The sequence below is a fragment of the Lithobates pipiens genome, unplaced genomic scaffold (assembly GCF_037356315.1).
Source record: "Lithobates pipiens isolate NorthernLeopardFrog02 unplaced genomic scaffold, aLitPip1_a1.2 Scaffold_8, whole genome shotgun sequence".
NCBI lineage: Eukaryota > Metazoa > Chordata > Amphibia > Anura > Ranidae > Lithobates > Lithobates pipiens.
The window spans coordinates 243,473,088-243,585,397 of NW_027507903.1; the positions used below are offsets into that span (position 1 = coordinate 243,473,088).

At 45.8% G+C, this 112,310-nt stretch overlaps 1 protein-coding gene across 1 annotated transcript; it reads right to left on the reverse strand.

Annotated features, from left to right (window-relative positions):
- Positions 1–337: 337 nt before the first annotated feature.
- Positions 338–52,273, reverse strand: CCT2 (chaperonin containing TCP1 subunit 2). Its single transcript, XM_077469005.1, is given in 18 exon segments — positions 338–1,835; positions 7,804–7,871; positions 7,873–7,917; positions 7,919–7,947; positions 12,589–12,688; positions 12,805–12,908; positions 12,993–13,121; positions 13,324–13,443; positions 14,083–14,186; positions 15,008–15,135; positions 15,219–15,319; positions 19,838–20,040; positions 21,484–21,596; positions 39,167–39,243; positions 39,333–39,444; positions 42,978–43,043; positions 44,748–44,822; positions 52,120–52,273. Coding segments are annotated over 18 exon segments (1,608 nt in total). The 5' UTR covers positions 52,123–52,273; the 3' UTR covers positions 338–1,804.
- Positions 52,274–112,310: the final 60,037 nt, after the last annotated feature.

Consider the following 112,310-nt stretch of genomic DNA (forward strand, 5'->3'; position numbering starts at 1 on the left):
CTTACTGGTCACACAGCATCCTCTCCTGCTTAGTATCGCATGCCCCAGCCAGTCTCGATTCTTCAAGTTCTACACTATACTCACATACTCTTAGTTACTCCAAATTACTGACAGTGCTACTCTCAATACTCCAAGATAATCCAAAATTACTCACAGTATTCCAAAGTTGCCCCCATATGCTTACAATACTCCAAATTACATGCAGCACTTAAGGCTACTCCAGGTCATTCAATTGTTTTCTATGCCCCTTTCCACACCATAGAGGTGTGTTGCACTGCATCATGTTGGAATTTTGCCCTCGATATGGCCTGCATATAAAAATAAATTCATCAAGGCACATGTTTCTGCGTGTTTTATTGTGCACTGTGGTTTGAACAAGCCAAGACTTGAAACAAGTTGTACGTATCCTTCGGAATGTAAAGCTACTTGGTTTACATCCTCATACTTCTGTTATTTAAACCCATTATGCATGCTAAGGCGCTGTTACACAACATAAGATGTCAGGCAGCTGGCTAGCCAGCAACAAATTTCAGGTAACCTCTGACCCTTTAGCAAAATTGTCAAGTTCAAATGTATATCTTTCATAATTAATGAGCATGTTCAGATTCCTGCACACCCCCAACCGTGTCAGGTTTTCTTTAAAGCTGAGCTAAAGTCCTGCAGTAGACAAAATGCTTGGCAGTGTTTTTCAGTAGAAGAGGCATGTAATATTTTTTTTTGCCAAAAAGCTTTCCCCCGGCTTCTAGAAGTTTTTTTTTTTTTTTTTTATGTTTCCAAGTAGATTTAACAGCACATGCATCATAAGAGTGCCAGCTCATTCTTTCTACCAGTAGGGTGTCAAAAATGGAAACAGGAAATTAAGTAACTTGTACCCATGAGCAAGAGTTACATCGCCGGTGGTTGAAGAGAAGCAAGACCCAAAGCAACAGTGGTAGGGGACAGAAGCAACTGGAGCCTGGACTGGGTACTGGTGGAGGGTAGTACTATAATGCAAGTGAGCCATAATGTGCAAGCATGCTGTAAATACTTGCCCATTATGATAAACAACCACCCACCACCAAGTGGCTTTTAGTTCCACTGTAACTGCCCCATGTTTCTTTTGCCGCAATTTAGTTGCATGTTGTCAATCAAAAGGTGCATAGATGGATGACTCTTCCAGGTAAATATGTGTATATGACAAAAATTACAATTGTCACTCACAAGCAGTCAAAATGCTTGAAACTTTGAGACAGTCAATGCATACACTTATCATATGAGAATTTTAATATAAGGAATGAGTCTCAAAGTATGCTTCTTCCTGCAATATTTTAACCGTTTTGATCTCACAAACTTCCATAATTTGTTTCACACAAAACATGTAATAAACATTTAGTCTTCATTCATGCTTTTTGGTGCAGGTAAATTCTTGGGATATCTGTGTGTGGTAATGTTCTCTTCAATGCATTTTGTTCCCGCTGTTCCAATGGCATTGGATTATATGTCATGAATCTCATCACACATTTGACCTACCAAAAATGCATGAAGGATTCTTCTCAAAGGTAAAATAACTGCCTCTAAATTTTACACGTTTTGCTCATTCATTAAACACATCTCATGACACTTTAGTGCTTTGTATGGAAGGAGTACAGCTATTATCAAAATTTATTTCAGTGCAGGAAAAATGAACAAGCATTAACTAATAAATAAACCACAATGTGGGCGCAACCCTCAAGTGCCAAGATGTCAATGGTGTTTAGCTTTCACTGTGCCTCTGGCCCTGCATCTATGCAGACTGGTTTACAAGATCAGCCATCCATTGGGAAGTTTAGCAAGGGTGATGGTCAGGCACACGTTTCCTAAAAGAGAACAGAACTATTAGAAACAGGCACAATCAAGGTAAAAAAAAGTTACAGACAAGGAGAAATACAAAGTATTAAGACGTCAAAGCCTTCATTTCTTTATTCAAAGCTCATCTTTTGAAAAAGTATGACAGGATTACAAACTGGACAAATTCCAGATAAGTATCTAAGCCCATAAGCAACAGATTTTCTTCTAAAGCCACCTTTCAAAAAAGGTCTTTCAAAACGCAAATCTGAAGAGAAGTTAGCCAAAGAAACCATCATTATATAAATGAGCATAGCTGATACACTATTCTCATTAAATAAACACCTGTAAGAATGGTTTGCAATTTGAGGTTTGGCAGATTCTAGGTGCTTTAAATGCAGCGGTCTCCAAACTATGGCCCACCAGTTTTTCAGGTACTAAAATTCCTATTATGCCTAGTTAGGTCTGTGAATGACAGTTTTACAATGCCTCATGGGAGGTGTAGCTTGGCAAAAGCTGGAGGGCCATAGTTTGTAGATCCTTGCACCTTAAAGCAATGGTCATCAACCCGGTCCTCAGGCCAGGTTTTATGGCCTGTTAGTGGGCCCTGACAGGGTTGATGACCACTGCCTTAAAGGAGAAGTTCCTTTTTTGGAACATGTTACGTGTCCCATCCATATTTAGGAAGGAACATGTTCCAGCAGCTGCAGACATTCACCCTCTCCCCTCCCCAGTGACAACGGCTACGTCATTCATTCACAGTCCCCTGTGAATGGGAAACTACAAGTCCCAACAGGCTTTGCAGCTGTCTCAATGAAGCTGGTAGTTCATGCATTCTTTAGGTCTGCAGGAGTCCTGCATGGTACCAGCAACCTGCTGATTGCTGATGCAATGCTTTACAGGGTCCCAAGACAAAAAATAGTAAATGCACATTTTTACCTGCAAAAAAATAAATAAATAAAAATAAATGCGTATTTATTTAGTTTGTTAAAAAGGTGAACTTGGCCTTGAATTCTGAACTGTCATCTACCAAGTTCTTTTTGGACTTCCTAGAATCAGGTTACCAAAATGCACATCCATTGGATTGTCTTATCCACAGCCTGAGCTCTGCAGCCCCATGTGCACCAGAGGCATATCCACTTAATGTGATAAATGAGTTTGTTCCTGGAACAAATGCAAGAATGATGTTTAGATGTATTCTCCTCTAATCCTGCAATGACAATCAGCATAGAAAGAGAAGCGATCACCTAGGCCTAAATTGGTTATGGTTACATTTTTCAAATATAAACTAGTCTTTGCAGGAAGGTCATATACCACTAAATTCAAAAAGATTAAGCCACAGTGGTAAGGCACTATAAAGTAATGATCACATTACTGCTTTAGGGAAGGGTTTTGAGGTATATGTTTTCATGTATGCTTTATATTGGTTGCTTAACAATATTGTAACTTACTCAGATAAAAGGCTACATACACAATGTGTGAACTGACAATGAAGTGTCTGCTTAACCACTTAACGACCAGCGCACGCCGATGTACGTCCTATTTTTGAAAAGGGATATCTCGGTAACGGCAGCAGCTGCTGCCACAACCGAGATATCCATCTCTTCAGGCGCCAGTCGGCTGTACGATAACGGTGGTCTCTGCGGCGGATTCACCGTGAGATCACCGCTATCGGCGGTGGGATAGGTGCCACCCCCCTCCCGCCGCTTACCGGAGCCGTCGGTAGCGGCAGAGGCGATCGGGTCCTTTTCCTAGCTGGGTATGGAGACGAGTGAGGCTAAGATGGCCCCCACTCGTCTCTATACCATAGGAGGGCGGAAGCAACGTCAAAACATCACTTCCGCCCATACCTCTTAAAGGTATATTTTTTTTAAATGTCATTTTTTTTCCTTTTTCTTTTTTGCATTTTAGTCCAAATATGAGATCTGAGGACTTTGACCCCAGATCTCATATTTAAGAGGTCCTGTCATGCTTTTTTCTATTACAAGGGATGTTTACATTCCTTGTAATAGGAATAAAAGTGATTAATTTTTATTTTTTTTAAAAACAGTGTAAAAATAAATAAAATCAATTAAAATAAATAAGAAAAAAAAAAAGGTTTTTAAAAACACCCCGTCACGACGAGCTGGCGCACAGAAGCAAGCGCATACGTGAGTAGCGCCCGCATAAGAAAACAGTGGTCAAACCACATGTGAGGTATCACCGCGATCGGTAGAGCAATAATTCTAGCCCTAGACCTCCTCTGTAATGAAAAAAATTCTACAGGTTGCATTTTTGCATATGTCGCTTATGGAGATTTTTGAGGCTAAAAGTTTGACGCCATTCCACGAGCAGGCACAATTTTGAAGCGTGACATGTTGGGTATCAATTTACTCGGCGTACCATTATCTTTCACAAAATAAAAAAAATTGGGCTAATTTTACTGTCGTCTTATGTTTTTATTCAAAAAAGTGAATTATTTCCAAAAAAAAGTGCGTTTGTAAGACCGCTACGCAAATACGGTGTCAAAAAAAGTATTTCAATGACCGCCATTTTATTCTCTATAGTGTTAGAAAAAATAATATATAAAATGTTTGGGGGTTCCAAGTAATTTTCTAGCAAAAAAAAACTTTTTAAAGATGTAAACACCAAATCTGAAAAAGAGGCCTGGTCCTTAAGTGGTTAAAAGAGTAACTCCACCTTTGTGGGGGGGGGGGGGGGGGGGGGGGGAACACTTTGCCTTTAGGGTCATCTGTGTGCATTTTAGGGATTTAACAAACTTTGCAGGTACCTTTGGTAATTCTTCAGAAGTAACGGTTTGTCTGTGTCCATGTACAAAGTGATTATGTATGGGAGCGATTTTAGAATTATCAATCAGTTGCTGCATCTGCAGGATTCTAATGAGGAAAGTTGTAGGTTTGCATCCCTTTAGACATGATTCCCCTTTTAGGTTAAATTTTTTTCTGCAGGTTATGTGCACAACCCGATTTGTACCTAGTGTAAACTTCAGGGGAATTCAGTGAGCCAATCAAGGAAGCATGAAATTGCATTTCGGGAGGTGTTCTGTATATCATGTGTGTACAGAACGCTTCCAGGTTGCCATATTGCATTTTCCAGAAAGTTACAGTGCAGCAGATTATAAAGGAAAGGTCGTTTAATAAAACAAAATTGACATTTTGAAAGCTTTTACCTGGGGTTTAGTTATTCTCAGAGTATGGAATTCACCTACTCCTGCCAGCCTAGTAGATGCTGTTAAACCGCTGAATTATCAATGTGCAATGGAAAAAACACCTCTCCTTCACAAATTTATCTTGTGATAAAGTATGCTCTAAGTGGAATATTTGTTTTCAAAATCCTAACTGTACTACTAATGTATAAAATGTGATGACTATTTTATTATGGAGCTCTCCTACAGCACCCACTGACATAGCTACGTGCCTTCCACTGACCGGACTCTTACTCCTTCTCCCCCCTTCAACCCTCTCACACTGCTCTCCCTATGAAATCCCTTTCTCCCCATTCTGGTGGTATTCCTAAACCTATAACCCTTTTATCTTACGCCCCCCCCCCCCCCCCCCCCCCCTTTCAAACTAGTATATTCCTTACTGATCCATGCACAATATATTGTTTTCATTCTTAAAAGCAAACTTCTGACACACCTATGTCAAAATGTTTTTCGCATCCCCCTTTTTATCCATAGAAATAACTGTACATTCATTATGAGCAGTCCCATGTGATGTTGGTACCATTTATTTGTAAATCACCATTTTAATCTGTACTGCTTATTCATTTTTAAAGTGGTTGTATACTCTTTTTTTTTTTACTTTTACCTACAGGAAAGCCTATAAAAAGGGTTACCTGTAGGTAAAAAAAAAAAAATCTCCTAAACCTGTACGGTTTTAGGAGATATTCCCCTCGGTTATGCGCCGCTGACTGCAGCGGCGCATGCGCACGAGGGGATTCTCGGCCTAAAAATCCGGCAGTGTCCGGCCGGAATGAAATCTCCCGCGCGCATGCGCGGGAGTGACGATATCGCGGCTCCGGCCACTCACAGCGCCGGAGCCGCGATACCCGGAAGAAACGCAGAGGGAGCATGTCAGCTCCCTCGGCGTGGATCGTGCCAGATGTCGGGCCTCGTTCTAAGGTAAGTATTTCATAATGAGCTAGTATGCAGTGCATACTAGCTCATTATGCCTTTTGCTTTGCAGGTGTTAAAAATAAAAATAAAAAAATAGCGGGTTTACTACCGCTTTAATACAGAAACACTGAACATAAAAACAAAACAGTTTAAACACTTAGGCTACTTTCACACTGAGGCGCTGGGCGCGCTGGCGGTAAAGCGGCGCTATATTTAGTGGCCGAAAAAGGGTTTGGAGCGCTTCCCCATTGTTTTCAATGGGAAGGGGCGCTTTAGGAGTGGTAAATACACAGCTTCTACAGTGCTCCAAAGATGCGGCTTGCAGGACATTTTTCAGCATCCTGCAAGTGCGCCACTCCAGGAGAGACAGCAGTGGCCGTTTGAGGGCCCTTTGCAGGCGCTATTTTTAGCACTCTAGCGCCTGCAAAGCACCTCAGTTTGAAAGGGGCCTTAGGCTGCATTCACAACTGAGCGCTTTCAGCTCGTAAAATGCCAGAAAAAACGTTCAAAAAACACCCGACATGCAAATTCCCATTCATTTAAATGGCCCCTGTACACATCTGAGTGTTTTGTAGCCTGAAGCTCAAAAAAGTACATGAGCTTCTTTCTGGGCAGATTACAGGCATTTGTTTTTCTGTGCAAAAGCGAGGTAAAAATGCACGACTTTCTGCCTGAAAACGAAACGCACAGGTGTGAATGTAGCCTTATATGCTTCATAAACACTGGGAGTTTGCCCAGCTCTGCTGAATGCCTTCCTGCTGACAAGAGATAAGTTGTGTAAAAAAGGCACCTTGAAAATGCGTTTAAGCAATCTCAGACGTGCCAGGTGTTTTAAAGTTCATTAATTTCATTGTCCACAATATTAAAATTTATTCTGGTCTTAAAAATGAATTGCTCAAATGATAAACGTGCCTAGCTTTTAGGCATGTTTACATGCGTTTAGGTGTTTTTGCCTAAACACTCCTCTTGAGCACGCAAGTGATTTTTTTTCCATCTCCAAATGCATGGACACATGGTCTAACAAAAAAGACAGGTAGAGGTAGAAAAAAAAAAAAAAAAAAAAAAAAAGCCCAATGCTAGTAAAAAGGGGTGTTTTTTGGCATCTGGTGTGCATGAGGCATGCTTTATTCTTCAGATCTTCCAGCCCGTTTTGGCTATTACCAAGGCAGCACTAAGAAGCTATGTTGTGGAAGATAAACATTCTCATGTAGTTTGAATACAGGGAGTCTCCCTCCACATTTTTTCCCTTTGCAAAATTGTAAAAGCATTTGGAAATTGCAACTCAGGGGAGTCTGGTAGTTCAATATTGGTGGCCACAATCTGGTCTGTCTAGCACCAGGGAAGGCGAAGAGGGGATAAATCACTGCCTTATGTCAACCTCCAAGTAATGCTTTTAATTTAGTTGAGGATGTCATTTCATTTTAAAATATGAACAAGATAAAATCAAGGTTACATATGCAGCAATACACATTTATTCACTTCCACAGCCATACATATTTTTGTAAATCTTTTGTTAACATCTTAGCATCACAGTAACTAGAGAAATGCTGATTTGGCATCCATTCTTGCATCAATTTTTTTTTTTTTTTTTAAGAGTACGACTTACAGATACCAAAATAAAAGGTTTTGATCAAAATAGGAAATAGCAACAACTACATTTCCTGAATGAGTAAGGGGGATGCAAAAGGTGAAAACAAAATCACACTAAAGGAGCCATATAGCAAATAGCATAGTCATACACCACGTTCTATAGTACATCCACCAAGAAAAAAATGATAGGTGGTGGTGTAGCATTTTTGGAAAAAAACATCAGCAAGGATATCTGTTGACAATGTTCAAAAGAAAAGGTAAATCGGACTATAAAAGTTGATTTTTTTTGTTACCTTGGTGCAGCTTTAATAATATTGTCTACACGTAGGATAACTTCAGCGGCTTCAGCAGCACTCAGCAAAAACTTGTCTCTTCACCTGGAAGCTCTCTGTTATTCCCAGCTCTCCCCATATCTCCAATTATACCATTTTTCATGTCTACAAAGTAATATAAAAATACATATTAATATCTCTACAGCAATGTTTTAGTTCCCCACCTAAACTTGCAGCCCTCACATACTGGTCACAGTAGTACATTGTTTTCAGTAAATTTTGTTTTGGATCTTTGAGTGCATCCACTGGCAGCACAAAAACAAAATGTAAAAAAGTTATTAAAATGCAGAAATTAGGTTACTATGACACCTAAACCTAAAATGATTTACCTTAAAGAGATTCAGTCACAACTGGACTCCTGCAAGAATTTTCAGTCTTAAAAAGTGGTAGTATTTAAGAGTAGAAGTACTTAGTTTCTTTTCAGGTGCCCCCTGCAGGTACAGTGCATCCGGAAAGTATTCACATCACTTCACTTTTTATCATTTACAGTCGTATTCCAAAATGGAATTCATTACTTTCCTCCAAATTCAAAAAAAAACAATACCCCATAAAGACAACATGAAAGAAGTTTGAAATCTTAGCAAATTTATAAAAAAAAAATCCCAATGTACACAAGTACTCACAATCTTTGCTCAATACTTTGTTGAAGCACCTTTGGCACCAATTACAGCCTCAAGTCTTTTCGAGTATGCTTAGCTAGCCATGCCTAGCTTAGCACACATTTTTGGGCAGTTTCTTCTATTCTTCTTTGCAGGACCTCTCAAGCGTCAGATTGGATAGGGAGAATCGGTGCACAGCCATTTTTAGACCTCTCCAGAGATCTTCAATTGGGTTCAAGTCTGGGCTCTGGAGCAGGTTTTCACCAAGGAGGTCTCTGTACATTGCTGCATTCATCTTTCCCTCGATCCCGACTAGTCTCCCAGTTCCTGCCGCTGAAAAACCATCTCCACGGAATGATGCTGCCACCATCATGCTTCACTGTAGGGATGGTATTAGCCAGGTGATGAGCGGAGCCTGGTTTCCTCCAGACACGGAGGCTTGCCATTCAGGCCAAAGAGTTCAATCTTTGTTTCATCAGACCAGAGAATTTTGTTTGTCTGAGTGCCATTCAGGTGCCTTTTGGCAAACTCCAGGCGAGCGGTTATGTGCCTTTTACTTAGAAATGGCTGCCGCCTGGCCACTCTACAATATAGGCCTGATTGGTGGAGTGCTGCAAAGTTAGTTCTTCTGGAAGGTTCTCTCTCCACAGAGAAACGCTGGAGCTGTCAAGAATGACCATTGGGTTCTTGGTCACCACCCTAAGGCCCAATCACTCTGCTTGGCCAGGCGGCCCGCTCTAGGAAGAGTCCTGGTGGTTCCAAACTTCTTCCATTTATGGATGATGGAGGCCACCATGCTCATTGGGTCCTACAATGCTGCAGAAAATTTTATGTACCTCAATACAATCCTGTCTCAAAAGGTCTACAGACAAATCCTTGGCATTCATGGTTTGTGCTCTGACATGCACTGTTAACTGTGGGACCTTATACAGACAGGTGTGTGCCTTTCCAAATCATGTCCAATCAACTTAATTTACCAAAGGTGAACTCCAATCAAGTTGTAGAAACGTCTCAAGGATGATCAGTGGAAACAGGATGCACCTTGGCTCAATTTTGAAAGTCATGGCAAAGGCTGTGAATACTTCTGTACATGCAATTTTTTTTCTCTTTAATAAATTTGCAGAGATTTCAAACAAACTTCTTTCACGTTATTATGGGGTTTGGTTTGTAGAATTTCAAGGAAAACAATGAATTTAATCCATTTTGTAATAAGGCTGTAACATAACAAAATGTGGAAAAAAAAAAACATAAAAAAATGTAACGGGTGCATTATTGATGTGTTCTTGCTGTGTTTTCAATGCATTTCAAATGGGGAGGTGCATTTTCTAACATAGAAAAAATGCAGCAAGCAGGAATTTTACCACCACAAGGGAAGTGCAACAGACCAGTGTGAAGACATACATTTTTCTTGTGCTTTTCTTGTGCTAAAAAGGTGCCGATCATGGCCGACAAGATCTAACTAACATGATAATAATTAGTTAGATCTTAAAATAGTCTCCCAATTTAGGGCATAGTTAGGGTCAGATTAATTTAGAGGAAGAATGCGAACAGATGTTTTTGCATGTTTGTCCTGTCTATATGTGCTATTTTAGAATGAAAATATCAGCTTAAATATCTCTTCCCCATCCGCAATGGCCTGTAAGATATGTACATAGAACGCCCCCTGTCTCATGTTACATGAAGAAAGGGTTAACCTAAATGAAGATTTTGTCTGCCAATCTTTAAATACATGCTAATTAACACACCATGGGAGGAATAATGACGTCTAATGATACTATAAAAAGGAAACGTCATTTGAGTTCCTACACGTCCAGTTGAAGCTATGTGACGCCACGTTGCGAAATGCGTTGACGTTTATGAGGATAGCAGGCCCTCATTGGGCACTAATCAAAGTGCTGGCAGCCTGAGTATTGAGTACGGAATGTCCGAATGAAGATCTACTTTAATGATCTCGCAATAAGCTAAAAGGAAAAAAGATCCCGGGGTGAATCCCACCTAACAGGAGTGGTATGATTCAGCTGCTAAGACACAAATGGTAAAGGATCCCATACATGCTTAAAGGACTTTGTGCCGATTTGGGTTGTTGATGGTGAAGGACTTGATGCACATACCTGGCTTGCTTGTCGGACCAGCGGCTGCCAGGGACAGGCATATACATCTATATGAAATCCGCCTGAAAACCCCAGGGAATGGCAAGCAAGCTTATCTCAAACTATTTGGCTGAAAATCGTCTGCGGAATTGTTGAATATATGGGATCTTCTGATAACCATCGTATCATGAGAAATGTCTGGCATGTGCTGTGTTAACTAGCCTGATTTGGTGTAGCGTACCTTAAAAGACTGAAAGATTGAGCTCGGCCTTAATCAATTAAATCACTACTAATTGGAGTATTTCCAGCACAGTTTGCCAGACAGGTCTCTGTGGGTGTAGAAGATCAAAGGAGGAATTTTTCACTTTCGTGGCAGAAATTTTCCTATATCATAATACAAGTGACTAAGTGGAATGGGATTCTGACCTAAAAATACCTGATTAAATTCACCAAAGAGACTTGCATGAAATTTGCTTTGCTGTTTAATTGGGGCATTTGAACGATTTCCGTATTAACTATAAAGGCTAACCATGCACAGCATATGGGGAGGGGGGGGGGGGGGGGGGGGGGAGTAAAATTAGTAATTAACACTTTACATCTTCAAACAATTATCCCCATTCCCTGATTGTTGCTATTTAGGTGACCATACACATGCCGATTTTTCGGGCTTTGTTATATTTTTTTACTTGGAAGCATTATCTGTTATCATTAGTGCATACTCGGCACATCGCCACATGTATGGCCAAAGAGGCACCTCATCCATTTATTGTTGCATGTATGTATGCGTTTGTCATGTTTGTTGATGTCAGGGTGTATTTATTGTGTAAATAGGGATGATCCTTGTGTCGTTTTGGGATTTTTGTTCGTGCAAACACCAAAGATCGATTTGTGTAATATATTACAAATCTGGGTCAATTATTTTAAAGATGTTTTGAAATAAATAAATATTTTTGATACAAATTAATGTCTTATGTGTCCGCCGGAAACAAAGGTAGCTACTATTTCCCTTTTTCCTGGTGTTGTGGCGCTGTTAACGGGATACAGCAGTAGGAGAAAGGTTCTCTCTCTTCTTTTGATATATCCTTTTTAAAAGAACCTGAATATAAACTAAACTATCAATATATCTTTAAACTAGAATACTTTCTTAAACCCTACCCTTAAAGTTACCAACTCCTAAAACAAAAAACTATTTGTTCAAGAAAAAAAGAAAAAAAATACACAATCCAAATAAGTTCCAAAATGAAAATGAGCGGGAACATACTCTTCCAAAAAGAATAAAGCAATAATGAACCTAGCAATACTAAAAAGGAAAAAAAAAAGCAATTTTTTCCCCCCTTTTTAAAGCCCAACACTGGGTAAAAATAAAGCTGTGCCCACACTGCACGGGTCAACTTCTCATTTTGTCCAGGGGAGAGGAGAAAGCTGTATGTTCACTTGATCTTCTGCTCCACCGGCAAACAGCGCTCCTCCCAATCCAGCGGTGGACTGTTCCTACCATCTCTTTCACATCCAGAGCAGGTCTATGGGCGTGATGACATCAGGAACAGTCCACCACAGAACATCTTGGGTGTACAGGAGCCAACGGGACCGGTCTTGTGCAGTGAGGATCGGAGGATTAGGCAAGTACATCCCCAAGACAAAAATTAGCAGTTAACCCATGCAGTACGGGTACAGTCCCTATGTATGGGAAAACTTTTTTTTTTTGCCCAGAGTTGGGCTTTAAGCACACAGGTCACACCGCTGGTTATACTGCCCCTTCATAAGTAAACCTAAATGACACCTGTGCCTCAAGAAAAGCAAAGGATGCCATTAGTGTCCTAAAATTGCTAGTACCTGACCAGTCTTGTCTGATCATCTGACTTCAGTCCTTTCTAGATCATGCATGCATGACCTGGAACGTACATGCAATCAAGGAAAACTTAACTAATTTTCAGATTAATTGTTCTGCATCAGTGATTAACAAGATAGTAAGTAGAGGTCTTGCAGTGAAAACCCTGTATTTCTCTTGGCACTGATTTTCTTTAAAATAAATCTTTATTTAGGAGGTCTGTGCATACCGAGTCCATATGTCGACTTTCCTTCACTGTGAGCCGCTCTGAGCTGAGACACCAGGTCAGCACTGTCATAGCCAGCATTGTCTGCTATGATAGTTGGAAGCTTTAAAAAAAAAAAAAAAAAATAGATATATATTGTGAGATAATACACTCGATTTTTATCTTGTACATAAATATTCACAAGCAACATGCTCACTCTTCTTAGATTCAAGAGCTTACCATTCTTAGAGCTATGGCAAAAGACTCCATAGCCACAGATTCTTTGCCAGGGGTTCTTTTGGCCAGCTCTGTTACTACATGGGCCATCAGCATTTCAGAGCATCCTAAAAGATCACAAACAGAATGATTACATACAAAAGAGCAGGACTGTACAAGCAGTTTGGGAATGAATAACTCAAATGAAATACCTCCTCCATAAACCGTTCTTGAATCCTTAACAGTCTGGGACAATACACAGAGAGCATCATGCAAGGATCTCTCCGCTTCATCCAAAATCTGCTGTGTTGCTCCACGAAGAACAATTGTACAAGCTTCTCCTGAAATGTCAGAGTACATTTGTATTACATTTTTTTTTTTTAGGTTTATCCAGTAATTTATGGTACGTGAACCCTCTACTTCACTTTTGCTGATTGAGCCCATATGCAGATATCATGCGAAATGGAGCATGAGAACAGCTACTGCAAAAGTTTTAAAGAAAAAAAAAAAAAAAGTGTGTCACATTTAGAAACACATACATACCTAATGCAACCCCTGAGAAATGGATGAGATTATCTTCGCCAATCATTACTTCTTCAATAAGTTTACAGCTTCCAAGTTTTACAAGCTCAGGATGATCAAAAGTGGAAGTGATGTCTCCACCTGAAAACAAGAGGAGGTGTCAGATGGGAAAAAAGGAAAAGCAGACTGTTTTAGCACAGTTTAGCATAGACAGCACAGTATGCTACTACAAAAAATGTTAAACACATTTGTTTTAAAATTTCCTGGAATGTTTGACCTGTATAAAAAAAAAAAAAAAAAATCAATGATTGTTCATAAATAGGAAAACTACAGCTGAAATATCATATGCAGTAAATGTTTGTATTTTCCAATTAAATGGTCAATTCTACAAAACAAATATTACCACGTAACAGTGGGCATCTTTGTTTTTTTTTAAATCGGGGAAAAGCATCTTTATTGTATGAAATAATTTTCCATGTTCTAATGAAGCTCCCAGACTTTGTGCATGCTGCAACCATGGCCTTCTCTTCAGCTCTGACTCACTAGTGCTATTTTCTGGTGTAAGTCTAGGTAGAGATGATGTAGAGGCCAGAGTGTGTACCCAGGAAGCAACTTCTTGAGTGCAGAGGAGACCATTTGAATACCAACAAAAAGTTATCTGCAAGATGTATTGCGGTGGTAACAAAGTGTTTGATATTGGATTGACAAGAACGCAATTCTTAAATAAGCTTCTGAAATGGCAAATACAAAAGGGGGTCCTTGCCTTAAAATTAAGTTTACCTGTCACAAGTGCCAGGCGCTCCACACCAACAAAATCTGCATGTTCTATGGCCATAACACCAGCTGTTGCAAACAACTGTTCAGGATAATTGTAAATCAGCTGCCTGTGTTTAGAAAAAACAAACAAGTTTTACATTAAAATGCAAGGTATATTGCACACATTTTGAGTTGTTATTGCAGTGTTTAACTTAGCTCGCTGTCTTATATTTTCTCTATTGTAATAAATGTAAAGATTTGCTGTTTAGTCACAGCATTGACTGTCTCTCTCCTCCTCCAAACAAATGTTTAAAATAAGGTAGTAAACACAGAGGGAGTGCTTAATTTTCAACAAAAATTGCCAGCTTATTGACTTACTTTGGGAAAAGTAGCAATAAAAACAGATAGTGTAGCACTGCAAAACATAAGGCTAAGCCTGCATATGAAACGTGACAATATTGGTTGCCTTTAGAGCTTATAGGACAGTTTTTAGACGCAATATTGGTTAAACTTGCTGTTCAGAGTCATTAATATTGGGTCAATGCCCACCCTCTGTGTCTTTGTGCTGTGCATGAATACAACAGCTACATGCTACATTTTTTTTGTAATTTCCAGAAAAACACACATAGGGGTAAATAGAAAACACACTCTATACCTAAAACCTAGAAATATGAAATGGCCCTTTAACACCGATACCTGCTCAGAAGATGGCAAGTGCATTCTGAAAAGGTCAATTACAATACAGTCAGTATATTATAGCATTAATGTTATGGTACAAAACAGACAGGTCCTCATTTTATTATCTAGAAAAAAAGTCAAATAAAAATACAGGAAGGACCTGAAAAGGCAATGAATTCTCCAGAGTAAAATCAGTTTCCAAACTTATGCCACAATACCTAGCAATACATCAGCATGAAGCTTTCAACCCAACAATCGGAGTGATCATTACCTGTTGATAAAGCAGTTGATTCCATGTTTCAGAATTCGTTCCACCTTCTCTTTCATCTTCTCCTTCTCTGCTTGCTCAATCTCTGCCACTTTTGCGGTTGAGTCTACTCGCACTCTTGAGCCAAACACCTAAAGGATTAATTTTATTAACAGTTCATAGGAATCAACAAAAGAAAATAATACATTAGTTAAAGCATACAAAAATCACTAACCTTAATCTTATCAGTATCCATTCCTGTATTAGCAATAAGTATTTTAGCATTCTCAATGCGTTTTGGTTGATTCACACCAATTTTTTTGTCCAACAAGAAACCTAAACGAGAAATCAACAATTTGAACTATGCAAAAGGATTAAAAAAGAAAATTTCACAAAAATACAAACGCAACACATACGTGGTCTATATAAATCTACTAAACTCGATTAAGATTAACCACTTCAGCTCCAGAAAGATTTGCCCCCTTCCTGACCAGGCCATTTTTTTTTTTAGATATGGCACTGCGTAGCTTTAACTGACAATTGCGTGGTCGTGCGACATTGTACCCGAATTTATGTCCTTTTTTCCCCCCCCCCACAAATGGAGCTTTCTTTTGGTGGTATTTGATCACCTCTGCGGTTTTTTTTATTGCGCGAAAAATAAGAGCGACAATTTGCAAAAAACACAAGTTATACTTTTTGCTATAATAAATATCCAAAAAAATATAAAGACTAAAAATTTCTTCATCATTTTTAGGCCGATATATATTCTACATATTTTTGTTTTAAAAAAAAAAAAAACGAAAAAACCCCAAAAAACGCAATAAGTGTATATTGATTGGCTTGCACAAAAGTTATAACGTTTACAAAATAGGCGATAGATTTATGTCATTTTTATTATTATAATTTTTTTTCTTTTACTAGTAATTGTGGCGATCTGCGATTCTTATCAGGACTGAGACATTGCAGACGGATCGGAAACTTGGCACTATTTTGGGACCATTGACATCTATACAGCGATCAGAGCTAAAAAAAAAAAAAAAGCCACCGATTTCTGTATAAAAGTCACTGGCAAGGAAGGGGTTAACACTAGGGGGTGATCAAGGGGTTCACTGTGTTCCCTAGGTGTGTTCTAACTGTAGGGGGGATGGGACTGACTAGGGGAGGAGAACGATCGGTGTTCATACTCAGTATGAGCACACGATCGGTCTCCTCTCCAGAGAGAACCGGGATGTGTGTTTACACGCACACATCCTGGTTCTTGCTGTCACGAACGATGACGGGTGCCGGATGGTCAGCAGGCCCACGCATCGGCTTCGGGGACATGCGGCGCGTATGGCTGCTGTAAGTCTTAAAGGAGCGACATACAGCTACAGCTATACTTGCCAACCTGCCACAGTTAAAAAAAATATTTAAAATTAACCCTGTTGCAAATTTTACATATTACAGCAGATGGGGGTCTTAATTTTGCTGTATTGATATCTCAGGCAACTTGGTATCCAATGCTTGTGGGTGTGTTGAATATCTAGTCCCCTGCTGCATGCTTTGGTTCTTTCCCCTTTGGTTTGCAGAAAGAACCATAGCATGCTGCGGTGTAACATGAATTAAACAAACCTCAACGTATTGGATACAAATGGCAGCTGGAGATCTTCAATATAGTTTAGTTATAGGCTTTAGGGTTGTTATGGTTACTTTGTTAATAACAGGATATATTAGTATCTACCCTGTCGCATGCCACATCCGTATACACAAATCAACCTTAAAATAAAAATACTGTTCCATTGTTATACATGTGCTCTTACTATAGAGGCTCTTAAAAGTTAGGACTGCAGATAATACTGGGGTGACTTGTCAAGGCCTCTGCAGCTTACGCATATATTTTTAAATGTGTGCAAACTAAACCTGTTTTAAACGTGAAATGTTAGACAGGAGAATTCACTTTGTTGCAGGCCAATTGGTAAGTTGAGCTTCCATGTACTCCTTGCTGTTAAGGCCAGTTATAGGCTGGGGCAGTTGCCACTTTTTTTTTTTGCCAATACTGTTCAGATTTTACAGGCACAAAACAGAACAAAGTTCAAAATATTTACAAATAATTACAAAATTGTTCATAAAAACAGACATATACCAGAACATAAAAGCAAGTGTTGACAAACCACTGCAAGGGGCCGGAAATGGGAGCAAATACGTGGATTATACAGGTATCTGCTCCCCCCTGAAAGGTACCAAATGTGACCCCGTAGAGGGGGAGTAATCCGAAAAGGCGGAGTAATTGGAAAAGGCGGAAGTTCCATTTTTGGGTGGAACTCTGCTTTAACGTATGTTAACACTTTATGACCTATTATAGGTCTTATTGTTTTTATGAACAATTTTGTAATAAAAATTTGTGACTATTTTAAAAGTTTTTTCATGTCTGTAATGTTCAATTAGTAATGATAATTTTTTGTGGTTACTTTGTTAATCACGGATGAGAAACAAGCACCCGACTCGTGCATGCGCAGTAGGAAACTGGCAGTGAAGCCGCAAGGCTCCACTGACTGTTTTCCTTAGTTCGGATCAGGTGCAGGCGCCGCCATTCTGTGGATGGATCGGCCTCGGGGGGGGTGGGGGAGCGACGTCGCGGGCTCACTGGACAGGCAAGTCTCCTTACTAAAGCCCAACTCAGTATGATCAAATCAAACTTGAAATTGAAAAGGGAAGTTATGGTTATTCTTGCAGATTAAATTGTTCTGATCAAAACAAAAACATTATACAGGATTTAAATAAAACAGAAAAAGAAAAAAAGGGGGATTTTTTACGGTGCTTATATACCAAGGAGTACCAAAAAAAATAGATAAAAAGTTATATAAATTTATTAATACAATTAAAACAGCATACATAATATGCAATAACACAGAGAACTCTGCACAAACGTTTACTAATTAAGAGGGATCCCAGAGGTGGAAGTTGAAAGGCAGACGGCACTTTATCCCAACATGTTTTGCGTTAGCTTCATCAGGGGAAGTGCAAACTAGCAACAGATTAATAATAGTTAATGTACAGAAAAACAGAAATTACATGCGTTATTGTATATAAAAATTTTTGGTTATTAATGGCTAATTAGCAAATGGAAAAGAAAACCAATAATAGAAATGGCCCTGCAAGTGTGAGAACTATCAGAATGGCGCTTACCGTCTACTGTCTGAGCACCCACATGCCGGAAACCGATCAATAGGTGTAAAAAAAGGTGCATCGCCTTGGCCTCACCAATGGCTGCCCAGCAACAAGGAAGACAGACGGGGCTAAATCAAGGCTACAGGAATGGATAAGTACAATGTGTAAGAAAAATTCAAGCCAGGTATAAAAAACATTGTGAGATAAAGCGCTGATGTGGAAAAAACGCTATGATGGACGGGGGATTTATAAGCCAGGCTGCTCTTATACAGTTAGTGCACGGAGAGCACTCGAGCTTATACTTGGCGGCGGTCCGTCTATCTGGTCAGTTATTTAGTGGACATTCTCTGCTAACTTATGGTACTTAGTTTTACAAGTGGTTCATCTTTACTGATTTATTTTATCCTGGTTGTTTTTAGGGAATTAATTGACTGGCGGGTATTCAAGTGTGTTGCCAGCCTCCTTGATCAGCTAACTTTGAAACTCAGCTGATTTGTGACCATTTGTAACAATTATCTTGTGAAATGGTTACATCCAGCTTTGCGGGCTATAAACTACTTTTTTTGTAGTAAGTACAGCTTTATTATTGTTTTAGCCTTTCTGAATATCTCCTTGCTTGATAGCCTATTGTCAATTAGTTTCTTTTTTAGGTTTAATTTGTTCATACCATTTATATACTCTTTACATTCTCATAGACCTTTCCCGTTTTTTATTGGTGATTCTTATCCGATGTGTGTATATGATTGCTCCCTTTCCTGGGCTATTTAAAACATTAACGTTCTGTATTGAATGAGGCTACTGGCCCTTCCCTCAATGATTGAGGTAGTCATATTCAATTGGTATATTTTACTATTCAATTATATAATTCTCTGATCTCTATATAGCATTTTTTCCACATCAGCGCTTTATCTCACAATGTTTTTTTATACCTGGCTTGAATTTTTCTCATACATTGTACTTATCCATTCCTGTAGCCTTGATTTACCCCCGTCTATGTCTTCCTTGTTGCTGGGCAGCCATTGGTGAGGCCAAGGCGATGCACCTTTTTTTTTTACACCTATTGATCGGTTTCCGGCATGTGGGTGCTCAGACAGACGGTAAGCGCCATTCTGATAGTTCTCACACTTGCAGGGCCATTTCTATTATTGGTTTTCTTTTCCATTTGCTAATTAGCCATTAAGAACCAAAAATTTTTATATACAATAACGCATGTAATCTGTTTTTCTTTACATTAACTATTATTAATCTGTTGCTAGTTTGCACTTCCCCAAATGAAGCTAACGCGAAACATGTTGGGATAAAGTGCCGTCTGCCTTTCAACTTCCACCTCTGGGATCCCTCTTAATTAGTAAACGTTTGTGCAGAGTTCTCTGTGTTATTGCATATTATGTATGCTGTTTTAATTGTATTAATACATTTATATAACTTTTTATCCATTTTTTTGGTACTTCTTGGTATATAAGCACCGTAAAAATCCCCCCTTTTTCTTTTTCGGTTTATTTGTAACCTTTAGGGTTGAGGTGCCTATTTTCTGGGTGTCAATGGGTAGACTGGACCAGACCCTTATTTATTATACAGGATTTATATAGTGCCGGTTTTCACATTTAAGTGTGCATTTAACGTTTTGGCTAGGCAGACAGTTTTTTGGAACTAAACTCACTAATTTTTCTGCTAACCAGCAATAATTATACACAAACTAAAATGTACCTTCATCCAGATAAGAATCTGTTAAACTTCCTCCCAGCTTCTTAATGACATGAATTGCTTCCAAATTTCCAGAGCCTTTAAGTCTCAAAACAGCTTCCACAGCCAGTTTAGCAAAGTGGTCCTTGTGGTGGGTGAGCAGCTTAGAAGACAGGGTTGTCCTGGAAATGTTTAATAGATCGGCCCGAAACTTCTCTTCATCATTTCTATGAAAGACAGGCAAACAAGAATTACTTAACAAATTAGATGCGTTTGGAGAAGTATACGGCAAAAATTAAAGGCAAAAGTTCACCTTTAGGATCAGGTTACACCCATTGAGGGTGTAACATGCCTTCTAGTGACCCACCTCCCCACTTTATGACAGTGGGCGGGGGATCTTCCCCCTGCACCCACTGTCCTAATTTGAAAACCATACGGCCATGTGGGGCTATGCCCACACGGCCCCATACATTTCCTGTAAAATAAACTTTCAGCGCTCAATGAACTGTGAGGGCGCTAGCGAGTGCTCCCATGTTTCATGGATTCCTCCTGCCATTCAGTAACTGCCTACCAGTATTGGAGGTATGGGCAGACAGCTTACCAAGTGTCTGCAGCACCCACACATTACACCCATCTGATTGTGACTTTAAAGGTTGCAAAAAAAAATAAAAAAATTTATATATATACATATACATACATACACATATACATACATACATATACATATACATATACACATACATACATACATACATACACTATTGCTGCTTGTTTTGGACAAAGGCGGTGAGCACCACTGATGCCTAGGCAAGGAATTTGGGCGAAGGATGCCATCTTTATTTTGGATTACCAAATGCATTTGTAGTTTTCATAACACGTCACTTCATAAAAGACAGTCACTTCGGTTTTTGCCCAAACAGAGAGCTTTTCTTTAAAGTGGAACTTCACCCCAAAAAGGGGAAATTCTGTTTGAAGGCCTCCTCACCCACGCATAGGGTGTGGGGGGCTGGTTTTAGCAGTTCTCCCCACAGTCTTCTGGGACACGCCACTGGTTGCAGAAGACTATGGGACCATTAACAAGGAGCAGCGTGAATCACACAGTGGCCACAAGGCTGTGAAGCCGCAAGATGTCATAGCCCAGTGTCCACAGTTAATATGCTGGTGAACAAAGGCGGTCCCTGGCACCCCCTTGGGTGAGCACAGCACTGGATCCTGGGACAGGCAAGTGTCCCGTTTATTAAAAATCAGCAGCTAGGTTTAAAAAATAATAAAAAATTGCTCTATAAAATGACTCCAAAATATTTTAAATCATTTTACAACGAAGGGGTTTTCTACTCCTAAAAAATGTGGAAACCATCTTGATTTGCACCACAAAAGGATGGTCAGGAATCTCCATCAGCCACTTTCTCTTCCTTACAATAGGGGCTACTGGAATGCAAAGAATTCATAATTTCAGCTTTTATTAACTGTCACTTCATCATCATTCTTGGTTATAAGAAGAGAGGCACTAATGGCATTAAAAAGTGCAAGAACGGTACCTTTTGTAAGACCACAGTGATATTTCTTTGCTGTTAGGAACTATAAGCACCTTATCTCATTGCTACACGAATACAAATCTTAAACGTTATACAGTACTGTATGGTATAAAAATTGAGCAAATGCAAACTAACCCATGATCGATTGCTGCTTTCAGAAGGGCTTCTCTGGCAACTTGTGTAGCTTGTCTCCATCCGGATATAATGGTCTGAGGGTGAAGCTTCCTGGCAATCAACAATTCAGCTTCCTGAAAATAAAATAATTTGTAGTTGAAAGCCTTATTTTTACCACCTACAAAATATGAGAAAGCTTACATAACCAAGTGTGTTCTTTGTATTTTTACCAATGGAGGAAGACAAGTACAGTCCATAGGTTTCCTAAATATCTTTGGACAAAATGTTTGCAGTGAAACATCACTAGAACTGGTGGAGGGTGTAAAAAACGTATTACGCATAGTATATCAGAAACTCCATCTTTAGCAAAGCTGTCCTTTTTAACAACACAGCAGTAACTAAAATAAATATCAATGTATTTTTATCTTATCACGTGAAATTAAAACCTACTGATGGATCGCCATGACTAAAGAAAACCATAAGGATCAAAGCACAGCAAGTAAGTGAAGCAGCCAGTGCAGTATTTAAGTCTTTTGCTGCCAGGCCCTGCGCTCCACTTATAGAGATGACCTTGCGGTTCGGTTCGCCTGGTGGTCGGTTCGTGGCAAATTTTGCTTGTTCGCCAAACCGGTGGACTTCTGGCACAGTTCGCGGCTGTCATATTTGTTTACATTGTGAAGAACTTTGACCCATGACACATCCATCATGGGGTTGAGACATTTCAGCACATGGACAATTGGACATTCCCGCTACCTTATAAATAGACCTGATCTGGCGGCCATTTTACATTCTGTCTTTTGTCAGTGTAGGGACAGGACGCTGTGCGGAGCAGGGACAGTTCGTTTAATCACTAGCTATTACTATTAGGTCCATAAAGGTCCTTTTAAGGACTGGTATAGGTGTACAGTTAGAATATACTTTCTTTCAAAGATAAAAGGTATATTCTCGTGCACTGCTGCTGACTGCTAAGTGCACTGCTGACCGGTGTACAGTATATAGGGTTGTACACGTATAATATACTTTCTTTTAAATATAGAAAGCATATTATACTCGACTGCTGCCCGATTCTGCAGCTGTCTTATCAGTGTAGGGACTGAGGGACAGTCTGCAAATCACTAGCTACTAGGTCCACAAAAGTCCTTTTAAGGACTGGTATAGGTGTACAGTATATAGGGTTGTACACGTATAACATACTTTCTTTCAAATATAGAAAGCATATTATGGTGCACTGCACTGCTGACCGATTCTGCAGCTGTCGTTTCTCAGTGTAGGGAGGGACAGTTTGGTTTTTGGAGCAGGGACAGTCTGCAAATCACTAGCTACTATTCGGTCCACAAAGGTCCTTTTAAGGACTGGTATAGGTGTACTATTTGGTGTGCAGTATATAGGGGTGTAATACACGTATAAAATACTTGCACATATAGAAAGCATAGTATAGTGCATTTCCACTGTGTCACTTTGTAGTATCACTGCAGAACCGCTCAGCAGTCACAATGCTGCAAACGCAATAAAAAAAAAGATGTATTATAACTGGTGTGATAGACCAGTGGCACCCAAAAACGACAGACTGAAGCGGGGTGTTAAATACCTTCTTCCACATACATACTGCACTTCTCTAGAGACTTTTGTCACAGGGTCATTTAATAAATGACAGGCAGAGGAAGAGGCAGGCCCTTCCACAGGGGTGGTAGGGGTAGGGCAGGAGCAACAGACTTGAGCCAAAGTGGAAAATTGCAGAAGGTGCGTGCGATTACGTCAAAGGACGCACCAGACTTGGTTGAGTGGCTCACTCAGCCTTACTCTTCTGCACCCTCCTCATCCTCTCGATCTGCACCCTCTTCTTCACTCTCTGCTGTGTGCACCCCCAAAGACACTACCAACACCACCACCACATTCCCTCCGCTTGAGCCACAGGAATTATTTTCCGATCCATCACAAGACATTGCCGATGCGCAGCCATTGGATCAGGAAGAGGAGGTAGCAACAACCGCCACTCAGCAGTCTGACAACAGTACCCAGATCAGCCCAAGGAGGAGGTTGGTCCCCTGTGTTGCTGCCTACTCCAAGATCTCTAATTATAGCGGTGGGGAAGGTGACGTCGATGACGTGTCTAGTGATGCCACGTGGGTGCCCACAAGAGAAGAAGAGGAGGGGAGTTCAGAGGGAGATATGGACCAGCAGATAGGGAGGAGAAGCAGGCGGAACTTAGATTGCACAGGAGGGGCAAAGCAGCCTGCTAATGCATCAGGAGCGAGGCATCAACCATGTACAGTCACACCTGGCGCTCCGCAGCGTGGTTTTTTTTTTTAAACGTGTCCGCTGCTGACAATAGTGTTGCCATCTGACGCCTTTGCAGTCAACGCATAAGTCGCGGTAAGCCCAACACTCACCTAGGGACGACCGCCTTAAGGCACATGAGCTGCCATCACAGAGCCCAGTGGGAGCAATGGAACCCACAAAGCCACACTCCAGGCTCTCACTGTCCAGCCTAGTCTTCTACTTCTCCTCACAATTATCCTCCACTCCACATCCCATCATGCCATCCTCGCGTTTTTCTGGAAAAAGGCGCTTCCGCGGGCCAAATGTTCGAGCGTAAAAAAAAAAAAAAAAAAAAAAAAAAAAAAGAGATGATTACACCGGATAACCCTCTTGCCCAACGGTTGATGGCTGGCTTGTCAGAACTGATAGCCCGCCAACTACTGCAATATAAACTGGTGGACTCGGAGGCCTTTCGAAAATGTGTTGCCATTGGAACACCACAATGGAAGGTCCCAGGAAGGAAGTATTTCTCACAGAAGGGCATCCCAGAGCTATATGGCCATGTTAAGCTGCAAGTGAATGTATCTCTGGCACACAGTGTCGGTGCCAAGATACACCCGACCAGACACGTGGTCTAGCAAACACGGGCAGGGAAGGTATATAACTTTTACTGCCCACTGGGTGAACCTTCTGACGGCCGTCAAGCATATAACCCATGGCACCCATGCAGATTTGGTTTTACCGCCACGGATTGCAGCAGGCCTGCCTCCTCTTCTCGGCTGACTCCTCCTTTTCCGCTGCTAGCCTCTCTTCCGCTGCGCCGCCCAAGATCCCCAGAACCTATTCGACATGCCAGGTGAGACATTTCTATGCTGTGCTACGTCTGTTGTGCCTGGAAGCCAAGAGCCACACTGGCCCTGCACTCCTTTCAGCTTTGCGTTCACAGGCAGATCAGTGGCTAACACTGCTCAATTTGACAGTTGGTAAAGTGGTGTGTGACAACGGTGCCAATCTGCTTAGCGCATTGAAACAGGGCAAAATTACACACGTGCCATGCATGGCACACGTCTTAAACAGGGTCGTGTAGCCATTCGTTGTCAAATATCCTGGGGTCCAGGACATCTTGCGGCAGGCAAGGAAAATCTCAGCCCATTTCAGAAGATCTTACACGGCCATGGCTCGCCTTGCTGACATTCAGCGGCGACACAATCTGCCGGTCAGACGTCTTATTTGCGATTGCCCGAAGCAATGGAACTCAACCTACTATATGCTTGATAGGCTGCTCCAGCAGAAATGTGCAGTTAACTACGAACTCTGCGGCAGAACAGGTTCTGGGGAGCTTTTTTTTCACCGCGCCAATGGCTGATCATGCGCGACGCATGCAGACTTCTGCGGCCATTTGACGAGATCACCAAACTGGTCAGTCGCAGCCATGGCGCCATCAGTGACATCGTACCTTATGCCTTTATGGATTGTGCATTGCGCCGTGTCATTGATCAAGCCATGGAGGAGCAGGAGCAGGAAGATGAGGAAGTCGCAATGCTGGATGAATTCCCAGGGGGGGCTACTCTATCTGAGACAAGTCAACAGGTGTCTGAAGAGGACTCAGAGCTGGGGCGGATGAGGAGGAGCAAGAAGAGCATGCTTTAAACCTTTCTGGGATCCCTGTTGTGCGTGGACGGGGATGGAGAGAGGAGAAAGAGGATGACGACATTATCCTGGATGATGAGCAGGAGCCAGGCCACCACACCGCTTCCAGTTTAGTGCAAATGGGGGCATTCATGCTCCAGTGTTTTAACAGGGACCCCCGTATAAAAAGCATAAAGGTCAAGGACCAGTACTGGGTGGCAACGTACTTGAAACCCCAGTACAAACACAAAATGGCGGAAATGTTACCACCGTCACAGAGGGCTGTCAGAATGGAGCACTGGCCTTGCTTCGAGAAATGCTGCTTTCTGCTTTTGCGTGCGCTGGCAGAGGAGGAATTCCCACTTCCAGAGAAAAAGAGTTGCGGGTACCAATTCAACAGCGCCTGCAAGAAGAGGGCAGTTTGAAGATGTGTTGGTGATTTCTGATATAAGGTCATTCTTTCAGCCGACCCATCGACAGGTCTCATCCGGATCCAGCATCAGGGAACGCCTAGACCGACAGGTGTCCGACTACATCGGGTTAACGCTTGAGTGATGAACCCCTGGACTACTGGGTGGGCAGGCATGACCTCTGGCCAGAGAATGCCCAATTTGCAATGGAACTGTTGGATTGCCCCTCATCCAGTGTCCTGTCTGAAAGGACGTTCAGCGCAGCAGGGGGGGGGGGGGATCGTGACCGATAAGCGCACTCGCCTAGCTCACGACAGTGTTGACTACCTCACATTTATAAAAATGAATGAGGCATGGATCGCGGAGGAATTCGACACATTGACCAGTAGACCACATATATGCATAACTCTATAAACGATTTATTTAATCTAGCACACGGACCTTTTTTCTACCTTTGGCCCACTTCCTTGTACAAAAAAAATAAAAAATAAAAACATCGTACTATATGCCCGTACCCTCCTGTTTGAAGAGGTTGAGCGGTGTCATATTTTTGGGTCCCGCGGCGAGTTGCTGGTATCGGTGCTGGTGTCCATGCTCGCTATCACGGTGCTGGTGTCCGTGCTCAGTCTCTATCGCGGTGCTGGTTTCAAACAGCGAGGGCGATAGCAGTGGAGAAGCCAATCAGCAGGCAGTGCCAGCACCATGGCTGAGGATCAGCACTGGCACCTCCGGACCACCGCAGTGGAGCCCTGCATAGGTGGGGGTAAGGGCCGGGCAGAAGGAGGGGCTCAAGCACAGGTTGGCACAGGACTGCGCTGCCCTGACTGTGGCACTGATCATATCCTGCCCTGACCTTGCCTCTCCTCCATGGCCTTCATGCGCTCCTGAATTGTCAAAATTTCACAGATAAAAAAAAAAAAAAAAAAAGAAGAATGCTTGTTGTTGTCGATCTCAGATTCATTTAGTACTTTTGTTACGTCAGTGTCCATGTTGTGGGACTGTGTGCGCACAGCTAGTAAGTATTTTGTGGCTGAAAATATGACCTGGAGGTTTTTAAGGTTTCGCCTGCCATTAAAGTCAATGGGGTCCGCGGCAAACTTTGTGGTTCGTGAACTTTTGGCCACGTTCGTGGTTCGCAAAACGTCCCGTCGGAAGGTCGTCCATCACTACTTATAAACGTGGGTGGCCAGACCATTTTTGCAATTTTTATTTATTTAATTTTTTTTTAGATACACATACTGGAAATTTTACAAAAGTCTTGCTCAATTCCTATAAAATTTAAAAAGAACCTGTATTGACTGTAAACCGCAAGTTCAACTTCAGCAAAAATAAATAAAATAAAAAGTTACTCACCCGAGTTCTGGATATCCCATTTTTGTGTGTCATTTAACCACTTAAGGACCGCCGCATGGCAATGTACGTCGGTGCAATGGCACCGACAGGCACAAGCACGTACATGTACGTGCTCGCCTTCCAGCGGGTGGGGGGTTCGATCGGACCCCGTCCCGCTGGATGCGGCTGTCCATTTTGCTGCAGGAGCGATCCGGGATGAGTGGATGGCCGTTGGTTTCTGGCCATCCCCTCTCGATCGCTCCTGGCGAATGAGAAGCTTCCCCGCTGTGTATAGTAAACACAGGCAGGGAGGAAGTGATGTCATTCTCCTCGGGGTGGTCTTTTTGACCGGACTACGAGGAGAACAGTGAAAGTAAGTGTGCACCAACACTACACTGACATGTAGGCACACAAATCTCCCCCCCCCCCCGATCGCCCCCCACCCCCCCTCCCAGTCACAGTGTCACTGATTGCAGTGATCATTTATTTACTGATCACTGCATTTAGTGTCAGTTGTGACAGTAAAAGCTGTCAGGGCAGTTAGTGTTAGGTCCAGGGTAGCCCCCTACCCCCCCCCAATAAAGGTTTAACCCCCTGATTGCCCCTAGAGTTAACCCTTTCACCCCCTTTTGCCAGTGTCACTAAGCGATCGTTTTTATGATCGCTGCATTAGTGTCACTGGTGCCGCTAAGTAGCTATTTTTTTTAGGTTCACCGCCAGGTTTTTATAGTGCTAGGTACCCCCATATACTACCCAATAATGATTTTAACCCCGATTGCCCCTAGTTAACCCTTTCACCAGTGATCACCGTATAAGTGTCACTGGTGACGCTGGTTAGTTTGCTTTTTATAGCATCAGGGCACCCACTATTTATTACCCAATAAAGGTTTAACCCCCTGATCACCCGGCGGGTGATATCAATTAGGTTTTAGGGTCAGGGTTTGCGTCGCCCCAGACAGCTCTAGGTTAGTGCCAGTACCGCTAACATCCACGCGCAAAGCATAAACCTCCCGTAGTGGTATGCCCTTAGCATGTGTGAGCAATATATCATTTAGTGACAACTTTGTGCAAAAAAAAAAAAAAATTGTAATATTCCTGCAACTTGTGGCAAAATATAAAATATTTCATGGACTCAACATGCCTCTCAGTAAATAGCTTGGGGCGTCTACTTTGCAAAATTGGGTCATTTGGGGGGGGGTTGTGCTATTTTGGCATTTTATGGCCTTCGAAACTGATAGGTAGTGAGGAGTGAAATCAAAAATTTGCACCCTTAGAAATCCTGAAGGCAGTGATTGGTTTTCGGGGTCCTGTACGCGGCTAGACTCCCAAAAAGTCCCACATATGTGGTATCCCCGTACTCAGGAGAAGCAGCAGAATATATTTTGGGGTATAATTCCACATATAACTATGGCATGTGTGAGCAATATATCATTTAGTGACAACTTTTTGTAAACTTTTTTTTTTTTGTGTCATTCAATCACTTGGGACAAAAATAAATAAATAAAAAAAATATTTAATGGGCTCAACATGCCCCTCAGCAATTTCCTTGGGGTGTCTACTTTCCAAAATGGGGTGCCCTGCCATTTTAGCACCTCAGGAAATAAGATAGGCAGTCAAATTAAAAGCTGTGTAAATTCCAGAAAATGTACTCTAGTTTGTAGACGCTATAACTTTTGCGCAAACCAATAAATATACGCTTATTGAATTTTTTTTCTTATAACAAAAAGTAGAAAATATATTTTTTTCCCCCCCTCGAAATTTTCGGTCTTTTTCCATTTATAGCGCAAAAAATAAAAGTCGCAGAGGCAATCAAATACCATCAAAAGAAAGCTCTATTTGTGGGAAGAAAAGGACGCAAATTTCTTTTGGGTACAACATTGCATGACCGCGCAATTACCAGTTAAAGCAGTGCAGTGCGAAATTGTAAAAAGACCTCTGGTCCTTAGGCTGACAATTGGTCCAGGGCTAAATGTGGTTAAAGAAAAAAAAATGTACTAAAAGCTTCTCTTCAAGCCTCCTACTTCCTTCTGGCAATGCCATCTGGGATTGTAGTTCACTGAACTAATATGAAACTACAATTCCCATGAATCACTGCCTTTGTGGCTGTATAGAAGGGGCTGGCGCCTGCACTAGCATTTCATTCGGCTCAGCTTTCTCCTCCCCACCTGTGAGCACCACACTGCTATGATTGGGGGAGAGGAAACCTGAGGAGATGCAGATATTCTGTCTCCCCAGTCTCTGATTCTAAAAAAATAACAGGTAATTGAAAGAAATAAGAAAAACTGCAAAGCCACAGTATACACGTGTCTATATATACTGAATATCAAAACTTTCTGCTTTCTCTCAAAATCTCTCTCTCCATATTGCTGTCTGTACCTCTTTATCCTCCTCTCTATTTATAGCAACATGCATTCTAATAAACATACAAATTCCATGCGTTTTAGTGGCGGTACACACTGGTGCGATGCCAGACCTTGCATGCGATTTGCACCTCAGATCACATGCCATGTCTGAGATGCGATTTCAGCCATACAAATTGTATGGCTGAAATTGCATCACATTTGCACTAAAATAGTGCAGGACCCTTTTTTAGGTGTGCGCTGGAATCAGATCACATGAGCGTCCACACCTATGGGATCCGAGTCCTGCACCATTTCACAGTACATATTGCGATCTACAAACGATCTACATTAACTTTGTATGACATCTGTGAACCACAACAGGTGTCAAGTGTGAACCGACGATTCCGGCGGGATGCAGAAACCCACACAAGAATCGCAGGGTTTCCCGCATCACAGAAGTGTGAAACCAGCCTAAGTGTATACATATGTAAAACATCATCTAAACCAGTGATTCTCAACTAGGGTTCCTCCAGAGGTTGCTATGGGTTCCTTCAGCATTGGGCAATTTCTGCCTCACAGATAAGTTCCCACTCACACCATTGATCTTTTTAGCTATCTGCAAAGGAGGTAATTCTTCCCAATGACCAGAAGTGTAAGGACCATTCTTCCCACTGACCATCACACTAAATGTATCATGAGTTGTAGATTTCTAATTTTTAGCAGGGGTTCCCTGAGAAGAGAGAACTCTTTCAAGGGTTGAGAAAGGGTGATCTAAACAAAAAATATGCCGCCTTATGGGGGGGGGGGGGGGGGGGGGAATACACACACAGAGGCCCCTTTCACACTGCCAAGCCTTCAAAGTCGTGAGATTTATCACAGCGATTTCAGGGAATGCCTGTGTAAACATGCAACCTGCATCAAAGTGGGACCAAAGTAGTACAGGGACTGCTTTTAAAGTCGGTGCGACTTGAAGTCACACAGATATGAATGGTTATCATGGGGTACTTGTCATGCGACTGATGTCCAAAATCGCACAAGTGTGAAAGACAACCCCCCCCATATATTTTCTGAAAGCACGTGACCAGCAGAATTAAAAGAAAGTGCTACTGCTTTTTAAAGCCCCACAATATTTGCACAAACGTTTATGAAAGTGATATCGTCGCTAACAATACACTAAAATCATTACTAGCTGATATCAACACAGCAAATCTTACAAAAGTCTTGCTAAATTCCTACTAAATATAAATGTCTAACCAGTATACAGTTAATAAATATTTTGTAAATTTTAAATTGTGCCTTTTTACAAAATGGTGAAAATCAAACACATGCAAAAATTTCACAAAAAATCTTGGTTTTCACAGACAGCTTTCAGAGTGTGCAAGAGGCCTTCAAACCCATACATTTTCTGAAAGCGCATGACAAGTAGAATGAAAAGAAGGTGCTCATGATTTATTTATTAAGGCCCCCACAATAGTTGCGCAAATGTTTATCAAATCGCTACTGTCAAAAAAACAAAAAACACACACACACTAAAATCCTTATTTGCACACAAAACCACAACATAACTTAGAAGATTCCTGCCAAGGCTGTTCAATGGGGTATGCTAAAGTGTACGCCCATGGAGGGCCTCGTTTAACCACACAGGGAAGCACAGCAGTGCATCCCCGTGCAGGTAGTCCTATTCATGTCAACCAGGACACAGCAGCTGCAAGGACAGATCTGACATCCGTGCCCCATCTGACATTGGCCCCAAATACAGACAGTGTGAGCTCAGGGACATACACCCACATGGATGTCAAGTTGGGAGCAACTTCTATGTCGATGCAGCTGCTGCGTTGTGATTGTTATGGAATGGACTGCCTGCTCAGGAATGCAGGGAACACCTGTGCATTCCCATGCAGCTGCTGTGTCTCAACTGACATCAATGGGACTGCCTGCATGGGGATACACGAATACCTGTGCATCCCTTCGCAGCTAAACATGGCCTCACTGTATCATGCACCTTGTGAACGAGGCCTTAGGCATTTGTAAGACTTGCGGCTGGGGGCAGCAAAAATTTGCAGTTCGGCTGTTTTTTTTCTGCCTGCCTAAGCTTCAATAGGCAGTGGACAGGGTGCTGATGCCGTGATGCTTCAAGCTCCTGCCAAACTTGACCCATATGACGTCTTCTCTGCAAAGTAAGCCTGCAGTAGCCATCATTCAGCTATAGCTCAGGCAGAAAGTGGCTTTACTTATGTGCAATATAAGTGCCCAGTGCAATGTGTGCAAAAATTCATTTAATTGCTATGTGCAAATAATGTAAAAAAATTACATCTGACAAGAGGAAAGATAGATAAAAAAAAAATCATGTAAAAAGTCCATAATTAACAAAATTGAATGCAGAAAAGATCATAACCAGATCCTTGAAAACCCCAAGTGAAATAAATCGTGCAACCATGATTGTGCAAAAACAAAGGAGAAAAAAAAAAAAAAAGGGATGCGTTTTAAGTGACTTCTTCCCAAAATTCTTCCAATAACTATCAAACACTCTGTGCTGTCCAGAACCAGAAGTCCTAAATCAGGGGTGCCCAACCAGTGGCCCGTGGCCTCCTGGTCTGCGATGGTGGATTGCAAAGCCTAGATTGTGGGTTGACGACCCACCATCCTAGAGCATCAGTGTTATGAACGAAGCCAGCAGTAGAGGAAGCAAGCGCCTGCGGAGAAGAGCCACATAAGCCGATGATTCCTGCATAGTGCCAGCTTCTGTCACAGGTGGAGTGATACCAAATGCACTCTACCTGGGACAGCAGCTGGCAATACCTGAATGGAAGACTTAACGGCAAGTTTATTACTAAAATCAGTGTATATATGGGTCGAGGGCAGTGGTGTCCTTGGATGCGGCCAAGGCCTTCGACTCCAAGTGGGATTACCTTTGGGAATGTCTGGGACGATTTGGCTTTGGCCCCAACTTTGTAAAATGGGTTACATTACTCTATTATCGGCCGATGGCTAGGGTCGCGGTTAACGGCTGGGTGTCGGACCCTTTCCCCCTTGGGCGGGGTACCCGCCAGGGATGCCCGCTTTCTCCTCTTTTGTATGCCCTTGCGGCGGAACCCCTGGTGGTCAGGCTCCGGCAACACCCGGGAGTGGTCGGCCTTCACAGTGGCACTCTAGTGGAATCAGTAAGTATGTATGCGGACGACACTCTTTTGTACTTGGAGGATGAAGGGTCGTCGCTACGGACTGCCTTGGAGGTGAGAGGAGTTTGGCAACCACTCGGGATTACATCATACATAATATCGAACCCCTATTTTTATTTTTAAAAGCACACACCCAGGCCTGGTCCCGTCTCCCTCTTGGGGTTATGGGCAGGGTTAAATTTGACTAAAATGTATTTGTTGCCCAAGATCCTTTATGCGCTCTGGCACTCCCCGGTTATGATCCCAATCCGAATTTTTAAATCGCTAAACAACATTCTTAACACGTTTATTTGGGGCTCATCTAGACATAAGCTGGCTTGGAATACCCTTAAGAATCCATCCTGTTCAGGGGGGGGCAGCCCTCCCAGACTTCCGTGCTTACTATATGGCGGCACAACTTTCACATTTTTACCACCTGCACAGATCGGATGGGGAGAGATATCAGATGCTGACAGGTAGAGGGGAGGGTCTCAACACTCATACTCCCATACAGATGCTTTTTCGGGGAGGGAGGGCGAGAGACGCCCAAGCTCAATTTTTATCATACCACAGAAAGATTTGGAAGTTAGCAATGGGAGTTGTCGGCGCAGACTTTCACCACTCACATACCCCCCTGTGGTGCAATCCCCTGTTGCAGGAGCTACTGGATATCCCTGAGGTTGAACTATGGGCCTCTAGGGGTATTATTTTTCTACACCAAATCATATCCCCACTCGGAATACGTGCTTTTTTTTCGTTTGGCTATTGGGTGACAACTCGGCTCAATTGATCTCCAATATGTATAATATATTAAGGTCAAGGGCGGTGATGCAGCCAGGGTCAGATGGGAGGAGGATTTGGGTCCGTTGGAGGGGTCGGATTGGGACGAGATGCTTGAGAATATTAAGCAAGTATCATTGAAATTGCCTGATCGTCTTACGCAAGTGTATATAATCCACAAATCATATCTTACCCCTGCCAGGTTGGCGAAATTCCGGTCCGGTTACAGTCCGGGGTGCCCCAGCCCCACTGGAACATTCTACCACTTAATGTGGGCATGCCCTGAGATTCAATCATATTGGGCACAAATAATCAATTTCCTACATGACCATATGGGATCACCCCTCCAACTGGACCCAAAAGTGTGTGTGCTGGGGATGTTTCCGGACATTACTCTGGATGCATACCTGACAACATTTCTACATTCAACGTTGTTTATTGAAAGGAAACTGATAGCGAAAAATTGGATGCGCCCGGCTCCTCCTATAGTCAGAGATTGGATCAGAGAAATCAATAGTAAATTGCCATACATAAAATTAGTACAGTGGTGTGAAAAAGTGTTTGCCCCCTTCCTCATTTCCTGTTCCTTTGCATGTTTGTCACACTTAAGTGTTTCGGAAAATCAAACCAATTTAAACAATAGTCAAGGACAACACAAGTAAACACAAAATGCAATTTGTAAATGAAGGTGTTTATTATTAAGGCCAGGTTCACACTATAGCGATGCGGGAATGCCGCGAATCCGCGGCGTTTTACCGCATCACACACCTCCCGCCGGCAGTTCACACTGCCCTATGCGGACGGCTGGGAGTGTCAATGATATGTTAATGACACCCCCAGTTCCGTCCGCAAATCGCAGTGCGATCTGCAGACTCGCACAGGAATCGGATCGCATGGTGTGAACACCCATGCGATCCGATTCTGTTGCGGACCAAAAAAAGGGTCCCGTGCGAGTTTGCTGCGGGAGCGATGCGAATTCAGCCATACTATCTGTATGGCTGAACTCGCATCGCTACGGAGATCGGATGTGATTTGCACTGCAGTGCGGTGCGAATCACATCCGGATCTCCCCCCGCAGCAGTGTGAACCCGGCCTAAAGGTGAAAAAAAATCCAAACCATCATGGCCCTGTGTGAAAAAGTGATTGCCCCCCCTTGTTAAAACATACTATAACTGTGGTTGTCCACACCTGAGTTCAATTTCTATAGCCACACCTGTTCACAATCAAGGCATCACTTAAATAGGAGCTGCTTGACACAGTAAGGTCCACCAGAAGATCCTTAAAAGCTACACATCATGCCGAGACCCAAAGAAATTCAGGAACAATTAAGAAAGTAATTGAGATCTATCAGTCTGGAAAGGGTTATAAAGCCATTTCCAAAGCTTTGGGAATCCAGCGAACCACAGTGAGAGCCATTATCCACAAATGGCGAAGACATGGAACAGTGGTGAACCTTCCCAGGAGTGGCCGGCCGCCCAAAATTACCCCAAGAGCGCAGCGACGACTCATCCAAGAGGTCACAAAAGACCCCACAACAACGTCCAAGGAACTGCAGGCCTCACTTGCCTCAGTTAAGGTCAGCGTTCATGCCTCCACCATCAGGAAAAGACTGGGCAAAAATGGCCTGCATGGCAGAGTTCCAAGGAGAAAACCACTGCTGAGCAAAAAGAACATCAAAGCTCGTCTCAATTTCTCCACAACACATCTTGATGATCCCCAAGACTTTTGGGACAACATTCTGTGGACCGATGAGACAAAAGTGAAACTCTTTGGAAGGTGTGTGTCCAAGTATATCTGGCGTAGAAGGAACACTGCATTTCATAAAAAGAACATTATACCAACAGTAAAATATGGTGGTGGTAGTGTGATGGTCTGGGGCTGTTTTGCTGTTTCAGGACCTGGAAGACTTGCCGTGATAAAAGGAACTATGAATTCTGCTGTCTACCAAGAGATCCTGAAGGAGAATGTCCGACCATCTGTTCGTGTACTCAAGCTGAAACGAACTTGGGTTCTGCAGCAGGACAATGATCCTAAACACACTAGCAAGTCCACCACCGAATGGCTGAAGAAAAACAAAATGAAGACTTTGGAGTGGCCTAGCCAAAGTCCTGACCTGAATCCTATTGAGATGTTGTGGTATGACCTTAAAAAGGCCGTTCATGCTCGAAAACCCTCTAATGTAACTTAATTAGGACAATTCTGCAAAGATGAGTGGGCCAAAATTCCTCCAGGACGCTGTAAAAGCCTCATTGCACGTTATCGCAAACGCTTGGTTGCAGTTGTTGCTGCTAAGGGTGGCCCAACCAGTTATTAGGTTTAGGGGGCAATCACTTTTTCACACAGGGCCATGATGGTTTGGATTTTTTTTCACCTTTAATAATAAACACCTTCATTTACAAATTGCATTTTGTGTTTACTTGTGTTATCCTTGACTATTGTTTAAATTGGTTTGATGTTCCGAAACACTTAAGTGTGACAAACATGCAAAGGAACAGGAAATGAGGAAGGGGGCAAACACTTTTTCACACCACTGTATATAGGCACCACGGATGCCCTGCCAAATACAACAAGGTGTGGGATAGGTGGCTGGATGCCTTGGAAACCTGTATAATTTAGAATGGTTACAGCTTGAGGCTCTAGGTGTGTGCTTTGGGGGGGTGGTGGCGGGCTTTTGCCAGGGGAGGTGGGATGATGATATTGTAATGCTATTCTGCTCCTCAGTGTATATCCTTTAAGTATTAGGGGTGAACCCCCGATGGTGTTTATACTCTAAGCCATGTGTATGTATCTACTGTTTTCTGTATTTTTTCATTGATCAATAAACCTGTGTTTGTTTAAAAAAAAAATAATAATAATCAGTGTATATATAAGCATATCTGTTCTGCAGTGGTTACTGGGCTGCTTTCAAATTGATTTGCAGGTGCACCGCACTGAGCCAAAGACTTCTGTTATTACCCGAGGGCTTGGTGCGCTTTCAGAAAGTAAACCACACGTGCAAAATATAATAGAAGTCTATGGCAAAGAGCAGCTAACCCGCAGGTAAGCCACAGGTGCACAGCGCTGCATCCGCGGTGTGGGTAAACCGCAACGCATCCACGTGAAAGCAGCCTTAGGCCCCTTACACACGATTGGTCTGACACAACTGGACCCTCCATTCAGCTCTATGGAGCTGCAGATGTAAAATGGACTTCTGTCCGTTTACACCCACCTACCTCCAATCCGATCTGCTAAAAAAAAATAAAAAAAAAAATAAGAAAACAGAAGGGGGATCTGTCCCCTTCCATCTGGGCAGATCGGAGAGCCTATAGAGTAGTGTAGGTTAGGGCTGGGGAAAAAAAAAAAAAATCGATTTAAATCTTGAATCGAGTTAAGAGGTCAAATAGATTAAAAATTTCAGCAAAACAATCGTTTTTTTCACCAGGAACGGCACCGACACCACGCCGGTCCCGAGGTGCTGCGGGCAGGAGTTTTTAGGCGAGGCCAGACGCCGCGGACTAGGCTGAAGCCAGGGCCTTGCCTAAAATCTCCTGCTCGCATCTCCTCAGGACTGGTGCAGTGCCCATCAAAAAAAAAAAAAAAATAAAAAAATAAAAAAAAAACACAACCTTGATTCGAAATCACGAATTGAGTTTTTAAAAATAAATAATTGCAGATTTTTTGGGGGAGTAAATCGCCCAGCTCTAGTGTGAGCTGTGTCAACTCTGCATATGCAGTTACCAAGTTGCTTAATTGGCCTTGCTCTTTAAAAGGTTGGGCATCACTATCCTAAACTACCTCACCAGAGCTTGATGCTGGCAAGTGTATAAACCAGCCAATGCGCATAGGAATCACAGACGGAAACCTGCAGCTTCTTACTTTCCACTGAGAAAGACATCTCTTTTGGTACTCGTATATCACAGCTCAGGTAATAACGTAAAGAAGTAGAAAGGAATCTTCTATAGCATCTTTACTGATGCAAGTATAACAGCAAGATAGTATTACCAATTCACCTCCGGTCGAAAAAACCAAGCCGCGAGAGCAAACTCAGCATGCATGGTGGTGTCAGGTCTTAGCCCCGCCCTTTGCGTTTAGTCATCAGACATCCTCCAGGTGTGGTAGGAGGAAGCTATGAAACGTGCAGGGTGGGGCGCAACATCACCATGCACAACAAGTTCGCGGTCGTGGCCCCTTCCTGACCAGGCCATTTTTTGCGATACAGCACTGCGTTACTATAACTGAATTGCACGGTCGTATGACTTTTTCCCCATAAATATAGCTCTCTTTTGGTGGCATTTGATCACTTCTAAGTTGTTTTTTTTTTGCCATAGACAAAGATATTTTCTACTATAAAACATAACCAAAATCAACTTTCTTTATCAATTTAGGCCAATATGTATTCTGCTACATTTTTTACCAAAAATAATAAGCGTATATTGATTGGCTTGCACAAAATAGGAGATAGATTTATGTTTTTTTTTTTTTATTTTTTTTATTTTTTTTTACTAGTAATGCCAGTGATCAGATATTTTTAGCGTGACTGCGACATTGCGGCGGACAGATTGGACATCCTACTGACATTTGACACTTTTGGGAACCAGTGACATTATTACAGTGATCAGTGCTTAAAATATGCACTTACATTGAGGGAACACGGTTAACCCTTTCCCTTTCCTGCCAAGGCCATTAGTACAATGTGTTTACTAAATGTATGGGCTGCTTGGGACAACACACCGATACATCTTCCTGCATTAGCAGAAAAACAGGATCTCAGTGCGATCCCGTCAGAGCGGAGATCTGCCTTGTCAACACAAATTGTGTTAAAAACAGCGTGCAAGTCCACCCACCAATCCATTCCAGGTCCTTCAAGTCTAGTATCGCTTTTGAAGAACAAAAAAAAAAAAAAAAAAAACACACAAAAAAAAGCATGCCAGCCACCCCCATTCACAAAAAAATAAATAAAAAAAAATATATAAATAAATAAAATAGATAAAAAAAAAAAAAAAGGACTATTTTTGACATTATCTTAAAATTATGTAAATCCATCATCAATCACGAGAATGCCTGTTGCCGACCCGTGCATTATAAAAAAGTATCAAAAATGCACCAAGTCGCACCGCAGCTGCACTACAAAATCACATTAAAAAAAATTTTTGTCATATAGTGGACTTTTTTTTTTTTTAAACACATTACAGTTGAAGCATAGCCAAAGCTTGTTTGGCTGTACTGCAATGGATCAAAGGAGTGCAGTTTGTTTTGCACTCCTCTGACCCGTTTTCAGAAGAGAGCAGGCTGAAGTCCGCTCTCTGCTGACATCATCAATGTCAGTCGTCATCCCAACCATAGAGTCTGGATCCACCAGGTGCCTGGACTGACACCCGGCTCAGCCTCTCAGCGAGCCGCTCCACTCTGTCCCCACCACAGCTCAGCCCTCCAGTGAGCGAGGGAGGGAGAAGAGCAGAGAGCTGTTTGAACGACAGTCTACAGCTCTCTGCTCACGGAGCTGTGAAAACCGAGCGATAAGCATTGTTCGATCACTCAGTTCTGGCTGTAGAGGCGCATGGGGCCAGATGCAGCACCGGACCTAGGAAAGTATGATGGAGGCAAAAAAATTAAAATAAGAGAACAAAAAAACATTTACTTCTCTTTTAAGGTTCACTGTAACTATTAAAACTATCATTTAAACCCATATACACACAAGTGGGTTTGTCACCTAATGGTAAGGATTTCATTCCTAGAATTTTGGAAGCGCACACAGGTGTTAAAAAAAACATGCCATATGCAATAAAAGAAAAAAACAATCTTAGCATCCTCTTACTCTAAGAAGTTCAGCAGCCAACACTGTCACTGATGTTGTTCCATCACCTACTTCATCATCCTGGACTTTAGACATGTCTAAAATAAAAATTCAATGTAAAAGTGAATCAAAGCAGAGAGACAGTTTCAGCAAGAATTTGCATTAAAACCAATAAAATATATCTTACCAACCAACACCTGGGCTGCAGGATTGTCAATTCCAATAGACTTCAGAATGGTTGCCCCATCATTGGTTACAGTAACAATGCTGTCCCTACCACCGCCGAGAAGAATCTTGTCCTGGAATGACGATAGCAATGATAGGCACATGAAATACATACTGTATGATCTATAGAAAGGCCTAATGTTTGACACAATGTAAAAGCACCCATGAGTTGCATGATGTATATATATATATATATATATATATATATATATATATATATATATATATATATATATATATATATATATATATATATATATCTCTATCTATATATCTATATCAATTATTCCATTGCAATAGAAACTTAAGCATAATCCCTCAATGTAGTCACAAGTCGAATGTATGACTCGGCCCTGCCCCCCGGTCATTGGATTTGATTGACAGCAGCGGGAGCCAATGGCTGCGCTGCTATCAATCCATCCAACCAGGACCAGACACCAGCTTTTGCTAGTGTGCTCATCCCCCGGGAAGCGATAGAGGGGATACAGGTAAGTAAAACGGGGGGCTACAGCATTTCAGGAGGTTTTTCACCTCAATGCATAGAATGATGGCCGAACATTCTACTTAGGATTTTCTGGTAGTGCTGAGAATTCATAGTTCCATAAATTATGGCAAGTCGTCCAGGTCCTGAAGCTGCAAAGCAGCCCCAGACCATCACGCTACCACCACATCTGGCTGTTGGTATGATGTTCTTGTTGTGAAATGCTGTTTGCCTGCCAAAACACAGGGGCTCATGGCGGTGAGAAAAAAGCATCAGCATTTACTCCGCCATTACAGCGTGCCCGCCCAGTGACACCTCAATCCATTGTAGTGTCCCAGCCTGCTAGAGACCACCACCAACTAGCCTGCTGTTCTCTATATGGACAAAAAAGGTCACCCACTGGTGCCTGTGTCCCGCTGGTACCTGCGTCCATGGGAGCTGGGCAGATGAGAGTTCATCTTCCTCCTGCGTACTGGAGCTTCTGTGGCAAATCGCTGACTCCTGCAGCTGCGTCTACGCCAAAAATGGCACCAGCCAGCCATTCCTGCTCTCCACGTCTCTAAGGAGGCTGGACCAGCTTCCCCGACCAAAGCCATCCACCCCCGGAATTGTCTTCCAGGTCAAATAGCCTCCGGCCGCAGATAAATGCCCCCCCCGAGCCAGTCAAGGGGACGCTGTATCAGCACCTATCTCCAGACCTGGGCTCAGAGAGCTGAAATCCGGGACACCTCCTGCCTGCTGCTAAAGAGCGTGGGCCGCAGCCGCATACCTGTCCTCCTCCATACCAGTACAACGGCTCCAGTAAGGTCCACCGACCCCTGCAGCTCAGAGGCTTCACTCCACACTTCCTGTGCTATGGCTGCTGCACCCACTTAACCCCTGTCCTGGTCAACTCTTGGGAGATGGAGCCCCTCAGGTCCTTTGCCAACATGTCTCCTCTGGATGGACACTAAGGCTGACCAGGGACCCGAAGGACCGCCTTTTAAAGAAATTATAGGCAATGTGTTTCCTGTGTGTGAGGAATAGTTTCATCTCTCAAGGGCTGACCTGGACGAAGACTGGAGGAAAAAGATGACTTTTCTCAACTGCAATATAGTATCTTCGCAAGCACTTTCAACTTTACTAGAATACTACATGCAGTCACAGCAATATTGATTCAAACAAAAAGTGTTTTGTTCACTGCCGGGTTCCCTTAGCAGGAATGGCGGCGGCTGCACCCAACAGCCAACCTGAAGCTGTGCCAACATTGTGGGTTTCCTGGACAGGTACATATCCATACATTAAAAGTCAGCAGCTGCAGTATTTGTAGCTGCTGGCTTAGACTTGTGGTGGTGGGCTGGACCACCTCTTTAAAGTGTTAATAAACCCAGGACCTTGCATTCACTATATCTGGGCTCCCGCAGTGACTGGAACATGGAAATGCAATCCATTTAATAAATATAAACTGCTAAATACCTTTTCTCATCAGCAGTATATAGCAGTCTTGTGACTTCTATCAGAGCCTGGTTAAAGCTTGTCGGAGGAGGAGTTTTCATGCAGTTTTCATGCTGCCCTATTAGGATGCCGAACCCCTGACCCTCTGGACAGTGCTGACTTGCCCTGTGCTGATCACATGCATTCTCCCAAAGAAAAAAAAAAACTCTAGCAATACACACCAAAACTAAGCATATGCAGCCTGACAGGTAACTGTCTTATCCGGACATGTTTTGGAGAGCAAACAGCCTTTACACAATGCAGAGGATTAACCCCTTAGATTCCACAGGGAGTATAACAAGCATGCGTTACTGCATATACAGACTGATTTTACTGTTGTGGGTTTACTAACTTTACGACAAAGTTGATAATGCGATGATTATCAATACTAGGTGTTGATCAATAATCTCCAAATGCCGTTTTTCAATTTCAACTAGCACTAGAAAAAGGAAACAGGTCAGCTGTACTAATAAGTGTGACTAATGTGTGCCTACTGAACCAAACCAATTAACTGTATGAGGAGCACAGAAAGGTATAATATTTAAAAAAATAGAAACCTGAGCTGGCCATACAACCAAAGATTTCCTTCATTCAGCCTTTGCTGAACAAGAAATTTAATAGATGCCTACATCCACGTGATGCATGTACCGCTGCACATACACCAATTGTACTATGCCACCAGCTGTCAGAATACTCAAACAGTGACTGCATCCAAGCACTGTTTAGTCAACAATTTTGCACCTGGCTCGTTTTTTCAAATTGAGGGGATGCTGGCCCGAGTGGTGCCAACAGGGTCACTCATTGATTGAAATTCATTCTGCGTATGGCCAGCTTAACTCTAAATATCAATAAAGCAAAAATGTATATGAACATTGTTTTCCCACACTAAATGCAAACAATAAGGCCCCTTTCACACATGCGGACATTATGTCCGTATTTCATCCATCCGTTTGCGGATGAAATACGGACATACATGCATTCTTATGGGATAGCGGGTGTCTGCGGATGAACATCCGCAGACACCCGATATCGTCCGCCTCCGCTATTGTCCGATTCTGCAGACGGAGGAAAATCCTATTTTTCTATCCGTCTGCAGAGCGGATCGGATAAACACGAACAGACGGTCCGTGTTCATCCGATCCCCCATAGAGGGCAGTCCCTGCACAGTGTGATGGGACCGCCCCGTTATCCACCGGCTCAGCGGGGATCGCTCCGTTGCAAGCGGATCATCACAGGGCGGATCATTACTGATCCGTCCCGTGTGAAAGGGGCCTAACTAAGAATATGAGGGCAGACAGGGGGATTGTTACCAAATACAGTCAGTATAATTTCACCAAAGATACAGTTTGAACAATTTCTTATGCCAAGCTAAATACAAATATTGTTTTAGTGTCTACTTTCTGTTTAATATTCGGTTCTATTGCGTCTATAGGTACTTGTTTTATTGCCCATCACATTCTGATTCTGGTTTCAGGTGCATGTTGGCAAAAAGGAAAGACTAGTTACTGCTGCCATGCAACAAAAAATTCTTCTTTAGAATCCTTTTTAGGTGCGCGAAGATGCAAAGCCATGTTAATTAGGGTGCTAGTGAACCCACACAACAAGGCAACAACATGCAACTGGTACCCTAAAATATTTGGGCTCAACACTTACCATGCCTTTTGGTCCCAGCGTGCTCTTTACCAAATCTCCAATAGCAATCGCTCCAACAAAAGAAGACTAAAAATACAAAACATGTTGAGTTAACGTCGCAACCTAACCAAAGAGAAAAAAAAATCATGCATATGAAGGAAAATTAAGTGCTTTTGAATGCAGAAAAGGCAGCCATCCACGCAAATGTGGTGGGTTTTTTTTTTTTGTATAGTAAAGCCTAACAAATATAGGTACATTGGTACAAGTCATTCAGTATCAGAATATGAATGACTTACATTATATCAGGCAAAATAATAAAACGTTTTGTATAATAAAAAAAATGTATATAATAAAAAAAAAATTTTTTTCCTGTGCATTATACAACTAGTAATTTACATTGAAATCTTAATAATGGAACTTTACTCTATCCAGTGGTGTGGTGGATCCTGCTTTTACTCTGCATACACACATTGCAAAGGTCAACAAATAGCCAATTCCCTTAATCGTCACTACATTCCCACCAGAAGCGTTGGGAGAGAAAGCAGTTATTTCCAGCTCAGCCTCAGTGCATAGAAAAGGTGGTTAAGCCCATTCACGCCACAGCATTGCAGTACTTTTTTTTTTTTTCAGTTCAGCGAGTTGCAACATGAAACATCAAGTGAAATTTTGTAACAGTTCTAAAGCAAAAAAAGTTCTGTGAAAAGTGTAAATAGTGCCATGCACTAGAATTGGCACGCTGGTGCTGCGTTTTCCAGCACACAGTGGCCTGTGTTCGGTGCAGCTTGCTGGAGTGAATAAACTCTAAAACATTACAGTTGGGTGGGAAATGCATTTTTGACTTAGTGAAAAGTATAGGGTGTTTTCAGCGAGCACATAATTTGAGCAATTGTTTGACGTTTGCCTTCAAGTAACTGTTAGGCCAAGAACTGTACTTCAGGTGGGAGCGCTGGTGGCCTTTAAAGCTGCAATGACTGATAACACACATGGTGTTGTTCTGACAGTATGGCCACTCTGGATTGTGGAGGGACCATCACATTCTTTTACCTCTCCTGCAGCATATGGTAAATGGCCAGTTATGGCAAGTCTGCCGGGGCTCATTTCTCTGTGGCAGCTCCCTTTGTTCCTTTTTTCTGCATAGTGCTGGGGAACCAAGTGACTCACGACAGTCAACTAAAGGGGTCAACTCCACCTTTGGGAAGCCTCTAGGGACTGACACTTTAAACCAATGTTCCTTCTGCAATATGACCCTAGCTAATTCACCTTCTGACACTCGGGTAGATGGGTCCCCTACACAATGTTCGTTTTACATCCTTTTATATTTTAAAAGGCTTGTTCAAACTGCCTGCATACTAATCGCTCCAGCTTTGCCCTGCTGAGCTGTGGAGAGGGGGCATGCATCGCACCGATTCCTTTTTTGCCCCTAACTTTATTTGAAGTGTCACACTGTGAGACTTCATCCATGTGTGTCATCCAGAAAGTGTGCTGCACTGCTATGAGGTGACCCACAATGCCTTCCTGTGCACTGCAGTGTGTGCAGGGCACATAGAAAACAATTGTTTTCCATGTACCCTAGCGGTCACTGGTGTTTATCCAGTGCCAAAAAGTGCACTTTGCAAATTTGTGGAATTTTAAAATTCTTTAACTAAAGGCAAGATGCTATAAAAATGAAAATTCTGTTTAAATACAGCATAGTTTTCTAAAATGGACCAAAAGAAAAAAAAAAAAACATTATACAAGATAATTTTCAACAAATGTCAACAAGGTGTTTGTATGGTGAATTGTAATACTTACTAAACGGGCTGTTTCTGCCCTTTCTTCATCAGCTCCAGCTCTAAAAATGTTTACCGGTGCTAGCGAGAGGGAAGCCTGCATTTGCAAAGTATTAAAAGAAATACAAAAAAGTTAAGGAAACAGGTCCTGTTAGAAAGACACACAAATATTTCAATATAATTAAAGTATACCAACATCTTACATGTAACAACTCTCACACATTTTATAAATATATACACCAGGTGGGCCAACAATTTAATAAAACTCCTATTACATTCTGATTTGCTACTTCAAATAAACCTTTTCAAGGCCCGAAAAGTCTAAGCCAATAGTGCTAAACATTGTGGCTTCTGTACGTTCATATTTCAATAGTTAAAACTGATTTCTGTGTAGTTAAGGTGCCCCAGGATCCTGGGAGTCTAAACCAAATCTTGAAGGGGGGGGGGTTATTTTTGCCCAAGTTGATACCAAACCCCTCCCCCTTAAGCCAGCCCCACATGGATCAAATTCGACCTGTTCAGCAGTGACTGAATTTCAATCCATGTATGGGCAGGGAGGTTGTACAGAAGTTTAGCTGCATGAAAACAAAGTGTGAATATGCCCCAAAACTCTATTTACACCTCTTAGGCTACATTCACAGCACACCAGGATTAAAAAATTGCCAGTTCCTTTGGCAGAAAAAAACAAAAAAAAAAAAAACTTTCATATAGGAGCATTTTTTGTACATAGTTTAGACGAGTTTAGGAGAGTTTTGCGGGTTTTTTTTCTACCAGAAAGCTCCAATCAGAAACACAAGCCAGAAGGTTTTTTTTTTCCCTGCCTCTAAACTTTGAACTCAAAATATGCCTATAATCGTCCTAATGTGCATGGACACACAGGATAAAATGAAGCCACTTCTACAGGCAGAACACAATTCCTTTAATAGCAGCGATTTTTAAGCCAGTGGGCATGGAGCACAAATCTTTCAATTGTTGTAGAGCATTTTTCATCTGTTTTGCAGTACAATTTATTCCTATAGAAACTGCACACAAACACACACAGCCGGCATGGTTTTTCTTTCAAAAACATGCTGCAGGATAACAGTTATGAAGTGCGTTTAAGGGCAGGTACTTAAATGCTAGGTTCAGTTCTGTGTCCACTGCTTGCAAGTCAACTCTCTGTATTTCACTGCAATCCTACCAAATGTGATTGTATGACTTGGCCCAATGTTTCCGTCCTGGTAGCTGGAGAAGGTGGCGTTTGGCAGACAATGAAAGCACACACCAACGATCCATACGCAGAAGTCCAAAAGAAAATTCCACAAGGTCCCTGCATTTTAGCAGTACTGTTCATTTTAGGTTCTTCAAAGAAATGTTTTTAGAACCTACAGCAAGTTACTACAAAACAAATGTGTGAGAGAAATCTGGCTGTATACCTTACATACTACTAAATAGCAAGAGTATACAGTGGAACCTCGAATTGCAAGTAATGCAGTTAACGAGCGTTTCGCAATACGAGCTATTTTTTTTTTTTAAATCCTGACTCGCTTTGCGAGTGCTAGCTCTCAAAACGAGCCTCTGTGGTGTGCACATTTGGCCAGAGGTGCGGGGGCACCAGTGACGCTCGGAGCCGTTTGGAAATACTCAGTTCCCAAATGTGTTTCCGAGCATTTCCAAGTGCATCCGAGTGGTCTCCGAGTCTTTCCTGTGCCCACCCAACCTCTGGCCAAATACGGTATTGCATGCAATAGAAGTCAGTGTGGTATCTTTGTTTGCACTTCTATGGGGAAACTCGCTTAGATATGCGAGTGCTTTGGATTACAAGCATTCTCCTGGAACGGATTATGCTTGTAATCCAAGGTTCCACTGTAATTATGATTATGGCTGAAAAATTAAATATACACATTCTGTAAATGGCAAGTAAAAAGAAAAATTGATAAATAAGATGGTAAATTTGCACTTCTTAGATGCCATTTAAAAGGAAAGCTTCACTTATCCCGCCCACTGCAGCTCTCCCACCCAGATACTTCACCATATCAGTCTCTGCTGGGCTAAAATCTTCTTAGCACTAACCACAACCGTGCAGCAAGTCCACTTAGGTCTGATCCACACCTATGCATTTTTTGTGCATTTTTCAGATTTACCCTACAGTCTACTTAACATGGTTTCCTATAGAAGAAGTTTTGTAGTGCAAATCTGCAAAATGCACTAAAAATGGATAGGTGTGAATCGGGCCTTAAACCTGAATGGGTATAAGACTAAAGACACTTGGATTATGTCCATGGGGACTTACTGACCAGGCAAGGACAGCTTCAATAGAGGCCATGACTTATGTTGGAGGTAAGAAAACATCTTGGTAGGGAAATTCTAGGCCAAGAGGAACTTCAATCCTTGTGTTAAATATCTCTATTCTTAGGCTGGCCAGACACAGATCAGGTTTTAGCCAGTTCAGCAGGGACCAGCTTAATTTCGATCAGTGTATGGCTCTCTACGCTTGACAGAAAAAAATAGTTTGATCAACTCCTGTCAAAAGGACATGCTGGAAAAAGTTTGCAGATCAGTGACTGAAGCTACTGAAAAGCGTATTCGGGTCAAGCTGTTAGAATACAATGCCCCAGTAGAGGGGGAAATCCTCAATCTATCTGGCTTGCCTGGATGGAGGAATCTGTTATGCCGCATACACATGTAGCCGACTATCCGGCGGACTTAGTCTGGCAGACTTCCCGACGGACTGTCCGTCGGACTTCCCTTTTGAGGATGCCGGGACTGTGACATCATAATGGGCGGGGACATCATCCGGCGATGTCCCTATATATATATATGTCGATGCACGCCGCGTCCCTGCCATTGTGAGCGGAGGCAGCGACGAGGCAACATCTGAAAAGAAGAACAGAAGACGGCGACAGCAGACCGGGCCACCGCCTGTAAAAGAGCTGGAAGAAGGCGCGATGGCCCGGCAAGAAGAACCGAAGAGGGGGACAAGACCACCGAAGTCAGAAGAAGAGGGTGGCGGCGGCGAAGAAGAAAGCCGGGCTCCTCCGCTAGTAAAAGCTAGTGGAAGATAGCGGAGGAGTCCGGCGAGAAGACCCCCGAAGACGGACAGAAGACCCCCAGAGCTGTGAAATAAACTATTTTAACCCTTGTGTGTTGTGTTTTATTTTACTTTTTTTCACAGGTGAACGGGTAGGGGTACATTGTACCCCATACTCATTCAAATAGGGTGGGAGGCCGGGATCCGGGGGCCCCTTATTAAAGGGAGCTCCCGGATTCCGATAAGCCCCCCGCAGACCCCGACAACTAACGGCCAGGGTTGTCGGGAAGAGGCCCTTGTCCTCATCAACATGGGGACAAGGTGCTTTGGGGTGGGGGGGCCGTGCGGGCACCCCCCCTTCCCCGAGGCACCCCCCCATGTTGAGGGCACGCGGCCTGGTACGGCTCAGGAGGGGGGGGCGCTCGCTCGTCCCCACCCCCATCCTGGACGGCCGGGTAGCGTGCTCGGATAAGGGTCTGATATGGACCTGGGGGGACCCCCCACGCCGATTTTTCGGCGTTGGGGATCCCCTTTAAGTCCATACCAGGTGACGGGTCAGCGACGCCTCCTTCGCTGGCCCCGGCTACCTGGAGACGTGCTCAAAATGAGCGGACTTTTCTCCGGGCGGGAAAAGTCCGTTCATTTCAAAAGTACGGCGGACTGGCACACACACGGCCGGATTGCCTGCCGAAATGCGAGTCCGGCGGACAGATTGGAGAGCAAAAGTACTAAGTCCGCTGGACTTTTGGGTAAAAAAATACTTTTCCACCAGATTGTTTGATCGTGTGTACGAGGCATTAGTTTACATCCAGCTTTACCTGGTTTCCTAAGTAATCCTCAAAATACATGCTCACATATCCAGTGCTGTCCAGCTTTAATTCCTCGCATACCATGTCGCGTGTTGCCTTATTCTTTGCTCAGATCATCAGGAAGCCGACTGTCTGATCTGACAGCTGTCTCATTCTTGCAGCCAATAACCAGTTTAATACCTACCTGAGAATGATTATGCTCAAAGGGTGGAGTTTTTGAACAAAGCCAGCCATTTGATGTCTAGTTTGCTAAGACTAAGGCCTTTCCTGACTGAAAGACGTTAGCACTGTCCTGTCTGTGGATTTTACTCTCTGGTTTAATAAAGTAGAATGTACAGCCCAAAGACTAGTACCAGCTTTTGCATACAGTTCTTGCAGCCTCCCCTTGATACACCATGGTGCGTTGTACTGTAAATTGCTCCAAAGCCTCCAGGGATGCATGAACACAGTATCACAGGGGGCAAAAGGTTAAAGTGCAGGCTGCACATCACAAAAAAGTATTTTGGGGAAAAAAATATTGTTATATCTCATTTAGAATAAGGAGGGGGGAAGAAGCAATATTCTTGAAAAGACAGGAAGTCACAGTCCACCTAAAAGGACTGGAGATTGTGGAATAGTTTTTTTTTTTTTTTTTAAAGCAGACTTCTTCTGAAACAAACATGTCATGAAGGAGAAAACAAATACAACTAGTGGCAATTTTTATTCCATAATGCAAGTTGCCTGACTGTTATACAGACCCTCTGGCTTTAACAAGTTCAGTGACTAACCTAGGTGTAGTGATCAGAAAAAACACCTAAGGGTCAAAAACTCACATATGAAGTTTAAAGCGGAGGGCCGTTTAAAAAAAAAAAAAAAAAAAAAAAAAAAAGTCAGCAGCTGCAAACACTGCAGCTGCTGACTTAATCAGCCCACTTACCTGTCCAGGGCGCCCGCGATGTCGGCCGCCCGAGGCCGACCCGTCCCTCGGCTCCCGGCGTCGCCATTCCTTGTAAGGGAAACAGGCAGTGGAGCCTTACGGCTTCACTGCCCATTTCCTACTGTGCATGCGCGATTCACGCAGCGCTTTGTGAATGGGACGTGCTGTGTTCTGGAACACACAGTTCCCAGAACACAGCGCGACCCATTACCCAGAAGACGCCGCACGGAGGAGAGAAGACAGAAGATCTCCGGAGGAAGAGGAAGATTAGGATTATGTGCCTAGCAACAGGCACTTCTGGTAAGTAAAAAAAAAAAAATTTTCATTTTTTTTTTTGATTTTTTTGTAATTTTTTATATTTTTTTTTCCAGGGTGGCCCTCCACTTTAATTCCACTTCAAAGGCCTAGCGCTCGTTCACACCAGCAGCTGTGTAATTTATTTTAACACTTCTAAACATGGTGGCAAAGCAGACATTTTAAATGTTGGTTACTACCCGTCAAGTCAAATCATTCAGGAGAGGATGTAAAAAAACGTCCTGTGTACATAAAGCCTAAGGGGGGCTGCAAAAGAGCAGCACCCAGGTTTTTTTTTTTTTTTTTGCTTTAAAGGCAAGTTTTGCATTTTCTTTTAAAGAATCATAGTTACCTAGGTGGATGCAGCATTGTTCCAGTGCTGCACTTGTCCTCTGCTGGCTCTAAAACTGAGAACTGAGCAATCAAAGACTGCTGATTACTCAGTTCAGAGTGCTCTGCACTGTTAGTCACTGGCTCTCTGCTCCCTGGGCTCATTGGAACACCGGGCTGTGGAGAGGGTGGGGGCAGCTGGCTCAGGCTCCCAGATAAATCTTGACCATATGGTCGCAATCTTTGTCCAGCCTGGAGAGGCTCTGTGAATTTAACCCGCTGTCTGCTGAAAACAGGTCACAGTAGTGGAGAAAAAACTGCACTCCTGTGATCCACAAAAGAAGTACAGCCAAACTAGCTTGTGGTCATCACACCTTTGGCAGGTGGTAGTGCCAGCAAACATGACCCATTCAAGCTAATTTAGGACCCTTTCACACTGCTCTGTAGCAAAATCAGGGTAAATAACGCACAAGTATTTCAGATGAGTTTCCTGTGCATTTCTGGGTTGCCTGCACCTGTGAAAAATGATCAAGTGACTCAAAAACACACCAAAACCACAGTGTGCTTTTACTGTGATTTACATAGTCAATAAGGCTGAAAAAAGACAATAGTCCATCCAGTTCAACCTGTGTATCAGTGTCTATAATGATTTCCCATATCCCTATATGTTGTGTCCTTTAAGATGTATACCTAAGAGTCTTTTAAAAATATCCATACTCTGCACAGCCACCAATTGTGGGAGAGAGTTCCACATCCTTCTAGCCCTAACAGTGAAAAACCCTCTGTGTAGTTAACCGCTTCTCCCCCAGTCTCATTGTGTGCCCCCATGTCCTCCTACACTCCCCTGGACTGAATAGTTTATTTCCTATGCTGGGATCCTCATCGTGATATTTGTAGATCGTTAGGTCCCCTCTCAAGCGTCTTTTCTCCAGTGAAAATAAATGTAGGGTTTGCAGTCATTCCTCGTAATTGAGGTCCTCCTCCCTTATATTAGTTTTGTTGTCCTTCTTTGGGCTCTCTCCAGCTCAAGCACATCCCGCTTGAGGACTGGTGGCCAGAACTGCACAGAGTACCCCAGATTTGGTCTGCGGCGGTCTGCCCGGAAGTGGGTGCAGATACCTGGATTATCCAGGTAAATGCACTCCCCTCCCCCCTGAAAGGTGCCGATTGTGGCACCGGAGGGGGGGGGGGGGGGGGAGGGATCAGATTAGCGGAACTTCCCCTTTAGGGTGAAGAACCGCTTTAAAATAGGGGGAATATATAAACCGCCCAACCTTTTGAGATGGGAATGAGGGACACCTAGCAGCAAAAGTATGCAGACATAGAACACACCCCTTGCCACACCCCCTTAAAGGAGAAGTATACAAAAAAGAAGATTGGTTAAAGCCACGAGGGCCTTTTGTTTACCACTTCTATTCCTTTATATTAGCTTTTGGAATTTGCAAATGCAGCAATTTAGAAATCAAAACGAAAGGTTTTGCTCTGGAAAACACTTTTTGATAGCTAAAAAGTGCATTTTATATACACATCTATAGAGATCAGTCCAAAATGAGGGACATTGCTCGAAATTAGGAACAGTTGGGAGCTATGGGAGTGTTCTAACACCTCTGAAAAGCAATCAGAATGTGGATACCCTTTCAGAGGCACAGCAATCACACATCTAAACTGAGCCTTAAGGTAAAAGGCCAGAGGTTCAGCATTCCGGCCTCAACTTGTATCTTCAGGTGGAAAGCTCAGCAATGGCCGTCTCTATATTCCTTTATGACAAGGCTTACTTTGGGAGACTGTAGGAAAATCACTGTAGTAGCCTTATGTATTCGTTTTGTCAGAAGACACATTTGTTGCAGTCTTAGCGCTGGGCCTGGGAAGGTGCATGGCTCTGCAGCCCTGTAATAGAAGCGACATGCGTACGCCTCATGGCCGTCCATGACACACACAATACAATGTACGGGAGAGCCCCGAGCCAGCCGTCAGCCGCCCGCCCTCCGCTGAGACATACAGATAACACCTCATGATAACAACCGACCCCACTCACCATGATAGAGCTATTAGACACACAATGGAGGAGAACACGCCGCAACTCCACACATCGGCGTGACACGGGAAGTGACGCAGTAAACGGCCGAGGGGAGGGCACAGAAAACACTAGAGATTGGGCTGTGGCTCGCTTTGGCGTCCATGTTTGATGTGGGAAAACCAATATACGAAACCCGAATGTGTCCACTATAATGCAGAGAGCGAAAAACGGACAATCTACATTACGTTAACAGTATAAAGAAAAGAAAGCTAAGCATTGCTTTTCAATCGATATAAGAGTAAGGCTTGTGCTATTGCCAATTTCAAATATGGTTGACGGAGGCGCTTGTATGAACTACACTGGAGAGAGCTAAGGAAGTTGTTCCGTTAGAATAGGCGACCCATCAAAGTTTAAAGCGGAGCTCCACCCTAAAGTGGAGCTTCCGCTCATTGGAACCCTCCGGCGTCACAATTGGCACCTTTCAGGTGGTGCAGGTACCTGTACAGTACAGGTATCTGCACCCACTTCCGGCATACATATCCGCAGAATCTGCGGATATTTACGCCCATTTCCGCAGGTCCCCCTGCTGTCTGATGGGAAACACACGGATCCCAGAGACAGCGGGGACCATCCTTATTGCGCAGCATGACTCGCGCATGCGCAGTAGGGAACCGGGAAATGAAGCCGCAAGGCTCCACTTCCCGATTCCCATACCCAAGATGGCGGCGACAGCACCCGAGAGACGATCGAGAGATCGGCTTCAGGTGCCGACATCGCAGGCGCGCTGGGCGGGTAAGTGTCCTTATTTTAAAAGTCAGCAGCTGCAGTATTTGTAGCTGCTGGCTTTAAAAAAAAAAAAAAAAAACGGCGGAACTCCTGCTTTAATCGACTGTGAGAGAAGTTCAAAAGAGAGAGAAAGAAAAAAAAAAGAAAAATATCAAGCTTGTTTGTAGCCCAGTTTAACCACTTGCTTACTGGGCACTTAAACCCCCCTCCTGCCCAGACCAATTTTCAGCTTTCAGCGCTGATGCATTTTGAGTGACAATTGCGCGGTCATACAACACTGTACCCAAATTAAATTTTTATCATTTTTTTCCCACAAATAGAGCTTTCTTTTGGTGGTATTTAATTACAGCTGGGAGTTTTATTTTTTGCTAAACAAACAAAAAAAGATGCAAAAAAAAAATTAAAAAAAATCATGTTTAATAGTTTGTTATAAAATTTTGAAAACAGGTCATTTTCCTCCTTCATTGAAGTGTGCTGATGAGGCGGCACTGATAGGCTGCATTGGTGGGCACTGATAGGCTGCATTGGTGGGCACTGATAGGCTGCACTGGTGGGCACTGATAGGCATAGTTAAGGCGGCACTAATAGGCACAGATAAGGTGGCACCGATAGGCACAGATAAGGCAGTACTGATGGGCACAGATAAGGCGGCACTGATGGGCAAAGATGGACACAGATAAGATGGCACGGATGGGTGGCACTAAGGGGCACTGATAGGTACCACTGATAGATGGGACTGATGGGCACTGATAGGTGGCTCTGATAGGTGGCACTGATGGGCGGCACTGGTAGATAACACTGATGGGCACGGATATGTGGCACTGGGGTGCAGCACCGTTTTTGAGGCAGATTGTGGGCACTGATGGGTGGCACTGCTGGGTGGCACTGTGGGCACTGCTGGGTGGCACTATGGGCACTGCTGGGTGGCACTGACGGGGGCACTTATTTTTTAATGAGGTGGCACTGGCAGGGGGCAGGTGGGCACTGGCAGGGCTGGCTGTGATCGGGACTGATGTACCGATCACGGCCGCCGGTGATCGGCTCTTTTTTTTTCTCCTCGCGCTGTCAGCGCGAGGAGGAATAATAGCCGATTACTGGCTCCGTTGTATCACATGATCAGCTGTCATTGGCTGACAGCTGATCACGTGGTAAGGGGTCGGGATCAACCCCTTGCTCGGATCTGTGATCAGGCGAGTCTCATAGACTCGCCGATCACAGGGGGCGCGCAGGCCGCTCGTGCACGGGACGACGTCAATAGACGTGGTCCCGGCAAAGGAGGTCCGCGCTGTAGCCGTCATTCGGCTATAGCGCAGGTCTCTAGTGGTTAAAGCGGAGTTCCACCCATTTAAAAGTCGGCAGCTACAAAAAGTATAGCTGCTGACTTTTAATAATCAGACAGCTGTCCCACGGTCCAGTGATGCAGGCGCACAAAGCCCCGCTCCTCTGCACGGTGCCGGCATTCTAGGGCTGCTTTTACAGTGAGGCGCTATTTTTAGCGGTGCTTTGCCGTCGTTTTAGCAGTGCTATTTAGCTGCTAGCGGGGGTTAAAAGCACCCCGCTAGCAGCAGAATAGGGTTAAAACCTGCAGCAGCACTTTGACGGTACTGCCCATTGATTTCAATGGGCAAGGGCACTTTGGGAGCGGTGTATACACTGCTCCTACAGCGCTGAAAAGATGCTGCTTGCAGGACTTGTTTTTACCATCCTGCAAGTGCACCGCCCCAGTGTTAAAGCACTCTGGCTTTCACACTGGAGTGAGAGGAGAGACGCTTTACAGGCGCTATTTTTAGCACTAAAGCTCCTCAGTGTGAAAGCAGCCTAACTGTGGGCGCCCAGTTGTGTGAATCGCAGGGGCAGTCTTCTGGGACCTCTGACATGTCCCAGAAGATTGCAGGGAGGGGGGAGAGGTGATCTTCCTTCCAGCCCCGCAGCACCAGGGGAGGAAGTGGGAGCTTGGTGCCTCCAAAAAAAATGACATGCCAAGGCGGAAGTTCCATTTTTGGGTGGAACTCTGCTTTAAAGAACCAGTCTGAAGCTTCCCTCCAACCAATTACATATTATTTTATATATACTGTGATTCTGTACTTGCCAAAAATGCTGCAGAAATCTCCCTCCACTGAGTCTGGCTGCAGCCATTTAAACTGTGGGCAGCTATAGCTGCTGCCTGTTCACTTCCTGGATTTACACAGACACACAAAGGTACACCTTGCAGCTCTCATTGGCCCTCTTATGACTCATCCCTCCTCCCTTCCTGGCAAACTTTCATGAGAGTTAGAGGGAGAGAGCTGTGCCTAGGATTTTTACCAGACAAGAAACAGAAAGTGGTCTGTATAAGGTATTTACTGGCAGAAAAAAAGTGTTTTACTATCCAAAGTTAAAACAACAAGGGCAGAAGATTTAGATGAAAAGTTGAAAAAATGACTGACCCTGGGTTCACATATATGCGATTCAGGAACCAGAGCGATTACAGCACTGGTTCCCGCATCACATCCCTCCTGCAGGCAGTTTACACTGCCTTGTGCGAACCTCTGCGAGTGTCATTAACAAAGTTAATAACACCCCCAGTTTAGTTCACAGATCACAGTGCGAACTGTGAACTCGTACAGGAATCAGATCATACAGGTGAGAACACCCAAGCGATCCGATTCTAGTGCGGGGAAAACAAGTCCCTGCACTATTTTCTGTGCGAATCCAATGCGAGTTCAGCCATACAACTGTATGGCTGAACACGCATTGCTCAGAGATCGCATGTGATCAGCACCATAGGTGCGGGTGAAAATCACAAGCGATCTCTGAGATCGCGCTAGTGTGAACGAAGGCTGAAGGTCCGCGTTAAGTGGAAGTTAAAGTGGAATTCAACCCAAACAGAAGAATGTAATACAGTGCCTTGCGAAAGTATTCGGCCCCCTTGAACTTTTCAACCTTTTGCCACATTTCAGGCTTCAAACATAAAGATATAAAATTTAAATTTTTTGTGAAGAATCACCAATAAGTGGGACACAATTGTGAAGTGGAACGAAATCTATTGGATTTTTGAAACTTTTTTAACTAATAAAAAAATGAAAAGTGGGGCATGCAAAATTATTCGGCCCCCTTGCGTTAATACTTTGTAGAGCCACCTTTTGCTGCGATTACAGCTGCAAGTCGCTTGGGGTATGTCTCTATCAGTTTTGCACATCGAGAGACTGAAATTCTTGCCCATTCTTCCTTGCAAAACAGCTCGAGCTCAGTGAGGTTGGATGGAGAGCGTTTGTGAACAGCAGTTTTCAGCTCTTTCCACAGATTCTCGATTGGATTCAGGTCTGGACTTTGACTTGGCCATTCTAACACCTGGATACGTTTATTTGTGAACCATTCCTTTGTAGATTTTGCTGTATGTTTGGGATCATTGTCTTGTTGGAAGATAAATCTCCGACCCAGTTTCAGGTCTTTTGCAGACTCCAACAGGTTTTCATCCAGAATGGTCCTGTATTTGGCTGCATCCATCTTCCCCTCAATTTTAACCATCTTCCCTGTCCCTGCTGAAGAAAAGCAGGCCCAAACCATGATGCTGCCACCACCATGTTTGACAGTGGGGATGGTGTGTTGAGGGTGATAAGCTGTGTTGCTTTTACGCCAAACATATCGTTTTGCATTGTGGGCAAAAAGTTTGATTTTGGTTTCATCTGACCAGAGCACCTTCTTCCACATGTTTGGTGTGTCTCCCAGGTGGCTTGTGGCAAACTTTAGACGAGACTTTTTATAGATATCTTTGAGAAATGGCTTTCTTCTTGCCACTCTTCCATAAAGGCCAGATTTTTGCAGTGTACGATTGACTGTTGTCCTATGGACAGACTCTCCCACCTCAGCTGTAGTTCTCTGCAGTTCATCCAGAGTGATTATGGGCCTCTTGGCTGCATCTCTGATCAGTCTTCTCCTTGTCTAAGCTGAAAGTTTAGAGGGACGGCCAGGTCTTGGTAGATTTGCAGTGGTCTGATACTCCTTCCATTTCAAAATGATCGCTTGCACAGTGCTCCTTGGGATGTTTAAAGCTTGGGAAATCTTTTTGTATCCAAATCCGGCTTTAAACTTCTCCACAACAGTATTACGGACCTGCCTGGTGTGTTCCTTGGTCTTCATGATGCTCTCTGCGCTTTCAACAGAACCCTGAGACTATCACAGAGCAGGTGCATTTATACAGAGACTTGATTACACACAGGTGGATTCTATTTATCACCATCAGTCATTTATTACAACATTGGATCATTCAGAGATCCTCGCTGAACTTCTGGAGTGAGTTTGCTGCACTGAAAGTAAAGAGGCCGAATAATTTTGCACGCACCACTTTTCAGTTTTTTATTTGCTAAAAAAGTTTAAAATATCCAATAGATGTCGTTCCACTTCACAATTGTGTCCCACTTGTTGGTGATTCTTCACAAAAAAATAAAATTTTATATCTTTATGTTTAAATCCTGAAATGTGGCAAAAGGTTGAAAAGTTCAAGGGGGCCGAATACTTTCGCAAGGCACTGTATATTGCAATTTAAAGTGGAACTTTGTCTATAACAACTTGATAAAAAATAATGTTCTTTAGCAGGGAACATACATTCCACATTAATAATCATTCTAACAAAATTAGTGTGTGCTGTAAACTGCCTCCAGCATTCCTCCTGTTTTTTTTTTTTTTGCTGGAGGCTGCCATCTTGCTGAAACCCAGAGTCCCTGAACAGCAGTATATCATACAGTGGAGCTAAACCCATCAATTTAAATGTTTAAAAAAAAAAAGTTACATTCCTGGAATGTTGGGATTGCTAACTCACACACATTTGATTGTGTCCTTAATCAAACTGTCAAACCATCAAATGTCTGGTGTCATAACTGATCACATGTGCAGCACCATGACATTCGCAGATCAAGCAGAAGCTCTTTGGCTGTAAAGGTTTAATTCCACTTTAAAGTGATAACAAAGTCCTCTTTTTTTTGTTTAAAAATCATAAACATGTTATACTTACCTGCTCTGTGCAGTTGTTTTGCACAGAGCAGCCCAGATCCTCCTTGTCTCGGGTCCCCGCCAGTGCCCCTGGCCCCTCCCTCCTGTCGAATGCCCCCACAGCAAGCAGCTTGCTATGGGGGCATCCGAGCCGCTGCTCTTCGTGACCATTCAGACATGGACCCGTGGTTCAGCCCTGCCCCCTCTCTCTCCTCATTGGCTCACTAGCTTTGATTGACAGCAGCGGAAGCCAATGGCACCCGTTGTGCGCCTTAGCCAATCAGGAGAGAGAGTCCTGGACAGCCAAGGTTCTCGTGCAACATCGCTGGATTGAGATGGGGCTTGGGTAAGTATATTAGGGGGACTGCTGCACACAGAAGGTTTTTTTATCTTAAAAGAGAAGTATGAGTTTTTTTTTTTTTTTGTTTTCTGAATTCTACTTACCTAGGTGGATGCAGCGTCAGTCCGATGCTCATCTGTCCCCTGCCGGCTATAATTCAGAGAACCAAGCAATATAATACCATGAATTACTCGGTTCTCTGAGCTCTCTGCTCTGCACCCCCCCCCCCACCTCACTTGAGCGCTGGGCTGCAGAGGGGGTGGAAGCGGCAGGCTCAGGCTCCCAGAAGCTCGCTCAGAGCCATGGCCAAAAGTTTTGAGAATGGCACAAATATTAATTTTCACAAAGTCTGCTGCTTCAGTGTTTTTAGATCTTTTTTGTCAAATGTTACTATGTTACTGAAGTATAATTACAAGCATTTCATAAGTGTGAATGGCTTTTATTGACAATTACATGAAGTTTATGTAAAAAGTCAATATTTGCAGTGTTGACCCTTCTTTTTCAAGACCTCTGCAATTTGCCCTTTCATGCTGTCAATCAAATTCTGGGCTACATCCTGACTGATGGCAGCCTATTCTTGCATAATCAATGCTTGCATTTTGCAAGAATTTGTGGGGTTTTTTGTTCACTTGCCTCTTGAGGATTTGACCACAAGTTCTCAATGGGATTAAGTTCTGGGGAGTTTCCTGGCCATGGACCTAAAATGTCAATGTTTTTTTCCCCAAGCCACTTAGTTATCACATTTTCCTTATGGCAAGGTGCTTCATAATACTGGAAAAGGCATTGTTCATCACCAAACTGTTCTTGGATGGTTGGGAGAAATTGCTCTACGAGGATCTTTTTGTACCATTCTTTATTCATGGCTGTGTTCTTAGGCAAAATTGTAAGTTAGCCCACTCCCTTGGCTGAGAAGCTACCCCACACATGAATGGTCTCAGGATGCTTTATTGTTGGCATGACACAGGACTGATGGTAGCGCTCACCTTTTCTTTTCCAGACAAAGTTTTTTCTGAGTGCCCCAAACAATTGGAAAGGGGATTCATCAGAGAAAATAACTTTACCCCATGTCAGGAACCATGAAACAGACAGAGACAGAAGTACAATCAAATCACACTTGTTTATTAATAAAAATAACAAGGGAAATAGAAAAAAGCGTAGTCAAGCAAGCCAGAGTCCAGTAGCCAGATCGGGTAGTCAGCCAGTCCAAAGTTCATAAACCAGATCGGGTAATCAGCCAGTTCAGACGTCAGGGATCCAAGGAGAGCAACTGCAAGCAGGATGGAAGCCAGGAGGGATGTTAGCAAGCCAGTCTTGAAACAACAGCAGATGGTTCCTAGTGATGTGACCAAACGTGATGTGACCAAAGGCAAAGGAGAAATGAGCTGGAAGACTTTAAATAGCCAGGCCAGACGAGCATCATCGGGAACAGCTGGTAACTGTGGAGAGAGACGAGAGCTGGCAATTAGCCGACAGCTGAGCGGCCAGCCCAGAGGAGGAAGGGCTAAGCCAGCCCTGACAGTACCCCCCCCCCCAATGACCCCTCTCCCTCGGAGGGCCACCGGGCTTGAGGGGAAACCGTCTATGGAACTCGTGGAGGAGGACAGGGGCATGTACGTCAGAGGATGAAACCCAGGAGCGTTCCTCCAGACCGTACCCCTTCCAATGGACCAGGTACTGTATGCGCCCACGGAACCTACGGGAGTCAACAATGGATTGTACCTCATACTCCTCATGGTTTTCAACCTGAATAGGGTGAGGACGTGGCGCCAAGGTGGTAAATCGGTTACAGACCAACGGTTTCAATAAGGAGACATGAAACATATTTGAGATGCGCATACTAGGAGGAAGTTCCAACGCATAAGCTACTGGGTTAATCCTGCGAAGGATATGGAAAGGCCCAATAAACCGAGGTGCAAACTTCAGTGAGGGAACACGAAGTTGGAGGTTGCGAGATGACAGCCAGACCCTGTCCCCAACCTGGAAGGAAGGTGCTGGCAGGCGTCTGCGGTCAGCATGGAGTCTGTACCTATCATTAGCATGACGCAAAGCCTCCTGGACTTGTACCCAAGTGGAACGAAGACCACGGAGATGCTCCTCTAACGCACATGGAGGGTTGGAAACCATAATTCACCATAAATGGAGAACACATCTCTATCTCCCCAAGCATTCTGTCCAGATAATGTGCAGTTAATTTATGACCTTTCCGTTTAACCCTGTGTTATCCAAACACTGTTCAATGAAAAGTGTAAACTCACCACATAAACACTCTATATACAAAATAACATTCCCCAATAAAGATCAGAACATGAAGTTCACATTTGCATGGAAGCACAATTGAATGAATGCTGATTATTCAGAGAATTACCCTGTATTTATGTTTATTGAGGATTGTTTTTTTTTTATGTACTAACAGTTAAGCTTCATACACACAATACAAAAATTGGATGAAAAATACCACTTTTGAAGTGTTCGTGCATATAAGCGTATCATTTTTTTTTCTTTTTGGTGGGCGAGTGGATCTTGGGTGGGAGTTCCCACACTTTTTTCCCCAGGACTTGACCCCTGCATAAAACCATATGTTATACACAATAGAAAACAAAATGTTTAAACTGAGAAAATAACAAGGAAGAGCTGGAAGAATATTTTGCTACTAATAAGGTTAATTGTCAACAGGTCAGTAACCTGACTAATTATAAAAAGGGCATCTTAGAGAGTCAGAGTGGCCCAGAAGTAAAGATGGGCAGAGGTTCACTAATCTGTGAAAAGCTGCATCTAAAAATTGTCGAACAATTTCAGAATAAATGTTCAATAGAAAATTGAATAGATTTTAACCACTTGCTTACTGAGCCCTCTTCCTGACCAGACCAATTTTCAGCTTTCAGCGCACATTTTGAATGACAATTGCATGGTCATGCAACACTGTACTCAAATGAACTTTTTCACACAAATAGAGCTTTCTTTTGGTAATATTTAATTACCACTGGGTTATTTCTTGCTAAACTAAGACCAAATTAAAAAAAAAAGTTTTTCATATTTTGTTAAAATTTTTTGCAAACAGGTAATTTTTCTTCTTCATTGTTGAGCACTGATGAGGTGGCACTGGTGGGCACTGATTAGCAGCACTGGTTGGCACTTAGGGGACCAATGTCCATCTAACAGAAGCTGGTTACCGACTTTGTTTTTTCTTCCTGCTGATAGTTTGAAGAAAAAAAGAGGCCAGTAAATTGTTTAATTCCGTGATCAGCTGATCACGTGGTAAAGGGCCCGCTCTGTTTGGCCCTTTACCCTGCTCTGTAATCAGCTGAGTCCGAAGAACTCAGTGATCACAGAACGCAACGGGCAGCATGAGAACAGGACGTACATGGACGGCCCTCTCAGCATTTGAGGTCTGTGCTGTAGCTGTCTTTCGGCTATAGCATGGACATCAAGTGGTTAAATATATCATCATATACAGTACAATCTCAATCAAAAGATGGTGATGGACACTGGCACGCCCTAAGGCAAGAAATGTACTCCCTATATAACCCCTCCCACTACTGGGAGTCCTCAGTTTTGTAGCCAAGCAATACAAGTGTATACCCAGAAGCAGGGGTCAAGTCCTGGGGAAAAAAGTGTGGGAACTCCCACCCAAGATCCACTCCCCCACCAAAAAAAAAAATGATACGCTTGAAAAGTGGTATTTTTCATCCAATTTTCGTATTGTGTGTATGAAGCTTAACTGTTAGTACAAAAAAAAAACAATCCTCAATAGACATAAATACGGTAATTCTCTAAATAATCAGCACTCATTCAATTGTGCTTCCATGCAAATGTGAACATCATGTTCTGATCTTTATTGGGGAATGTTATTTTGCATATAGAGTATTTATGTGGTGAGTTTACACTTTTCATTGAACAGAGTTTGGATAACAAAGGGTTAAACGGAAAGGTCATAAATTAACTGCACATTATCTGGACAGAATGCTTAGGGAGATAGTGATGTGTTCCTGCCTAGGAGATGTATGTTAGCTTGGGGGGCTGCAAACTCTGCAGGGCTCCAACACCCTCTCACTGCTATTCCAACCCTTCACATATTTCCACATAAACTTCCCTCCTGGCATTAAACTTTGCCAGGTATTGTGCTCAGCTTACCACCCCAAACTGATATTCCTCCCTCAGCTCACCTCTCTCGCTGCATGTCCTGTGAGCAGAATAGCTGTGCTCCTCCTCTGGGTTCTCTCATCATATGGCAATGAAGATAGAGGAGGGGGGATTCAGCGGGACACACAGAGCAAGTATGCAGGAGACCGGGGTGGGGGGGTGAGGAAGACAGAAAATCAGGAGGGGCCAGCGGGGAGGAACGCATCACAAGAGGTCTGACTAAATACAATCTCTTATCAGCAGGGATCTGATCTACCCATCAGCTAGCTGTGATTGACAGGTAGATCAAAGAGGAAGCTGTCATGGGGCCCCCCACTGGCAATGACTGAATGGTCAGTCCACCCCTGGTGTGCGCCACTTACTATTGCAAGCTGTGTCGGCAGCTGCTGGTATAGCACCGGCCACACAGCTCGCATACTTCAAAGTCTTGCAGGATGCGGCTGCTAACGGGAACTGAGTTCCTGCTGTGGAAAAAGTACAGGAACTCCGTTCCCATGCTTTCCCGCAGGGTTTGAGCCCTGCCCAGAAGGGAGGGACCTCTGTGTCCCCTGATGTAAATAAATAAAAGGATTTTACAGGTAAGCTGTTTTAAAAATCCTGTTTTCTTTTCTTACATCAGGGGACACAGAGTAATAGTAGTTACTACGTGGGATGTCCCATAGCAATGGCAACTGAAGGGAGGGAGACACAACAAAAAAACAGTAGGCCAGAGGTCTCATACTGCAGCCTGCAGTATACTGTGCCCAAAGGCAATATCCTCGTGACCTTTATTATTGATTTGATAAAATCTGATAAACATATGAACCGAAGACCGAGTCACGGCCTTACAGATCTGAGCCATAAGGGCCTGATGATGCACCACCCAAGAGGCACTAATCGCCCAGGATGAGAGTGCTCTAACATAAGAAGGAAGGAAGAATTTTCTTCTTTAAGCTGAAGCTTGAACAATCACTAGACAAATCCATTAGGAAAGTTGTGGATTTTGATGCTGCCTGTCCACATGTTTGGACCTTCTGGCAGTACAAACACAAACATTTGTTTTGTAAACCTGAGTGGTCGCCTTAAAATAGACTCTGATCGCTCTTACTAGATCAGGGGAATGTAGTGCCTTCTCTTCCCTAGATGGAGGCTTTGGGAAAAAGAAGGAAGAATAATATCTTGGTTTAAAGCAGTGTTTCTCATTTCCAGTCCTCATGGCCCACTAACAGGTCATGTTTTCAGGCTTTCCATTATTTTGCACAGGTGATTTGATCAGTTTCACTGCCTTAGTAATTGCCCCAGCTGTTTCATCTGAGGGAAATCCTGAAAACATGACCTGTTAGTGGGCCATGAGGACTGGAATTGAGAAACACTGGTTTAAAGGAAAAAAAAAAACCTGTTACCACTTTCGGTAGGAATTCAGGATGAGGACATAAATCCACCTCATCCTTATGCATGATCAAATATGTCTCTTTACAAGACAGAGCCGCTATTTCTGATATTCTTCTAGCAGATGAAATGTCAACCAGAAAGATTATCTTTCTTGTCAAAAAGAACCAAAGGGGGGGGGCGTGGCCTGACCATGGAGGAGTGAAGACGTGTGTCTCCTCAGCTCCGTCTCACCGCCGCATGATAACAGCGCACGGAGGGTGAATCTGTCCCCATCCTCACACAGCGATGTCCCACAAGAGCCGGGCGTCATCCCAGCACTCACGGGTGGACCGCTCGCGGCAAGCACAGCTGGACAACTTCTTCCCGGGGCAGGAGGAGAAGGGCCGGGAGGCCTCCAAAATGGCGCCGGCCGGCAAGGCCCTGAAAGCTGGCAAGGCCGCGCCATCCACGGCCACGAAGTCGCACCGGAGGGATGCCTCGCTGATACCTTCCCCGCAGTCGGTGAGTGATTCGGCCCCCCCGACCTCCCCACGGTCCCCCGGGTTGCTGCCAGAAGCCCCTGACGAACCGGACCCCCTGGCTGATGCGGATATCAGGCGCCATATTCTGTCCCTCCCCACCAAAGCTGACCTGGAGCGCTTTGCAGATAGAGTGGAGAAGGCGTTTAAGGAGGATATTGCACAGCTTAAGGCAGACACAGTACACCTGGGGGGTAGGATGGAGTCCCTGGAGCAGAGATTTGAGGAGGCTCTCCCTGTTATAACTATGCTGCAGGACCAATGTGATGCACAAGGCCGTCAGATTGAGGCCCTGCTTTGCCAGTTAGACGACGCCGAGAACCGCAGTCGCAGAGCTAACATTAGGATCCGGGGCCTACCTGAGGCCACGGGAGCTAGGGACATTGTTCCTACCCTGGAGGGTGTTTTTAAGGAGATCCTAGGCTTACCTGCTACGGCTACTGTGGAAATTGACTGTGCACATAGGGCCTTGAAACCCCCCTCTCAAGATGTGAATAATCCCAGAGACATTATCTGTAAGCTACATAATTATACGCTTAAAGATCGTATAATGCAGAAAATGAGAGGGAAACCCTATTTTGATTTTGATGGTGCACACCTGGCTTTTTACCAGGACATTTCAAGGCGCACTCTTATGCAACGCAGGGCCTTGCGCCCCCTCCTGCTGGCTATTCAAGAGGCTGGACTGCCATACCGCTGGGGGTTTCCCTTTGCCCTACAAGTTACCAGGGACGGTAAGACCGTGACTCTCCGCACTAAAGATGACCTCCCACATTTTTTGGCTGCTTTGGAGCTGGAACAGGTAGACTTCCCGGACTGGAGGAACCCTTCGGACTTTGCAGCTTTTAGATTGCCGACACCGCAACCGTGGCTGCCCGCTAGAAGTCAGAACCGCAGACGACGCCACAGGAGACAATCCAGGGATCCTTCCACGGACGCTGCTGCCCTGGGTCCCTGAGGGTACCAAAACTTTTTCCCAAGGACATGCTCCTGTGATCTGAAGAACTCTGGGTTGACTTGACTTGACTTACTTGGAATTCCCCACGGCACCCTGTGCTGGTTCAGGTTTTTGGTTCGCACTGGCAGTTAATTCAATTTGTTTTTTTTTTTTTTTTCTCTCTCTTTTTAAAGGCCATAATTTTTTTTTATTTTTATTTCTATGGTTCTGCCGTGGGGACCCTGTGAACTGTTAATCATTGCTGCTTCATGTGTTTTTCCCCTCCTCTATCGCACTAAGTCAGGTGCGGTGGGCGGAGATGGGGACCCACTTCCCTCTTTGTTATGGGATTCCACGTACCCCCAGTAGGATGCCCGTTTTTTTTTTTTTTTCTTCTGTACGGGCTTAGATCCTGATGGGGATCTGGAGTTGTGGCTTGGGCCCCACCCCCCCTTTGGGGGGGGGTGGGGACCTCGCCATAGCTTTTAGTTTTTTTCTACCTCTAGCCGGCCTCGGCCGCTATGTTTTATCAGTTGTACCTTGTATATCTTTCACATGTATGTTTTTTCTCCCCCTTTTTCTTCCCCTCTCTTCTCTTGACTGCCCTCCTCTTTTTGACTCTTCTCTCTTTAGGTCTGCTCTGATGCTCTGCCGTCTGCACCGGGCGCACCACCACTTTGCGAGCATGTCCCTGCCTGGACTTTCGGGATGGCTACATTGCGGGTAAGCACTTACAATGTTAGGGGCCTATGCTCCCCTCATAAGCGTAGTAAGCTCTGGGGGGAACTGAAACGGCTGAGGTCGCAGGTGATTTTCCTTCAGGAGACTCACTTTACGCATCAGTCGTCCCCTAAATTGCCCACCCATCTTTTCAACCAGTGGTTTCTAAGCAACTCTCCCTTAGCTAAATCGCGCGGTACAGCCATCGGCATACATAAGTCTTGCCCCTTCCAACCCTCTGCTCACAGGGTTGACCCCCAGGGCAGGTATGTTTTCTTGAAGGGCACTATAGCTGGACAACTCTATACATTCGCGACACTTTATGCCCCTAACGCTGACCAACTTACTTTTATTGACCGTACCTTGGACCGTCTAGCGGAGTTTCGGGAAGGTTTTCTAATTGTAGGAGGAGACTTTAACGTAAGCCCTGACCCCCAACTAGACACATCCCATGCGAGACCCTCTCATTCCTATAAATTCCTTAAACATTACCGCAAGACTTTGCAATCCCATTTCCTGTCGGACAGTTGGCGGACACTGCACCCCTCTGATAGGGACTATAGTTATTATTCCACGGTACATGATGTGTACACACGGATTGACCACATCTACGTGGACCGTAATATCCTGGAACTCCTTCAGTCCGCGACCATAGACGTCATTTCCATCTCAGACCATGCCCCAGTGACGGTGGCTTTTGCCCTGCCCATGGTTCAGCAGAGGGCCTGGACATGGCGGCTTAATGATAATTTATTGGATGATGGCATAGCGGTAAAGGAGGTCACGGATACGCTGACTAACTACTTTAAGGAGAATACACCGGCTGAGATAGGTAAAGGGGTTATATGGGAAGCTCATAAGGCAGTAGTTAGGGGGGCATTAATCTCTCAGGGGTCTAGGCTTAAAAAAGCTCGTCAGGCGGATTTTACGCGGGTGTATACTGCCCTTCAGAAAGCTGAACTTGCTCATAAGACTAATGGGAGTCCGGAGGCTTTGTCGGCCCTGACGGAGCTACGGGAATTATTTCTGCGGTTATTAGACCGCCAAGCCCGCAAACAATTTCGCTTTTTGGCTCACAAGTATTATGAACACGGGAATAAGTGCGGTCGGATGCTGGCTCGTGCCCTCCGTAAACGCCATGCCCAGACCTATATTCACAAATTACACGATTCGGCAGGGGTTCCGGTTGTCCAATCCTCTAAAATAGCGGCCGGGTTCCGTGAATACTACACAACATTATATAACTTAGACTCTACAATCTCCCCCACGACCCGAGTGGATAGACTCAAGGCGACCCGTGCCTACTTGGCGGCGGCTGATCTGCCGAAGCTTACCGAAGAACAATCCGCTGCCCTGGAACTCCCAATTACGGTAGAGGAGATTGGGGCCACGGTGGAGTCCTTGCCCAATGGTAAGAGTCCTGGTCCGGACGGATTTACTAAGGTTTACTATAAAACTTTCCTGCCCCAGCTACAGGCTCCCATGTGCGCCTACTTTAATGCTATCGCTGGGGGCAGTGCCATCCCCCCGGAAGCCCTTCTGGCGCATATTACTGTGCTGCCGAAGGAGGGCAAGGACCCCACCGTCCCCCAGAGCTACCGCCCTATTTCCCTTCTTAATTTGGACATAAAGATTCTGACGAAAATTCTAGCAAATAGACTGAAGCTCCTTATTCCTGGCCTGGTCCACCCGGACCAGACAGGCTTTGTTGCTGGGAGGGAAGCCAGGGATAACTCCCTTCGAGCGGTCCATCTTATTCACTGGGCCCGCTCCCGCCCGGTCCCGCATCCGTATATTGTGTTGTCCACTGACGCTGAAAAAGCCTTTGACCGCATAGACTGGTCCTACCTGACAGAGGTACTTCACTCCATACAGCTGGGCCAGCGGATGTTGACGACGATTGCAGCCCTATATTCTACACCTTGTGCTCAGGTCAAAGTGAATGGGATTTTGTCGGCCCGGTTCCCCATTAGAAACGGCACGAGGCAGGGGTGTCCTCTTTCACCCCTCTTGTTTGCCCTGGTGCTGGAGCCGTTTCTCCGCACGGTGCGGGCTAGCCCTGATATTAAGGGCCTCCAAGTTGGTAACACAGAACACAAACTCTCGGCTTATGCTGATGATGTGTTGTTTCACCTTACGGACCCCCTGCTCTCTCTGCCAAATCTGATGAGGGAACTGAAACTCTTTGGGTCATTGTCTAATTTTAAGATAAATTTTTCAAAGTCGGAAATACTCCCTGTCCACTTAGCCCCGCATCTCATAACATCCCTCAAGGCAGCCTTTCCCTTCGTTTGGACTATGTCGTCCCTGCGATACTTGGGAGTGCATTTAACGAACCGCTACGATACCCTGTACTTAGCTAATTACCCACCCTTACTGGATGCGATCAAAAGAGATCTTTTACAATGGACGGGGACGGCGTTTACATGGTTTGGTCGGGTGAGTGTCATAAAGATGAATGTTCTACCCCGTGTACTCTTTTATTTACAGATGCTTCCGATCCCCTTGCCCAAATGCTTCTTTGACCGCTTAAGTAGTATGATGTCTCGCTTTATATGGAACGACCGTAAACCTAGAATAGCGTTACGGATACTGCGTCGTTCGAAGAGGTGGGGTGGACTGGGTGTCCCAGACATTAGACAGTATTATCAAGCGGTGGCCCTCCAGAAGATTCTAGACTGGCATTTCCACTCTCAAACTAAACTCTGGGTCCCTTTAGAGAAGTTTCTGGCGGGTAGGAACTTAGCTTACGCGCCCTGGCTGCCCCGGGTATATAGGGGCCTGGCGGAGACGACCTCCCCTCTGACGACCCATGTGTTCTCAGTTTGGGACAGGCTCAATGCGACACTTAAGCTGGCTCCCCCTATGTCCCCGGTGGCCCCATTGGGGGGTTTCCTATGGTTCCCGCCGGGAGAACAGATGGGTTTCTTTGGGAATTGGGTTGACGATGGGAACGCTAGTTGCAGACAATTCTTGAGGGATGGTGGTCTTATGCCATATGAGGCCCTGCCCGTCGGTAGCTGTGGCTCCCAAATGAACTTCTGGAGATACCAACAACTACACCACTTTTTTCAGGCACATGGTCATACTATTAGGGATCCCCGGACCCTTACCCCGTTTGAGCGCATCTTTCTTGCAGAGGAGCCGACTCCACACCTGGTTTCTGAGTTATACCGGCTGTTGGACTCGGCCAGCTCCCAGACTACTCCTGCTTATATTAGACGGTGGGAGACTGACTTGGGGATGACGTTCACAGAGACGCAGTTAGCACACCTTTATTCCCTCACCCATTCGTCCTCTAGAGACTCCAAGGTTCAGGAGACCAACTTTAAGTTATTAGCACGCTGGTACCGGGTGCCGGCAGACTTGGCCTGTATTTACCCCTCCGCATCGGAGTCCTGTTGGAGGGGATGTGGACAGCGAGGAACCCTAATTCATGTGTGGTGGTAGTGCCCCCTAATTCGTCCCTTCTGGGAAGACATACAGGGTCAAGTGAAGGCTTTGACCGGGATTGAGGTCCCTCTCTCGCCGCTGCACTTCCTTCTGCAGGTGCCCTCGGTCCCGCTTAGGGTTTATAAGAATTCCGCGTTGGCACATTTGCTGAATGCAGCCAGACGCCTGATTCCGTTATATTGGAAGCGGCCTGGAATCCCCACTCGAGAAGAGTGGTGCAGGGGAGTGCATGCGGTCAAAGAGGCAGAGCACTGGGTCGCTACCTGTAAAGGCCTAGAGGACCGTTTCCACGATATCTGGAGACCCTGGTCGATGTATGCGTCGGATCCTAACCATATGCCCTCCAGTTTAGACGTGGCTCTGCTGAAATTGGCAGACCCCACCCTTAGAACTCTCAGACTGGGCGGAGCCCAGGGGGGGACTGGATCTCCCCCTGGAAGCTCTTAGCGAAGGAATACTGCTTACGAATATTGAAGCTGGGGAGTGGTGTGCCCGGTGCGGACGGAGCGGACATTTGGTGACTATACTCAGGTAAATTGACCTACTTTTCCTATTCTCTTCCTGTCCCTATCGTTCTTCCTTTCTACCCTATGCTGTCCTTTTCTCTTTTCCTTTTCCTCTTCCCCATCTTTCCACCTTTCTTGGGTCAGAATGTCATGTAGCCTGAGCTGCCGAAGCTGGTAGGTGGTGGGCTGGGATCCCTTTTTTGACGCTTGGGCTGCCAGGCAAGAATTTCTGAGTTTGGCGGAGGGAGGCGTTCCGGCCGACCCTCTGTGGTGACACCGGCTCCCGGGATGCGCTGGCGGTGGAGGGGGCAGCTGGCGGCTGTTGGGGCCCCCCCCCTCTACCCTAGTGCCGGGACGGTGTCCATTTCTCAGGTCCCTTTCTGCCGGTTTTTGACCCACTATTGGTTGAGGTAATTGTTTCTTTTTTACCCTGGCACTATTCTGGGTTTCCCAGCCCGCCTGCTATGTATGTATATACCCAAGACATTCTCCTTCTCTTTATGACTCTAAGACCTCTCTCTTTAAGTCTGTTTAAATGTTCAACTTACATGATGTTACTCTAGCACTGGAGCGGCTTTTTTTTTGAGGCCGATAAGTATTGCACTTCCATGTGATGTTGGACCTGTATTGTTTTTCATGTTTCTGTTTCTGTTATATTGCAATAAATACTGATTACACAAAAAAAAAAAAGAACCAAGGGAATTTCTCGTAAAGGCTCAAACGGCTGATTTATCAAAGCCAATAAGACCAATTTTAAATCCCAATAATTTTAGGGTTGCCTTGATAGGGGGATTAATCCGTGTTACCCCCTGAATAAACTACGCACCAAGAGTGGGAAGCAAGGGGCCATTGAAAAACCACTGACAAGACCAGCTTCATTTCAGATCCCATATGCAGGAAATCAGGGATCCTGCCTATGACATACTTCCTGGGGTGCCAACCCCTGGATCCACACCAAGAAACATATGCCTTCCAGACTCTATAGTAAAATGATTCTGGAAGCCAGCTTCCTGGCATTAATCAAAGTAGACCCTACCGAAGGAGATCGCCCACAATCTTTTATAAAGTGGGATTCAACAGTCAAACCTGTTAAATTTTTTGTCCGTAAGGTAGGATGAAATACCGGACCTTGTGCGAGAAGGTCTGGCTATAATGGCAGCGTCCAAAGGACTCCTACTGCCACCTTTATGATCTCGGTAAATAAAGATCTTCTGGGACCCACTGGGGCCACCAGAATCACCTTCTTTCATTCCTGCTTAAACCCGCGGAGAAGGTGTGGAAGCGTGGAAGTAGGAGAACTGGAGGGAAAGCATAGATCAGTAAAATCTGATCCCATGGGAAGACTAATGTGTCTGTTCCACCTGCTAGCGGATCCCTTATTCCCAACACATAGTTGTCAACTTCGTTGTTGAATCTGGACGGAAAGTCTCCCCGAAATAATTGTTGGCGACTCAAGTAGCCCGCCTGCCAATTCTCTATTCCTGAAATGAAAAATTTCCGATAGGGAAGGAATATTGTGTTATGCCCAAGCTAGAACATTATTCACCTCTTTTTGGGCTGCACAATCTCTCGTGCCCCCCCTCCCCAGATGATTGATGTAAGCTACCACCGTGGCCTTGTCAGACTGAATCCTGACAGAACAGTCCCGTAGTCAGATCGTCCCAGATACCATGAAGGGGAAAAACTTGCTAAGAGCTTTTTACACAGTGCTTCGGCTGATCAATTTTTCAGCCACAGAACTCTTCTAGAATGCACTAGGCCAAGCATAAGACATAAGGCTTAAATGATAGAGTCTTTCATAGCATCTACTGTGAGACATAGTGCGTCAGATACACCAGCCCATTGTCGGGCCTGCTGATCATGCAGAATTTCAGGTATCTCCACAACTGTTCCTTAATGGACTGAGATACACCAATTGCAGCAAGAACCGGCTGCGCTACTGAACTTGCAGAAGACATATTGTTTTTAGAAAGAAGTTCCAACTTTTTATCTGTTGGATCCTTTAACATAAGTGCATTATCCACCGGACATGTGAGACTCTGCTCACTGAGGCGATTGCAGCATCAATTGCTGGAACCCCTTATTTTCTTCATAGAAATCCTCTTCTATAGATAAAGTGTGGAGAATTTCTTGGGAAGATAATATTGTTTATCCGGATGTTCTCATTCAAAATACAGAAGCTTTTTTAGCCATGCATGAAGAGGAAAAAAACATCCCCAGATGGGGGAGGTTCTAATGAACCCAATTAGAGGTAGGTTCTCAAGAGCCTGTGCTGCAGGCAGTAAAAAAGGTTGAGTAATGCCGCGTACACACGATCAAACAATCCGGTGGAAAAGTCCGGCAAACTCAAGTTCGCCGGACAATCCGCCCGTGTGTAGCCTCCGGCGGACTTTTTTTACCCAAAAGTCCGGCGGACTAAGAAAGTATTTTTGCACTCCAATCTGTCCGCCAGACTCGCTTTTCGGCGGACAGTACGGCCGTGTGTGTACTAGTCCACCATACTTTTGAAATGAGCCGACTTTTCCCGCGCGGATAAAAGTCCACTCATTTTGAGCACGTCTCCAGGTAGCCGGGGCCAGCGAAGGAGGTGTACTTAAAGGGGAATACCTACACAGAAAAATCGGCGTGGGGGTCCCCCCCAGGTCCACATCAGACCCCTGTCCGAGCACGCTACCTGGCCAGCCAGGAAAGGGGGTGGGGAGGAGCGAGCGCCCCCCCTCCTGAGCCATACCAGGCCGCGTGCCTCCACCCCAAAGCACCTTGTCCCCATGTTGACGAGGACAAGGGCCTCTTCCCGACACCCTGGCCGTTGGTTGTCAGGGTCTGCGGGCGGGGGGCTTATCGGAATCCGGTATACCGGCCCCCCACCCTATGTGAATGAGTATGGGGTACAATGTACCCCTACCCATTCACCTGTAAAATAAAGTACAAAAAAACACAACACACAAGATAAAATAGTTTATTGCACAGCTCCGGGGGTCTTCCGTCTTCGGGGGTCTTCTCGCCGGTCTCCTCCGCTATCTTCTGCTAGCTCTTTTACTAGCGGAGGAGCCCGGCTTTCTTCTTCGCCATTGCCCTCTTCTTCCAACTTCGGGGGTCTTGTCCCCCTCTTCCGTTCTTCTTGCCGGGCCACCGCGCCTTCTTCTAGCTCTTTTACAGGCGGTGGAGTGGAGCGGAGCTAGCAGAAGATAGCGGAGGAGTCCGACGAGAAGACCCCCGAAGACGGACAGAAGACCCCCGGAGCTGTGCAATAAACTATTTTAACCCTTGTGTGTTGTGTTTTATTTTTACTTTTTTCCACAGGTGAATGGGTAGGGGTACATTCTACCCCATACTCATTCACATAAGGTGGGGGGCCGGTATCCGGGGGCCCCCTTATTAAAGGAGGCTCCCGGATTCCGATAAGCCCACCGCCCGCAGACCCTGACAACCAACGGCCAGGGTTTTTCGGGAAGAGGTCCTTGTCCTCATCAACATGGGGACAAGGTGCTTTGGGGTGGGGGGGCGCGTGGCACCCCCCCATGTTGAGGGCACGCGGCCTGATACGGCTCAGGAGGGGGGGCGCTCGCTCGTTCCCACCCCCTTTCCTGGCCGGCCGGGTAGCGTGCTCGGACAAGGGTCTGATGTGGACCATGGGGGGACCCCCACGCCGATTTTTCGGCATAGGGATTCCCCTTTAAGTCCATACCAGGTGACGGGGCCAGCGACGCCTCCTTCGCTGGCCCCGGCTACCTGGATACGCGCTCAAAGTGAGCGGACTTTCCTCCGCGTGTGTGGGCGAGTCTGTTCATTTCAAAAGTACGCCGGATAGTCCGGCGGACTTAGTACGCCATATTAGTCCGCTGAAAAAGTGCCGTGTGTGGGTAAGTAGCTCGTTCGGAAAGTCTGGCGGACAGTCCGGCGGGAAGTCCGTCAGACTAAGTCCGCCGGATAGTTGGCTACGTGTGTACGCGGCATAAGGGAGTACACAAGCAACCTGTCTTGTGATGCTACTCCTTCCATATTAGGATCCTCAGAAGAGGATAAATAAGTATCTTTTTTTTAAAACAACAGGAGTGCTTTATTGTCAAAAGCAAGTGTACAGAGTAATAGAACAAAAAGACAGGGGAGTAGCCCACATCACAGTCGGATACAGAAAAAGAAAAGGTGACATTTCCTACATATAATACAGGTAGCCAATAAGGAATACATACAATCCTAACAGAGGTTCCAGCCCAGTAACACGCATAGAGAAAGAACAACACCACCTGGCTTAGGTAAGTGCTCCTATACTATCCAGAGGTCCATGGGAGCCAGACCTTATCGAACTTCCTCGATTGTGATACGTGAGTTTGTAAAGTGGCAGAACACTATTTATTTTCTTCTCCCACAAGGCCACACTAGGAGGAGAGGGTGAAAACCAATGACAGATAATTTCTTTTTTGGCGTAAAAAAGGAGATATGCAATCAAGAGTTTGCTCATCAGCCTGAATATCCAGCAAAGCTAGCTCAGGAAGCCTGGGGACACCCAGCTCTAGCCTGGAATTTAAATGATCAAATATCCCATTCCAGAAATCGACCAGTTTCACACAATCCCAGAACATATGGAGATACGTCCCCAGCTCCGTTTTGCACCGGGGACAATGCGGATCTCTAGCGGGATAAATTCTGGATAGACGCATGGGGGTATGATATACCCGGTGTATAAATTTGGTTTGAACAAGCTTATCTCCTGCGGATATTACCAATTTACTGCCCCTATCCAGACACTCCTCCCAATCGTCCCTTTCCAACGCCGGAATATCCGCTTTCCATTTGTCCCATAGAGAGTTCAATTTAGAAAGAGCAACAGGGGACACGACACGATACACATCGGAGAGTGTTTTTTTAAGGCCACCTCCCGCGAACAGTTCTTCCAACGGAGTGGCCTGTAGGGTCGGGGGGGCAGGGAACTGCGCTCTGGCTGCATGGCGCAGCTGGGCATACCTGAAGTACATCCAACCGGGCAAAGCGTGGGAGGCAGTCAGTTGAGCAAAGGAGAGAAGACTACCCGACGGCATTATGTCTCCCAGCGTTCGGACCCCAAACCTCACCCATACTTGCGGGTCCGGGACTGTCCTAAAATGAGGCAGATTCGCATTACCCCACAAAGGTTGAGCCGGAGACCAATATCCCGGTCGCAGAAACCTGCGTCCGGCCACCCCCCAGACCCTAAGTGACGCCTTCGTGGGACCGGGGAGGACAGCATAGGCCCGCGCCCCCTTGTAGGCCAATACCCCCAATTCCTGCAGGGAACCCAGGATAGCCGCCTCCAAGCACACCGCCGCATTCGACCTTCGCGCCGCAAACCACCAAGAGACGGTAACTAACATGGCGGCCCAGTAGTAGAGCTGTAGGTTAGGAAGGCCGAGGCCACCAACATTCGTTGGGGACTGCAACGTGGACTTGGCTAGTCTAGGGGCAGAACCGTTCCATATAAAGGAGCCTATAATTTTGTCCGCTTCCCGAAAAAAATATCCCGGTATCCAGCCTGGACAGTTCCAGAAAACATAGTTAAATTTGGGCAAAAGTATCATTTTAAAAATATTAATACGTCCCAGCAAATTTAGTGGGAGTCCAGACCAAGATTGACACTTCTCACGCAGGAGACGGAGGAGAGGGAGCACATTCAGACTGTAATACTGACTGGGATCCCTAGTCACCCACACCCCCAGGTATTTAAATTCGGTAGTCCAGTGCAACTGCACAGTGCCAACCGACGGAGGTGTTCCAACATCTATGGGAAATAGGATGGATTTAGACCAGTTAATATTAATACCCGAAAAGGAGCCAAATTTATCAAATATCGTGAGTGCCGCTAAAAGAGATGGACCCATCTCATTTAAATAGAGTAGGGTGTCGTCCGCGTAAAGGGATATCTTTTCTTCCGCAGTACCCACCCGAAGGCCCCGTACGACAGGCGACTCCCTGATCAGGATAGCCAGGGGTTCCAGGGCCAGGGCAAACAATCCAGGCGACAAGGGGCACCCTTGTCTGGTACCCCTCTGCAAGGAAAAAGGTTCCGAGAGGCAGGTATTCGTGCGCACCCTGGCCCTGGGAGCCCTATATAGCAGCTTAACCCAATTGATGAACCTAGGGCCAAACCCAAAGCTAAGGAGTATCCCCCAGAGAAAGTTCCATTCCACGGAGTCGAATGCCTTCTCGGCATCGAGAGAGGCAATCGCTCTGGACCCCACCACCTCATGGTCTGCAGATAAATTGAGAAACAGACGTCTGATGTTGATATCCGTGCCCTTGACGGGCATAAGGCCCGTCTGATCGGCATGGACCAACGTAGATATCACTAAATTTAACCGGGTGGCTAAGATTTTGGCTAGCACTTTGGCGTCTACATTTAAGAGGGAGATAGGGCGATATGACCCACACTCCCGGGGATCCTTGCCTGGCTTGGGGATCAGGACAATTACAGCTTCCCCCATAGATTCAGGGATGCAGTCATCCCTCTCAAGCCCCTCAAGGAGTTTGTGAAATCTAGGCGCCACCAAGTCAGCATGCTGGGAATAGAATTCTGCAGGCAGGCCATCAGCTCCCGGGGTCTTACCATTTTGAAGGCCCCCGATTGCTAATTGTATCTCCTCCAGGGAAATATCCCCGTCCAGCAACGCCTTATGTTCCCCAGACAGAACCGGGAAGGGGATATCCGCCAGGTAATCCTGCAGTTCCTCAGCCGAGTACTGCGCCCTTGACGCATAGAGGCTTTGAAAAAATTCACAAAATCTACTGTTGATATCTACTTGGGAGGTAAGCTCTCTGCCCTGGGCATCCGTAACACTTGCTATATGGGAAGAGGCTGATTGAACCCGTGCCAACCATGCCAGTAACCTGCCATTTTTGTTACCGTATTCAAAAAGCCTCTGCTTGGAATACAACATAGACTGCTGAGTCTGAGTCACCTGAAGGAGAGATACTTCCCTAAGGACCTCCTGCCATCTGTGATAAGTATCCACATGTCCCGTCCGGACATAATCTGCCTCCCGCCTCCCACATTCCTCCTCCAAATCCGTGAGAGATTTATCTGTTACCTTACGGATAGCAGCAATATTGGAGATGTAGTGGCCCCGCATTACAGCCTTGAATGTGTCCCACATAACCGAACCCTCCGCAGAGTCATCATTCTGTTGCCAAAAATTGCATACCGCCTCCTTAGTTTTTTCTCGCAACCTCTCATCAGTGGCCCAGAACCTGGACAGACGCCACAGCCTAGGGCCCGGAGATTGGGCCAGGGACAATGTAAGCAGGAGCGGAGTATGATCCGATATCCCTCGGGGTAGATGTCGCACAGACCTAGCCCACCGTAAAGCCCCCGGGGAGGCGTAGGCCAAGTCTATGCGAGACAGCCCCCGGTGAGTAGCGGAGTGACACGTGAACTCACGTGCATAGGGATAATAGTGGCGCCAGACATCAACCAGAGCAAATGTGTCCGCCCATGCTTGGAGGCCCCCCCCAGACTGAGATATGGGGCGGAGCCTGTCCAGGTCCTGATGAGGCACCAAATTAAAATCCCCAAATACTAAAACCTCTGGTGCTTGAAATCCCATAACTGTGTGCATAATATCATACAACAACTGGCCATTCGCCGGAGGCGGGAGGTATAACCCCACCAGCACCACTTCTTTTTCGTATAGGGAGACATGTAAAATCACAAACCTTCCACCCGGATCAGTCCGCACCGCCTTGATCTGGAGCGGGAGAGACCTACGGATCAGGATGCTGACACCCCTAGCATAAGCAGAATAGGTAGCATGATAATGAGCACCCACCCAAGCCCTCCGAATACCAAGTGTGCGCGAACCAATCAAATGGGTCTCCTGTAAGATACAAATCTGGGGATTATATTTCTGTAAAAATGTAAATACCAGGGATCTTTTGGTAGTCGAATTAAGACCCCGGACATTCCAGGAAACAATTGAGACGTCAGCCATCTAAGTCATTATGTAGATGAGGCCACCCGATCCATAGGCATCCCCCCTCCCACCTCCCCCCATCCGGAAATACCACAGAATCAAGTAGGGCTAAACCAGACCCGTACATTATAGTAGTAGGACAAGAGCACACTCCCCCCGACCACAAAGCCACTCCAAAAAATAATAGGTAAAGAAAACAAGAAACCAAAAACATTATAAAACAGAAAAAAAAAACAGAGAAAAAAACATAACCACCCCGTCTGCAACGGCAGAAACAAGTAGTTCCCCCCTCCCCGAACCCCCCCCGAACCTCCGGGGCACCTCATGCCCCCAAAAAAATATCCAACACATCCGCTATGGAGAGCGTGAGTTCATAGCTGGAGGTTTCGCCCTGCGGGCACAAGTGAGCCATAGAGTTGCTGAAAATAAAAGAAAAAAAAGTCCAAAAAGAACCAAAGTCTCCCAACTCCTGTTAGGGGCACCGACTTAGTTACAAACAGATCCACGGTCAAATAGAGGTCTAATATAGTCTACTCCAATATTAAAGGAAAGAAGTCCCCGGCCAGGGATCGAGCAGCAGCCCGAGCAGTTCCGTACCTGTGGAGGCCTGGTGCAGTCAGAGTCCCCCATTAACACCAAAGAGATGCACTGTCCCCCACTGACTAGCAACCCGCTCACCTCGTGTTTATACAGGTAAGAATACCCGGACAATGGTAGGCTGCTCAGGTCCGTGTAAAAGCAGATCTCGTTGGGAAAATCCTTTGCCAACATATATGTTCCCACGCAACCGGTAAGTAGCCAGGTGGAAAGTCAAACAACTCCGCCAGGCCGCACGAAATCACATCCGATCCCTAGGAGGGGAGCCAGGAGCAGGCCTGTCCAATGCCAGCGCGAAGTGGCCAGGGAACCTTCCATCAAGTAGACAACACAGTGGGACATGCGAAAATAGAGCACAACGATCAAAGTATAACCCCATCCGACCGGTAACAACATAGGAACATCACGGGCACTTCCATCCCTCACCGGCGCGGAGGAAGAGATTCCAACCAGGCAGCCGCTTCACGTGGGTCGGTAAAGAAGCGAACGGCTTCGCCATCCTGCACTCTCAGTCGGGCTGGTAGTATCTTACAAATATTTGGGAAGATCTGCCTGATCCCCAGCCTCCTGCACCTCAATAAGAGGGTCCTGACATATTAGCATTAATCTTCTTTCCAAATTACAAATGGTAGAAGAAAAAACCTTTTGTATGATATATACAGGGACTGGAGTGTTTTATGCAACAACAGTTTCCCCTGATGGCTCAATCTGACTAGCCACATCCCTCTCAGAGGAGGATGACATTGTTTTGGAAATGGATTCAGTTTATAGTGAAAACCATTGATCCCTTTAGAGAAGTTTCTTGTCCCATTACCATTCATAGCCTGAAGCATAAAGCAGAGCCACTATGCAAAAGAATGTACATTGCTAGGCTATAGTTCAGCGCCATTAGCTGCTATTAATCCTAGCCTGGTAAAGTATAATGTGTCAAAGGGAAAAAGCCTGTGTCACTAACCTGAACAAGCCATCCTCCTGCTCTGTCCCTCCACAGCCAGCAGCAGCTTCACACACAGCGCTAAAATCAACTTCCTGCATGTGTGACTGGGGTCTGCTGTTAGCCACGCCCCGTGAGAATTATGCCCACCTTCCTTTCAAAGGAAAGTGCTTTCCCACGCAAGCGTGGTCTAGTGAAACTAGTTTGGCATCCTATCTCCCGAAGGGGAAAAAACTATTTTGGGGGCACAGGAAGAGAAGCAGACAACCATTGGAGGATCTGTTGTGGCTGGAGGAGAGGAAATATGAAGGCTTCTGTGCTGTTTCCAGCGTCAGGTCTGTGAGTGCTCGATACTGCCCCCAGTGGTGACATATAGGCATGACAACATTATACATAGAAGGAGAAATTCCTGAGAAAATCTCCCTCACCTTTTCCTCGTAGCAGGGTCTATCCGAAATAAAAACCCAATCTTCATCCTTCACGGTGGGCTCCGAGACCCTTTAGGAAACCTTCAGGAACAGGGGAACCTCGGGTTACCCACAATCCTGGACCTGCAACAGCACCCTGCTAGTAAAAACTGTATGGCCTTACTACCAAAAAAGTACTGGATCCCAGGGTCCAGCTCTCTAAAGTGAAGCATTCGCAAGCAAAACCTTGTTTCTTCGGAATACGAGGCCCGGATACCATCCATTTGGCCCATGAAAGGACATCAGAACGGATCCGGTCAGCATGGCTAGCCCCAGCAAGGAAGCTTCCAGTGGAGCTCAGCCCAGCACATCTTTACTCGTGACCAATACCTTAGACACTGGCAAAAAAACTGAGGACTTCCAGTAGTGGGAGGGGTTATATAGGGAGTACACTTCTTGCCTTAGGGTGTGCCTGTGTCCATCACCTATCAGTGGTCCTATAACCCACATAGTAAGTACTATGGCTCTGTGTCCCCTGCTTTGTGCAAAAAATAGGATTTTTGTACTCACTGTAAAATCCTTTTCTCTGAAGTTCACTGACTGACACAGCTCCATTAATCTTGACCGTAGGGTTATTACGCCACCTTCAAGAGAGGACTAGGTAGAACATGTTATACATGTGAAAAAAAACAGTACAGTTCCGTCCAGGGGGTGGTCCCTCTAGTAATAACACCTCAGCCTGCTTCCTGCAGCTCAGTACGTCAACAAGCAGTATAACGTAAACCAATAGGAGGGGAGGGTGCTGTGTCAGTCAGTGAACTTCAGAGAAAAGGATTTTATGGTGAGTACAAAAATCCTATTTTCTCTTTCGTTCATTGACTGACACAGCAAGCAGTGTCATAATGAGGGGTGGGAGCAGCAAAAAAACTTCACCCACAACCAACGTGTTCCCTAACAGGGGAGTCACCATCTTAACTAACCGCATCAGAACTTGCGGTCAACAAATTCAACTGTTCATTAATACTCAAAAGTAACTGTTTCTTTAAAACAGAAGAAAGAGTGTAGAATTGAAACATTACACGGCTGCCTGCAAAACTTTGCAGCCAAAGCATGCATCCGAAGATGCTCTTACATCCACTTTGTAGAATTTGGTAAAAGTGTGAACGGATGATCAAGTCGCCGCCTTACACACTTGAGCAACTGACGCTTAATGTCGGAAAGCCCAAGAGGCTCCAATTGCCCTGGTGGAATGGGCCGTGACAGGAAAGGGGGGTACCTGCCCCTTCAAGACGTAGGCCTGTACCACAATCTGTCTAATCCACCTGGAAACGGCGGCCAAGGAGCCCGCCATACCTTTTTTCGGACCAGCTACCGAAACGAACAGAGAGTCTGACTTCCGAAAGGGAGCCGTGGCAGACAAATATACCCTTAGAGCCGGGACCACGTCCAGGGAATGAAGGGCCACCTCCTTAGGATGTGTTGGTTTAGGACACAGATATGGTAACACAATGTATTCATTGATGTGAAATGCTGAAACCAGCTTCGGCAGAAAAAAAGGTTGCGGACGCAACACCACCTTATCCTTATGGATAACCAGATAGGGCGACTTGCAAGACAAGGCCGCCAGCTCCGAAACCCTCCTGGGCGATGTAATGGCCACTAGGAAGAGCACTTTCTGAGAAAGAGTCAACAAGGGAATTTCCGTGATGTTCTCAAACGCCGGTTTCTGAAGCGCCGATAGCACCAGGTTCAGATCCCACGGAGCCAAAGGTGGACATACCAGAGGGACTACATGCCGGACCCCTTGAATAAAAGTGCTCACTAGAGAGTGAGACGCCAGGGGTCATTGGAAAAAAACAGCCAAAGCTGATATTTTTCCCTTAATGGTGCTTAAAGCCAATTTCTGGTCTACTCCTCGCTGTAGGAACAGCAGGATCCTGGAACAGAATAGGTGCGTGGACGCCACCCCATCTCCTCACACATGGAGATATAGGCCTTCCAGGTACGATGGTATATCTTCCATGAAGATTTCCGTGCCCTCAACATTGAAATCACTGAGTCCAACAGGCTCCGGTTCCTTAGCACCTGGCTCTCAAGAGCCATGCCGTTAAACCCATCGATGGTAAAGCAGGATAGAGAATCAGACCTTGACACAGAAGGTCCTCTCGTAACGGCAGTCGCCAGGGAGCGTCCACAACCAGGCGTACTAGGTCAGCGTACCAGGGGCGCCGAGGCCAATCTGGGGCAATCAGTATTACTGGAATCCCCTCGGCCTCCACTCTGCGGAGCAGAAGTGGTAACAGCTTTAGCGGAGGAAAGGCCTAGATCAGTCGGTACTGACCCCACCAGCACGTCTGCCCAAGGATCTCTTGTCCTGGATACGAATCTCGGCACCTTCCGATTGAGACGGGAGGCCAGGACATCCACATCTGGTGTGCTCCACCGCAAGCACAGTAGCCTGAACACCTCCGGATGCAATGCCCAGTATCTCCTGGGTCCAGCATCTGGCGAATTAGGTAGTCCACCTGCCAGTTTTCTACTCTTGAGATGTAAATGGCCGACAAGGCCAGTACATGTCGCTCTGCCCGCTAAAGGATGTAAGTGACCTCGCATGCTGCAGCCAAGCTTCTTGTTCCTCCTTGATGGTTGACATATGCCACCGCCATGGCGTTGTCTGACTGGATCCTGATCGGACGCGCTCGTAGTCTCATCGACCATGTGGAGAGGCATAGCCTGATCGCTCGGAGCTTGAGCACATTGATCGGCAACTTGGATTCCTCCCCCGACCTGAGGCCCTGGGTTAACTGTACTCCCAGCATTCCACCCCAGCCGTTGTGATCACTGTCCAATGTAGAGGTAGGAACAAATTCCCAGACCGAAGTGCCAGGGACCTCAGCGACCAGAGCAGGGAGTCCCTGACTGACTGGCTCGCCGGGATCTGCCAATCCAGGGATAACGGAGATTTGTCCCATTTTGTCAATATCTCCTTCTGCAAGACTCTGGTGTGAAACTGGGCGTACGGTACCGCCTCGAAGGAGGCCACCATGAGACTCGCATGCAGAAGCGCAGCAACGGTCACCTGCGGTTCATCAATAGTTTTACCGCAGCTCTGAGAGACTGCAGTTTGTCTGAAGGGAGAAAACTCTCGCTTCCATGGAGTCCAGCAGTAAGCCTAGGTACTCCAATTGCTGAATCGGTATGAGCACCGACATTTTTAGGTTCAACAGCCACCCAAATTCCTGCAGGGTTTGCATGGTGATCACCACATCCTCCTTTAATTCTGTGGCGGAAGATGCTCTCAGGAGGAGATAGTCTAGGTAACCTACGATTGCGATACCGCGTTGTCAAAACACCGCCAAAATTGGAGCCAATACCTTGGTAAAGACTCGGGGTGCTGATGCCAAGCCAAAAGGGAGAGCCACAAACTGGTAGTGGGCTTCCCCAACTGCAAATCGCAGAAACCTCTGATGCCTGAGGCATATGGGTATGTGTAGGTACACATCCTGGATGTCCAAAGACGCCAGGGAGTCCCCTTGATGGAGCGCAGCGACTACTGAGCAAACTGATTTCATTCTGAACTTCTGTACTTTTACAAGCAATTGAGGGCTTTCAGGTCCAAGATTGGACGTACCCCTTCCTTTTTAGGGACTACAAACAGATTGCAGTAGAACCCCTGGAACCTTTCCAACTCCGGAACAGGCACTATCACCCTGCGGCCCTTACCGCCCCCAATAGGGCCTTCCGGCGAGCCGGAAGTAAGGGTATGCTGGAGGGGAAGAATCTGTTTTGGTGGCCAAGAGAGGAACTCTATCTTGTAGCCAGAGGAAATCAGTTCGCAGACCCATTGGTCGGACAGCCAAGAGGCCCACTGGGCTGCAAACTCCCGGAAGCACTTTTGCTCGCAGGCTTGCAGTTCCAAGGATGCTTTTGTCCCTCAGAGGTCATCCTGTCCGACTGGGAGCATTTAGCCGAAGTCCTGGACTGGCGAAAAAGCTGCTTTTGAGTGGAAAATGAGGGCCCTTGCCTGTGGCATTCTTAATAATGTCATCCAACGAGGCTCCAAAGAGCCACTCACCAAGGAAGAGTAGATCCGTCAAGGCTTTTTTAGATGCCTGGTCTGCAGACCAGTATTTTAGCCAAATCAGGCTCCGCAGCACCACTGACACTGAAGCCCTGGACAGCAAGGAAAGCGTATCCAGGGCCGCGTCACAAACATACTTAAGGTTGTGCACTAACTGGTCTGCTAGTTCCACGCCGACGGGAGTAGCCAGCTGCTTTTCCAATTCGTGGTGCAAAAGTTTTGCCCATTCAGTAAGTGTCTGCGACACAAGTGCTGTGGCCAGTACTGGTCGTATTGCTGACCCCACAACCGTAAACAAGGAACAGGCCACCGCCTCAGCTTTCCTGTCAGTGGGGTCCTTAAATGCAGGAGTCCCCTCTGCCGGGATCGGGGTTACTTTGTTTAACCTGGATACTGGGGGGGGGTCCACGACCAGAGGAGCCGACCATTTTTTAAGAAGGCCCTCCTCAAAGGGGTAGAGCACCGCCATTCTTTTAGGGACCGAAAAGGTCCGTTACGGGCTTCCCCATTCCTTGTATGTGAACTTATCTAAGTAAGTCAGATACGGAAACACCTTAGGTGTACAGACTGGCTTACGGGACCCAAAGGGGGCCGCTACTTCAGCAGAGGAACCTGCTATATCCTGAATTTTCAGGGTATCACGCACAGCTGTGATAAGTGCTCCAACTAGCGCTTTGTCTTGCGCAGATCCGGACGGGGACTCATCCTCCGATCGGTCCTGGTCAGCGTCATCTGAAGCAACAGAGCAGGGGCCGTCAGTCTCAGCGTGGCCTGAGTCTGCGTCAGAGCTCTTACCCCAGGGGACGGAGGTGGCACCCACACACCGCCTCCACCCTGTCAACGAATGTTTCAAGGACCGCCGAAAAAACGTCCAAAGTTGTGGGGAAGAAACACCAGTTTCTGAAGCCATGCTGACCCACCCTGTCTGCCACCCTTGGGGACTTAGGACAGGTGCACAATCCCACCCTCCTAGCTGCTGCAGACTGAGGGCCCCCACCGCAGGACTCACCACCCCGACCAAGTGCTGTGCCGTTCAGGTACAGGTGCCTGTGTCCAGTATCAGCTCCTATGTGTCCTGAGTAAAAAAACGCGCTGTTTTGAGCAGCAGGGACCAGCGCTGAACATAAAAAACCGTCCTGGGCTACATCAAAATGGCCGCCCTGTATAAAGGACATAATCACAGAGAAAATGGCCGCCAAGCTACAGAAAAATGTCCCCTGACCATGCTTTCCACTGAGGCACACCAAAAATGGGCGACAAACAACTGTACACAGTGAAAGGACAGAGAAAATGACAGCAGAACAGCGCTATGGCGATCAGCACATGCAGACCTCCAGACACCCAGCAGGGAGACCACAGACACCCAGGGACACAGACACCCAGCGCAGCCCCCTAATCCAAGGTGAGAGCCCCCCAGGGGACCCCTGGCTACAGGTACACACAACGCTCAGCAGCCCATCATGCAGCATCCCTCACAGAGGGGGGGGGGATAGGGACAGGGAGAGAAGAGAGGGAGGAGAGGGATCCCCTAATCAACCTCCCAGGGAATGCCCATCTGCTCAATCTCGCCGAGACAGGGAGAGCTGTACTTACCATCCGGAGGAGCTGGGGACATCCCATCACAGACTCACTCTCCAAGCAGTACGGCACACTGTGACAAGGACATCGGTAGTCCGGTCATATATGCGCCCCGGAGCGTTGCACTCACCGACCGCTCCTGGAGCCCGAGGAGCATGTCGTGGCCCACCCAGTGCGTAGCTAGGGTCTGCACACACTCGATGGCCAGGCTGAGGACACTACAAGGATCTAGATTATCCAGCCTGTCACCCAGCCGGCTGTTGATAGCAGATCACAGGATCTTAACATCTTGCGCAAAAATTCAGCAAAAAAATCCCAGGACCGATGGTCCCACAGGGAGCTAAGGTCCATCTCCTTCACTAGACAGAAAAAACTAAGCCGCAGGAAGCAGCCTGAGGGGTTACTAGAGGGGCGGACTCCTGGGCGGAACTGTAAAGTTATGTTTTTTCACATGTATAACATGTTCTGCCTAGTCCTCTCCTGAAGGTGGCGTAATAACCCTTCGGTCAAGATTAATGGAGCTGTGTCAGTCAGTGAACGAAAGAGAAAAATCCTTTGTGTAAAACATAAGTTCTTTAGAATGTGACTGATAAGTCTTCCAATGACTGTGTTATCAATAAAGTGCCATGCCGTGCTCCCCTCTTATGTGCCCTCACTCACCAGCTCATGATGGGTTAAAAGCCCCTATTGGTTATCCTCCGAGCTGTAGCTGTATCTTTTCTCTCTTAGTATTCCAGCGGGTAGGTTAAAGCTTCTCATAAAAGAACCACGGACGAAGACTGGTAAGTCCACCCCCACCCCCACCCCCACCCCTACCCCCACCCCTGTCCAGGCCCCAGCCCAGACCCCTGCCCCAGCCCCTGCCTCCAGCACACCCCCACCCACCCCCTCAGTGCTGGAGGTGACCCCCCCCACCCTCCCCCCACCCACCCCGGACCTGTCCTCCCTGGAGGACTTCCCCACCCTCCCTTCCACCCCCACCAGTGGACTCTCAGGAAACCGGAAACGGAGGCCTAGGAGTCCAACAGCAGAGGAACCCGCTTCCTCCACTAAAAGGCCCACTGGCGACCAGCGCGAAAGCGAAGGACCAGAGCCAATAGTGGAGGACCTCGAGTCAGCGGGGGAGGAGGATGAGGACGTGGAGGGGGAGGAGGAGGTCATGGCCACCCCTGAGCCTGACCTCCCCTCCGACATCCACGTCCCCATCACCCAGAAAATGATGGATGCTGTCCTGCAGGAGCTCGGCCTGTCCGAGAACACAGGACAAGCAGAAGAGGCAGCAGAAGACCCCCCTCCGGGGAGGTAAGTTCGGTCCCTTGCCGACTAGACCTCATACCCCTTTTTCATTATGGCAGAGATCTCAATCTTTTCCATTAATGTGAGGAGTATCAAGGATACATCTAGAAGGCAAGCGGCACTGACATTTCTCGCCACACAGCAGAGTGATGTCTACATGCTCCAGGAGTGCGCACTTCCTCCTCTGAGGAGGTACACTCATCTGACCTCCCAGTGGACCCTCGGTCCCTCCTACTGGTCCGGGGGTGGCGATTGTAAGTCTGCAGGTGTAGCCATTCTTGTCAGGGGTGGGCGCTTCGCGGTTGACTCCATCCATGAGCTAGTCTGTGGCCGTCTTCTGGTCATAGACGGCTCGTGGGTGGGAGAGCCAATTAGGCTCATCAACGTGTACGCCCCCCCAGATAAGAATGAGCGGCTGGAACTTTTCCAGACCCTGCGGACCCAACTCGTCACCACCAGGGCAGTAGTAATCGGCGGTGATTTTAACTGCCCGATAGAGGAGGATGGGCGCAGCTCCAGCATGTACGCAAAACTCGATGCTACATCCAGGCTGCTCAAGGAGATGATCTCGGAGGCTTCCCTGCAGGACGCCGTGGGATCCATAGGGAGAGGTACCGTGAACTACTCATGGTGCCGTCCCGACGGATCAGTGCGTTCCAGGACCGACTTCGTGCTCACTTCAAGAGCAGTCAAGCATCGCGATTTCTCCATGATCCCCTGCTTTTTCTCTGACCACAGGGCTATTCACTTTCGGGGTGACCTGGGCGAGGGCTTTGCCCGCGGACCAGGCTCCTGGAAACTGAATAGCACCCTGCTGGAAAATGAGGAACTGATGGGGGAACTCCGGGAGGCCTATGCCACCTGGAAGGAGGAAAAGCGATTCTTCGGAAGGGTAAGTGACTGGTGGGAGTTTGTGAAGGTCAAGCTACGCAGCTTCTTTCAGGCAAGGGGACGACAGCAAGTGTGTGCCAGGAAGAAGGAACTCAGGAGACTGCAACGTCAGTTGCAGTCCCTGCAGGACCTTCACCACTGTGGCTGGGACGTTAGGCAGGACCTGGAGGACACCAAGAAGAGCCTGAAAGGGCACTTTGAGGAAGAATCCAGGCACATTGTCTTCCGTGCCAAGGTGGAGAACCTTGAGAAAGGTGAGAAGTGTAATTCTTTCTTTTTCAGGAAACTCCACTCAGGACACACACCCTTGTCTGAGCTGCGTGACGAGACCGGAACACTCCAGAAGGGAAAGGAGGCTGTGATGCAAGTGGTCAGCGACTACTACACCAACCTCTACTCCCCGAAAACAACAGATTCACAGGCAGCCGACAGGTTCCTGTCAGGTATCTCTAACCAAATTGATCCTGCAGGTTCATCGGACGTCAACGCCCCCTTGGTGTTGGAGGAGCTGCACTCTGCCGCTAAATCCTTTAGGCAAGGCAGGACCCCGGGCTGCGACGGTCTCCCAGTTGAACTTTATGTAACGCTGTGGGATCTCGTAGGCCCGGACCTGCTCGAGCTGTACGAGGAGATGGTGGTGGAGGGCAGGATGCCTCCGACCCTAAGGGAGGGGATGATCACGATTTTGTATAAGCGCAAGGGGGAGAGATCGGACCTGAAAAACTGGCGTCCGATCTCTCTTCTGAACGTGGACTACAAAATCCTCGCCAAGGTTTTGGCCAACAGGCTGAAATCTGTCATCGGACAGATCATCCACCCGGATCAGACTTGTGGCATTCCTGGTCGCAGGATTGCGGACAGCCTCGCGCTTGTCCGGGACACGGTCCAGTACATTCATGGCCGCCGTGTGCACGCGGCCCTGGTCAGCCTTGACCAGGAGAAGGCCTTTGACCGTGTCTCCCATGAGTTTATGTGCAGCGCTCTGCGCAGGTTTGGTCTTGGGGAAATGTTCTGTTCATATGTAAATGTAATGTACAATGAAATTTGTAGTGTGGTGTTGGTGAACGGTTGGAAAACTGACCCCTTTCCAGTGTTGTCTGGGGTCAGACAAGGCTGCCCTCTCTCACCTCTGCTTTTTGTCTGTTGTATAGAGCTCTTCGCCCGAAGCATCAGACGGAACCCAGAGATCAGAGGGATCACCGCACCAGGACCAGACAGACGGGAGGTCAAGTGCTCGCTCTACATGGATGATGTGACGGTGTTCTGTGCCGACCGGCACTCCATCGACACACTCGCCCAGACGTGTGAGGACTTCGGCCAAGCTTCAGGGGCAAAAGTCAACTGCGGGAAGTCGGAAGTCATGCTCTTCGGAAAGTGGTTCCTGCCTTCTTCTGCACCTATGCCCTTCAGCGTCAAAGCAGACTTCATCAAAATCCTTGGGGTCTGGTTTGGAGCAGAGGGCGCAGCCCTGAAGTCCTGGGAAGAACGACTGGCAAAGATGCGACAGAAGTTTGGACTTTGGAGCCTCCGAGAACTCACCATCGAAGGTAAAACACTGGTACTCCGCAGCGAGATTCTCCCTGTGTTGCAGTACCTCGCCCAGGCCTGGCCCCCCCGGGTTAACACCTGCAAGGCCATCACCAGGGCAGTGTTTCACTTCATCTGGAGCTCCAAAATGGACAGAGTAAAGCGGGCGGTTATGTTCAAGGAACCCCTCAAGGGCGGTAAGGGCGTGCCCGACATCGCCATCCTACTGAGGGTCTTCTTTGCCTGTAACTGCATCCGCAGAACTTTGGTGGACAGAACTGTAGACTCTGGCGGTAACTCCATGTCCCGTTTTTTCCTCCTGCCTCTCTGGAGGTCTCTTGGATGGGACAAATGGGACAGCTCCATCCCCTACAACTGGGACACTCCTTGGTATTACTTGGACACTTTCAAGTTTATTAAGGAGCAGGGGCTACATGGAGTGAAGCCCGACTTGTGGAAACCAAAAACTATCCACAAGTTGATCAGAGCATCAGACATTGTTGAGACTGTTCCAGGCCTCCCTTCAGCCACTTGCAAAGTGGTCTGGAGGAATGTTTCTTCAAAGAGACTTACCAACAGGCACAAAGATCTGGCATGGATGGCAATCCAAGGGGGGTTGCCACTCAGGACATTCATGCATGCCAGAAACCTGTGCAGATACAGACACTGCCCCTTTTGCATCATCCAGGAGGAAACTGCCCTGCATGTTTTCTGGGAGTGTCCCTTTGCACAGGGCCTGTTGAGGGCTCTGGAACCTGATCTCAAAGACTTTGTTCCACAGACTGCTATAACACACTTTGGTGTGTTAAACGGACTCTTTTGTGGGACTCACTCACAAGAGGACATTGATAGTGCCTGGCGGGTGCTGTGTTGTTTTAAGGACGCTGTTTGGTGCGCCAGAAAGCGCCTCATCCACCAGAGGGAGAGGATGTCCATCCAGGACTGCCGCAGACTGATTCACAGTCTGCTCAGAGACTATCACCTGATGGACAACAAGGAGGAAGAGGAGGTCTGAAGATTTCCCCTTCCCCCCCCACCCTCCCACCACTATGTACCCTTTTTGGCAGTTCAATAAAGCTTCGGGCCTGTGAACTCTTTTTCCCCTCCCCTCCCCACCTTCTCCAACCCCCCCCCATCACACCTGTTGCTCATTGAAATGTCATTTTGATTTTGACTTTGACTAAAGACTGTATGACTTGACATGTATTTAGTAATGGTTTTTGGTAATGCTTTCAGGGTAATGCGGCGTCATGCATGATGTGATGTTTCGGGGTATTATTACTCTGCACAACACATCAGGCATCATACCGCAGGATGAATGTAATTTATTTGTATGTTTGGAACTGTATTGTCATGTAGTGTATTTTATGCGCTGCGTCGCAGTACAGTGTGGAATGTACCCTGTTAAAAGTATTTTGTTTTTTGTATATTTTCTTGAAAAATAAAGTATACATTTTCAATCAAAAAAAGCTTCTCATATGGGTATAGGAAAATAAAACCGGAAGAATTTATGGTTTACACAAAGGATTTATTTTGCACAAAGCACTGATTGTACTTTTTTCATCACAGAACCATGCCTGTTTTTTTTTAATGCAGTGATGAAAAAAGTGCAATCAGGGCTTTGTGTAAACTAGGGATCTACCGATTATCGGTAAGGCCGATATCAGTATTTTTGGAAATATATCGTAATCGGTCAAAAACGAGAGTGATATTACCGATATTGTTCTCCATGGGCCGCAACCATCTTTTTGGGGCCCAGAAGCCTGCAGACACAGTGCGCAGAGGCATTTACACAATGTCATTAAGCCTCCGCACACTGGGCCTAAGCCTCCCTCTCCTTCTCCTCGACACTCAAGCAGACATGCCAGCTGGCCATTCAGTAGCCAGCCACAGGAAGGTGCCAGGTCACTGAGGCCAGCCAGCTAGCAGGCAGCCACCCACCCACAGCAGGGTGCCAACCAGCAGTCACCCACAGCAGGGTGCCAGCTAGCAGCCACTCACCCACAGCAGGGCGCCAGCTAGCAGGCACTCACCAAGCCACAACAAGGTGCCAGCCAGCAGCCGCCCATGCACAGCAGGGTGCGAGCCAGACACAGCAGGGTGCCAGCCAGCAAGCCCACTCACAGGGTGCCAGCCAGGAAGCCCACCGACATCAGGGTGTCAGCCAGGACACCCACCCACAACAGTGTGCCAGCCAGCAAGCCCACCTACAGCAGGGTGCCAGCCAGCAGACAGCCACCCACGCACAGCAGGGTGCCAGCCAACCAGCCACCCACATAAGGGTGCCAGCCACCCACATCACAGGGCCAGCCAGCAAGCCCACCCAAAGCAGGGTGCCACTGCCACACCAGCAAACCCACCTACAGAAGGGTGCCTTCCATTTTTAACCTTACTCTTTCAAATTCCAATGCAGATGGATGCAGTGAGAAAAAGTAAAAATGTTGTCTGGTACTATTTCTTGTCTCAGCCATCTCCAGGAAAAGTAGCAGTGTGCAACACATGCACAATGTGAGCATGGGATCAACAACTGTAAAAAACTAAAATACGTCAAATCTTTGGACCCATCTAAGCCCTTGTACACACAATTGGAGATTCCGACGGAATGTGTCTGATCGGAGCGTTTTGTCGGATATTCCGACTGTGTGTGGTCTGCATTGGACTGTTTCCGTCGGAATGTCCGTCGGACCAAATTTTCCAACTTGCCGGAAATATTTCCCGACAAAATGCTCCGATCAGACATACTCCAATCATGTGTAGAGAATTCCGATCGGACAAAGTGCCACGCATGCTCAGATCAAATTCCTACATCAAAGCTATTGGCTTCTAGCCTGAACGTAGTCCCATCATAATGAAATTACGTCATCACCTTCTGAAAGATCGGATTTTCCGACAACTTTGTCCGACCGTGTGTATGCAACAGTTTTGGACAAGATCCGTCTGTCATTGACAGCGGATGGAAAAAGGCAATTGGTGTTGAATACAAAGGTGATGCAAGGATCCCACACTGGGGAATATATTAGAGAAATGTTTCTAGGCATGCTTCAAGACTGGGGAATAAACAAAGACCAAGCGATGCTTGTGCTTTGTGACAGCGGTGTAAACATGGTGAAAGGAATGAGGCTTGTTGAAGTGTCCGACCTTAGATGCATGGCACACACCCTGCAACTTGTGGTAAATGATGGTCTGTCAAGCCAGAGAGATTTGATAGATATAATTGGCATGCTGAAGAGGTGGGAAGGCCATTTCCACCATTCAGTCCTTGCCAAGCAGTGACTGAGGTGCATTCCTTGGCCTACCCAAAAAAAAAAAAACAGCCTAAATCATGCTGTTCCAACACTTCACATGCTGCAAACAATGCTGGAACAGAAGCAAGCTCTGAGCAATTATTCAGGCAAACATGGAGGATATAGTTGTCCTACTGATGATCAGTGTACATTGTAGCTAATGTCATTGAGACCCTCCTCCCCATAGAGGAAGTGACACTAGAGGCAAGTCATTACAACTCATCTGTGTCATCTGTCATCCCATGTGTGAGAGTGCTGAAGATGTTTCTTCAAGAGAATGAAGGACCACGTGGCATTAAAACATTCAGGCAGATCATGAGGGACAGCCTCAAACGCTTTGAGAAGCTCGAAGAGAATAAAAACGTGCTGGCATGTCTTTTGGATCCTCAATATAAGAATCAAGCTTTCTCTTCTGATGGTGTATTGGCCATGGCAAACCAATGGCTGACAGAAGATCAACACCAGCTGGAGCTTCCTGCAGAAAGGTTAAGTTTGGAAGAGCCGGTTATTAATCTGAAAAAGCAGAATGCTGCAAAAACAAACATCAAAAAAGACAATGAGCAGAAGAGAATCTTCATCACGGTCGAATTGATGCCATGTTCAGGGTGTTATTGGGGCCTCATGCGGAGGATTCTTCTGAATGTGCATCAATCAGCCTGGATGATGAACTCCATCTCTATTTGAAGGAACCAGTAATTGACAGAAGAATTGGTGATCCTGTTCAGTGGTGGAAAGAAAATGAGTCGCACTAGAAAAGACTTCCCTATCATGCTGAAAGATACCTCTCCGCTCCTCCTTCATCTGTACCAAGTGAGCATGTTTTCAGTGAAGTGGCAGCAATTTATGGAAAAAAAACAAAACCCGTTTAACAGGTGAACATGCTGAAATGTTATGCTTTTTGCACTATAATATCATTCTACTTAACTGGGAGTATTGAAAAAAGTGTAGTATCAGTGTGTCCTGTCCACTGTTTAGCTTTTTGCACTGCAGTAGTGATTTCAATTTAACAGTTATACTTTTTCTATGTTTTGGGAAGCCATTTAGAAAGTTGTTTTCCAAGCACTTTATTTTTCCCAGTTGTTTACTTTTAGACCTTGTTCATCACACCACGGTGCACTGCAGACAGAGATGTCAGTTTTTGAAATCTGTGTGCGTTTTTCTCCCATCAGTTTTCATGTGAAGAACGAGCATAAACATGTTCAGTTTATACCAGATTTGTGCATAAAATTGGTATTATTTTTGAGAAGTTTAAATGTACAAAATATCGGCAAATAATATCGATATCGTTTCAGAACAGAAAAAATTATATTGATCGATCTCTGGTGTAAACCATAAGTTCTTTAGAATTCTTCTGGTTCTATTCTCCTATACCCATATAAGGGAGCTTTAACCTACCTGCTGGAATACTAAGAGAAAAGATACAGCTACGGTTCGGAGGATAACAAATCCTTTTTAATACAGGCGTTAAACCCATGATGAGGGCACATAAGAGGGGAGCAAGTCATGGCACTGTTATTGATAACAGAGACATTGGAAGACTTATCAATCACATTCTAAAGAACTTATTGTTTACACAAAGGATTTTTAATTTTTTTTTGCACAAAGCTCTGACTGCACTTTTGTTATGGAAATTGATATGAACTTTGCATGGGGAATATGATTTAACCACTAGGCGTCTGCTCTATAGCCAAAAGACGGCTGCAGAGCGGACGCCAATTGCCGGGAGGCCGTCCCTGAACGGCCTCCTGTTTACTTCCGCAATGCGCGCTCCCATCGGGGAAGTTCTGTGCTGGTCGTGTCCCCTGGACACAGCCAGTCACAGATTGCTGTAAACAGCCAATCACAGCGGCTGTTTACAGCGCAATCGGCGTGCCCAATGAGAGATGATCTCATATGTAAACATATGAGATCATCTCTCATCGCCGGCTCACCCTCCTCACACAGACAGCTTATGAGGAGGGAGAGATTAGCGGCTGTAGCGGCCGTAATGCCGCGTACACACGATCAAACAATCCGGTGGAAAAGTCCGCTGGACAATCCCCCCGTGTGTGTGGGCCCCGGCAGACTTTTTTTTAGCCAAAAGTCCGGCGGACTAAGGAAGTAGTTTTGCACCAAAATATGTCTGCCAGACTCGCAGTCCGGCGATACGGCAATACGGCCGTGTGTGTGCTAGTCTGCCGTACTTTTGAAATGAACGGACTTTCCTGCGCACGGAGTAAAGTCCGTTCATTTTGAGCGTGGCTCCAGGTAGCTGGGACCAGCGAAGGAAGCGTCGCTGGCCCCGTCACCTGGTATGGACTTAAAGGGGAAGCCCTACACCGAAAAAATGGCGTGGGGGTCACCCCTAGGTCCATATCAGACCCTTATCCGAGCACGCAACCCGGCCGGTCAGGAAAGGGGGTGGGAACGAACGAGCGAGCGAGCACCCCCCTCCTGAGCCATACCAGGCTGCGTGCCCTCAACATGGGGCCGCGTGGCCCCCCCTTCCCCAAAGCACCTTGTCCCCATGTTGACGAGGACAAGGGCCTCTTCCCGACAACCCTGGCTGTTGGTTGTCGGGGTCTGCGGGCGGGGGGATTATCGGAATCCAGGAGCCCCCTTTAATAAGGGGGCCCCCGGATCCCGGCCCCCCACCCTATGTGAATGAGTATGGGGTACAATATACCCCTACCCATTCACCTGTGAAAAAAAATGTGAAAAAAACACAACACACAAGGGTTAAAATAGTTTATTGCACAGCTCCGGGGGTCTTCTTCCGTCTTCGGGGGTCTTCTCGCCGGACTCCTCCGCTATCTTCTGCTCTTTTGCTAGCTCTTTTACTAGCGGAGGAGCCCGGCTTTCTTCTTCATCGCCGCCCTCTTCTTCCAACTTTGGGGGTCTTGTCCCCCTCTTCGGTTCTTCTTGCTGGGCCTCTGCGCCGCCTTCTAGCTCTTTTACAAGCGGTGGCCCGGTCTTCTGTCGCCGCCTTCTGTTCTTCACTGCATGGGCTCATACTTCCACAAAAACAAAAACAAAAGCACTGTTTGAACACAGTTCGCTGTACCATCCAAAAATGCAAGGTAAAGCTCTATCATGCAAAGAAGCAGCCACATCTCAATATCATCCACAAATGCAGCTGTCTTCTCTGGCCCAAAGCTCTTTAAAATTGTCTTTTGCAAAGTAGAAAACTGTTCTATGGTCAGACAAATCTGACATTCTTTTTGGCACCTATGGATGCCGCAACCTCTAGACTAAAGAGGAGAGGGACCTTTTTAACTTATCAGTGCTCAGTTCAAAAGCCTACATCTCTGATGGTATGGGAGTGTATATTGAACAAGCAGCTTGCACATCTGGAAAGGTTAAATCAGTGCTAAAAGATACAGTCAGGTTTAGGTTCAATAAAAAATTTATTGTTTGTTTTAACATGTATATAGACGAAAAAGAAGAAAAATAAAATAACAGAAACAGGACCAGGTGCCTGACAATAGGCCTACTGGTCTAATACGGAGCATTACATAAATTTATCACTATAGTGCAATCTGTTGGGTACAACTTGATAACTTGAGGTTGCATCCAGAGGTATATTCACCAAGCTCCGTCAGCCCGGACACCCCAATGGGATCATGCTGTGTCCAGTGGCTGAGGTAGAATATTGTAATTTGTCTAAGCAGTGGGGATTTTCAGAAACTCAGTCAATGTATTTTTAAGTCTCATGAGTGGTTGAAAAAACCATGTTGGGAAATCAGAATACATACAGTTTCATGTGGTGGCTGTAAGTAGCCCAGAGAGGATAGTTAGAAAGGAAAGAAGTAATAGTAGAGAGGGTGGAAAGCTTCCGGGGGAGGCAGAGAGGGAGGGAGAGATGGAGGGAGGGAGAGAGGGAGGGAGAGAGGGAGAGAGGGAGAGAGGGAGAGAGGGAGAGAGGGAGAGAGGGAGAGAGGGAGAGAGGGAGAGAGGGAGAGAGGGAGGGAGGGAGGGAGGGAGGGAGGGCGAGAGGGAGAGAGGGAGAGAGGGAGGGAGGGAGAGAGGGAGGGAGGGAGAGAGGGAGGGAGGGAGAGAGGGAGGGAGGGAGAGAGGGAGGGAGGGAGGGGGTTAAGGGAGGTGTGGAGACAGCGAGTCTCGTCCCAACTGTTTCATTGCTCCCTGGGTTTGAAAGCATGACCCAGGGAGTGCAGAATGTCTCAGGGAATGTTTCCTGTTGAAAGTCTATTTTTCAGTTTGTCTGAAGTAGAGTAATGCCTCCAAATACTCCAGAGGAAGGAGAATTTTGTGTGTTTGTTTAAAGCTTTAGCCTGCATCTCCTTCATTATCATGATATTATTCATCTCTCCTACCCATTCTACAAGAGAAGGGGGAGGTGGTTTTCCATTGTCTAGGTATTAGTTGTCACCCTGCACTGAGGAAGAATTTTAAGAGGTTATTTTTTTGTGATTTGACAGTACCAGGTAATATGGAAAGGAGAGCAATAAAGGGTGGAGGTGCAAGTGATTTGTTGTATGTTTCTGAGTAGATCTGGAAGATTTGCATCCAAAATGGGCGGATTACATCACAGTCCCACCAGATGTGCCTGTACGTACCTTTAGTGGAGTTACATCTCCAGCAGATGTGAGGGGTGGAAGGATACATGATCTTGAGGATGGTTGGCACTCGATACCAGTTTGTAGTTTTTTTTTTTTTCTTGGGCATAGCTCGAGATGGATGATTTAAGAGTAAAGAGATGTGCTTTACCCCACTCCGCCTCCGTTATGTCTCTCCCAAGTTCCTCTGACCAGGCTCTGGTGTAGTTGGGTAAGGTGTCATGGGTGTGGTCTAAGATAGTCTTGTAGATCAGTGATAGGCTGTGGTGGGGGGCTGCTGAAAGTGTGTAGAGCTGTTCAAAGCTAGTCAGGGTCCTATGAACCTGTTTGGAGTCATAGAGTTTTTTACAATAGGATGTCAAGTGCAAACGTGTAAGCCACATTATATTAGAGGTTGCAGAGGTTTGGATCGGTTCAAAGGTACCATTAGAATATAGTCAGGTTTAGAACAGCATGTGCTCCCATCTTTTTCATGGAAAGCCTTTCATATTTCAGCAGGACAATGATAAACTGCATACTCCATCTATGACAACAGTACATCTTCATAGTAGAAGAATCCGGGTGCCTTACTGGCCTGCCTGCTTTCCAGAGCTTCCACCAATTGAAAATATTTGCCGCATCGTGAAAATAGGATTTTTTTGTCCTCACCGTAAAATCCTTTTCTCTGTAGTTCACTGACTGACACAGCTCCTTTCTTAAACCATGGGGTTGTTACGCCACCTTCAGGAGAGGACTAGGCAGAACATGTTACAACAAAACCAGAACTTTCTAGTTCCGCTCCAGGGGGCAGTCCCTTAGGTAACAACCCCCCAGCCTGCCTCAGTACGTCAACAAGCAGTATAACGTAAAAAATAGGAGGGGAGGGTGCTGTGTCAGTCAGTGAACTACAGAGAAAAGGATTTTACGAGTACAAAAAATCCTATTTTTTCTTACGTTCATCGACTGACACAGCTCCTTTCTTAGACCATCGGAACGTCCCCAGCAGTGCCAAAATGAGGGGTGGGAAACAGTATAAAAACTTCACCCGCAATGGCATGTAGGAAAACAGTATAAAACTTCACCCACAAAAAAACAGAGTGTGGGAACAGCATAGAAATTTTACCAACAAAAAAACAGAGTTCTCCTCAATCTGGGAGTCACTACCTTACAAACCGCCTCAAAAACTTGCGGTAACAAATGCAACAGTGCATTTACATAAAAGTAACTGTGTTTTTTGCCAAAAAAACAGAAAAAGTTTAGTGCAATTTCAAATTACTTTGCGGCCAAAACAGGCATCAGCCGATGCACTGACATCTACCGTGCAGGATTTCGTAAAGGTGTGAACAGACGACGATGTTGCCGCTTTACACACTTGAGCGGCAGACGCTTGATGTCGGAAGGTCCAAGATGTTCCAATTGCCCTAGTGGAATGGGGCATGACCAGAAAGGGGGGCACCTGCCCCTTCAAGGCGTAGGCCTGTACTACAATCTGTCGGACCCACCTGGAAATGGTGGCCACCGAAACAAACAAGGAGTCTGACTTCTGAAAGGGAGCCGTAGCAGACAAATACTCCCTCAGAGCCCGGACCACTTCCAGGGAATGGAGGGCCACCTTTTTAGGATGTGTCGGTTTAGGACACAGAGATGGTAACACAATGTCTTCATTGATGTGGAACGCCGAAACCACCTTCGGCAGAAAAGAAGATTGCGGAGTTGATTCTGCTAGAGAATTCTCAGCGGCTTCACGTCCTTCCGGGGGGAGTGGCTCTGGCAGCATGGAGTGAGTAGAACGCTGTAGCACGACGGTGCAGTCCCGCTGGAGATCGCCAGGAATAAGACTCAGAGATTGTCTATTTTTCATGCCGAGAAAGGGGAAAGCTACAGGAGTGCCCTACATTCTTAGACACCAGTATATCACGCGCTATTTGACAGTAAGGAATAATACCGGCGGCGCATCGGGTGCAGAGATGGCGCCCATGCAGAACTTACGTCCGGATGTTCCACGGGTATTGGACATGGCTGTCCGAGCTGCAGAGATGGTAACGGTGGTACGAACGGAGAGAGTGGAAGGTAATACCTCCGCACCCACACAGGAATACGAACAAGGCGAGACACAGATGCCGAAATCTAGCAGCTTAAGCCCTCTGTGTCAGGATGCAGATTTACGGAAGATGATTCTAGCCCTTCCGACAAAGGAGGATATTCAGGCGCTGCTGAATGGTATAAAGGGTGTGCTGAGAGAGGAGATAGAAGAAGTCCGGGAAAAAGCTGTGAATGTGGAGCAGAAAGTGACTCATTTACAGGCACAGCAGGGTGAAGTGGACACACGCCTGCAGGCGATGGAGAAGTTGCTCCTCCAACATCAGAGGCTGATAAAGTTGCAAATGCAGTCTGAAGAGGCAGAAGATAGAAGCAGGAGGAATAATGTACGGGTAAGGGGGATTCCTGAAAAAAGTATGGGGATGGATTTACGTGAAATAGTGACTGAGATCTTTAATCAAATATTGGATAAGCCTCCTGAAAATATGATTGAAATAGATTGTGTACATAGAATCCACACTGCCAGTAATATAGACTATGCTAAGCCTCGGATGTGTTGTGTCGGATACACTTTTTTTTAGAGTGAGAGGACATAATAAGGGCAATCTGGAAGAAAGGCTCAGTGGTTTATAAGGGAGCTGAAATACAAGTGTATCCAGATCTGTGTCCCCAGACAAAAAATAGACGTCAGATGTTGAAACCCCTATTGGATTTAATTCGCTCTAAGGGCGCCACGTATTGATGGGGGTATCCACTCTCGTTATATATTAAAAAGGAGGAGCATAGCTTTTATTTGTGTGACTTTGTTCAGTTATCAGATCTATTTTATTTTCTGGGAACAGAGGCTATAGAGGTTCCAGTATGGACAGAGATGCCATCATGGAGGGAGTGGACCCCTCGACATCAGAAGAGAATTTAATGGAAAGAGTAACTTTGTACAAAGATTTTGTTTTTTCTATTGGAATACCCAGCCCATTATTTATTTATTTTTATTTTTTTCCCGCAATATGATGGAGACCTTTTTTTTGTTTTGTTTTTTGTGTGAGCGGGACAATCGGACAATTTATTGTTCTTAAAAGAGATTTTATTTTTCCTTTGTTGCTCCCCCTCCGAGGATAGTCCCTCCACCCCCCCCCCCCCCCCCCCGGGAAATACTGTAAAATTATGTATAACTGATATGAGAGATGGATGTATTTCTCTAACAGGGGAAATTTTAAATTTTTTTGGGCGATGGTCACGGAGGTATTGCTGATTATAGTGTTTTTTGTTAAACAGTAATATTCTCGAGAGGGTTGGATAAATACACTGTTTTGAATTTGAAAAGGTGGCACCGATATAGTGTGGATGGTAGAGATGGTTTATTATGGGTAAAGAGGGGGGTATGAGTTTAAGAGTGGGGAGGGGGGGGGAGGGTGGGAAGGATATGTATTCTGGATTATAGTGTTTTTGTAAATATAATAACACTTCGAGAGAGTGAGAAAAATACACTGATTAGATGGAAAGGGAGCACTGATATAATGTGTAGGTGAGAGATCTCCTATTACGGGAAAAGAGGGGCTACAAGTTTTTGGGATGAGAGGTGGGAGGAATCGGACAAGGGGAGTTTTTTGGACGATGATAAATAAAGATAGTAAGAGAATGGGACTGCACTGATGTTTGTGTTGCATCTAAAATCTCAATTTTGCCGGATCATTCTCCCCATTATAAAACACCTCTCCTCCATTGGTTGGATAATAAGATGTGTTTTAAAAATCTTTTTTTTTCTCTTCTTTTTTTGCTTTCCTCTTCTCAGTCCTCTCTCCTTCTCCCCTCTCGCTCTCTATTATACCCCGGGAGATTTATTAGCTCTCGCTCTAGGAGTGGATCTTGCTTGACAGGGACAAAATGACTAGGATAACCTTGACATCATACAATGGGAAAGGGCTAAATAGCCCAATAAAATGGACAAGATTATTGGATGAATTATGGAGACTTAAATCACAAATTATTTTTCTTCAGGAGACACATTTTAGAAAAGATAAAATTCCTAAATTGAGAAATTACAGATACCCGATAGTATATCATGGTGCCTCACAGTCTGCTAAATCAAGCGGGGTCTCAATTCTGATTTCGAAACAAATTCCATGGAAGGAAATAAAAGTAATCACAGAGGAAAAAGGACGTCTCCTTATTGTTAAGGGGGTCCTTGGGGACCAAAAAGCCACTCTGGTAAATCTATATTTGCCAAATGAAGACCATATCTCTATATTAGAGCTGCGACTGAACCGATTCCACACTCTGATTGAGTGCTTCCGTCATATACCACTTCCTCCCTGCCTGAATATAGATATCAGATATTCCAACCGCTCCCAAGCACAAAACAAGGAGACACTTGCTTAGCTGCCCAACATGGATTCATTTATTAGAACCAAAATGCCAAGTATTTATAATATAGTAGAAGACTAAAACCTAACCTAATTAGCATGAGCTAATTATCTAAATCAACACTCAGACTAGTTGACTGAGGGATAAGACTTTTTGGCTCCTAGGCATACAGCTCACAAAGAGCACCGTTCCCCCAAATGCGAGGGCCCATAATCACAAGGCAAGAGGCTCGCATTCAGTCCCCTCCAAGAGCCTCGGTCCCAGCTAGGTCTGTCACAAGAGCCATATCTTCAGTTGATACAGCAACATAAGGAGAGCTCCCTATTGGTGGGAGGAGACCTCAACATAGCACTTAGCCCAGTACTGGATGTGTCGAAAGGGGTCTCCCATATATCAAATACTAAGTTGAAGAGAGTTGAAAGAAGTCTACAAGAGTTGCAGTTGGTGGATACGTGGAGAACTCTACATGTGCATGATAGAGACTACACATTCTTTTCAACTAATCATAAGACATATACGAGGATTGATTACATTTTTGTTTCAGAGGACGTTGTAATAGACCTATCGGAGGCTTTTATAGGATCATTTACCCTCTCAGACCTTGCACCGACTATTTGTATTATAGAGGTAGGAAAGCCAGTGCCTTGAGAGTGGCACTGGAAAATCAATGAGACACTGTTGAAAGACCCGGAGTGCGAGAAACAGATAGCTTAAGAACTGGACTCTTTTTTTGAGACTAATGATACAGGGGAAGTCTCACTCTTCTGTCTGGGGAAACACATACATGCGTTATTAGAGGGACCTCGATATCTCTGGGGGCAAGGAGGAAACGACTTGTGACGGCACAGATAGATCGGTTACTCAAAGAGATTAAGACCAGGGAAAATACCCATAAGAAATCACAAACACCACAGATAGAGGAAAAATTTACGTGGCTACGGGAAGAGTTAAAATCATTACTTATAGAGAAGGCAAAGGCTAAACTGGCACGATGTAGACGAACATTCTATGAATATGGTAATAAACCAAGTAGAATTCTGGCCCAGGCACGAGAGACAAGAGTAAGGAATTATATTCCCCATATTAAAACACAGAGAGATGTGCTAGTGGACTCACAGAAGATTGCACAGGTCTTTAAGGATTATTACGCTAATTTATATAAATTAGAAGGGCAGAATCTATATGATTTAAAGAGGAAGTAAACCCTGATGGGTTTACTTCCTCTTTTTTTCCCTGCAAAGGTAAAGCATAATGGACTACTATGCATCGCATAGTAGCTCATTATGTGTCACTTACCTGACACAGGAGCCAGCGAAGTCGCCGCTGTCACCTGTAGTCCGCCGCATCCATCTTGGTTGTGGCGTCTCTCGCAGCTCCGACGAATGACAGCGGAGAAGCCGCGATGACGTCACTCCCGCGCATGCGCACGGGAGTCGCGTCTCGGAGCTCCGACGCTGCCATTCGGCGGAGCCGCGATGACGTCACTCCCGCGCATGCGCACGGGAGTCGACAAATTAGGCAAATCCATTCTTGGACTTGCCGCATTTAGTGCGCCTGCGCGCCGCTGTCTACGGCGCATGCGCCGTAGACAGCGGTGACCATTTTCGGGCAAATATCTCCTAAACCATATAGGTTTAGGAGATATTACTTGGACCTACAGGTAAGCCTTAATCTAGGCTTACCTGTAGGTCAAAGTTGTTTGGAAGGGTTTACTTCCATTTTAACTAACAGTAGAATGGAGGAGGCAAAGAGATATTTTGAAGCTTCAGGGATGCTGAAGCTTCCAGAAGAGACAATTAGAGCGTTGGACGCACCCTTAACGGTGGAGGAGTTTCAGGCGCTTCTCAAATCTCTGAAGCCAGGTAAGGCCCCTGGACCGGATGGCTATACCTTATCGTATTATAGGGTATTTTCAGAGAAATTGGCACAGAGATTTGTGACTGCCTTCAACTCCCTACAAGAAGGGCAAATTATACCAGTTGAAACATTACTGGCCCACATAGAAGTTATTTCCAAGGAAGGGAAGGATCCATCTGTATGCTCTAGTTACTGTCCAATATCTCTGCTTAATGTAGACTTAAAAATCTTTACAAAGATTATAGCTACCAGATTGAGTCATATTCCTAATCTAATAGATGCGGATCAAGTGCGTTTTACTCCAGATAGGGAGGGTAGAGAGAACACCCAGAGGGTGTTGAATACTATACATCTTTCTCAGACCCAGCGTATTCCCCTAGTGCTGATCTCCACTGATGCAGAGAAAGCTTTTGATAGAGTTGATTGGAGAATACTATATATCTTTCTCAGACCCAGCGTATTCCCCTAGTGCTGATCTCCACTGATGCAGAGAAAGCTTTTGATAGAGTTGATTGGAGTTTCTTAAAAGCTATGATACAACATATTGGACTGGGGGAAGGAATGCAGAGCTGAATATTAAATATCTACTCCAAACCGTCAGCTCGAGTCAAGATCAATGATATACTGTCAGAGCCCTTTCCTATATTAAATGGGACTCGCCAGGCTGTCTGCTATGACCTATTATTTTCATCCTTACCCTAGAACCGTTTCTAAGAATGATTAGAGCTAATGGAGATGTTAGAGGGATCTGGATGAAGGGTGGAAAACATAAAGTTGCCGCTTATGCGGATTACTTGATGTTTTTTTATCACATCCCCCTGACATCTCTTCCATCACTAGTACAGGAAATACATAGATAGGGATGAGCCGAACACCCCCCAGGTTCGGTTCGCACCAGAACTTTCGAACGGCCCGAAAATTTGTGCGAACTTTAGAACCCCATTGAAGTCTATGGGACTCGAACGTTCGAAATAAAAAGTGCTAATTTTAATGGCTAATAAGCGAGATATTGTCCTAAAAAAGGGGTTGGGGACCCGGCTCCTGCCCCAGGGGACATGGGTCAATGCCAAATTTTTTTTTTAAAAATTGCAGTTTTTTAGGGAGCACTGATTTTAACCACTTCAATACAGGGCATTTATACACCCTTCCTTCCAAGACCAATTTTTAGCTTTCAGCGCTCTTACACTTTGAATGCCAATTACTCAGTCATGCAACACTGTACATAAACAAAATTTTTATCATTTTTTTCATACAAATAGAGCTTTCTTTTGGTGGTATTTAATCACCACTGGGTTTTTAATTTTTTGCGACATAAGTGAAAAAAAGAGCGAAAATTTTGAAAAAAAAAACACTTTTTTTTAGTTTCCATGATAAAATTTTGCAAATAAGTCATTTTTGTTAATAAATTTGGGCCAAAATTTATACTGCTACATCTCTTTGGTAAAAATAACCCAAATTAGTGGATATTATTTAGTCTCTTTGAAAGTTATAGAGTCTACAAGCTATGGTGCAAATCATTGAAAATTGATCACATCTGATCACACCTGATGCACTGATCTCATTTCTTGAGGCTCTGAAATGTCAGGAAAGTACAAATACCCCCCAAATGACCCCTTTTTGAAAAGTAGACAGTCCAAGGTATTTAGTAAGAGTTTTTTGTAATTGTAATTTTTTCCCAAAATTCTTGGGAAAAAGAAGAATGTTTTTTTTTTTTTGTTTTTTTTACAAAATTGTCATAATAACAAGTTATTTCTCATACACAGCATATGCATACTTCCAATTACACCCCAAAATACATTCTACAACTCTTCCCGAGTATAGCGATACCACGTGTGGGACTTTTACACAGGCTGGCCACACAGAGAGGTCCAACATGCAGGGAGCACCGTCAGGGGTTCTAGAAGCATAAATGACACCTCTAATTTCCTAACGACCTATTACATTTGTGATTAGAATTACCCACAAAATTACCCCATTTTGGAAAGCAAACACCCCAACGTATATTCTATGAGGCATAGTGGGTCTTTTAAACAGTTCATTTTTTTCCACAAGTCTTCGGACTTTTTACACAAAGTGGTTAGTTTAGAAGATATTTCTAACTCAAAGCATGTACATAGCAAAAATGACATCCCAAAATACATTCTGCTACTCATCCTGAGTATGGTGATACCACAGGTGTGTGACTTTTACACAGCCTGGCCACATACAAAGGCCCAACATTCAGGGAGCGCCGTCAGGCGTTCTAGGAGCATAAATGACACCTCTAATTTCCTAACGACCTATCACATTCGTGAAGGCCCTGGAGCACCAAGACAAAGGAATTACCCACGAAATTACCCCATTTTGGAAAACAAACACCCACCCCAAAGTATATTCTATGAAGCATTATGAGTCTTTTGAACGGTTAATTTTTTTACACAGGTCTTCAGAAAACGTGGAAAGAAAATTTAAATCTTTTTATTTTATTTTACACTAAGTTGTCCATTTATAAGATATTTCTAACACATAGCATGTATATAGCAAAAATTACATCCAAAAACACATTCTGCTACTCCTCATGAGTATTGCGATATCACATGTGTGAGACTTTTACACAGGCTGGCCATATACAGAGGTCCAACATTGAAGTAGTACCTTCAGGCGTTCCAGGAGCATAAATTAGACATCTCATTTCGTTCCTACCTATCACACTTTTGAAGGTCCTGGAGCACCAGGACAATGGAATTAGCCCCAAAATGACCCAATTTTTTAAAGCAAACACCTCAACGTGTATTCTATGAGGCATGGTCTGGAAATAGGTACTCGGGTACTCCGACGGGCTGGTGACAGGTACTCCATTACGCCGACGGGCTGGTGACAGGTACTCCGTTACTCCGACGGGCTGGTGACAGGTACTCCGTTACTCCGACGTGCTGGTGACAGGTACTCCGTTACTCCGACGGGCTGGTGACAGGTACTCGGGTACTCCGACGGGCTGGTGACAGGTACTTGGGTACTCCGATGGACTGTGACAGGTATTTGGGTACTCAGATGAACTGTGACAGGTACTCAGGTACTCGGATGGGCTGTGGCAGGTACGCAGATGGACTGTGGCAGGTACGCAGATGAGCTGTGGCAGGTACGCAGATGGGCTGTGACAGGTTCTCATATGGGCTGTGACAGGTACTCGGGTACTCAGATGGGCTAGGACAGGTACTCGGGTACTCAGATGGGCTAGGACAGGTACTCGGGTACTCAGATGGGCTAGGACAGGTACTCGGGTACTCAGATGGGCTAGGACAGGTACTCGGGTACTCAGATGGGCTAGGACAGGTACTCGGGTACTCAGATGGGCTAGGACAGGTACTCGGGTACTCAGATGGGCTAGGACAGGTACTCGGGTACTCAGATGGGCTAGGACAGGTACTCGGGTACTCAGATGGGCTGACAGGTACTCAGATGGGCTGACAGGTACTCAGGTACTCGGATACTCAGATGGACTGTGACAGGTACTCGGATACTCAGATGGACTGTGACAGGTACTCGGGTACTCAGATGGGCTGACAGGTACTCGGGTACTCTGATGGGCTGGGACAGGTACTCGGGTACTCAGATGGGCTGGGACAGGTACTCGGGTACTCAGATGGGCTGGGACAGGTACTCGGGTACTCAGATGGGCTGGGACAGATACTGGGGTACTCAGATGGGCTGAGACAGGTACTCAGGTAGGCAGATGGGCTGAGACAGGTACTCGGGTACTCAGATGGGCTGGGACAGGTACTCGGGTACTCAGATGGGCTGGGACAGGTACTCGGGTACTCAGATGGGCTGGGACAGATACTCGGGTACTCAGATGGGCTGTGACAGGTACTCAGATGGGCTGGGACAGGTACTCGGGTACTCAGATGGGCTGTGATGGGTGATGACAGGTACTTTGATGGCTGGTGACAGGTCCTCTTTATTGGGGGGAGTAATCAGTGTGTGTTGGTGTACACTAGGCGGTAACGAGATGTTACCGCAATCTCCTCCTCACACACGATCAGTGTGTGAGGAGGAGAACCCGGTAACATCTCGTTACCGCGGTTTGTTTACATTCTGTGACCAGCTGTGATTGGACACAGCCAGTCACGTGGTAGAGCCAATTTCATTGGCTCTTTACTGCGATCAGGGTTGGGCTGTGTCAGGGTGACAAACCCCTTCCCCCCCTAACGCCGCTCTGCACGCGCCCCAGGCGCGTGCACGAGAGCTGTGAATGTGCACAGTACATGTGACCGGCTGTGATTGGACACGGCCGGTCACGTGTATCAGGGGGCGGATGGGGATGGAAATCACACAGATCGGGGATGGGGTGTGTCCGAGGGACACACCTCAACCACGATCGCCGCGCTGCGGGCCCGCAGGAGCGCCGAAATACCGAGGACGTCATATGACTCCCACCCAGGATGGGAGATCCCATCTGTGGGCGTCATTTAACTATGGCCCGGTATTGAAGTGGTTAATAGCGATTAAAGTGAAAAAACTAAAAAAGTTAAATATTCTTTTAAATATCGTGCCTGGGGGGTGTCTATAGTATGCCTGTGAAGTGCCATGTGTTTCCCGTGTTTAGTTCCCTGCACAAAATTACATTTAATGGAAAAATAAAAAATTTAAAACTGCTTGCGGTTTTAATGTAATATCTGGTTCCGGCAATACAGATAAAAAGCATTGAGAAAAATGGCACCGGTAGCCCCCTCTGTCCATTACCAGCCCCTTTGGGTCTTGTACAGATATTAAGGGGAACCCGTACCCAAATTAAAAAAAAGTAAAGGCGTGGGGCCCCAGGCCCTATATACTCAGAACAGCAGTATACAGGCGGTGCAAACAAGACAGGGACAGTGTAGGTTTGTTGTGTTAAGTAGAATCTGTTTGTAATTTTGAACTGGTAACTGGAACTGGTTATTTTTAAAGTGTAGCTCCAGTCAAAAAATCTATTTTTAAGTTTTTGGGAAAACATAGGGAAGGGTTATCACCCCTGTATAATTTTTTTTGGTCGTCCGTGTTTTTTCTGTTTCAATATGTTTATTGAGAATTCATGAATACAAACCCAAAGGGCAAACCATCACAGTATACTTCTAGTAAACTCGAGATAAGGAAGGGAAATGAGCAAGGGATGAAATCAAGACTGGTTCAGTACCAAACAACTCGTTCCTTTGTTGTTTCCTGAGGGTAAGCCCTTTTCCTACTACCCCCGTCCATGGGTGGCAGCAGTTTTTATTAGCAATGGGAGAGATTACTAAGGAGAGTGAAGAGAGATAGGGAACAGAAGAAGGAAGGGTAAAGAGAAGAAAGGGGGAGAAAGGAGGGGGGGAGCTCGGGCTCGGACGCCCCGCCAGGAACATTTAGACCAAACCCAGGCATGCCGCTTGGACCGCGGGGAACTCATAGGAGATCCACGGCTCCCAGATTTTTAGAAATTTAGCATGAGAATCATGGACAATACTGGACATACGTTCCTGAAGTAACATAGCAGTCATGCGTGTCTTAACCCCTTGAAAATCTACCCGTTGTGACTTCCAGGCTTGGGCAATGGCCCGGTTGCCCGATATAAATAGATAGGTAGCCAGCTTCTGTTGAGGGCTGCGCAAGCCAGGAACCGGGCAATGTAGGAGAGCTAGCTTAGCGTTAGATGAAAGAGTGTCTGCAGTAAGCCAAAAACCCTAGACCAGAACCCCACCAACCTTGGGCAAGCCCACCATGTGTGCAAAACATCACCTCGCTGTCCACAGTTGCGGAAGCATCGGTCAGTACTCCCAGGGAATGCCCGTGCTGTGCAGGTACCCAATACCATCGGAACATTACTTTATATGCGGCCTCTAGGGTAGTCGTCCGTGTTTTTTCGTATCATTTCATGGTGTCTCCTTCCGTTTGCAAGTAGGAGATGTTTGTAAGTAGGGGCCTGCCCTATATACTCTGCAGAAATGGGGGCCTAAGATGTTGGTGTTGCCACAACACTGTAAGCCCTCAAAGTGACTCTTAGGTGCTGGAGCGCCCTTGCTGTGAACGATTATATCAAGAATTGTAATTACATGCCATTGTTGAACAGTGGTAGAAAAATTGGGCCTTTGGTGGTTGCGGTGGTGCTGGTGCCACAACACTATAAGTCCTCACAGTTACTGCAACCTCTGCCATATACTCTAGTTGGAGTGCAGGAATGAGCCCTGCTGCAAAGCATTGCATATAAAATTGTAATTACACGCTCCTGTTAAACAGGGGCTGAAAAATTGGGCTGGTGGCGTCACCCAGAAACAAAAATGTTCTTCCAAGCTATCAGCAGGATCATTGAGGAGGAAGAGGCTAGTCAGTCAAAATAACAGGACAGTCACTCAGCATCAGCATAGGCAGTCTTGAAGGGATGTGACATTTCAAAAAAAATTATTCGGTTACATCAATTACAGGTGCTTGGTAGCTGGTGGTGATCCAAGACTGATTCATCTTTATGAAGGTCAGTCGATCAACCGAGTCGGTGGACAGGCGCACCCTGTGATCAGTTACAAAGCCTCCAGCAGCACTGAAGGTGCGTCCTGAAAGAATGCTGGATGCAGGACAGGCCAGTAGCTCAATTGCATACTGTGCAAGCTCTGGCCAGTGATCCATACGCAAGACCCAGTAAGCCAGAAGATTTTCGGTGGGAAAGGTGTCCAAGTCTGACCTTGCCCCTAGGTATTCCTGCACCATGTAAATCAGACGCTGGCGATGTTTGCTGAAACCGATCATACCTTGGGGCTGCGGACTAAAAAATTATCTGAACGCATCGGTCATACAGCCACCTTCTCCACCGCTCCTTCTGTGACTGACCGAAGCCTCCCAGTCTCTGGGAACGCGTTGCACAGACCTTTCTGAAAGGCCTCCCAAAGATGCCTCATCCTCTTCTCCCTCTGTGACGGCAAGTTAAGGTCCGTAACCTTACCCTTGTACCATGGATCAAGGAGTGGCCAGCCAGTAATGGTCCCTCTCCTTTATCCGAAGAATACGAGGATCCTTCTGCAGGATCAGGAAGGCCATGCAGCGTAGGTTAGCTGAGGCATTCGGTCCGGAGTCCTCTGGGTCACTAAGGACAACATGATCCGCAGCTACCTCCTCCCAGCCACGTACAAGTCCACGTGTTTCTTGGAACTGTAAATCATCCCTAAAAGACTGCTGCTCCTGATGCTGAGTGCCAGGCTCCACCTCCATGCTGACACGAACCTCCTCCTCCTCACCCTCTTCCTGTGTGATGGGTGGGACAGCAGGAACACTGGATAAAGGGGACTTTGAGAGGCAAGAAAGTCCTCCTCTTCCTGCCTCTGTTCTGCCTCAAGTGCCCTGTCCATTATTCCAGGCAGCGTATGCTCCAACAGGTGGACAAGAGGTACAGTGTCACTGACGCATGCACTGTCACTGCTCTTCATCCTTGTGGCCAACATTGAGTTCCACCTGGTGGGCATGTCACATATAAGGCGGTTCTTGGGCAGGTTCAACTCCTTTTGGAGCTCAGCCAGCTGAGCACTGGCATTCAATGATTGGAGTAAATGCACACAGACTTTCCTGGCCTGCCTCAGGACATCCTGTAAGCCTGGGTACCTGCCCAAGAACCGCTGCACCACCAGGTTAAGGACATGAGCCACACAGGGCACATGGGTCAGTTGTCCCTGTCGGAGGGCGGAGAGGAGGTTGGTGCCATTGTCACAAACCACCATTCCTGGCTTAAGCTGGCATGGCGTCAACCACCTCTCGGCCTGCCCCTGCAGAGCTGACAAAATATCTGCCCCAGTGTGGCTCCTGTCCCCCAAACAAACTAGCGCAAGCACGGCATGGCATATTTTTGCCTGAGTACTTGCGTAGCCCCTTGAACACCTACGGAGCACCGCTAGTTCCAAGGACAGAGCACTGGAAGAGGCCATGGAGGAAGAAGAGGAGGAGGGGGTGGAGGAGAGAGGTGTGTCACAACCAGTAGTAGCATTTTGGAGGCGTGGTGGCGGAACAACCTCCAACACTACTGCCGTGAAAGATAGGTAACATCCCTGTCCATGCCTGCTGGACCATGAGTCAGCAGTAATATGCACCTTACCGCTGACCGCCCTGTCCAGCGAGGCATGGACAGTGCGTTCCACATGCCGGTAGAGAGCCGGAATCGCCTTCTGTGAGAAAAAGTGGCGTTTGGGGACCTGCCACTGAGGAACCGCACATTGCACAAACTCACAGAAGGGGGCCGAGTCTACCAACTGAAAAGGCAGCAGTTGAAGTGCTAGCAATTTAGCCAAGCTAGCATTCAACTGCTGGGCATGTGGATGGCTGGGAGTGAACTTCTTTAGACGGTCCAGCAGCTGGGGCAGGGAAATTTGCCTGCTACAATCGGATGTGGTTGCACTGCTAGCAGAGTGCCCGCAAGTACTTGGCTGTGACACACCTAATTCTACCCATTCATTCCTCTCAGTGCAGGTTTCAGAGAGGACTGAAGGTCTAGTGGGGTTGGAGATCCCAGCTGATGAGGAGCAAGGAGAGGTCCGCTTTGTTCTTTGGTGTGGGTATTTAAGCTACGCTTGCCAACGAGCTGCATGGCAGGTCAACATATGTCTGGTCAAGCATGTGGTGCCCAAGCGGCTGATGTTTTGGCCATGCGAGATACGCTTGAGACATATGTTGCAAATAGCAGCTGTGCGATCTGATGCACTCGTCTCAAAAAAGGCCCATACCAAACTTTTGGAATAACGCGCAGAGGCAGCGCCCTACACAGGCAGAGCTCTGCGGCGTTATTCAGTCGGTGTGCTGCCCCTGAACTGGCCCCCCCGGGGGGCATCCTGCCTCGTTGGAGATGTGCCTCCTCCTCCTCTCTCCTATCAGGCACCCACGTGGAGTCAGTGACCTCTTCATTCCTTCCTTCTTCATCACTGGAGCAAACCTGGCAGTATGCTGTAGCTGTTGGAACATGACTGCCAGATTGCTGTCCTTCTTGAGCATCCCCTCTCTCTGCGCTCACGCTACTGCCTTCCTTTAGCTGGGTATCATCATCAGAGCCTTCAAAACGCTAGGCATCCTCCTGGAGCATGTACCCAACACTGTGCTCAAACAGTTCCTCAGGATGACATGGTGGGTCTAGGGAAGGAGTGACTGATGACATTGAGACGAGGGAAGAGGATGC